Source organism: Chiloscyllium punctatum, chromosome 26 (assembly GCF_047496795.1).
Source record: "Chiloscyllium punctatum isolate Juve2018m chromosome 26, sChiPun1.3, whole genome shotgun sequence".
Lineage (NCBI taxonomy): Eukaryota > Metazoa > Chordata > Chondrichthyes > Orectolobiformes > Hemiscylliidae > Chiloscyllium > Chiloscyllium punctatum.
Window position 1 is genome coordinate 83,545,919 of NC_092764.1, and position 144,179 is coordinate 83,690,097.

Below are 144,179 nucleotides of genomic sequence, written 5' to 3' on the forward strand. Positions count from 1 at the left end.
GCAGTCATTACTTTCTGACCTGCTGTACTTTTCCAGCACCACATTCTCTTTCAGTTATTTTGACTGGAGTGTGACACTATGACAACTTCGATGCTTGTTGATGTCACCAAACCTGGAAGAATTGTAAAGTGCGTGGAGGACGAAGTACAACATCAACAGGACTATATTTCATACGACGATCACTGCAGGACAGTGTAAAGTGATGCACTTTGGAAGGAAAACAGGCTGTCCCGTTGTAAAGGTGGAGCAGGAGCAGAGGGATCTGGGTGTATTTGATCACAGATTAATGAACATGGCAGGAGAAGTGGGGAGAGCAGTAACAACCACAGATTAGTTTCGGTAATTGAGCTGTTTACAGGAGGTGGTGTAGGAGGGAGCCTCCGTGCTACTTTCCTGGGAGGTGGTGGTGACATTGGAGGGTGATCCCACCCTCTTGCCTACCGAGACCTTGGGGATTCCATTTGTACCAGCTCTACAGAAAAGGGGGATGGCATCAGGTCCGCGGCGTTTAAGTTGTGCCAGGGAAAACGTAACTGCCAGTGGGTTTAAAGTGAGAATTGCCCTTCACTGAACATTGCTCCTTACTCGGTCAGTGTGTTGTGGATGTTTCAGAATTTCCACACTAGGTGTCCCGGTCGTCTCAGCTCATATTAGGGTCTTCCCTACATGGCTGGGGGAGGGGGTAATTGAACGGATATTCGGCACTCCACCACCCAGCTTGGCCCTTTCTGTCATCTTCCAGGCTGTTTTTCCTGGATTAAGAGAAAGGGAGGGAGTGAGTGAGTATGGGGCCTGCTGATAATATGCTCTAGGTGGGGTGGGGCGGGGTGGCGAAATGAAGAGGTTTTCGTTGGGGGTCTGTCCACAATGTTGTACACATGCAGTGTTATTAGTGTAGGGGGTATACTGTAGGTGAGAAAAGCAGAGAGAGACAGGGAGATGGAAGATGCTGCATGCAGTCGTGAGAGCAGTAGATCATAAGCCTTGTTCGGGGGTCAGTGTTATAACAGATATAGAGGGAGTGTGAGGGAACAGAGAGAATAAACTGACCCTTATTGTGACAGAGTGGGAAGGTTATTGATGTTTGTCCTGTATTGCTGGATATTTCTTCAGACTGCAGATACTGCACTGAGCTGGGTGGTGAGCTCAGACCATGTTTAGTGGATCTGGTGTTTTGGCCCCCTCTGGGAAGAGAATGGTCCTTCTCTGTGCTAGCCTACCCACCATGACCTCTGTGCCCCTGTCTGCAAACCGTGGTGTAATTGCCCACTATCTGCCATGCTCGAGGTAAACTGTGCAGGGCAACTACAAACGGAGAAAGCTCAAACGCGTGCCCATTGGCTTTTTCAAGATGGCACCAGTGCCAGGGATCACGGAATATCCATGGGCATCCAGACGAAGGTGAGTACGTCCAGCCACGATGGTTGGTAGAATCGGGCTGGCACTGAATGAAAGGGACACCATGGGGTGGGTAGTTAATGAGGTGAGTTCGATAAGATAACACCAGGAAACTAGCTCATCCTCGTGTAAACGATCCCTCTGTCACACTCAACGAAAATGACACTGTGACAAATTATTCTTAGATTCAGTCCAATGTGTCAAAGTCTGTGCTGACCCTACTTCCAGTTACAAAGCTGCAGAACAAATGTTAATCCAAAACTCTCCTGAAATCACACCAATATCCTGTTCACCCATCATTCCTGGAAGCACTGGCTCATGTTACAGGGTACTGTTGAAATGTCGACATTTCAGCATTCTGGAACCTGTGATCACATCCTTCCATTACACTGTCTTTCAATCTCGCCCTCTCTGTTTACACCACAAACCTCTCCCATGTGTTGTTATTGAAACTGATTTCCCCGCCATCTCTCTTTTGCAGTGATTTTCGCACCGATAGCACACCTTGTCATGACACAAGGGAGATATGGAGCTGTAAATAGATGGGAACTGCACATCCTGTCACTTTCGGCATGAGTTGCAAGTTTCCCCACACTGGGCAGTGATCTAAGGCAATGTTACTGGGCAATGCACTGGGGCAGTGGACACAGTTCCATACCCTGGTCACATATATCATCTGGGTTTATAGATCAATGCACTTTTGTGGTCTGCATATCTTTCCACTCTGGGTAGATTGGGGATTGTATTGTACAGTACATCAGTCCGGTCTGCATAGTGCTCCCTGATGAACACATATCTTATCTGGGTTTATATATCAATGCACTACTGAGGTCAGCACAGTGTTCCACTCTGGACCGATTGCAGGGTTGTGTTCAGCAATATATGAGCCTGGTCTGCGTAGTGCTCCATGCTGAATAGACATCTCGTCTGGGCTGGTTCTCTGAGGTGGATTGAGAATGCGATGTCACGAATGATTTCAATTGATATGGCAATGGCTTTACTTTTGTTCTCATTTTTGTTATTGGACCCTCCAAATTCTGAATCCTCCAGCCAGTCCCATTCTTCAGTCAAACGCCATAGTTCAGTAACTTGAGTAATTGTACAGTTCTGATGTGAGGAAAACTGTTCTGTCTATTTCCCTGGCCTTTACCATTGCTCACCCTGGAGCATCGGGATTCACTTAAATAAAGGTAAGGTCACTCCTCAGACTCAGTGCTCCAGGGAATATAGCCCCAGCCTATTCATATTCTCCATGTAGCTCAACATCACCCCCTCCGAACATCAGCATATACTTCCAAAAACTTTCTGTACTCTTTCAAGTTTAAAAACATCTTTCCTAAAGCGGGGAGAACAGAATTCAAAGCAATATTACAGAAGTTGCTGAATCTAGTGTGTCGGCGGAAATGGCTATTACAGATACTGAAGATTAGTGTCGATAATGTGGTGCTGGAAAAGCACAGCAGGTCAGGCAGTATCCGAGGAGCAGGAAAATCGATGTTTCAGGCAAAAGCAATCTTCGATGCTTTTCCAGTACCACACTCTGATCCCAGTGAATATCCTAAATGGCCTTCTTCTTCAAAGACTGCAATTTCCCCTCCCACTTGGTTGACGATGCCCTCCAGCGCATCTTATCCACTTCCCGCACCTCTGCCCTTGAATCCCACCCCTCCAAACGCAACAGAGAAAGAACTCCCTGTTCCTCATCTTCCACATCACCAAACTTCCAGATACAATGCATTATCCTCCCCCATCTGTGCCATGTACAACCAGACCGCAACACAAAAAAATGTATTTCCCTCCCCACCCCGATCTGTGCCCCATAAAGAATATTCCTAATGCGACTTCCTTGTCAGGTCCATGCCACTCATCAACTAACCTTCCACTCCCAGCACCTACCCCTGCCACTGCAGGAGTTGTACAACCTGCACCTTTACCTCCCCCTCACTTCCGTTCAAGACGCCAGAGGAACCTTCCACATCAATCGGATTGTTACCTGCACTTCCGCACATGTCACCTACTGTATCCATTGCTCCCAATATTGTCTCATCTACATTGGGGAGACAAGACGTCAACTTGCGTAACATTCCAGAAAACATCTGTGGGACACTCGCACCAACTAATCTCACCTCGCCATGGCTGAAAACTTTAACACCCCCCTTCCATTCTGCCAAGGACATGCAGGTCCTGGGCTTCCTCCACCACCACTCCCTAACCACCTGACGCCTGAAGGAAGAAAGCTTCACCTTCCGCCTTGTGACCCTGCAAGCACACGAGATCAATGTGGATTTCACCAGTTTTCTCATTTCCCGTCACCCACGTTATTCCAAATCTAACCTACCAATTCTGCACGGCCCTGTTGATGTGTCCTACCCGTCCTTCATCCTTCCCACCAATCCGTTCCACCCTCCTCTCCAACATATCACCTTCACACCTAACATCATCTACCTGTCACATTCTCAGCTACCATCTCCCAACCCCATCCCAATCCCATTTATCGCTCAGCCCCCTTGGGCCACAACCCTCATTCCCGATGAAGGGTTTACACACAAAATGTTGATTCTCCTGCTCCTCAGATGCTGGCTGACCGGCTGTGCTTTTGCAGCACCACATTCCCGAATCTGGTCTCCAGCATCTGCAATCCTCACTTTCTCCCTTGAGCTAGTGTATCCAGAAATTTCCCCACCAGAAATCTTACACAATTAGTCTGATATTTTCTCCTGTCTCCTTTTATGAACATATACGATCCTTCAGTTCTCTTACAATACCCATACATTCACGAAAAAGAAATTTAAAAATTGGAAGACTTATAGTCCATCCATCAGTAGCCCTCATCCATTCTATCCACACTGAGTAAATATTGCCTTTCATTGTGATATGAAATGTGATGTAAGGAAATGGTTAACTGAGCCTGTTTGTTCAGGGACTGTGATTAATGTCAGTATCCATGGGTTGTAATTATCCAGGCGAGTGTTTCCACCTTTTAATCATAAATGGGCTCCGATCAATATGTTTTCACACAGTATCAATGGGAGCATCACCAACAACACGAACAGGGGATCAGTGACTCCAGAGAGAGTGTGAGGAGAGATCAGAATCTGATAACATTAGACTGCAACGTTCCAGCAATGGATCAGGATCAGAGAACATTATACTGGAATGTTCCAAAATGAATCAGAATCGGAGAACATTAGATTGGAATGTTCCAACAATGGACAGGGGCTTATCCAATTTTGTTTAGTATCTTTCGACGTTTTATGAGCGGTTGCCATTATCACTGCAGATCTATTATGCACTTCGCATCATTCAATATTTTCATTGTCCTTTCCTGGCTATCGTTGGTGTCCCTGGTAAGTCTCACTGTCCAGTTATTTTTTTCTATAAACCAGCTATGACTGAATTTCTGTTCCTTCATATAGAGTGTTCCTGTTGAGAATTTGAGTACAGTTCAGTTCCTGTCTCCCTCCTTGCATCTGGCATTATTACTCATGTGTCTCTATGTTGACCTACTCTGTTGCAAATGTGAACCATTGTCTCTCCATCCTTCTTATTTAAATATTGGGAGCTTGGAGGTCCTTTTCGTCTATTATGTTTACAAATTCCTTTCCTTCCTGAGATTTCATCCAATTCCTGGTCAATATATTTTATTTGCATTAATTTCTGGGACGTGGGCATCGCTGGCTGGCCAGCATTGATAGTCCACCCCTATTTACTCTTGAGAAAGTGGTGGTGAGCTGCATTCTTGAATTGCTGCAGTCCACTTGCAGTTACTTGACTCATAATACCGGTTGGGAAGGAATTCCAGGATTTTGACCCAATGACTGTGAAGGAACAGCAGTATATTTCCAACTCATGGTAGTGAGTGGCTTGGAGGGGAACTTGCAGGTGGTGCTTGAAACAGACGAATCACAACTTTCGTGATGCCTTTGGCCACGAGCTGATCCCTGACACCATGCCCTGACAATTTTTAACTTTAACCACTCACTGCTTCAGAATACCAATTTACGAGAGTGGCGAGGATAGAAGGAGAGGTGAATCGAGCACTGCCGGAAAGGGTGAGTTTTCCCGCATTTAAAGGGACTTACGCCGGGATTCGGGCCTCCATTTGCTGAGAGGTGCGGGGGAGGAGTCAAGGACTTCTGGGTAGTCATATATTTGTGTGGTTGCGTTACCCGAAACACTATGGCAAATACCAGGAACCTGTCATAGTAACTTGCCACATTGGAGAAGATATCAGAATTGGAACTGCAATGAAACAGCTTCCACAAAGATATGGTTTGTTGGACATTGCCTATATCGCATCTACTGTGTTCAGATATTTCTCCGTGTCACATACAGCGAATAAGATTGTTTGAAAACTGCTATCTGTGATTCTGTGGGCATCCTGACGAGTTGACGTGGATCTTAGACTCAACACTTCAGGCTTAATATGGTGTAGATACCACTTCCTTACCTTTTGCACTCATGTGCAGGTCTATTCCATTATTTCGGAAAGGGTGACATGTGTTTGACACTCTCCTGCAGTGAGTTGTCTAATCCATTTATGACTGGATGTGGCAGGACTGCATAGCTTCGAACTGATCTGTTGGTCTTGGGATCATTGCGCCCTCTTGATCAGATATTAGTTCTACAGTTTGGAATGTAACCAGTCAAGTGCGGTAGCATTATGGTTTGCCATCAGTTTTCGGTTCACATGGTTCTCACCCTGGCATTTAAACCCACACTCGTCTTTGAACCGCAGATCAGCTTACTGATAATGGTAGATAGAGGGATTATCCCGGGCAAGAAGTTGCATTTCATAGTTAAATATAATTCTGCTTCTGTTGTTGCTGTGGTTTGCAGCACCACATGGAACACACGGTGTGAGCTGCAATATCTCCAATACAGTTCTGCTGCCTGTCCCTCAGTTCACACCAAGTCCCATTCACCAATCAGCCGTGTACTCAGTGGCCGACTTTAGTTTCTGATGAGGTACACATTCAATTTTATATTCTCATTCCACTGAGGGGCTCTCAATGGTTTCACACTTTTAATTTGTCTCATTCCTCAACACCCTTTAACATATTCATCTGAATCCTTTCCTTTCCAGTATGTGCTACCTTCTGCGTTTCAAGCGAATGCATTGCTCTCTGTTTCTCTCCCTGACTAAGAGTCAGAGCACTGTAGTGTCAGTGATACCGGCCATACATCGTTTCATAACCACGGAAATTGTGCATCTTGTGTTATCTTTCACTTCCCAATATGTAGTGCTCCAGGTTGGATGAGAGGTTTTAGCAACGTTGACATATGTTTTTGAAACGTGTTGAAAAACAGAAATTGCTGGAGAAGTTCCGCATATCTGGCAGCATAAATGGAGTGAAAGTAGAGTTAATAATTTGGGTCGAGTCAACATTCTTCAAGGCTCAGTTTCTTTTTTTATTCTGGTTTCAGATTTCCAGTATTTACGTTTATTTGTTTAATTGAAAATGTGTTGTTCATGTCTGGTGAAATACAACAGATCTGGCAGCATCTGCGGAGACAGTGTATCAAGTCCCTTGTGGCACTTCTGGAAAACATTAAAGGATTGGAAAATGAGCTTTTTAATCCCTTGACCGAGGTAGAGGAGGGGTGACACGAAACAGACGGTATGGAGGCGCAATGCCACTGACGAATGGACCTTTGGTTATAGTAAAATAGAGCAAATGTAAAATAACTATGAATTAGATTGTGAAGGGGGGATTGGGTTCCTGAATTGAGTGCAAGACCAGCGATTCACAAACAAGTCAAGTTCATTGGGATTCCAGGAGAAGGAATGTATGAAGATTGGAGAACAGCCATAATGGCATGAGACTGTGAAGTTATGGAATTGAATATTAATTCCTTCAGGCTGTAACGCACAAAAATGTAAAATGAGGTATTACTCGAGCTTGGGTGTTGCTTCATTGGAACATTGCAGCAACCCAGGACCGAAATGTTAGCATGACAGCAAGGTAGGTTATTGAATTGTGAAGCGATGAGAGGATCAGGATCAGTCCTACAGACAGAGTGAGAGTGTTCCTCCATGCCGTCTCTGTTTGGTCTCCCCAATGTAAAGGAGACTGCATTGTGAACAGCAACGAAAAGAGATTGGATTGAAAGGGAACAAGTGAAATGCTGTTTCATCTCGAATGTGTGTGTTGGGTTGTTAAGAAATGAGGAAAGAGTCCCCGATGGTTTCAAATGTCCAAATTTATTTCTTCTTATGTCTAGACTACATTGTTCCATAACTTGGAGAGAGTAAGTACTACGTGTGCGGGAGGACAGAGTTAATAAACTTGGAGCTGGATAAACACAGCAGACCAGACAGACGCAGAGGAGCAACAAAGGCAATATTTTGATCTTGGAACTTTCGTCAGGACTGGCGAGGGGGAGGGGAGCCCAGAAATGGAGTCATGGAATATGGATGGGTGAAGGGTAGTATGATGGTGGTAGGTACATGCAGGTATGGGGTTACTGTGATTGGACAGTGGGAAGGGTGGAGCGGATATATGAGTGAAAATATGGATAGGTGGCTCTGGCCAGGGTGTACGGAAATGGGTTAAGGTTGCATACGGAGGGAATTTGAAGCTGCTGCTGTCAATATTGAGGCTATTCGTCTATCAGCTCAATTTTTAACTCTCAGGTGGAGTTCCTCTGACAGGATGGGAATGTCGCCATATGGGTTGGAGGGGGAATTAAAATAGATGGTAACTGGAACGTCGGGTTGGTTGTTGCGTGCAGAGCACTGATGCTCCGTACAGGACTTGATCATGACCACCGCCATACCCAAGCTCGTCTCCAACTTCCGATGTGGTCGCCTCTCTGTCAGGTAGAGGGATGCTCGGGGAAATATTCATGGAGCATCTGCTCTCTGCACGCTTAAACCAACACAACATTTCAGTTGCCGTCCATTTCAATTAATTCAACATTCCCCCCACCCGTGCTCATCCGGCGATAGATCCATCCTTGGCGTCCTCCATTGTCAGCGGGAGGCCAAACAGAAACTGGGGAACACAACCTGATATTTCAGCTTGAGAGTTTACAGCTCAATGGTCTCAATATTGACTTCAATGGTTTCAAAGTCTCTCCACCCACAGCGTTATCCTATGTCCACCTTCTCTGACTTAACTAAGCTATCCATCTTCCCATTCGCATATCCGCTTCACCCTTCCCCCTGACCAATCACAATATCCCACTATTTTCATTCCCTCTCGCCATCACACCAACTCTTCATCAGCCTCAAGCCCTTCCCTTTATTTACTTCCTTGCTCCTCTTTCTCTGCCCCTATCCTGATGAATTCTTTCAGTCTGAAACGTGGCCTTTCCTGTTCCTCGGATGTCTGACCAGCAGTGCTTTGTCAGCTTCGTATGTATTGGCTGCATAGTTGCACGTTGAGACCTCCGGAGCAACAAATTCTATTGTGCATTTTGTACATTTTTTTAGTCGTTTTACTGACAAGCTAATATCAATATTCTCACTACAGGGTCAAGTAAACAATATCTCTGTCACTAATGTTCCTGTCTGCTTTGAAATGATTACCTTTGTTTCAACTGTACTTTCAAGTCTGCTGTTTGCAATAACATTGAAAATGTAACTCTCGATATGCTGTAGCTTAATCAAACCAAGCCCAATATACTTCACAACTTCCTTGTTCTTATACTCCACACGTCTATTCATAAGCCCAAGGATCCATTAAGTACTTCTATACAATAGTTTAAACTTGCCAGACCCTTTATAATTTCCTGTCTTCTCTCTCCTTAAAAGGTGTGTTTACATTTACCAGTTCTCCCTCACTCCAAAGTTTCTTGAAAGATCACAAGCAATGCCTCCACAATCACCTTCGGTCTCTCTTTAGATATATGAGGTGTAGTCCAAGTGGTCTCGGTGATTGATCCAACTTCACCTTTCCCAGCATCTTCTCCTTAGTTTTTGACGCTATATTCACCTCTTTCCATTGACTCTCTTGAAGCTCTGGCATTTTGCTGGTGTCTTCCAGCGTGAAAACTGATGCAAAGTACCCATTCAATTCCTCTTTTCTTCCCATAAATATTCAAGTCTCATTTTACAACAGTCCTTTATTTGTTCTTCACTCCCTGTCTTCCCCTTGTTATATATCAAAAAGTCTCTTGCAACATTCTTTAACGTGATTAACAAACGTAATATCATATTTCACCCTTTCCTCCCATTTGCTGTTATTCGTTATCATTAGTGGAATTTGTAGGTTTCGTCATCCTCTGGGTTTCCAAAAATCTTCACCAAATTGTGTGCATTTTCTTTGCTTTTATACTGTCCCTGAGTTCGTTATCACGCACGGCTGCCTTGACATACGCTGAAAATCTTTCTACTTACTTGGGATGAATTTCTGAAGTGATGCTGAATTATCTCCAGAAACTCCTGTCATTGCTGCTTCACCATCTTCCCTTGATTATCTCCCGTTTCAACAAACTCTTTCCAATTGCTCCCTCATATCTTTTTTCGTCACATTCCTCAATTACAAGCTATCTCATCCAAAAGTGAGCAGTAGGTGTAAACTGAAGGAGGGAGGTTTGAAATATGGGACACGAAGAACGATTGGAGGATTTATTAACAAGATGGAAAGACAGAGAGAGAGCGAGAATATAGACGTGGAGATGTAAAAATAGAGATGTCTACATGCTTGATAGAAGTAGATGTGCTTCGGTATTTGGTTTGACAATTCCTGTGTGCTGTGATTCTTTGTACAGTGTATGTGCAACAGATTAATATGTTGAAATGCTGGGTCTGATGCAAGAAAGTTTATCTCCATCAATATGACAGGTACCAGCTGTTGACAGAACCCAGCAGGCCAATGTATATGGTTCCTGGTAGAAAATGGATTAATTGAAATAAGTTGGAACACCAAAAGCAGGAATTATTAACATACATCCTGATAAGAATGAAAGATTAGATCAGGGAAAGGGGAAAGGGGAAGGAGGTAGAGGGTGCGTTGAGAGAAGGTGAACATAACATCTAAGCTGAAGATTAGATAACATTATTTTTTATTAGTTTTGTACAGAACATGCATCATTTGTGTTAACCATGTCTCTCCTGTTCATTCTGAATATGTTGCACACATATGAACAATCTTATCAATCTGCGCATGCACGCGTACACACACACACACGTCAATCATTGTTCGACCATTCTATTTCAAATGATCCTGTTTTGTTTACACTCTCACTTGCCATTCCTTCTTCCGAATATATTCTGTTTATTTCTCTATATTTTATTTAATTCTGTCTATCAACAAGACACTGGGGATTGGGGGGATGTCACTTTACGCCTCATCAGTCTCCACAGCCATTGTCTTCAATTCCATTATGTTTCTTAACCCATGAAAAATACATATTGTGTCTGACCCGTGAATCCCAATAAACAGGTCAATTTGAAACAGAAGAATTAGTTTTCGGCGAAGGCAAAAAAATCTTAAAAAGACAAGGCATGCAAACTGTGCAATAAGATGTTTGCATCTTTACAAACAAATTATTGAATTGCATTGTCTAAACGGTAAATTGAAAGTGCTGTGAGAGTAAAATCCTGAGAAATCCGTATTTCTTGTGTATGTTCAGGGTTGTTGTGCGCACAGACAGTTTTTATATGGGAAGTTGTTGTGGTGACGAGACTTCAATATAGTAACAAAACCTCGATTGGTTCTGTGTACTGATGATTATTCAGGAACGTTACTACCCCATCCTCGCTATTGTTAGTGTTCCTGGTGAGCCTATCTCTGCCCATTTACTAAGTTTCTAAACCGCTGTGAATGTCATCGTTTCTCTGTAATGTATATTTGTCAAAGATCCAAACTATTGTCTTCGCTGTCAATCACAAAATCCATTTCCATTCCATGAATTTCATATCCTTCACTTACAAACATCCAAGGAGAAACAGAAGTGTTCATAACCACGATTACCTCATTTCGTCCTGAGCTCATTTCTGTCTCAATATTCCACCTACCACAACACCTGTCCACTACCGCCTTCACAATATCGCCAGTCTTCACTTCTGCCTCAACGCTGTTTCCAAATAAACCATCATCCACACCTTTCCAGTTCCAATTCTCTTCTGGCAACTCTTCTCGTTTCACATATTTTGATCGCAAACTTTTTCTTACCTCGTCCTGGACCTAAACCAGGTGCAAAAAGTGAAGTCAGTTGGATCTAAAATGTGGTGGTCACAGCTTTATGTCAACTGTTTCAGCATAACCTGTAACTTCGCACGAGGGAGAGGACTATGCTGTCAGTGACCAGGAAGCGACAGTTTCATTGAACTCTTTTGATTCTAAAACTCTTTCAGCAGGAATGGCTGTCACTTCCATCATCCCCCAATTGAAGTGCTACAGCGTATTCACACAGTGACGGAATCCATCCCTGTCTCCAGCTGAGGGTAATACCTTCGTGCTGACTCCACAATGGAAGGTAACAAAAATCTTCCAGAAATCCAGTGGGACAGACTGAATGGTGTTAATAAGAAACTGTGCATGATTAGAATTAATAAAGAGAACTTACTCAAAAAATCTAATTGACTTGAAGGTTGGCAATTGCTGCACCAAATGAGACCTGTCTCAGAGTTTTCAGGGAAATGGCAATACAGCTAGTAAAAGACTTATAGAGTCATATAGGACAGAAACAGACACTTCGAGCCAACCAGTCATAGAGATGTACAGCATAGAAAAAGACCCTTCCGTCCAACCCGTCCATGCCGACCAGATCTCCCAACCCAATCTAGTCCCACCTTTCACCACCCGGCCCATATCCCTCCAAACCCTGCCTATTCATATACCCATCCAAATGCATCTCAAATGTTGCAATTGTACCAGCCTCCACCACTTCATCTAGCAGCACATTCCATAAAAGTACCATGCTCTGCATGAAAAAGTTGCCCCTTAGGTCACTTTTACATATTTCCCCTCTCAACCTAAACCTATGCCCTCTAGTTCTGGACACCCCGACCCGAGGGAAAAGACTTTGTCTATTTATCTATCCAGGCACCTCATAATTTTGTAAACCTCTCTACGGTCACCCCTCAGCCTCCGACGCTCCAGGGAAAAACAGCCCCACCCTCTTTAGCCTCTCCCTTTAGCTCAAATCCTCCAAGCCTAGCAACATCCTTGTAAATCTTCCGAGCACTTTCAAGTTTCACAACATCTTTCTGATAGGAAGGAGACCAGAATTGCACGCAATATTCCAATATAACCCTAACCAATGTCATGTACAGCCGCAACATGACCTCCCAACTCCTGTATTCAATACTCTGACCAAAAAAGGAAAGCATACCAAACACCTTCTTCACTATCCTATCTACCTGCGACTCCACTTTCAAGGAGCTCCGAACCTACACTCCAAGGTCCATTTGTTCAGCAACACTCCCTAGGACCTTACCATTAAACGCATAAGTCCAACTGAGGTTTGCTTTCCCAAAATGCAGCACCTCACATTTATCTGAATTAAACTCCATCTGCCACTTCACAGCCCATTGGCACATCTGGTCCAGATCCTGTTGTAATCTGAGGTAAACCTCTTCGCTGTGCATTACACCTCCAATTTTGGTGTCATTTGCAAACTTACGAATTGTACCTCTTATGCTCGGATCCAAATCATTTATGTAAATGACAAAGTAGAGAACTCAGCACCGATCCTTGTGGCACTCCTCTGGTCACAGGCCTCTAGTCTGAAAAACAACCCTCCACCACCACACTCTGTCTTCTACCTTTGAAACAGTTCTGTATCCAAATGGCTAGTTCTCCCTGTATTCAATGAGATCTGATCAGTGAGGACTAAATGTGCTGAATGACCTGCTTTCGGGCATTCAATGATGACAAATTGGAGATGCCTGGGCTGATGAATCTACACAAAGGTTCTCCTGCAGTGATGTCTCAGGGCTGAGATTATTGATGCCCACCCATGGTAAACAACTTCCCTTGTGTTTTGAATGACTCCAACTAGTGGAGAGGTCATAATTGATTCTTATTATGTGCAATATCGCCCAAGCTCATTGATGTCCTCCTCAGTCAAATATTGCCTTGAGTTCAGGGCAAGTCCCTCTTACCCATGTACCTGAGTTCCCTCTATTTTCATATCAATAGGTGGTGCACAAGCAGAGAATGTTTTCTTCAAATAGAGTGTAATGAATATCACGAATTCTCTTAAACAGAGTCTTAGGGGATCTAGATCACCGCAAGAGACCAGTGGTGTCCCACAGGGTTCGGTTCTGGGACCTCTGTCTTTTTTTTATTTTTAAAACTAATTTGGATGAGGAAATTGAAGAGTGTATTAGTAAGTTTGCCGTTGACATGAAGATTGGTGGAGTGGTATATAGTGTGGAAGGCTGTTTTAGGTTACAAATGGCCATTCGTAGGATGATCAGCAGGGCTGAGAATTGACAGATGGAGTTCAACCTGGAAAAGTGTGAAGTGATTCATATTTCAAGCTCAAATGTGAATGCAGAATACAGAATTAAATGGAGGATTCTTGGCAGTGTGGAGGAACATAGGGATCTTTGGGCCCATGTCTACAGATCCCCCAAAGTTATTATACAAATTTGTAGGGTTGTTAAGAAGGCATATGGTGTGTTAGCTTTCATTAACAGGGGGATTGGGGTTAAGAATCGCGAGTTTATGCTGCAGCTCTATAGAGTCTGGTTAGACCGCACTTGGTACATTGTGTTCAGTTCCCATCACCCCATTATAGGAGGATATGGAAGATTTAGAAAGGCTGCAGAAGAAATTTACCAAGATGGTTCCTGGTCTGGAAGGCAGATCTTATGAAGAAAGGTTAAGGGAGCTAAAGCTTTTATCATTAGAGCGAAGAAAGTTTGGCAATGACATAATGGAGGTGTGCAAAATGATGAGAGACAGAGAGAGAGTGAATAGACAAAGAACTTTTTCCCCAAGTCAGAAATGGCAATCTCGAGGGGTCGTAATATTAAGGTGATTGGAGGAAGGATTATGAGAGATGTCAGAGGTAGGTTCCTTACACAGAAAGTGCTGAGTGTGTGGGATGCATTGCCAGCAATAGTACTAGAGTCAGATATGTGAGGGACATCTAAGGGACTCTTGGATACGCACATGGAAGATTGTGTGCAGAAATATGGATGTTAGTCTGATCTCAGAGTGGTTTAAAAGGTGGGCACAACATTGAGGGGCGAAGGGCCTGTGATGTACTGTTCTATGTCCTATGCTCTATGTTATATGTCAGCATTTAAAGAGGCGGTAGATGGATTTTGACTTGTCATAGAGTTGAGGGGTATGACAATTTGAGCATGAAAGAGGACTTGAGGCCTAGAGCGGACCAGCCATGATATTACTGAAGGGCAAGGCATGATTGGGGAGTGAATGACCTGTCCTGTTTCAGATGATCTCACATTCTTTTATTTGAACTTTAGTGGATGTTATTGTCCCGGAAAGGTCTGTTATGGAATGTTACAGTCAGGGACTCCGCAGGATTTTGTGAGCCATCTTTGCGTGAGGTTTGGAGGCTGTATGCACAGTGAATCTGGGTCTACAACATGACCAACAAATGAAGCACAAGTTGCAGCGACGGGTAGCTCTGTAAAGAGTGATGAGGTGTCTCTTTCATACCCAGCCTGTGTTTTCAAACTACATTTTCAAAATCTCACGAACCATGTGTGACAGTATTGAGGGGCTGAATGGTGGCCTCTGTTCCTGTGCACCAGCTGATAGCAGTAAGTGACCTCTAGCAGGTTTGCTGGGTTGAAACTAACTTAGGAACATGGGACTAAAGAGCAGGAATGGGTCATTAGAGACTTTGCGCCTTCTGAAATAGGCACTAAAATTGTGGCTGGTCAGGTTTTGGTCTCAACCCTACTTTCCTGTCTGTATCCCATTATCCGTGACTCACTTCTTTGTCAAATTACTAACTAACTCAGCTTTGAATACATGCACAGAGAGCCACCACAAAATTCTTGGGAAGAGAATTTCCACTCGCAAGGATCCTTTAGAATGTCTCCTCACACCTCTTATAGTATCAGAGAGTCATATAAAATGGAAACAGACCCTTTTGTCCAAATTGACCATGCCACCCAGACATCCTAATCTGTTCTAGTCGCATTTGTCATTATTTGGCCCATATCCCTCTGAACCATTCCTATTTATGTACACATCCAGATATGTTTTAACCGAGTAATTGTACCCAATTTCACCACTTCCTCTGACAGCACTTTCCATACACGCATCAGCCTCTGCATGAAGAAGTTGCCCCAAAAGTCCCTTCTACACCTTTCTGCTCTCACCTTCAACCTATTCCGTCTCGTCTCAACTCCCCATCCTGGGAAAAAAGACCTTGGGCATTCAGACTATCAATGCCCCTCATGATTTTATAAACTTCTGCCATGTCACTGCTCACCCATCGACAGTTAGCGGGTGAAGCCTCAACCTATTCGCATTCTCCCTGTAGGTGAAACCCTTCAGTTCCAGAAATCCTTGTAAATACTTTTTGCACATTATGAAGCTTAACAGCATTCGCCCTTCAACAGAGCCAACTGAATTGTACGCAATATTCTTAAAGTGGCATCAACAGCATCATGTTCGGGTGCAACATGCCATGCTGACACCAGTATTCAATACTCTGAATGATACAGGCAAGTGCATTGTTCACCACCCTGATTACCTACGACTCCACTTTCAAGGAACTGTGAACCTGCACCCGTAGGTCTCTTTGTTCGGTAACATTCTCCAGGGTACTACTCTGCTGTAACTTACCAAAATGCAAAAACTCACAAAGATTTACATTGAACTTCATCTGCCAGTCCTTCGCCCTTTGATGGTCAATGGTGCTGTTGCGCTCGAGATAATCTTCTTCCCTGTCTGCTGCACCACTTTGTTGATGTTATCTGTAAACTTACTAACCATGCCTCCAATCTATATGTGTGTGTATATTGAAAAGCAGTGAGCTCAACACTGATTCTTTCAGCACACCATTGTCCACAGGCCACAGTCTCTAAAACCTCCGTTACCTTCAAGCCAATTTTGTCAGCAAGTGGTTCGCTTTCCCTGGATTCCATGTGACACACACACACACACAGACACGATGCAAACACACACACATGCGTGCACACACATGCACGAGCACACACACAGACAGACACAGACACGAACATACGCGTAGGTTTGATAACAGACTGAAAAGCAAAATCTCTGCTGTGATCAAATATTATTTGAACACAACACAAAAGGAAAAATCAGAGTTTGGCACAAATATTACTTAGAGAGGCATAGAGACCAACAAGATGGAAATAAGCCTTTTTGCCTAAATTGGTTTATGCCGACCAAAACATGCATCTATGCTTACCCCATTACCCTGCACTTGGCCGATATCTTTCCAAACCTTTCTGATCCATGTTTTTGCCCAAATGCCGTTTACACTTTGTTAATGTACCCGCTTCAACCACTTCTGCTGGTAGCTCATTCTATATGCGTAAAACTCTCTGTGTAAAATAGTTGCCCCTCAGGTTCCATTTTATTCCTTGCGCTCTCACCCTAAACTGATGTCCTGTAGTCCTCGATCCACCAAACCTGGGAAATAGACTGAGTCCATTCACCCTATCCATGCCTCTCATGATCTTGTACTCCTCTTGAAGGTACACCCTCCATCTCCGACGCTGTAAAGAACAAAGTCCAACATTATCCAACATCTCCCTGTAATTCAGACAATAGATTTGTGGCAACATCCTTGCCAATTTTGTTGCTCCCTTTCCAGTTTAATAACATTCTTCCTATAGCAAAGTGATCAAAACTAAACACAACACAGTTGCTGCCTCGCTATATCATGTATAACAACAACATGACTTCCCAACTCTATACTCAATTCCCTGATTGATGACGGCCAGTGTGCCAATAGCTTTCTTCGCTGCACTGTCAACCTGTGACTCCGCTTTCAAAGAACCATGCTCCTGATGTCCAGGGTCCATCTGTTCCACTACACTCCTTAAGGACCTGCCATTCACTATGAATCTTCTACCTTGATTTGCCTTTCCAAATTGCAAAACCTCGCACGTACCTATATTAAACTCCATTTTTCGTTCCTCGGCCCTCTTCCCCAACAGACCAAGGTCCTGCTTCAATTTCTAAAATCCTTCCTCACTGTCTGCGATACCATATATTTTAGTTTCATCAGCAAACTTATTAATCATGCCTTGGGCATTCTCATCCAAATCATTGATATCGACAGCAAACAGCAATGGTTCCGGCACTGACTGTTGAGGCACTCCATTAATCATTGGCCCATGTCCAACATTCAGCCTTCGACTATTACTCTGCTTCTTACCATAAAGCCAATTGTACATTCAATTTGTTTGCTCCCCTGAATTGCATGCGATTTAACGTTTCAAAGTAGCCTACCATGTGCAAACTTACCAAACACCTTACTGAAATCCATATAGATTACATCTACCAACCTGCACTCGCCAATCTTCCGGTCAGTTCATCAAAGGACTCTTAACAAATTTATGAGGCATGATCTCCCACTTGCCATGTCGACCATTCCAATTCAAATCCTGTCTTTACAATTGCAAGTATCTCTTATCGCTCAGAAACTTCTCAAGAAACATATCGACCACATATGTTAGGCGGATTGGTCTACAGATCTGAGGCTTTTCTTTTCTTCCCTTCTTGAATAAGGGCACAGCATTCGGTCCCTGCCCAGCTTCTCAGAGCTCACCAGTCGGTAATGATGCTGCAAAAATAGCAGTTAGGATCCCTCTAATTTCTTCTCTAGCCTCTTGCAGAGTTTTTGAACATATCTGGTCGGAACCAAGAGATTTATCCACCTTCATGCATTCGAGTACATCCCACACATCTATTCTGGCATGTAGACTGTCCCCATGATATGAGTGTGAACTTCCCCACATTCTCAAGTCTTCCTTCACGGCAAACAGGTGAAGAAATATTCATTAAGACTTTTCACACAGATGCTGTTCTACACATTCATGTCCATCTTCGTCCCTGAAGGGTCCTATTCTCTCTGTTATTATTCTTTCTTTAGATTAGATTACTTCCAGTGTGGAAACAGCCCCTTCAGCCCAACAAGTCCACACCAACCCGGTGAAGCGCAACCCACCCAGACCCATTCCCCTACATTTGCCGCTTCACCTAACACTACGGGCAATTTAGCAAGGCCAATTCACCTAACCTGCACAGCTTTGGACTGTGCGAGGAAGCAGGAGCACCCGGAGGAAGCCCACGCAGAAACAGGGAGAATGTCCAAACTCCACACAGACAGTCGCCTGATGCGGGAATTGAACCCAGGCCTCTGGCACTGTGAGGCAGCAGTGCTAACCGCTGTGCCACTGTGCCACCATGCCGTTTTATTATACTTCATATAATTTTTGGAGTCACTCCAGTCTTCTCAACCAAGGCTGTCCCATTCCGCCTTTTCGCCCTCATTGTTCCCTTCCTCAGTAAACTGGAGTATTCCCTGAAACCTCCAGGAATTCCCTTGATCCCAGTTGACTGTACCAGAGCCATGCCTCATTTTTTCTGGCCCAGGCCTCAGTATCGCTTATCATTCAGAATTCCCTATTCCTACCAAACTTGCCCTTCACCCTTACAGGAAAGTAAACTGCTTGAACTCTAGCTGTGTCACTTTTGAAGGCCTCCTACTTGCCAGTGATCCCTTTGCCCACAAACAAACTCATCCAGTCAACCCCTGCAAGCTCCTGTCTAATTCCATCAAAATTCACCTTGCCCCAATTTAGAACTTTAACCTGTGCACCAGTTTTGTGCCTTTCTGTAATTATTTTAAAATATATGGAACTATAGCCACTCGTCCCTAAGTGCTCCCCCATCGTGACCTCAGTCACCTGGCCTGCCCTACTTCCCAACAGTAGTTCGAGTTTTGCCTCTTCCTGAGTTGGACACTACATACTGCTGAGGAAGCTTTCCTGAACACAGTTAACCAGTTCCACCCCATCCACGTGCTTAATTCTATGCCAATCCCAGTCAATATTAGGAAAATTAAAACCTCTACTATGACAATACTACTACTCCTGTAAGTCTCCCTTCTCCCTGTAATTCCCGTTTACTATTTGGGAACCTATAGCAATACCCCAAAAACGTGAACATCTACTTCTTATTACTTAACTTCACTAATGAAGCCTCACTGGAGTGTCCTTCAGTTATTTAATCTCTGATTGCTGCTGTGATCCTCCTTTAATCAAGAATGCAACTCCATATCCCCTCCTTCCACCATCTCTGACACGCCTGAAGCTAACGAGGACTCCACTGTTCCTGTTTCTCTGTAGCCGACCAGAAAGGTTGTATGCCCTCCTCCTGTGTGGTGTAATTTGGACAAAGGGGTGAATGACTGTCTGCTAACCTCACAGCAAGTCACATCCTCGTTTCAGAAATAAGGGCACAGCAAGTATGAACAGGCGTAGACAATTAAGCACCACAAGCCTATCCCATAATCCGATTAACTCTTCAGGAAAGTGTTTATCAAATTCAGCCTCCACTGCACCCTTGTTAAAATATTCCTGATACCTTAAGGCTATACAGTCTAGAAAGTTGAAATTAGGCCATTTGGCCCATCAAGGCTACTTTCCTGTTCGATCTTGTCTGTCATGTTTCTCAAATCAATTCTCTTGCCTTCGCACTATAACTGTTGATCCATTTTTAAATTTTTAAGAATCTATATCTGTCTTCAAGACATGTCTGTATCTGTGTCTCCAGCTGTCTGTATATGTTTGTGCATGTTTCTGTGTAAATCTGTTTAATGACAGGAGACTGGGTGGTCGTGGAGGGTTGTTTTTTCAAACAGGGTGTCTGTGAAAAGCAGTGATCCTCAGGAAAATGTGTTGAATCCAATTTTGTTTGTCATTTGTTTAAATGATTTAGATGAAAATTATAGACGGCATAATTACAAATTTGCGAATGATATCAATCTTAGTTGTATAGTGGACAGAGTTTGTATAATGGTTAACAGTCTAAGACTACAAAGAGATCTTGATCAATTCAATAAGTGAATCGTAGAGATGTACAGCAGGGAAACGCAACCAAGCCGGCCAGATATTCTGAAGTAATCGAGTCCCATTTGCCAGCATTTGTCCCATATCGTTTTAAGCCATTCATATTCATATTCCCATGCTTTTCAAATGTTGCATTTGCACCAGCCTCCAACACTTCCTCTGGCTGCTCAATCTGTATACGCACCAGCACCTGCATGAAAAAGTTGCCCTTTAGGTCCCTCTTAAATCTTTCTTTTCCGTCCTTAAATATATGATCGGTAAGTTTTGGGCCTTAACTATTCACTATATGCTTTTATAAGGCTCTCGAAGTTGCAAATGTGACTCTAATCAACGTGAATGGCTTTGCTTTCAGGCATCCAAGGCCTAAATTCTGAAATTAAATACTGACATTTCTTCCTTCTCCATCAAGCCACAAATCTAAAATAATTTTCTTCCACGTGTTCAGACATAAAATGAAATATTCTCTGTTGGATTTGAACCTAGATGTTTAGACTAAGAAATAGGGGCTCTATCCATTACTTAGCCACAGGCACCTAAAGCTGCAACATGATTATGCTGTATTTGTTCATCAGCTTGTTCTGACATGCTGTGACACACCTCCATAACAGGCAGGACTTGAATCCAGATCATCTGCACCAGAGGTAGGGATACTACTAAACGTTCATGGACTGGAATCGAATACAGCTCTGTCTCAGAGGTAGGCACACTAACACTACACATGACTTAAAGCAGGCCCAGAATTTGGGTCATATTTTAATTGTCAGCTTTCAGCTCAGTATGGAGTTATTAAATTATGATTAACATCACTGAAACATACAGGCAACAGTTCCCATTGTTAAACAAATAAAATATATTAGTCTCAACTATAGGATAATGTGTTTATATGCGCTGCCATCGAGATAAACTATGAACATCTTTCATTACTTGGCTATAGTTTCCATCTTAAATGGTTATTATCTGTAATCTGCAACACTAGGGAAAGAAATGCTGCAAACACACTCTGCACTATGAAGGATCTCGAAAAAGATATCAATACTGAACACCAGAGGTGAGGAAATAGCACAACTCCTGGCCAAAAGATATTGGTCACTAATTACAACTTCTAACACGTGGTTTTAATCTTCCTAAAATTATTCATTGCTACAAGATAACTGTTTCCTTTCCAGCTTCTCCTTACCCACGCGTCCATCTGCCTGTGCAGGGCAAACCTAGCTCTGGGTCTTTGGGAAAACCAAAGCTGGTGCCTGTCGGTCTTCTGTCGAGGGGAGTTTCGTTTTAATCCTGAAGGGGAAGGGGAGAGGTCAGTAATGTCGCTCATTGGGCTAAGGTGTGGCAGATGGAGTTTAACTTGGATACATGTGAGGCATTGCATTTTAGTAAAACAAACAATTATCGATAGTACGTAGGCATTGTGGTAGAAAAGAGGGACCCGGGATGCAAGTATCACTCTTTGAAGCTTGTGGCACACATAGACAGGGTGTTTAAGGTGCCTTCATTGCTCAGACGTTTGAGTTGAGAAGTTGGGAGGTCATGCTGAGATGGTGCAGGACATTGATAAAGCCTCTTCTGAAGTACTGTGTGCAGTTGTTACAGGAAGAATATTAAGCTAGAGAGGGTTCAAAAGAGATTTACCAGGATGTTGCCGGGAACAACACATCTTCCGCCTCAAGACCCTACAAACACAAGGCATGAACATCGGATTCAACAGTTTCCAAATCTCCCCACTCCCACCCAGATCCCAGATTCAACCCTCTGAATCAGATCCGCCCTCTCGAGGGGACCTACCTGTCCATCTTCCTACGTACCTGTAGGCTCCTCTCCCCCTACTGACCCATGTCTATCACCGCTCAACTTCACCCACCTATCGCCTACTTTTCCCACAGACCCACCCCACTAGTTATTTTCTCTCAGGCCCCTTCCCCTTCCCCAGTCCTGAAAAAGTGTATGCCTAAAATGTTGACTCGCTTGCTCCGCGGATGCCGCCTGTCTAACAGTGCCTTTTCCACTGTCTTGCTATATCTAATCTGAAGTCTTCAGCATTTGCAGTTCCTATAGCCTCCAAGGAACAATTGTGTGTTAACATATCCACGCCGTCTGTCTGTTATAGCCCCAATTTTTCGGAGGCACAGTCTCTCTTCAGATCATGGACTATAACACGTCTCCCAATGTCTTTTCATATTGTAACGACTGAGCAGTATTCACAGGATGTATGTTTCCATTTTTAAACAGAGAAGCACACTTAAGTTCCAATAAACTTCTAGCATTACTCCCATATCCAAGGCAGATTGAAAGGTTTCACACAATTGATCGCCCAGCGCCAACATTCGTTTTGAATTATTTGTTCAGGAACTGTAATTAATATCACTCTTCGTGGATTGTAATTATACCAGTGGAAAGTTTCCATCTTTTAATAATAAATCGGCTCTGTTCAATACGTTATCCCACAGTATGGGCAGGAGTATCACCAACAGCACTAACATGGATCAGCAGCTCCAAAGTGAGGGGGAGAAGAGATCACAATCTGAGAACATTAGTCTGGAACGATCCAACAATGGATCAGTATCTGCGAACATTAGATTAGAATGTTCCAACAATGGATCAGAACGTGAGAACGTTAGACTGGAATGCTCAAACAATGGATCAGAATCTGAGAACATTAGGCTCGAATGTTCTAACAATGGACTGGACTTTATCCCATGGTCTTCACTGGTTTTCCCAGCCTTGAAAATCATTAGCTTGACGGATCTATAATATTCTGTTGGCTCTTCAAGCTTGTTACTATCCCATCTCGCTGGAGTTGGTATTCCTGGTGAATTAATCCAGTTGTCTTCTACAACAGTTTTACCTGAATTGCTCATCATGTTATTAAAAATTTGGAATGTTGGAAGTCAACGTTTTCAGTTCCAATCAAAAATTCCAATCCTGAGAAATTATAATTAGCAAATTGCTACTTACAACAAACTGACCAATATAGGAGGAGGAAACAGAGTGTTCTACAACGCTGTAATCCTTCTAGCCCTTCGCAGAACTACATTTCAATATCCTCCCCCAATCACTAATCGTGTCTAATACCACCATCATGATATCCCAGTCTCCTGCTCAGCCTCAGTGCAACTTCTGAGTAAACCATCATTTGTGCTTTAGTTAAATTTGGATTCACCTCTTTCAAGTCCCTTCCAAGCATGTGCCCAGTACCAAATAATTGCACTTGAGATGGTTAAAATGTTCTCTGCACAGAATCTGTAAGATGGGAAGACAGTGCATGGTGCTCAAGTCATTCACTCATAATCTAGAGCCACAGGTTAATAATCTGTTGCATCTCATGAAGGAAATTGGTGGCATTGAAATGAAACCATCATCATTATTTATAGAAAGCCCATCTGCTTGCCTCATGTCCTTTAGAGAAGGCAATTGGCCATCATTTCCTGGTCAGTTATCTCTGTGGGACTGCGAACCCACAGCAATGCATTTTACTCTTCACTGTCCTGTGGAACAACTGAACCAGCCACTCAGTTCAAGATCGGCATAACATGCTGCCCTGGCCAGGGCTGCACACGTACCTTGAAGGAAGAACAAAAGTAAAGATAGGCCCGTTATCTGTCTGTTTCCCATATTCCTTCAGCACATTTCCATTCAGGTAGGTGACCATTCCTTATTTCAAGTGCATTCTTTCTTAGGCTCTCCCTAACAATAGTGCTCATCTCCATTGGCACCTCTGGCATTAGCTTGTTTGATGCTGACATGCAAATGTAAATAACCTCTAAATTCCACATCACTCGCAGTTTATTAGCGAGGGAATGACTTTTTACAGCACAAAAAATAATCAGAGATGCCGAGTGAGGAGAAATAACTATTATGATCAACCCTGACAGTGTTGTGAGGCAGTATGTCGGGTATTGGGGACAGAATTTCTCTACTTTATAAGGAATTATCTCCTTGCCTCAAAGAGAGAGTGCAATGGAGTTTCACCAGACTAATCCCTGGGATGATGGGACCACGAAGAGTGAGTGAAGATTTATTTGTAGCGCTGGGACAGAAAAAACGTTGATTGAATTGAGAAGGATGGACAGCCACTCATGTTGTTCTAAGCAGACACTGATATGGTGATAAATTCCATGGATTGCTTTTTTTAAACTCTGGTTAGATGATTTTCGATTGTTTAAGAGCCTCTGAGGGCACTTCTCTACCGAATCCCCACTTCCCACGTTGATTTAAAGAGAGAGAGTACCAGTCTTTGAATAAACTCTCCACACATTACTACAGTGCATTTGATGTGTGATCATCCACTGAACGTCATGATATGCACAATACCGACAGGAGCCACAATACCTCCATTCTAAAACAGTTAACTATTCCCACCAGCTTCTGACCTTCATGAAGAACATGCGGTTGTCTTCTCAGAGATGGAAATGCATCTTCGAGACTTGACGCAAAACATTTGGCTTCCTTCCTCTCTGTCAGCAAACTACGTTAAAGTGTCATGTGCCCCACAGGTAATGGAGCCATGAACAACATCGTGTATCCGTCTATGAGTGCAGTCTCTGCTCGATTGGTTTATCACGTTGGAGCAATAATGTCACCCTCCTGTTCGTGTATAAGTGTCTCGAGGTGATAAATGGCCTCATCCAGGTCTTATGGAACAGGTTCAAGGGTCTGACTGGGCTCGGCCTCTTCCTGTTTAACAGATTGATGTACTGACCAGACCTCTCCTCTTCATGTGCAACATGCAGGAGGACTGAATGGGCTGTCCCTCTTCTTGTTCCATAGTTTCCACTGGCTGAATGGTTTTGATACATCAGTGTGTAACCAGCTTGAGATGCTGAATGAGCTCCTCTTTTAACTGTGGAAATATGCAGTGTAAGGCAGCACGGTTACATGAACGTTACCGACACTTTAACAGCACAAACCGGAATGCTGCCCAGGTCTTGCTGCACATGAACCCAGAATGGTTCAGGAGCTGATGGAGTCAAAATGCTCTGAACATTGTGTGATCTTCAGTCATCATCCTCACTCCAGGTCTTATGATAGGGAAAGACATTGATGGAGCAGCTGAAGATATTTGTGCTGAGGAAGCTACCCTGAGGATCTCCTAAAGAGATGGCCCAGGATTAAGACCGACCACAAACATCTTCCTTTATGCTCTGAAAGAGCCAGACAGGTTACACCTGATTCACATTCAGCTCAAATAAGTAGGTGGTCCCAAAGAGATTCTCAGTCAAATACTGCTTTGATATCACTACTGTCCTGAGCGCCTGTGTTCATCTCTTGTTCATATCAATAGGTGATGGTGTCCGTGTAGGGAGTGTTTTCCTCTCACAGAGGGGAATCAATGTCCGGAATTATCTGCTCTAGAGAGATCGGAGAGCTAGATCACTGAAAGTATTTAAGAAGGAGTTAGATAGATTTTAGACTTATCAGAGAGTTTCACAACTGGTTAAGATGATCCAAGGTTTTTTTTCGTCTCCCACTTTGCTATCGGGTGGAACAATGTAAGAGAGGGGGATCAATCAGCTGCTGCTTCCCAGGCAGGGCACATTTTTCTTCCTCTCGGTGTTGGAGCATAAAATAATGTCAGTTGAACACCAAACTGGGCCATGTGTGCTCTCCTGGAACATTCTCTGAAATAGATGATTCTGGACTCTATGCAGGAGCATCATTGCTGTGTTTGTACGTAGCACCTTTCATGAGCAAAAAAAATGTCCCAGCTTTATAATTTCATGATACACTTATATGCGTCTGTGTAATTTGTAAATATTGATTGATGTCTTTTCTAATATGTGTGTATTTGTCAATACATTTCATTCTTAAAATATATTCTCTCGCTTTGTTCTTATCAAGAGAAAACTTGCATTCAGCTGATACACTTCTCAGAAAGTCATGGATGGTTCAAAACGATTTTTCATCTAAGATCGAAACAGATAAATCCCCATAACAAATCCAGCAATGAGTAAAGGGAAACATCTTTGAAAAATCTTCTAAAAGAATTATTATTTTTTAGTTTAGAGGATCAAAACTGCACAAAGTGTATCAGATGTGGTATCAGCAATATCACCTGCACAGATGCAGTAAAACATTCCTGCGATTAAACCTGATACCCTTTCCCAGAAACAACATCATTCCACTTATCTTCCAAATCACTTGCTGCATCTGCAGACTGACTTCATATGATTCATGTCCCAGGAACATGGAAACCGCCTTTATCACAGAGTTCTGAAATCTCTCTCCATTTTAGTTGATTACCATTGATTTATACTTCCAGCCAAAATACACAACTAAGTTATGTTATTTCTGCTGAAGTCTTGCTCACGAAAATTAGAAGCTATATCACAATGAAGAGTCACTCCCTCCATTTGACGTCATATTGAATGACAATTTTGATGATGAGCTAGTTGGCCTTCAAACCATTCAGTCTCCTTGCTACAAATCTTTGATACAGAATATTGATCATTGATGACCCCACAGGGATCTCTGGGGCACGACACTAGTCACAGCTTTTAAGCTTGAAAATAAACGTTTATCTCTATACTCTATTCCCTGTAAGCGACAATTTCCCTGTTCCTGTGTAGAAGCTCAGGCAGGTTGAATGGCCTCATTTTGGGCTGTTTAATGTACTCAACGAGATCAATGACTTCATCCTATATACCCGTGTAACTCCTTCGAATGGCAGAATGGTTTCCTCCCGTCTCATTGTAATGATCCTGTGTGTCTAAATGGGGTGGTTCTCTACCCTGTAACAGCCTCTCGGGGTTTATTGAGGGAACAGCACGTGCGGTAGGGGCAACAGTATATCTCTATAACAGCATCGAGGGGTCAGTTGAGGAACAACACATGGGGTAGGGTCAGTAGCACATCTCTGTATTAGCCTCGAGGGTGGATTGAGGGAGCAACATATGGGGTAGGGGAAGCAGTAAATCGCTGCAACAGCTTCGGGGGGATTGAGGAATGACACGTGGGGTAGAGGCAGCAGTAGATCTCTCTAATTGCATCGAGGGTGAATTGAGGGCACAGCACATGGTGTAGGTGCAGCAGTTGGCCTTTTGGCTGCACAATTCAGAATGCTCATAGCTGATCCCAGTGTGTCTGACCATCCTTCTCCTCTCTGTTCCTAATAATCGTTGACTCTCCTGTCCAGCAATGATCAGTCCAGTTCAGGCTTGAATATCTTCAATAACCTAGTCTTCACTGTTCCATGAGGAAGAGGACACCGCAGATAGCACAACACTAAAATGAAAGAGACATCCTTATTTCATTGTGGGACCCGTTATTTTAAACCATGTTAACCTAACATCAAATCACCACCTCTTTTCAGACATAAGTATACAATAATTAAGAATAAACATAAACCATTCCATCCGCCAAATCTGTCCCACATTCACACTGTCTATTTCCAGTCAAGTATGTATCAAACCCAGACTCTGCTGCTGTCTCAGGAAGAGAATACCTGATAGCGTTACAACACACAAGCATTTAAAAAGGAGCAGAATTAGGCCATTCGGTCTATCGAGTCTGAAATGCAATTCAATAATTACTTACATGCTCCTTAATGTCATTCTCCTGCCTTCTCCTAAGAATCCTTGATGGTATATTGGGGTGCTTCACAATACTTCTGTGTATTTCTATGCCTGAATCTCTGTGCAATGGGGTATCTGTTATTTTGGGAGTGAGAGAGCTGATATTGAAATTGACAATGGGTTTAAAGTGAGAGTTGTCCTTCACTGAACATTGCTCCTTACTCGGTTGGTGGGACGTGGATGGTTCAGAATCTCCACACGAGACCTCCCTGTCCTCTCCTGCTTGCACCAGGATCCAAACCACATGGCAGGGGGTAGGGGTGAGGGATCAGATATCGGTCACTCCACCACTCAGCAAGGCCCTTTCTGTCCTCTTCCAGGCTGTTTCTCTTAGAATGGCAGAAAGGGAGGGGATAGGGAGTGGGTGCTCCTGCTGTTAGTGCTGGTGTAGGTGGAAGGCATTGTGAAGTGTCTAGAGGGAGTCTGTCCACAGAGTTGTATCCATAAGGTGTTAAGTGTTTGGGGATTATTGCGGCGGTGACAGAAAAAGAAGTAGGGGAAGGAAGGTGCTGAACTCAATAGTGAGAGAGATATGGTTGAGCATTATTGGGAGATAGAACGTGATCTTTGTTCAGGGGTAGGTGCTATTACATACATTTAGTGAGTGTGAGGGAGCAGAGAGAATAAGGTGACTCTAATCCTGAGAGAGCAGGGAGGCTAGCGATCCTTGTCCTGTATTGCTGGCCATTTCTTGAGATCATCTCAACGTCAAGGTGAGCCTCCCTGAACGTCTTGTCCAAGTCTATCACTAATAATGCCACAGATCCTGTCACTCAGATTCCACAGAATCAATTTGTGTGGATCTTGTAATTAACAAGGAGAAGCAAACATTGGTGTGTAACATACCTAAACCAAACCTGGTATGCAAATATTTTGCATCATATGCTCTTGAAATTAGATATGCAAGTATATGCAAGTATATGCAAGGGAAAGCAATGGCCTCGTGGTATTATCGCTGGACTCTTAACCCAGAGCCACGTGTTATATTCTGGGGGCCAGGGTTCAAATCCTGCAATGGCAAATAGTGGAATTTGATTTGAATAAGTATCTGGAATCAAGGGTTCTTGATGACCAGGAATCCATTATCGAATGTTGGAAAAACGCATCTAATTTACTAATATCCTTTGGGGAAGGAAAACTGCTGTCCTTACCTGATCTGGCCTACATGTGACTCCAGACATAGAACAACGCTGTTGACTCTTATTTGCCCTCTGACAGTTGCAGTAAATGCTGGTTATCCAGCGATGCCCTCATCCTGTGAATGAGTAACAAATAATCGTGGGTGCTGCAGAAATAATGGATGGTCTCAAGTTGCATCGGACCTGCATTCGTTAAGTGACTAATAATGTTGTAAAAAATAATTTCCATACCTGTATATCAGGTAAGTAGAAGGGTATGTTGTGAGCCAAAGTAAAGAGCAGGTTATTTCGGATGTGGTTTTGCGTGGTCAGCAGGACTAATTAGTAACCTTGCTCTGAAGCAGCTTTTGAAGAATACTGACTTTTACATGGTATCTGAATACAATATCGAATGTTTGAACACTCTAGTCAGACATCATGGAAGCCCGGAGGCTGGAGGGTCAGGTTCACTCCAATTAATGGGAACGTACAATATTGCATTCAGTGGGAGATTAGCAGTGGTTGTTAGAATCATAGAGTCCTGCAGCACAGAGACAGACCCTTCTGCCAAAATTGGCCTATTCCGCCAAAATGTCCATCTACGCTCGCCCATTCCCCTGCCATTGTCCCTTAATCTTTTAATCATTTCCTATCCGTGTATATGTCCAAATGCCTTTTAAAGGTTGTGAATGTAGCCAACTCAACGATTTCTGCCGGCAGCTCAAACCATATCCGTACCACCCTCTGTGTAATCAAAGCTTCCTCAAGATCCCTTTCATTCTTTCGCCTTTGACCTTAAACAGATGCTCTCTCGGCCGGGATTGCCCAACGGCGGGAAAACAGACTGAGTGCATGCACTCTACCCAAGCTTATACCCTGCAATAAGATCCCCCCACTCAGTCTCATACATGCTAAATCAAAAAGTCCTAGTTTGTCCAACCTCTCCCTATAACTCAGACCATTGAGTCCAGGCAACATTCTAGCAAATTTCTTCTGCACTCTTTCCAATTTAATAACATCCTTCCTATAGCAAAGTCAACAAATCTGAAAGTAGTACTTGAACGTGTCACTGGATGAAGCATTGCTAAGACTAACGAAACAGATGTACTTCATATCAAAATGTGAGAAATAAATTAGCAACATAAGTGTTAATTGCACTGTCTATGTCTGTAGTTATATTTTCCTGTATATTCTGCAGGGACGGGAAGCTATTGTAGATAAATGGAAGGTAGTAAATTTTATCGAAGCATTGTAGATTAATGGAATGGATCTAAGCATTCACAAAGGGAAAAAAGAGATAGTGCTTCGAACTGCCGATCAATTAACTTAACATCTGAAGGGAAACTGTTAGAATCTAATACAGAGGGTGTGATATTGGATATTCAGAAATTAACAGCTGCATTCGTGAGAATCATTCTGAATTTCTGAAAGGGAAATGATACTTGATAAACTTGGGAATTATTCAAAGGTTATTTGGAGGAATATATGTAAGTGGAAAGTTAAAGTTCGATTCGCCTTCATTTAAGGGAATCAGAATATGGATAGAAGGACACGTTGAAGCAGTTTCACAGCATGTACATGAGACTGTAGTTGAAATTTTGCTTGCAGTGTTGGTGAGACTGTAGCTGGAAAATTGTTTACAGCTTTGATGTCCCAATATGAGAATGAATATACTGACCACAGAAGGAGTGTAATGGACATTGTGCAGATTCATCCATCAGATGGCGAGATTGCCTGATGAGGAAACGCGGCCTATGTTCTCTAAAGTTTCAATGAATGAGAGATGGGCCAAAGGGAAATTTAGAAAAGTCAGTAAACATATGACAAGGTGGAAATAAACAAGACGTTTCTCTGGCTGTTTGCCCTACATTTAAGGCAAATAATGGCAAGATCTGGGACAGGATATTTATGACTGCAGTAAGGAGGAAGTTCTTCACTTGAAGGGAACTGGCTAACACAGGGGCATGGTAAACTGCTGACAGGGCAAGGTTAGGGAGAACACACAAATATTCTACAAGTGTGGAAAACAGGAAATAATAACTAGTGGACCTATTTGTGACTTGTCAAGTTGCATCCAAATCAACTTTAGTGGTTGCATACAGAGGCTGGTTGTGTGACTGAAGACCGGTGTCCAATGGATAAGGTTCAGTGATGTGTCCCTTATTATTTGTGATTCGGAGGTGCTGGGGATGGACTGGGGTGGACAAAGCTAAAATTCACACAACACCAGGTTATAGTCCAACAGGTATATTCTGAGGCACGAGCTTTCAAATCGCCCAACCACCTGATAAAGAAGCAGCGCTTCGAAAGCAAGTGGCTACGATTAAACCTGTTGGACTATAACCTGGTGCTGTGTGATTTTTAACCTTATCATTTGTGGCATTCATAAAATATGTAGATGTGAATGTGGCGGGGGTGAGGTGGGAGTGTGTTAAGTAAATTTGTGTTGGATGCATAAATGGCCGGATAGTTGGCAGTAAGGAGGAAGACCTTATGCTACAGGAAGATGCAGGTAGAATGATCAGATGGTCAGATTAAAGACAAAAGGAACGTAACCTGGACAAATGTGAGGTGATGCACTTTGGAAGAAGGAACCAGAAGGGGAGGACTCAATGAATGACAGCACTCTAGGAAGGTTAGACGGTGCTTCTCCACACATCCCTGAATGTAACTGGATAGGAAAATGCACAAGTTCACAAAACATAGTGACCGCAACATAGTCTTTATTCATTGAGGCACAGATTATAAGAGCTATGTGGAACTTTGGTTTGGCCAAAATGGGTTACTGAAGTTCTGGGAGCCACAATACAGGAAGGATGTGATTGCACTGGACAGGGTGCAGGGGCGATTCTCCAGGATATTCTCTGGGATGGAGCTTATCAGCTGTGGAGAGCGGCGGACAATCTCGGGTTGTTTACTTTCGAGCAGAGCAGGCTGAGTGGGATGTGATTCAGAAGGATAAGATTATGAGCGACATGGATAAGGTGGATAGACAGCAGCTGCTCCTTTTAGTCAGAGGGCCAAGAACAAGGGAGCACACTTTTAAAGTGAAGGTTTTGAGAATTAGAGAGGATCTGAGGATTGTTCTTCACCCAGAGAGTGTTGGGGTCGAGAATGTCCTTCCTGAGAAGGGAGATGTCACCGGTAACCTCACAGCCGTTACAAAGTACATGAACGATCAGTTGAAGGGTCTTAACATTCACGCTTATGGGCCTCATATCAGACAACATGACTAATGTAGGCCATGCTGTATTTCTGCCTGTACAAGAGTCTATGCTTCTGTGATTGTATGGCTGTGGAAGTCCAATCACTGAGCAGCTTCGGACAGGCATTAACGTGTTTCGTAAGAGTAGATTCACAAGGGTTATAAAAGTGATCTTCTGTGACAGCTTCAAAACGTATGTCAATGGCAAAATTAAGGGGAAAAGTGCAGCTTCCTTACAGTTTGAAACCAGAGAATGGAGAATGGTGAACAGGGAAAAGGCAGAATAATGGAGCAAATATTTCAGTTATGTCTTCACAGAAGAGAGCAAAACCAAAAAGCAATCTTCCCAGCAATACTAGTAAACATTAGTCTGGTGCAGAAAAAGGGAATAGAGTGAAAATAGCAAATAAACATTTTAGAGAAAGTGTTGGTACTGAAAGTTATGGGGATGGACAAAATCAACAGAGATTCATCACATGGGAATTATATTTGAGAAACGAACTTTTTGCAAAATTATGGAGAAGCAATCAATGCAATACAATGAATTTTCAGAAAGATTTTTGTAAAGCCCCAAGCCTCCTGTGCAAATTCGAATGTTATCGGACTGGGATTAATATATGGTCATGGTTTTAGAATGGAAAAGCTGGCAAGTAACAGTGAGTAGGAATAAATCAAATTCTTTTTAGAGTGGAAGGCTTGGCGGTTATTGCAGGAATCGGGGCCTGGTACCGAGCTGTTCCAAATGGAATCAAATGCACCATTTCCCAGCCTGCTGATGGCACTAAACAGTGACATTGTGAGTGGGTGAGCAGGATGTGACAAAGCTCCAAGGTGACTAAGGCAAGTGGAGTGTCTGGACAAATACGTGGCAATGAAGTGCAATATAGGTAGGTGTGACGTTGTACCTATGGATGGGAAAAAGAGAACGGCAGCTTACCTTTTGCAAAGGTTGGAAAATGTTACTTTATAAGGGGAATTCTGCTCCTTTTCCTTGTTTCCTTCTGCACATCCCTCCGGGGTGCATGTGGGGCAGTGAGTTCTGAATCCAGGAGTCAATACTGGGAATAACATTGGCACGCTGCCCAGTGTATAATGACATACCAAGTGGGAGCTGTAACATTGAAAAGTATCTGAGATCTCCCTATACACCAGTCACTGAAAGCATCATTTTGGGTACGGAAAGCATATTTACCTTGGCTAAATATTAGATTTCATTTTAATTATTTTTATATGTTTGATATGCATACGTATGCATTGCTCCATTTTAACATTAATGTCTGTAGTTAACAAAAGGTAACATTAATATGGTTACTCACAAAGTCAAATTCTACCGGGGAAGGTTCAAACGATTAAAGGAGAAAAATCACTGGCTGAAGAGGTGGTTGGTTGTTGAGGGATTTTTTTGGTGGGAAATTGAAATCTGTTTTGGAATAAAAAAGACCTGTTCAAAAAGGATTGGTCTCATCTAAACTGGAAAGCAACCAATATCTTAGCAGGGAGATTTGCTCACTTCATGTCAGAGACTTTATATTGATAGAGACTGCAACACAAGAATTCTAGTAGCAGCATTAATGGGACGATGGATGGAGAAGGTGATGAATGTGAGGAGAACATGTCAGTTAGAAAAGAAAGACGAGAAAGTCAGAGTATTCAGTAATTCTGAAGAACTAAGTCACATTTATTTCAACGTAAGTGGTCTTAAAAGGAAGGCTGATGAATTCAGGGCATGTTGAAGAACATGGGATTAGGACATCACATTTATTACCGAATCTTGTTTGAGAGATGTTAAGGTTGAGAATGCCGTGCAGGAAAAGCACAGCAGGTCAGGCAGCACCTGAGGAGCAAGAAAAGCGATATTTCGAGCAAAAACCCACCATCAGGAATAGGCTGATGAAGGGCTTTTGACCAAACATTGATTTACCTGTTCCTCAGATGCTGCCTGACCTGCTTTTTCCAGCACCACACTCTCGACATTAACACCAGCATCTGCAGCACTCGCTTTTGCCTGAGAGATGTTCAAGACTGGCAATTCAACGTTCCAGGTTTCATAGAAAGCATAGAAAAGGAGATATGCCATGGGCGGGGATGGGGAGGCCTGCCGATTTTGGTTAAGGAATAAATTATTGCTGGAACTGGGAAAGTTATTTCTGAAAGAAAGATCACCTAGCTAAAATATATGGGCAGTATTAAAATTAAGAAAGTAAAGATCACTTTGAAGAGATTGTACTATATGCTTTTTTGTGACAAATCGTCCAGTGAAAATATATTGGTAGAAGTCAAACATAAGAGAGGAAAGAACACGTTGATGGTATTGTACAGTATACTCACTAACAGTAGAAAGAAATTGAGAAACAATCATGTAAGTCGATCTCAGACATAAGCACGCATAATAAGGTTGTAATAATGGGGGATTTTAATTTTCTAAAAATTGTTTGGACTACCATAGTGTTAAAGGGTTGGATGGGGAAGAAGTTGTCAAATGTGTTCACGAAAATTTTCTTCATCGAGATGTGGGTGATCCTAAGAGAGAAGGAGTAAAACGAGGCCGTATTTTGTGCAATGGGTAGGGCAAATGACTGACGTAAACTTGGGCAATACTTTGGGTCTTGCAAACCTAGCTCTGTTAATTTCAAAATGGATATGGAAAAGAATACGCCTTCCATTTATATTATGTTTTTAATTGGAGCACCATAAATTTTAATGGCATGGGACAAGGACTTACCAGGTTTGATTACAGTAGACTGTTAGCAGGTAAAGATAAAGTTTGGTTAGTGGGAGGCGTTCGACAGTGTGACGACGAGACTTGAGAGGCATTATGTTCCTGTTCGTGTGAAAGGTAAGGCTGGTTAGATTAAGGAACAATGGATGTTGAAAGATATTGACATTGTTGTCAAGAATAAAAGACGATCTTACTTTAGATATAAATAACTTTATTCAAATGAATCGGTTAATCATACAAAGAATGTTGGGCATTATTTCGAGAGAAATCACGAAAGCAAAAAGGAGATATGAGATAATATGGGCAGATAAGGTTAAGGATAATCCAAAGATATTGTGCAACTACATTAGCAGTAAGAGGGTAACCATGGAATGGGTAAGGGCTCTTAAAGATCATGAAGGATATCAATGCGGAATAAAACCATCCCATTCCTGGTGCACTAGACAGCGGCAAACGCACACTATTGTCTTCACCTCGCATTCATCCAGGGTTAACTCTGTTATTTGTCAGCCTATTGACCCATTTGGTGAAGATCCTTTTGTAATCCTAGAAAACTTTCTTCACGGTGCTATTCACATGTTGTCATTCACAAACTTACAAACCATGCCTTCTGTATTTCCATCCAAATCATTTATATAAATGACAAACAATGAAATCCCAGAACCAACCTCTATGGAACACTGCTGGTCACAAGCCTCCAGTCCGAAAAGCAGCCACTCAACATTACTCTCTGTCTCCTGCCATTGCACGAATTGAAATTGCTGGAGAGAAACTCAGCAGTTCTGGCAGTATCGGAGCAGAAGAAAATGGAATTAACTTCTTGATTCCAATGTGAATTGTCCAGAACAGGTTCATATCAGACTAATATGTCAACTCTGTTTCTCACTCAAGTTCCTGCACCGTGGCGGCACAGTGACACAGTGGTTAGCACTGCTGCCTCACAGCACCAGAGACCTGGGTTCAATTCCCACCTCAGGCGACTGACTGTGTGGAGTTTGCACGTTCTCCCCGTGTCTGCGTGGGTTTCCTCCGGGTGCTCCGGTTTCCCCCCATACTCCAAAGATGTGCAGGTCAGGTGAATTGGCCATGCTAAATTGCCCGTAGTGTTAGGTAAGGGGTAGATGTAGGGGTATGGGTGGGTTGCGCTTCGGCGGGGCGGTGTGGGCTTGTTGGGCCGAAGGGCCTGTTTCCACACTGTAAGTAATCTAATCTCTTGCATTTTTCACCATCTTGTGTTTGTATTTCATATTTCCACTATCTATAATACTTTGGTTTTCTTGATTATTCTGGATATTGAATCCCGTTATATTTGGAAATTGTGCTCCAATCCTGATCCAATTACTAGTGCCAGTGATACATGCATTAAACTGGAGTGTGTTTCTTCTTTAAGTTCCGAAAATAAATGCGCAAAACTCAGCAAATTGATTTTGATTTATAAGACATTTCAGAGACGTCTAAACTTGATGAAAAAAAAGGAAAAGATAGCATAACCGAACAACTCATTGTCTGTGCGTTTTATGATTAAGCAAGTCTCCTCATGCCCTCAACGTTTTCAATGCGTTTCTCAGAATAATTACAGCAAAAATAGTGGTCACGCAGTCCATCGTCTCTATACCAGCTTGGGATGAGCTATATTCTCACACTTACTCCGCTGTAAGTCTTGTAACCACGCACATTTAGTTATTTGTGTCTGTTTTTTACTCTGAATATCCTGTCCAGATAAAAACACTCTTAACAACCTGTGATTAAACAGACTATATATAAGATATAATTCTGTACATTTAAAATTGCCCTGTCATATTCACATTGTCGTGCAGCGTTTTATGTTCCAAATGTCATCTGTTCTCTTGCTCAGCATTGCATTTCATTCCATTTGTCAGAAAGAGTGATGGTTGAATACACGTGACTGGGAGATATTACTGCACTTTCCCCACGGCTCTTCAGTCACTGGCCCCAGTCATTTCTGTCTCATAGCCAATATCATATTTATTCCATCACTGAATCATCAATATCCAAAGATGACTTCAGTTTTCAAAACCGCCAAAACAGTGGTTAGTACTCTAAAACACACATATTCATTCACTTACTATAAACATAAAACCTGCACAACTACATCCAGATTCAGTGTGTGGTATTCCCATCATTGAATGCATCGATCTGTCATTCAGGTCTCCACAATGCATTGGCAATCATGTTTTCAAGCACTGCCAATGCACAATTTTCAAATTGAACGGCTGTAGCAACAGGCTCCAGCTAAACAATCCAGCATTTTTGTTAATATATTTCTCCAAAAAGCTTCAATAGGTTATGATCAGTCTGTACGTTTGTCTCGGTTGAATTGCTGGTAATATGAATACAGAAATTTTGTAGTGCCAACACGAAGCTCAAAGTCTTTTTCTCAACTGTTTAATATTTGTACTGATGAACATACAAATTCCTGGAGAAATTCCCAATAGGTCTTTCTATCTTCTCGTCACCTTCCTGCAGAAACGCAGCACTGACACCAACATCACTCACGTTTATATCCACCTTGAAAGGTTTTGCATAAGCAGTTGTGGCTGATAGTGGGGCAGTGGTTCACACATTTTTCGTGCTGTCAAATGCCTTTTGACACACCGTTTTCCACTGAAACACCTTGTCGTTCTTTAGCAATTCAGTGAGTGTAGCAGCCACGCAGCTAAAATTAGGCACAAACTTTAGATAAAATCCACTAAATCCCAGGAACCGTAGTACTGCTCCTTTTGTTGACGGTGTGGGAAATTTGCCAATAACCTTCACTTTTATATTTCATGGCACCATTTATCTATGTCCAATAACATGATCCTGAAAGGTGACTTGGCCTTTGGCAAATTCACTTTTAGCTGGATTTACCACCAATCATGCCTTCCGAAGTCAAACAAACAAGTCAGATAAATGCTGTAAATATTCCTTCCATGAGTGTCTAAAAATCACCAGGTAATCAATATACAGCACATGTTGGATAATCTGGCAACTTTTAGGTTCGTCTCTGAAGCGGGGCCAGCACGTTTTTCATACCAAAAGTAAGTTGCTTGTCCGACCTTCCCCACCTTCCAATTGTGGAATTGGATATGCATCAACATTTGGAACTACATTGCTTTTGCGATAGTGCACACGTAAACTGTTGGATACCATCTCACTTTAACACCATGACTGTGGGTGAGTTCCAGTCACAGCAACTCAGGTCGCTTATGTCATCTTGGAGCATGTATTCAATCTCCTTCTGAACCTGTGCCAAAATTACAGGATTATGCCTATAAGGATGTTGCTTAATCGTAATAGCATCTCCTTTCTCTACATTATGCACAGTTAGATTAGTATTTTCCAATTAATTTCTGCATATCTCCCCATATAGTTGTAATAACTCTTTTAGGTCATTTCATTTTATTCTCAGGAAGGTAACTCAATAATGTACCCATTTTTAGACAACTTTCTCATTGTTCACTTTAATTTGAGGAATGTCCAATTCAGAATCCTCTGAACTTGGTTCTTCCTTCTGTGCTGTAATCATTGACATCTTCTCCTCTTGCTTTCCTTATTTGTCAAAACACCGTTTGAGCATCTTCACATGACATACTCTGTGAGATTTCTTTCTGGCTGGAGTCCCTATCAAGTAGTTACCCTCACTCAATTTTTTTTCTATTTTGTAAAGTCCACTAAAGCTTGCTTTTAATGTTCACCTATGACTGGACTAACACTAATATGTTATCCCTGATAGCAAACTTGCATTTTTTTGATTTCTTGTCCGTTACTTGTTTCAGTGATTTCTGCAATATTTTAAATGCTGTCTAGCTAACTCTCCAGCGCTGTTTAAATCTTGAGATTTAAACTAAATCTTGAGACAGTGTCCAAATGTGTGGCCTTTGAATTCTGATTTAATAATTGCTCCTTAATTAATTTTAATGGTCCTCTCACGTAATATCCAAAAACTAATGCAAATGCACTTACTTTGGTCAATTCATTCGGTGCATCTCTGATAACAGAAAGCACAAATGGAATTCCCTTACCCTAATCATTTCGATAATCCTGACAATAAGCCTTCTACATGGTCTTTAATGTTTGATGTTTGCGCTTCCTGCGATTTTGGATGGTACACAGTAGATTTGAAATGCTTCATTACTGAGCTGCCCTTAACTTCCCTGAATTATTTGGATGTGAAGTTTGAACCTTGATCTCACTGTATCTCGATTGGTAGTCCATATATAATAAAACAAACGTAATTCTTCTACAATCCTTTTCGTTGTGATATTGCACAATGGGATGGCCTCTGGACATTTACTCGATACATCAATGCTTGTTAAAAAATACTTATTCCCACTTTGTTGTTTGACTTGGGGATGTAGCCAACGAATTAACACTCTTGCAAAAGGTTCGTCAAATGCAGGAATAGTTATTAAAGGTGCAGGTTATATTGCCACCAGTGGTTTTTCAATTGCCTGGCATGCCTGGCAAAATTCACCTACAGGCTGGTGCAGTGCAGGCCAGTAAAAATGTGTTTGTATTTTAGCCTGTGATTTCCTCACTCGTAAATGACGTCCACGTGGTTGCTCACGCGCCACTAGCAGCAGCTCCTTTCTGTACCCCATTGCCAATAGGATTCGATGAATTTATGCCCATTTTATAGCTCCTTGAATATGTGATATTCTCCATTTCCTCATTTGGACATCATTTTTTTAAAGGTAATAACATTCAGGGATACATTCAGAATTCCTAATGTGTATGCCTTCTGGATGCAACTGTTTTAAATTTTCATCTTTCTGCTGTAACTCAATTAGTTTTGCTGAGCTAAAAAATATTTGGAATGTTCACCTATTTGCTCATGTTTTGTCTCAACTATCTGATGGAACAAAGTCTCGGCATATTTATCTTCAGTTTCTTTTTAATCTTTATATTTTTGATCTCTCCTGTTTCAACTGGTGACAATTTGACCTTTGTTTCACTACAATCAGGAAAATTACAGGTAAAATCTTTTACATTGCTTCAGTTGGTTGCGTCTCCACTGACGTTTCAACCAGCGTAGACATCACTCCAACCGGTGAATCAGCTATATGATTCTCAAGGACGAATTGTATTACTGGAGCTGAGAGTTTGTCCATGATTCTTATCACAATTTTTCCACATTTTGCTGGACACTCGCTTTACATGATTGTGCACTTTTTGTCTTAACATGAATTCCCTTCAGCAGTACTTTTTTTCTGGAAATAGTCCTGCAGGAATAAATATCACCTCATCTTTCAGCAACACAGACAGAGAGGATCCTGTGTCTCTTCATATTGCATCCTCTTTACCTGCTACTCTTGGCCTATGGGGAAACAAAAATTTAATAACTAGAACCGGCACTCCCTCCTTAAGAAACTTCCAATCAGCTTATACACTCTGATGCAGCTTTCTAACTTCCACTGTGCTTTCTGTTACCACTCCAACAGAACATCCGTTTCCTACATTGGCTTTTCCCTAGCCAACAAACAGACTGATTTCATGTGACCTTATTTATTGCAATGAAAACACCGGGGCTTTTTAACTTCTTTGTCCCCTTCAACGGTTTCCGTTTTACCCTGTGTTACGTTATCCTTATGATCATCACTGATATCAACATATCCCTTTCCACATGAGGATTTCTCTTTGCTCCAATTTTTATCCTTCATGGACTGAAACTGATTCTGGAAACCAAACAGTGTTTTATGAACAAATTCATTATCATCAAGCACTTCAGCTGCCAGCCTTGCCCTTTTAACTCTCTGCTCTTCCAAATGAGTTTGCATTACGTCAGGCAGTGAATTTTTGAACTGCTCCAAATTAATTGTATCTCGAAGAGCATCCAAAGTTTTCTCAATTTTTAAACCAATTATCTGTCTCCTAAAATTACTTTGATTGAACCTTTCAAACTCTACATGGGTTTAACGAGGATCCCTCCTTAGGTTCCTGAAACGTTTTCTATAGCGTGTGGCACAAGCTCGTATGCACTTTCTTTACCACCTCATACTCCCCAGATCCCTCCTCTGATAGTGTTGCGGATACCTCACTAGCTCTACTTACAAGTTTTGTTCGGATCAACAAAAGCCACATGGTCACAGGCCACTGAAATTGTTCAGCCACTTTTTCAGATTAAATGGAAATGATTTCTTTATCCTCCTCATCATCTTCAGGCAAGGTGTGAATATAAAATGTTTCTCACCAGGCTTTTGACTACCATGGTTTTCTCATTCTCACTCTGTTCCTCAATAAGCTTACCTTCAACCTTCATCTCCATTATTTTAAGCTGACTTTACATTTTAGTGCCCAACTCTGAAGCTCAAATGCCCTCTCTTTTTATTCTCTCCTCATAAAGCCATTTGCTAATGTTGCTTTCTTTTGCTAAACTAATTCATTCTCTTTTTTTCTCTTCTGATTTTAGACGTAATGCAAAAAACTTCATTTCTGCTTCTCACTCAAACTGCTTTGTTTCTGTTTCTAACTCAAACTGCTTCATTCCTGTATCTAATTGAAGCTGTTTCATTTGTGATTTAAGTCTAGTCATCTCTACAGATCTTAATGGAATTTCCAGCAAGTTCGAATGCTGAACTACTGCTGCAATCATCTCATCTTTCCTCAAAGTATTAGGCAGCTTCAACTCCAGCTTGTCTGCTAGTTCCTGCAGCGTGGAATTATGTGCATTTTTAAAATCCACACGGTCGATTCTTTCACATCCAAAACATCCTTAGGGACTGTAAGGACAATTGCTGTCCGAATCTCTGTTCACCCACCAAATCAACACATGAAATAAGAGACACTAACACCTACCGCTCGCCGCCTAAATCCCGCAAAGTGCCCCCAATCTGTTATGTCAGGGCAGGTGGAAAATAAACCATTATCTATGCGTTGGTAAAATTCTGACTTTATGGTTCCAATTCTAATCTACGCACTTTTTTCATTACAGACGTGTTCATCACAACATTGTTCTTGTCTCTAAAGTGAATTCATGACAGGGCCAGTGTGTCAAAGAAGTAATGTCGTTGGACATGTAATTCAGAGGCCCAGGTTACTACACTAAATACACTGTTTCAAATACTACCTCAGATGATATCAGAACTTAAATTCAAATGACAGGAATTGGAAATAAAAACTAATTTCACTAATAACCGTACCAGCATTTTGACAATAAGTTTATCTATTTCACTGATGTCCAGTGGTAAAGAAATCTAGCATTGTTACCTGGGTGGACTGGCTTAAGACTGATGTCAGACCCACAGCAATGTGCTTGTCTCTATACTGCCTGAAACAATGGCCTCACAGTAAATGGCATTTAGTGAGGTCAACAAGTGATATCCTTAGCAGTGGTGCTGGTATTCCATGTAATAAGAATATTAAAGGTTAAATAAAACAAAGAATGATGCAAGAGATCAAAAAAAAGCAATGAGAAAATGCCACAGAAACTGCCACAGATTTGGCACCCTTGGGTCGAATGAAAAATAGAATTGACATTTCGAGTCCACTGACCATACATCATAACTGAACACAGCTTGAAAATACTGTGATGGATGTTGTTGACAGGGATGTCTATTATGAAGGGGAGGAGTGCTTTCAATCGATAGGGAAAGAGAGAGATCTAAGAACATAAGCAAACAAAGGAACTGAAGATGGTCAGTTGGAATGGAAATAGAAAACGAGATTAATCTTCTTTAGAGTCATAGATTCGTAGATATGTACAGTATGGAAACAGACCCTTCAGTCCAACCCGTCAAAGTGCATGTTGAAAGTGAGTTATGTCCGTTTGTTTGTCTTCCCTGAGTGTGACCATCTTCTTTTATTAATCAATGTGATGCTGAGACAGTATGTAATTCCCTTTCCTCATTGTCCTTGAGAAGGTGTTGGTGAGCTGCCTTCCTGATCCACTGCAATCTGTGGGCTGTAAGTAGTCAGTACTTACGTCTCTGTAGTTTCATTTTTTTGAGGCTTTGTAGTGAGCGATACGAGTGAGCGGCTGGCTTTTCCATTTCAAAGCACAGTTGAGAATGAAATGCATTGCTGGAATCACATGTAAGCTTGTCCAACTGAAGGTGGGAAATTTCATTCCCTGGAGTATATTAGAGTGCCAGAGAGCATTTGCTGACAATCGACAATGGTTTCCTAGCTTCATTTGCTTTTACTGAATTCAAATCCCACCACTTGCCGTGATGGGATTCGAATCCGGGGTGGAGATCAGCATCTGGGTCCTTAGATTAACAAACTGGAGATAATACTGTGAGGAATCGTCTGCACAGCATCTCCAACCATCTCCACTGGCAATAGTGGTGTTGCTGTAGGTGTGGCTGTATTTGAAACACAGCTGTTCACAAGGCAAAAGAATGACTTTGCAAAACATACCATCCTTCTTAATTTTGCATTTATTAGAAGGTTAAAGGATTGGAAAGGCCCTTGGTGAAAATGATCTGGGTGTCTTTGGTCATGAGTAACTAACAGAATTCATAAAAGGCAGTAAGTAATCAACACAGTAAATTATGATCTGTCCTTCATTATAAAATGATTCAAGCATAGGAGTGAAGACGACTTCCTGCAGTTTTAGAGTGTTGTTCAGAAGATACTTGGGGAATCGTTTACAGATTCTCTCTATAAGGAATGATCACCTTGCTACAGAGAGCCAGTGTAAAGGAGTTTCACCGGACAAATCCATGTAGTGATGGTATCATGAGGAGACAGTGAAGGAAATAATCTGTATCCCTACAAAAGAATAAAATGCAATTGCATTTAAACTTGAGGGTTATGGACCAATACTCATTAATTTCAAAACAAGACATTGAGAGTGTTAAATAAAACATGTGTTTTTCCGCGATATATACTTTCACATTTGGGCAAATATGTAGGAAGGAAACGATTAGAAGGATATGGGAAAAGTACAGGGAAATGGGGTTAGCATGGATGGACATTTTGGTCAGCATGGAACAGTTTGGGCCTAACAGCTTGTCTCCATTCTGTAGGACTCTATGACTCGATGATACTGTACTTCCCTGAGTGGAGGCTGTTGTTCGTTAAGAGAGAGCTTCAGGTTCTGAAAGAACTCTCACCGCCTCAATGTGCAGTTGGTGTCTTATCCTGCACTGAACGTCCTGTCATTCACAAATCTGTAAGCAGTCACACTCTGAAAGAGTTCGCCATTCCCAACAGTTTGTGACCTCGATACAGAATACTGGCTTGCCTTCTGGGAAATGGGAGATGCCTCCTTGAGACTTGGCACAAACCATCCGCTGTCCCGCCTCACCGTCAGCAAACCACGTGTCTTCCAGTAACAATGGAGCCAGGTTAAACAACATGGAGCAGTCTGTATGTGCAGTCTATGCTTCAATAGTTTGTCATGTTGGAGCAATCTGGAGGGGCTGAATGGCCTCTTCTCTTCATGTGATAGTGTTTCGAGGGGCTGAATGACCTCCTCCGGGTCCCAGGCAAAAGGTTCACAGACATTATTGGGCGACCCTCAGTTCCTGCTTACCAGCGTGATGTACTGACTAGATTCTTTATCTTCCTGTACGATATTAGACAGGCAGGGGACTGGAAGATCACAGCAAGCCAGGTAACATTGAGTTCTACAATTTGAAATAACCTCCCTTCCAATCTCACACCTCCATTCGCAGCCCCTCACCCTCCCTTACATTCCTCTGATCAACCCTTCTCCCAGCTACCAAACGGATTCAGTCAACCCATCGTCCAATCCAGTGGTACCCCACTACCTTTGTTCCCCTATCCCCACATCACCACCCTGCCTCCACCTCTCTCGCCCGCCTCTTTATCTGTAGCTCCCTTAGCACCATCCCCAAACCTGAAGAATGTTTATCCCCAAGCCGTTAACTTCTCCACCTCCTGGTGCTGCCTGGCTTGTTATATTCTTCCAGCCTCCTGCCTGTCTACTTTTCATTTCAACATTTGTGGGCTTTTTTTTTCAAAATCTCTTCCTGTGTAATAGGCCAGAGAAAGCAAATGGTCTGTGTCTGTTCTTATCCAATGGTTTCGATGGGCTGAATGGTTTTCTCAAATTCCTGTGAAACCAGTTTAAGATGCTGTATGACCTTCTCTGCTTTTTATTTACTGTGGAAATATTCAGGGTCTAGTCGCACTGTTACATGAATGTTGCCGACACTTTAACAACATGGGCTTGAATGTTGTCCAGGTTTTGACACTTTAGCACCTGAGGATGTGATACAATGTACTGAACATTGTGTAATCTTCACATAACATCCCCAGCTCTGAATGTATGACGGGGCGAAAGACATTGATGAAGCAGCTGAAGATACTTATGCCAAGGAAGCTACACTGTCGAGGTATCCAGTGTAGCAGAGATATCGAGGGACTGAGAGGATTGCTGTCCACCAGCCACATTGTTTTCTGAATGACCCATCTCGTGGGAAGTATACACCTGATTACCACTAAGTTCAGTCTTGTTCAGTCTCCTTGACACCTTGTTCAGTCAAATCCTGCCGTGATGTCAGGGGTATAGTCACTCTGACGCTGTGTTCACATCGTTTGTTCATGTCAATAGGTCACGGTATACGTGTGGGGAGTGTTTCCTTCTCTCAGAGGGTAGCGACTGTCCCAGACACTACATTGCTGAAACATTTGGGGGCATGGGGTGGTGTTAATGGATTTTGACACTTCGGGGAGTTGAGGGCTGGAAAGAATTGGGCATGAAAGAGATATTGCAGCCGAGAACAGATCGGCCCTGACCTTACTGAAGGGAAAGGCAGGTTTGACAGGTTAATTAGCCTGGTGTTGTTCCAGTGTACCCCATAGTCCAGTTCCTTTGTTGCCTCTTTTATTTCCTGGGTTACTGACATCAACTAGCTAAACAAACTGATACTGTCGCTGCATGATCTAAACTGGGTCTAGTTTCATCGACTTGAGGGGCTGATTGGCTTCCTTGTGTTATTGTATATCAGTGTCCAGGGGCTTAAAACATCATTCTGTTCTGGTGTAACTGAAATCCATATATACTAACTCCTAAATCTACCGCCCTTCGAGAAAGTGAGCACTGCAGATGCTGGAGATCAGAATAGAAAAGTGTGGTGCTTGAAAAGCACAGCAGATCAGGGAGAATCCGAGAAGCAGCAGAATCGATGTTTTGGACATTCCTTATGATGGGATTATTCCCGAAATGTCGACTCTCCTGCTCCTCCGATGCTGCCTGATCCGCTGTGCTTTTCCAGCAACACATGTTTTGACGTCTACCGGCCCACTCTAGTCAACTTTCCTGGGCATGTCACCAAATAACTTAAACAAATTCATCAGGTGTGAACTTCCACTCACAAAGTCATGCTGACTATTCCTAATAAAACTCTATTTTCCAAATGAATGCACATCTTATCCCTGAGAATTTTATCAAATAATGTACCGATCACAGATGTTAATCTTCCTGGTCTATAGATTTCCAGGCATATGCTTTTCAGTCCTTCTTGAATAAGGGCACAACATTTGTTATCCTCCAGTTTTCCAGGATCTCACCTGTGTTTAATGATGATCAAGATTATCAGCTCGGGTCCCCGCAATGTTTTCTCTAGCCCCTTGCAGTGTTCTTGCGTCTATCTGGTAAGGACCATGGGATTTATCCTACTTCAAACATTCTAGTACATTCAATACCTCCACCACTGTGATATGGACTGTCCCTAAGATATCACCACTAACTTCCACAAATTCCCAAGTATTCATGTCTTTCTCCACGGTAATCACAGAGGAGAAATATTTGTTGAGAACATCGCCCATCTCTTATGGTTCCACACATATATGTCCGCTTTGGTCTTTGAGTGGCCCTAGGTTACGTTTTTCCTTTAATATACTTAAAGTACCTCGCTGGATTCACCTTAATCTTTTCGGCCCGCCTGATTTCCTTCTTCGGTAATCTCCTGTATCCCCTGCACATCTCCAGTGATTCCCTTGATCCCACCTGTCTAGAAATGAGCCACGCCTCCACATTTTTTGTCATGTCAAAGCTTCAATATCTCTTATCATCCAGGGTTCCCTATGCCTGTCAACTTTCTTTACACCCTCACAGGAATATATAGATCTTGAACATTAGCCATCTCAGTTTTAAAGGCTTCCCCCTTGCCGGAGGTCTCTTTGCCTGCAAACAAACTACTACATTCAATCCCTGCAAAGTCCTGTCTAATTCCATTAAAATTCACCTTACTCTAAGTTAGAACTTGATTCTGTGACCAGTTTTTCCCTCTCCATAGCTATTTTAAAATGAGTAAAACGATGGTCACTGGTCCCAAAGTATGCATTCACGGTCACCTCACTCACCTCTCCTGACCTATTTCTTAAGAGTGCGTCAAAGTTTGCCACTTCCTGGTTAGGACCCTCTATATACTGCTTGAGGAAACTTTCTTGACGCAGATAATGGATTCTGTCCCATCAAATCCCTTAACGCTCTGGCAGTCCCAGTCTGTGTTATAAAAATTAAAACCCCTATTACAACAACCCAATTGTTCCTGCAAGCATCTTCAATCTCTGTACATATTTTTGTTCCTCTAATTCCTGTTGACTATTTGGGGACCTGCAGTACAAACAAATAATGTCACCATCCCTTTCTTATTTCTTAAATCAACCCAAAAGCCCTCCCTAGTTGATCCTTTAGTTATTTTATCTCTAATCATTGCTTTGATACACCCCTTAATCAGAAAAGCAACTCCGCTCCCCGCCTTCCACCATTCCGCTCCCTCATAATGCATCTTACCCTAGTACATTAAGCTGTCAGTTCTATCCATCCCTAAGCCATGTTTGTGTATTGGCAATACTATCCCAGTCCGACGTATCTATCCATGCCCTGAGTTCATCGGCCTAATCTGTCAGCTCTTTGGAATTGAAATAAATGCAATTTAATCCAATAGGCATTCCTTGCTCACTGTTGTGTTCTAGCCTGACCTGTCTCTTCAACGTACTATTTCTGATTACTGTATCCCCTTCCAGTCTTGCACTTGCTTCCCTGGTCTTGAGGATACCATGCCCCCACCTGCCATTCTAATTTAAACCCTCCCTTCTAGCACGAGCAAAACTTGCTACGAAGATATTTGTTCCCCCACCCCCCAGTGCATGTGCGACCTTGAAAGGTCACCTTTGTCACAGAAAAGATCCCAATGATCTAAAATTCTGAATCCCTCCCCCCCGCACCAATTTTGTAGACAAGTTTTTTATATGCTATATCTTCGTATTCTTAACTTCACCAGCTCATGACATTGGAAGTAATCAGGAGATTACCACTGTCGAGGTCTTGATTTTTAACTTTTCTCCTCGCTCTCAGTAATCACTCTGTAGGACCTCATTCCTATATCTACCTGTATTATTTGTGCCAAAATGCGCAATGACTTCTAGCACCTCAACTCCACCCCCCCCCCCCCCCCTCCTTGAGAATGTTCTGCAGCCGCTCGGAGACATCCTGGACCCTGACACCTGAGAGGTAACACCATCCTGGATTCCCATTTGAGGGCACAGAATCTCCAATCTGTCCGTCTAATAATCGACTATTCCATCCCAAAGACGCTGTTTATCTTTATTCTTACCAGCTGTGCCCCAGAGCCAGTTGTGCTGCAAGTAACCTGGCAACTGATGCTTTGCCCTGAACAGTCATTTCCCAACACTGCCCTCTATCCAGAATGGTATACTTGTTTTCAAAGGAAATGGCCGCAGAGGAATTCTGGACTCTCTACCTACTCCCTTTGCTGTTCCTGGTGGTCGCCTATCAACTCGCTGCCTGGAACACGACAGGGAGCAGGGAATACCTTTTGGATTAACTTGTGTTTATTTAACTGCAACGGGGCTGACAGTTAAGGATAACGAACGCAGGGAGTGATTCTTTACATGGGACTGCGATACGTCAGTCATTACAGAAACATGGCGAAGGGAGGGACTTGGGTGCGACCACCTCACGTCAGCTCTTTTCTATTAAGTTTTCAGTGTCTCGGATGATCCTGAATGAGTCAATCTCCAGTTCCCAAACACGGACTCAGATGAGCTGCAGCTGTGTGCACACCCCACATGTGTAGCCATCAGAGACAGTGGAAATCTCCGTGAGCTCCGACATCCTACAAGGGGAATATGTGACTGCCCTAACTAACATCTCAACTGCAATAAGACTAGACTCATAGAGTCATAGAAATGTACAGCACGGAAACAGACCCTGAGGTCCAAATCGTCCATGCCGACCAGATAGCCCAAAAGTTAAAAGGACATTATTTGAGTTTACCAGGACATTTGGCTGAGCTGTTGCTTGCTGTAGCCTCTCGAAGCAAAGCATTACTACCTAAGCTGCTACTAACAGAATGTCTATCGATCGATCACTGCACATTTAGGTTTGGTTATGGAAATGGGTGAAACACTATAGTGATGTTGTATTTTGGCCTTAAACACTCCTTACCGCCAGGCCCATGGCGATCTGATCTTCAGTGCATTACACAGCTTGGCCTTGGATAGTGGCTGGCTGAGGTCTTCCTTCTGCTAGTGTTGACTGCGCGGATAAAAATCTTCACCCCTCCAGCCAATCCATGATGTCACAGTCCTTTGGTATTTTATGTCTAATAGCACTGCATTTATGAATTCCTTGAATCTATTGATTGCATTCCAAACTGTTTCTCTCTCTGGAGGGAGAGAGATTGATGTTCCAGTGAATACAGGCCGTTGGAAAAGGTTTACCATTAGACATAAGAATGACAGTATGCCCATCTGCTCGCCGAGTCTGCTTTATCTTTCAATTGGAGTATATTTATTCTGATAACCTTCCATTCCATTTTCCTGCATTTTCCCCACAACCTTTGTTTAAAAACATGTTCGTTTCAGCCTTGAAGTTATTTAGTCGTCCAAACTCAACAGCCTTCACAATTTTCTGCAATTGTTGCCCTCCCACTGATGGCAGTCTTTAATCCCATGGCTTGTTTTCGAGCACTCTGTGTCGAAATTGAACCTATATTAGATGTTGTGCTGTTGAATGACATCACCTCTGTGGCCAGAGACAAAACAAAAACAAAGCAAAGTTAAAGAGCCTGTAATCTCCTCCCACATCTTCCACACGGTCTAAGATATAGTTCGTCCAGGTCTAGGGATTTGCCAATTATTTATCCTGCATTAGCTTTCAATTTTTCTCAGCTTCTGTATCAATTTGCTCAAGGATCAAACTGTCAGGAACTGATAGTGAATCCAGGCGCTGTTTCTCCAAAGTGAAGACCAATATGTAGTCTGTGTTTAACATATTCTCTGGCTCTGTGCACAGGCTGCCTCCTCGGTCCCTAATACTCCCTATTCTTTCTCTTGTTACCCTCTACCCCTTAATAAACCGATAAAATGTCTGGATTCTTTAAAGTATTGCCTGCTAATGTTTTTATCACTCCCCCTTTTTGCTAGTCTATTGACGTAATTGTGTTTAGCCCTACATGTTCTCTACTCTTCTGGGTATTCCATTGATCTGCTCACTTTATTGCTCCTTTAAGCTTCTCTTTCATTTTTTATTCTGTTCTGAATATTTGTAGACAACCAAGGTTCTCTGGGCTTGTTTTCCTAAATTTCATCTTTGGCATAAGATGTCACAGTGATACCCTCATCAATTCCATTTTGAGCATGTGATCCCCACCACCACTGTTCTGCTACAGTTTCACCCAGAAGTAACCGTACCATGGCCAGACCTGATCTCATTTTTTAATATATATATAGTAACTGCCTCCCCATTCCAAAAACCTCTTATTTTTCAGACTTTTGTTTCAGTCTTTTCCTTAGCAAAATCAAAATGTATGATATCATGGTCACTGGTCCTGCAATGCTCTCCCAATCCTGCCTGCAAATACCACATTGAGCCCCAGCACTGAACTGCCCATTGTTGTGTCTTCTACATGTTGATATAAGAAGCTCTCTTGAATAGATTCCAAGGCATAGTTCCCCATTTAAAAAGTTATCACTGCCCTAATGAAGGTTTGGAATTGAAATGCCTGAATATAATGATTCGATTATTGTTTTTACACACCTCAATAAATAGCTTATATATCTGCTACCATACCTTATTTCATCTGGGGATCTATAATATATCCCCAGCAGGTGTCTGTCATTGTTTTGATCCTATGCTCTACCCACAAAGCGACACTTGAAGATCCTTCCAAGATATCACCCTCCTTATTAATAATGCAACACCACCTCCTCTTTTACCCCCTCCCCTGTGCTGCCTATAATTCTTATACCACAGGATATCGAGTTTTCAGCTCTGAACTCTGTCAAACACATCTCTGTGATGGCAAAAATGTCACACTCCCCCATGTCACCTCGTTCCCTGATCACATCTGTCTGTTCAAAACTATTCCCAGCATTAAGGTAAAGGACATCCTGCCTGGAATACTCTGTAACTCAGAGTTCTTTAGTCATTTGGATTTGATTACTTACAGTGCAGAAACAGGCCCTTCGGCCCAACAAGTCCACACGGACCCACCAGCCACATATTTACCCCTTCACCTAACACTACGGGCAATTTAGCATGCCCAATTCACCTTACCCGCACATCTTTGCGACTGTGAGAGGAAGCACACACAGAATGTGCAAACTCCACACAGTCGCCTGAGTGAGGAATTGAACCCGGATCTCTAGCACTGTGCGATAGCAGGGCTAGCCACTGTGCCACCGTGTCACTGCTGTGGCCCAGCTGCCTTTCTATGAAACAAAACTGTAACTCTGGGACTGAATAATATTTGTTGGATTGTAATGTCTTTTTTAATTAACGTATTCATTAAATGAAACTTTCCAGAACTGAACAGTCAGCTACACATACAATGAATTCCTGCTGACTAATTCCCTGCTCAGTGTGCAGAGGGCACAGCCCTCAGTAATGGAGAGACTGAGGACTGCAGATCCTCGTGATCAGAGTCAAAAGGTGTGGTGTCTTTACCGCATAGCGCGTCAGAGAGCATACGAGGAGCAGGAGAGTGAAAGCTTTCGACATTAACCCTTCATCAGGAAGGCATTGGTGCCTTCACATTTTTTTCCATTCCATGATTCCATGGAATATTTGGAACCGTACTTTCTCAGGAGGGAAGCATTCTATATAGCCCTGAAATCGAAAGCAGTCAATCAGTTGATTGGACAAGGAATAGACGAAGTGAGGTGACGTACATATGTAAGGATTTATAAATGCCCTGGGCCAGACAGGAAACAACCGAGGTTACCACAGGAAGTGACGGAAGAGATTGCTGTGCCTTTGGCGATGATCTTTGCGTCCCCACTGTCCACTGAAGTACTGCCAGATGATTGGAGCATGACACGTGTTATTCCCTTGTATCTGGAAAGGGGATAGGGATGCCTCTGGGAATTACAGGTCAGTCAGTCTTGCATCTGTATTGGACAATGTATTGGAGATGATTCTGAGAGACGGAATTTATGTAACTTGGAAAATCATAGCTGGATTAGAGATAGTCAGCATGGCTTTGTGAGGGACAGGTCCAGCCTCTCACAACTTATTGAATTCTTTCAGGATGGGACCAAACACATTGATGAAGGTAGAGCAGTGGATTTGATGTACATGGATTTTAGCAAGGTGATTGATAAGTTATCCCAAGATCGGCTCATTCAGAAAGTAAGGAGGCATGGGATACAGGGAAACAGGGAAATCCATCTGTGTGGATACAGAATTGTCTGGTCCATATAAGACCGAGGGTGGTAGTACATGAAAACTTTTCAGCCTGGTGCTTGTTGACCAGTAGTGTTCTGCAGGAATCGGTTCTAGGATTTCTGCTCTTTGTGATTTTTATGAATGACTTGGTTGATAAAGGGAAAGGATGCTTTAGTAACTTTTACGATGTTACAAAGGTTTTTTGGAGTTGTGGATAGTGTGTAGGGTTGTTGTAGGTTGTAATGGGACATTGACAGGATGCAGAACTGGGCTGAAAATGGCAGATAGAGTTCAACATGAATAAATGTGAAATGATTCATTTTGGAAGGTCTAATTTGAATGCAGAATACAGAGTTAAAGGTAGGATTCTTGGCAGTGTCGAGGACCATGGGAATCTTGTGGTGCATGTTATCGCACCTTCAAAGTTGTCACCCAAGTTGATAAGCTTTTTAAGACGTATGGATTTTTTCATTAATCTGCTGATTGAGCTTAAGAGCCGCAAGGATATGTTGCAGCTCAAAAAAAAAACTCTGGTGAGACTACACTTAGAATATTGCGTTCAGTTCTAGTTGCTTCATTACTGGAAAGACATTGAGGCTTTGGAGAGGATGCTGAGGAGGTTTATGAGGATGTTGTCTGTACTGGAGGGCATGTTTTGCAAAGAAAAGTTGAGGGAGCGTGGCCTACACCCCTTGGGGCAAAGAAGAATGGGAGGTGATTTGATAAACATGTACAAGATGATGAGAGGCATACATAGTGTCGACAGCCAGAGACTTTCTCGCAGGGTGGAAGTGGCTATCACAAAGGGTCATAATTTTAAGGTGATTAAAGAAGGTTTGTGGAGATGTCAAAGGTAGGTTCTTTCCACAGAGTGTGGTGGGTGCGTGGAATGCACTGCCAGCAGCGGTAGTACAGTCACCTGCATGAGGGATATTTAAGTGACTGTTGGATAGGCGCATGAATGATAGAACAATGAAGGGTATGTAGGTTAGACTGATCTTAGAGTACGATAAAAGGTTACCAGAAAGCCAAGCGCTGAAGGGCCTACACTGTGCTGAACTGTTCTATGTTTCCTGTTTCACCCAGCTTATAGTTTCTCATCAATTGTGTGAGGGAATGTGTGAGGGAGTGATGTGTGTGAGATCAGGAAACTGGGGAGGGGCATTAGCCCAAAACGTCCTGTGATGTTTTTCATTGTTACAGTCACCTGAATGCCAGCACAATATTTGTTTTGGCCTACACCAGACAAAATCTGCCAAGTTTAGTTGTTAACCTGAGTCTTGACTTGCCATTTGCTGCTATTTTCTTCAGATACAATCTGTTGAATGACCCATGTATTAATCAGATGTTTGCTATGTTTTGTGAATTGGGGAAATATAAGATGTGAGCTATGATTATTCAACTGAACGAGAAACTCGGAAAGTAATTAGTTTGATTCTAAATCCATGGAGCTAAAATATAAGCACCTGTCAAGATTTTATAACACAAAAAATAAAGAACGCACATTTTATTTTATATCGAGCAACCAACACGATGTCCAACTATTTTGGCGATCAGAAGTACATATTCGATGCCAGGATTCAAAACAATGCATTGTCACTCCAACATTTTGAAAGTGGTTGGCTTTTGAATGTTCAGAGTGAGAAAAAGATTGAAAACTTCAATAGAATTAGCATTCGTATACATTTATATATAATCAATCAGTTTAATTTCTCACTGAAATGTACGAGCTTCAGCTATTTGCCAGCAATTTAGAAATGGCTATAATTCAACATGCACGGGGAATATTAAACTAAATAAATGATTTGTGTTATCAAATTTGAGTTAACAATAAATTGAAAACTTTCAATTTTTAGAAAGAATGATATTTAAATATGAAATGTGGACAGTGAGAAATAAATGATGAATATATTATCGTGTGGGATAAGTCAGACCTTTACAAAGAGATTTGTGCAAAATTAATGATATTTCTTTTATTAATGGAATAAAAAATTTAAAATATTAATGTTCTGAGCAATAATTAGACTTCATAATGAAGCCAACCTTGCAATACTTGCATTTTAAATGCTTATGCTGCACTAATTAATCAGATATTTGCGAGCATTTACAATAGGATATAATCGGATACTGACTGTTATTCACATCTGAAACATGATACAGTACAACACTTTAAAGTACAGGAGGAGGCCATTGGCTATTGTGTATGCGTCGGCTCCAGCAATGTCTCCCAAGTGTCTCCCATTTGCCAGCCCGATCTCTGTTGCCCGTTAAATTAATAATTTCCAAATATATACCTTTTTCTTTTTTTCATTTTGATCCGGGCAATCCTTTCCAATTCCTAACAACTATCTCAATAAAGAAGTTTTTTCCTTATCTCACTCCTGGATCTTTTGCTGACAATCTTGAAATTAGAACTCATTAATGCTGCAGTACCAACTAATGGAAGCAGTGTATTCCTGTTTACTCTGCAACTTGTTTTCATACGTTTGAGCACTGCACTAAGTTCACATCTTTGTTCTGCTCCAGGAAGAATAAGCCTTGCAAGAATTGTAACAAACTCTGCATCGGAAAAACACGCAGAAAACTATCAACCAGGACACGTGAACATCAATTAGCCACAAAATGTCATGACCACTGTCACTAGTATCATTATATAGGGAGGAGAAAGTACACCACTTTGACTGGATCTGCACATCCATCCTAGGACATGCCAAACAGAGACATACACAAGAATTCCTAGAAGCATGACATTCCAACCGGAAATCCATCAACATACACATTGATTTTGACTCCATCTACCACCCCCTGAGAAAGAGAGCTGGAAATGTCATCATCAACACGGGAAATTACATCACTAATTCAAGGAAGCCTAGACACTTAAATAGCAAGTGGCACATAACACCAACTCTTCACCGGCGTCTCATTGTTGACATTCCCTAGTATGTGACAAACCGTCTGAAAATAAACTCTCCAGCTGAGCGAGCAACTGACATCCAGAATTAGCCCGATTTCTCTCTTCATTCCTTTAACTAAATCCTTTGATCCAGTTATCATTCCGATTATTTAGAAGGTTACTGGTATTCTTCTGCAAAGTTATGCGTAAGGTGTGTGTGTGTGTCAGAGAGAGAGAGAAAGAGAGAACAATCCTCCGTAATTTCTGGATTACTCCCCGTGCCATGTGGGAAAGTAGTAAGGATGAGGAAGACAGTTTTGCTTAACACATTGTTAAAAAGTTAGTTCAAACGTGGGAGTTTCAGAGTTTTGGATCATTAGGATCTCTTCCAGGGCAGGTGGGACCTGGACAAAATGGGCAGGTTGCATATTAAGCAGCGAGCACCAACACCCTTGTGGGAAGATTTGCTCGTGTAAATCGAATGAATTTAAACCCACAAGCCATGAAACCGGGAACCAAAGCAGCAGGTCAGAAACTGAACAGAAGGTAGAGGTGAATAGGACACCAGGCACGGCCAGTATAATGATCATGCTGAGGGAAGGAATCATATCAGTTCAAAATATGAGATGGTATAAATGTTAGAGATGAGGCGCGGGTTTATCCGGGATTAACAAATAAGGATAGAGAGTATGGGGGACATGAGGGAATGAGGTGTGTGTGAGATCAGAAAGCCTGTGCACAAGAAAATATTAAAGGGGAAAGAAGTTGGGATGGAGTGGGGTGGGGATTGCTGTGAAGAACAATTGGCAGTAAAGCACAGGAAAACTTGCTGTTTGTCAAAGTGAATACCTGGGAAGGAATGTATTATGCTTCAGAGAAATGGCATCCTTACAGCTAGAAGTCTGAATTATAATGAAGGCAAATTTGTTTCCATGATATTGCTGTAGTTATAATAATGGTAACAGACAGCTGGAATAATGTCAGTGCTGTTGTTGGACGATGCTTACACTGAGTTTGTGAATTACCGTGGATGTTCCCAGAGTTGGCTGGGCTGCCCTAAGTTGGGTAAGTGTTGATACTTCATGGGCTGTTGCTGGTTTGTAATATAAACGCAGTTACTGAGGACAGTCAAAGAAACAAACCAGCAATTTCCATTGACAATTCCTTCAGAATATATCAGAGTGTTCATGGCTGCCACCACATAGAATCATTGAATGAAACTGCGAGCCTGCACCAATAAGTGCATTTCCAAAGGCATTTTAAAAGTTTGTGAGGTTACCTGCCTCAAAAACCCTCCTAGGCAATGCATTCTAGAAGCATACCGCCAGGGGCAGCATGGTGACTCAGTGGCTAACACTCCTGCCTCACAGCACTAGGACCCAGGTTTGATTCCAGCTTCGGGTAATTATCTGTGTGGAGTTTGCACATTCTCGCCATGTCTGCGTGGGTTTCGTCTGGGTGCTCGGTTTTCCTCACACAATACAAAGATGTGCAGGTTATGTGAATTGGCCATTAGATTGCCCATAGTGTTCAGGGATATGTAGGTAAGGTGCATTAGTCAAAGGTAAATATAGGAGGAATGGGTTTAGTGAGTTACTCTTTTGAGAGTCTGTGTGGACTTGTTGGGCCAAAGGGACTGTTTCCACACTGTAGGGATTCTGTATTCTATGTCGATACCACCCTCTCAGTTCAAAACAGACTCCGCAAATCCTCTCTCAAACCCCTGACTTTTACTTTAAGCATGTTTCTCTTTGTTTTTGACTCTAAGACCAAGGGAAACAGCTGCTGACTGTTCATCCTCTCCATACCCCTCATGCTCTTGTACACCTGTACCAGGTTCCCTCCTCAACCTTCCCTGCTGCAAAGAAAAAATGAGCAAATTTATCCCTCGCTATTCACAGTTTGAGTACTCAATTGTCTTGTTAATTCAAATGTGCATCATTTCACATTTATCAGTATAAAACTTCATCAGCAATTGATCTGGTTATTGAAATCATCTGTTTATATCATCCTGTACTCTAACCCTTTTTTCCTCACTGTGAACTACCCAGCTAGTCTTTGTGTCATCCCTAACATTATTTATCATTCCACAGCCATCCATCTTCCACATTCTCACCATCATCATTTAGGAATATCACAAACAAACCTTGATTTCCTTCTGTTCTCCAGATGCTACTCTCAGTGCTAGAACGAAAAATTTCAGTGTCCTGCTGTTCTGATTTTTGCGAATTTACAGAACGATGTAGTTAACACCTATTATGAGGGAGCCATAAATAGCATTTTCGACTCAGAGTTTAATTCACCTGTGCTCATCTGCATGTCTTATTCACCGCATGTCTTATTCATAAAGCTTGCAATTTATTTAGGATGAACTAGGGTTTGGCACCTTGCATTGGAGCATTAGCATTTTGCGTGGCAAAGTTCTTTGTAACATTCCCTGCAATAGTCGGAGTTGAAGAAATTAATCATTTGCAGAATTGACAGAGACTTGTTTGTTTGAATCAGTGAGTATGATGAGAATAACTGTTCAATTAAATTCTACATTGTGGACAAACTTCAGGAGATCAAATCATATGCTCATGTCTACCTTCAATTGGAAGCAAATACATACTGTAAAAAAAATTCAGAAATGTTGAGACAAAACACTAAGGGAGAAAAAACATGTCATCTGCACTTGCTGGAGATCAGGAAAAACAGAGTACATGTAAAATCTGATTAACAATTAAGTGATAGAAAAAGAAGTAAATGAAATGTTTTCTTAATTTTAAATGGAAACCAGATCTCGATTTTCCTGAACAGTGATTTTTTTCACCCAATCTCACTTCCCTACAACCAAACTTTTCCCTGTCACTAACACTTCACCTGCAACACCTCTTCCTCCTTCATACTCTTTCCTTACACTCCTACCTCCCTTGTACTATCCCTTCTGCTGCTGCATACTCTTCCACTGATGCTATCTGTTCACACATTTTTTCTGCCACTCCCAATGTATGTTAAACCAATTCCCCAGTTACCACCTCTTCCCCCTGGCTATCCATGCACTTTTTACTTTCCAAGTAGGATGATGGGAGCTGCTGGTTTCGATGTTGCTATTGGTCATCAGTGAATGACAAGATTAAGATGATCAATGTCCAAGACGAACAGGCAATAGTGTGTGTTTTTCACTGTCCGATATGTCATGAACAGGGTGGCTTTGTTCCCCATGGTACAGAGTAGAGCTTCTTTCTCTCTCTCTGTCACAGCGCTTAACCAAACAGCCTCATCATAAGTAGGACAAAGCTCACCTCAGAATCAGAAGTTCATGCACCAGTTTTCCCTTAAACATTGTGAGGGAGAGTGAGCACATTGTTCAAACAAACTGTGTTTGATCTTTTTGCTCTTTATTATGTTAATTGATTTTCCAATGCCATTTGAGGCGAGATCGGAGTGAATTCGCTTGTATTTGACTCATGTGGCATCAAGGACCCTGCACAAACTGTGGTCAACGGGAATCAGAGGAAATTCTGTGCTGGCAATTTCCTCATTGAACAATGACATCTTCCCCAGAGCTATTGGGAATGACAAATAAACTGCTCTTGCTAATGCCTTCCATTACCAGAAGTAAATTTGTCCTGTAAATAACATCATGACATATGGTGTTTTCGCAGTTTGGTCTAAAGTCTCAGAAAAGTAGGATCTTGCAGTTTTAGTGTCATCCCAGTGAAATCATGACGTTACACAATGATAACGGTCCTGATTATTTTCACTCAGTTACTTTCTGAGGACTACTTGCGCGATGTCAGTGCCTCTGAGTTCAACATTTTCTCTGTCCAGCAGCATCTCATCTCATTAGCTAAAGGTTGCACCAGTCTACAATTATAATATATTGCCCGACTCATTCGCCCTGCTAACCAGATGTACTAGGCCCACAGTTTGAAACAACATAGAGATGCCCATGACCCTCTGGAGCCTGCTTCCCCACCCGTGCCTTCCACTCTGATTCGTCCCCTCCCCCAAGCACACCTCCTGTCGTATATTCACCATCCCTCCTGAACTTCCATTCTCTGATGCTGAATGCTCTGTACTCAGCAAAGACTTGAACTTTACTGCTCTGTGCCTCCACTTTAATGAATTTCGGGCTCAACATAACGGTGAACTCTTCTTCCATGGTCTTCGCCTCAGTCCCGATTTCTTTGGCCAAGGTTCCTCTCCCTGTCGCATAGACCCCATCATCCAGCTCTAACACTCTCCCTCCACCTTGACCTCTCCCTCTACCATTTTACTGGAACTCAATCTATTCATTGAGAACTCTCAACGTGACATTGGCTGTCTTAAGTTCTCTTCATCCTACTCACCCATGCCAACCTATCACAGCCTGAACAGACTACTCTCCGTGCGCTTAGACCCAACCCTGACTGTGTTTTTCAGCCTGGGCCAATAAGGGTGGTGCTGCTGTGGTCTGATGGACTGATCACCACATTGTAGAGGCTGAGCACCCACTCTTAAATACGTCCTCCTATCTGAGGTCCATTACCCTACCATGGAACACCAGGGCACTTTATCAACTACGATAACTGTCCTCACCCCAACTAACAACCCCAAAGCTGATGGTCCTCTGATAACCGAGCCTACTTCTATACCCTCCTGAAAGTCCAAAAACAGAACTGCCTGGGCAGACCCATTGCTTCAGCTTGTACCTGCCACACAGAGGGGATGCATGGATATATACGTGGGCCCCAATTATATCTGTTTCTTCATGTGGTATGTAGACCATTCCCTGTTCCAGTTCTACTCCAGCCCCCATCCATAACTCTTTCTCTGATACAGTTATCATCGCTGCTGCTTCTCCCTCTTATCCAGAATTTGAAAAGTTTATCACTTCCAATTTGCACCCCTCCCACACCTTCACCTGGTCTACCTCTGACTGCTCCATTCCTTTCCTCGACATCTCTGCTTGTATCTCTGGGAATAGACCAGCTACTGATTAACAGTATTAACCCACTGACTCCTAAAGCTAACTGGAGTATACATCCTCACACCCTGTTTCCTGCAAATATTGTATTCCTTTCTCCCAGCTCAACCATCCCCACTGCATTGCTTCTGATGATGCCAAATTCAATAAGGAAGCCTTTGAAATGTCCACCTCATTCCTCAAACAAAGATTCTCCAGCACTGTTGTCAACAGAGTCCTCAACTTGGTCTTACACATCTCCTGCACTTCTAGCTTCCCCTTCCGCTTCCCTCCCACAACAGATTTCCATGTGGTATTACTGACCGTTCCACCAGCATTCACATGCAGAGGATCAGCAGACCGCATTTCCTCGCCCCTACCCCCACAGCGAGATGCCACCACCAGACACATTTAACCTCCCCTCCCATGTCCGCCTTCGAGAGGGATCATTCCCTCCAGGACACACTGGTCTCCTCTTTATTCAGTCCCACGACAGGTCCACTTCTCTTACCCCTGCCGGAGGTGTGACACTTTCCCATTTCCCTCCCGCCCTCCTCAGGATCCAAGAGCGCAACCATACTTTCCAGGTGAAGCAGAACCTTACCAACACTTCCCACAATCCGATCTACTACATTCGTTGCTCACAATGTGGTCACATCTACATTGGGGAAACGAAGGATAGACTGGGTGACTGCTTTGCAGAACATCCATGTTGTACCTCTGCAAAAGACCCTGAGCTTCCAGTTGCCTGCCAGTTTAACTGCCCATCCTGTTTCAGGCTTGCGGCAGTGTTCCAGGAAAGTTCAGCGCAAGCTGGAAGAACAACACCTCATTTTCCATGTGCGGCCCCGGCAGCCTGTTAGACTCAAAATCAAGTTCAATAATTTTCAGGCCTGAACTCCACAATGTCCTAGCTCCCGACCCATACACCAGACCTAGTTACTTACAGTGTGGAAACAGGCCCTTCGGCCCAACAAGTCCACACCGACCCGCCGAAGCGCAACCCACCCATACCCCTACATCTACCCCTTACCTAACACTACGGGCAATTTAGCATGGCCAATTCACCTGGCCTGCACATCTTTGGACTGTGGGAGCGGGGAGAATGTGCAAACTCCACACAGTCACTCGCCTGAGGCGGGAATTGAACCCGGCTCTCTGGCGCTGTGAGGCAGCAGTGCTAACCACTGTGCCACCGTGCCACCTAGTTCTCAGATCGCTTTTACTCACCATCCATTACTTACCCCATGTTGTTAGATACTAACAGTCTCTCTATTAACAGCTATCCAGTCACTTCTGTGTATCAACTAACATTTTTCAAGCTACCATCAGTTCGGAAAAATGGTCACTGGACCCGAAACGTTAACTTCGATTTCTCTGCACAGATGATGCAGACCTGAGCTTTTGCAGCAACATGTGTCTTTGTTTTAGCATTTTCATGGCAAGTTCTCGCAAAGCAATATATCATGGATATTTAGAACCCTGTCAAACATAGGAACTTTGTCATTTCATATTCAATGTCCAAAACGGTTATGGTTCAGTTCAGACAATTTATCACAGTTCAGAAAGAAAAAGAAATTGAGTGGGCTGGAGCGAAACTTAACAGGTCTGGCACCATCCGAGCACAGATGCACAGAATTAACCTTTGATTCCAATATGACTTTTACAGAACAATGTCATATCATATTCGATATGTTTCTTTCTGCAGATAATTCCTCATCTGTTGCATTTCTCCACCATTTTCTGTTTGTATTTCAGGCGTGTGTGTACGGCGAATACAGTAGGTGGCTGACGACACAGCCATGGTGTACGGGGAGTACAGTAGGGAGCTAAGGACACAGCCGTGGGTGAACAGGTAGAAATGTAGGGGGCTGAGGGCAAATCCGCGGGTGTATAGGGAGTACAGGAGGGGATTGACAGCACAGCTGAGTGTTTGCAGGAAGTGCAGTGGTGGGCTGAGGGCACAGCCGGGATGTAAGGTAGTACAGTAGGTGGCTGAGGACACAGCCGTGGGTGCACAGGTAGAAAAGTAGGGGATGAGGGCACATCCACAGGTGTATACGGAGTGCAGTAGGGGATTGATGGCACAGCCATGTGTGTACAGGGAGTACTGTGGGAGGCTGACGGCACAGCCGGGATGTACAGGGAGTATAGTAGGAGGCTGAGGGCACAGCCCTGTGTGTACTTGGAGTGGAGTAAGGGCCTGAGGGCACAGCAGTGTGTTCACAGGGAGTACAGTAAGGGGCGGAGGGCACAGCCGTGTGTGTACAGTGGGCACAATAGGGGCTGAGGTCACAGCTGAGGTGTACTGGGGGCACCGTAGGGGACTGAGGGCTCAGCCGTGTGTATATGGGGTGTACAGTAGGGGGCTGAGGACACAACCTTGGGTGCACTGGGAGTACAGAAGGGGACTGAAGGTAGAGCCGAGATGTGCAGGGTGTACAGTAGGGGGCTGAGGGCAAAGCCAGGGTGTACTGAGAGCAGAGCAGGAGACTGAGGACACAGCTATGAGTATACAGAGGGTGCAGTAGAGGACTGACGGCACTGCCGTGTGTATAGAGAGTACAGTAGGACGCTGTGGGCACAGCCATGGGTGTACAGGGCGTACAGTAGGGGGTCTGAAGGCACAGGTTGTACAGGGAGCACAGTAGGCCTGTTTGTATTTCAGGCGTGTGTGTACGGCAAGTACAGTAGGTGGCTGAGCACAGATCCGTGGTGTACGGGGAGTACAGTAGGGAGCTGAGGGCACAGCCGTGGGTGTACAGGAAGTACAGTAGTGGACTGAAGGCACAGGTGTGTGTATACAGCGAGTACAGTAGGGGGCTGAGGGCACAGCTGTGTGCGTATAGAGAGTACAGAAGGGGGCTGAAGGCAAAACCAGAGTGAACTGAGAGCACACAGCCGTGGGTATAAAGAGAGTACAGTAGGGGGCTGAAGGCACAGCTGTGGCTGTACAGGGAGTACAGTAGGGGGATGACGGCACAGCTGTGTGTGTACAAGGAGTACAGAAGGTGGCTGAGGGCACAGCCGTGGGTGCACAGGAAGTACAGTGGGGAGCTGAGGGCACAGCGGAGTGCGGACAGGGAGTGCAGTAAGGGACTGAGGACACAGTCGTAGGTGTTCAGGATGTACAGTAGGGTGCTGAGGGCACAGCCGTGCGTGTACAGGGAGTACAGCAGGCGGCTGAGGGCACAGCAGAGGGTGAACCGGGAGTACAGTAGGGGACTGAGGGCACAGCCGTGTGTGTACTAGGAGTACAGTAGGGGGCTGAGGGCACAGCTGTGTGTGTACTAGGAGTAACGTAGGGGACTGAGGGCACAGCCGGGGTATACAGGGAGGACAGTAGGGGGCTGAGGGCACAGCGGAGGTTGTACACGGAGTACAGTAGGGGACTGAGGACACAGCAAAGGGTGCACATGTAGTTCAGTAGGGAGCAGAGGGCTCATCTGGGGTGCACAGGGAGTACAGTAGTGGGCTGAGGTCACTGCCATCGTTGTACAGTGGGCACAGTGGGAGGCAGAGGACACAGGCATGAGTGTCCGGGGAGTAGAGTAGGGGGCTGTGGATACAGCCGTGGTTGCATAGGGGATACAGTAGGGTGCTGAGGATGCAACAGTGGGTATACAGGGAGCACATAGGGGGCTGAGGACACAGCAGTGGCCGTCCTGGTGGAACAGTAGGGGGCTGATGATGCAGCAGTGGGTGTACGGCGAGTACACTATGGGGCTGTGGACACAGCAGTGTGGTACAGAGAGTACAGTAGGTGGCGTGTAGAGGAAGTACAGTAGGTGACTGAGGGCACAGCTGTGGTGTACAAGGAGTACAGCAGGCAGCTGAGTGCATAGTGGAGGGTGTACCGGGAGTACAGTAGGGGACTGAGGGCACAGCCGTGTATGTACAGGGGTTACAGTAGGGGGCTGAGGGTACAGCTGTGCGTGTAGGGAGAGTACAGTAGGGGGCTGAGGGCACAGCTGTGTGTGCACAGGGAGTACAGTAATGGGCTGAGGACACAGCCAGGCTGTACAGGGAGTACAGTAGGGGGCTGAGGACACAGCTGTGTGTGCACAGGGAGTACAGTAATGGGCTGAGGACACAGCCAGGCTGTACAGGGAGTACAGTAGGGGGCTGAGGACACAGCCGTGTGTGCACAGGGAGTACAGAAGGGGGCTGAGGACATAGCTGTGTGTGCACAGGGAGTACAGAAGGGGGCCGAGGACACAGCCGTGTGTATAAAGAGAGTGCGGGAGGGGGCTGAGGGCACAGCTGTGTGTGCACAGGGAGTACAGTACGGGGCTGTGGACACAGCTGTGTGTGTGCAGGGAGTACAGAAGGGTTCTGAGGGCAAAGCTGTGTGTATAAAGAGAGTACAGAAAGGGGCTGAGGGCACAGCTGTGTGTTCACAGGGAGTACAGTAGGGGGCTGAGGACACAGCTGTGTGTATAAAGAGAGTACAGGAGGGGGTTGAGCGCACAGCTGTGTGTGCACAGGGAGTACTGTAGGGCTCAGGGCATAGCCATGGGTGTACAGGGGTAACAGTAGGGGGCTGAGGACAAAGCTGTGCATGTATGGGGAGTACAGTAGGGGGATGAGGGCACAGCTGTGTGTGTACAGGGAGTACAGAAGGTGGCTGTGGGCACAGCCGTGAGTGCACAGGAAGTACAGTGGGGATCTGAGGGCACAGCAGAGGGCGTACAGGGAGTGCAGTAAGGGACTGAGGACACAACCGTGGGTGTTCAGGATGTACAGTAGGGTGTACTGAGAGTACAGTAGGGGGCTGATGACGCACCTGTTTGTACATGGAGTACAGCAGGTGGCTGAGGGCACAGCGGACGGTGAACTGGGTGTACAGTAGTGGGCTGAGGGCACTGCCATCGTTGTACAGTGGGTACTGTGGGAGGCTGAGGACACAGCCATGAGTGTCTGGGGAGTAGAGTAGGAGATTGTGGACACAGCTGTGAGTGCATAGGGGATACAGTAGGGTGCTGAGGATGCAGCAGTGGGTATACAGGGCGCACGTGGGGGCTGAAGGCACAGCTGTGGTGGTCCTGGTGGAACAGTAGGGGCTGAAGATGCAGTAGTGGGTGTACGGCGAGTACAATATGGGGCTGTGGACACAGCAGTGTGGTACAGGGAGTACAGTAGGCGGCTCAGGGCACTGCACTGCGTGTAGAGGGAGTACAGTAGGTGACTGAGGGCACAGCTGTGGTGTACAAGGAGTACAGCAGGCAGCTGAGTGCACAGTGGAGGGTGTACCGGGAGTACAGTAGTGGACTGAGGGCACAGCTGTGTGTGTACAGGGGTTACAGTAGGGGGCTGAGGGCGCAGCAGTGCGTGTATGGGGAGCACAGAAGGGGCTGAGGGCAAAGCTGTGTGCATAAAGAGAATACAGTAGAGGGCTGAGGGCACAGCTGGGGTGTACAGGGTGTACAGTAGGGGGCTGAGGGTACAGCTGTGTGTGCACAGGGAGTACAGAAGGGGGCTGAGGAGACAGCCATGAGTATAAAGAGAGTACAGAAGGGGGCTGAGAGCACAGCTCTGGATGTACAGGGTGTACAGAAGGGGGCTGAGGGCACAGCTGCGTGTGCAGGGAGAACAGAAGGGGTCTGAGTGCACAGCTGTGTGTGTACATGAAGTACAATAGGGGTGTGAGGACACAGCCATGTGCATAAAGAGATTACAGGAGGGGGCTGAGGGCACAGCTGTCTGTGTGCAGGGTGTCCAGAAGGGGGCTGTGAGTACAGCTGTGTGTGTACATGAAGTACAATAGGGGTGTGAGGACACAGCCATGTGCATAAAGAGATTACAGGAGGGGGCTGAGGGCACAGCTGTCTGTGTGCAGGGAGAACAGAAGGGGTCTGAGTGCACAGCTGTGTGTGTACATGAAGTACAATAGGGGTGTGAGGACACAGCCATGTGCATAAAGAGATTACAGGAGGGGGCTGAGGGCACAGCTGTCTGTGTGCAGGGTGTCCAGAAGGGGCCTGAGGGCACAGCTCTGGGTGTACAGTGAGTACAGTATGTGGCTAAGGGCACTGCAGAGCGTGTAGAGGGAGTACAGTAGGCGACTGATGGCACAGCCGTGGTGTACAGGGAGTATAGCAGGCAGTTGAGTGCACAGCGGCGGGTGTAACGGGAGTACAGTAGGGGACTGAGGGCACAGCCATTTGACTACAGGGGTTACAATAGGGAGCTGAAGGCACAGTCATGGTGTACAGAGAGTACAGAAGGGTGCTAAGTGCACAACCGGGGGGTATAGGGAGTACAGAAGGGGGCTGAGGGCAAAACCAGAGTGAACTGAGAGCACAGTAGGGGGCTGAGGACACACCCGTGGGTATAAAGAGAGTACAGTAGGGGTTGAGGGCACAGCTGTGTGTGTACATGGAGTACAGTAGGGGGCTGAGGGCTCAGCTGGGGTCGACATGGAGTACAGCAGGGGACTGAATGTACAGCCAGGGTGAATAGGGAGTACAGTAGGGGGCTGAGGGCACAGGTGTGTGTACGCGTGGATTACAGTAGGGGGCTGAGTACACAGCCATAGGTGTACAGCGGTAACTGTAGGGGGTTGAGGACACAGCTGTGCATGTATGGGGAGTACAGTAGGGGGCTGAGGACACAGCCAGGGTACATAGGGAGTACATTAGGGGTTGAGGGCACAGCTGTGTGCGTACAGAGAGTACAGTAGGGGGCTGAGGACACAGCCGTGTGTATAAAGAGAGTACAGACAGGGGCTGAGGGCACAGCTGTGTGTGTACAGGGCGTACAGTAGGGGACTGAGGACACATGCCGTGTATAGAAGAGAGTACAGGAGGGGGCTGAGGACACAGCTGTGGTCGGCATGGAGTACAGCAAGGGATTGAGTGCACTGCCGGGTGTACAGGGAGTACAGTAGGGGGCTGAGGACACATGCCGTGTGTATAAAGAGAGTACAGACAGGGGCTGAGGGCACAGCTGTGTGCGTACAGAGAGTACAGTAGGGGGCTGAGGACACAGCCGTGTGTATAAAGAGAGTACAGACAGGGGCTGAGGGCACAGCTGTGTGTGTACAGGGCGTACAGTAGGGGACTGAGGACACATGCCGTGTATAGAAGAGAGTACAGGAGGGGGCTGAGGACACAGCTGTGGTCGGCATGGAGTACAGCAAGGGATTGAGTGCACTGCCGGGTGTACAGGGAGTACAGTAGGGGGCTGAGGACACATGCCGTGTGTATAAAGAGAGTACAGACAGGGGCTGAGGGCACAGCTGTGTGTGTACAGGGCGTACAGTAGGGGACTGAGGACACATGCCGTGTATAGAAGAGAGTACAGGAGGGGGCTGAGGGCACAGCTGTGTGCGTACAGAGAGTACAGTAGCGGGCTGAGGGCACAGCCATGGTGTACAGGGGTTAGAGTCTGGGGTTGCGGACACAGCTGTGTGTGTATGGGGAGTACAGTAACGGGCTGAGGACAAAGCTGTGTGTGAACAGGGAGTACAGTAGGGGTTGAGGGCACAGCTGTGTGCATACAGAGAGTACAGTAGGGGGCTGAGGGCACAGCTGGGGTCGACATGGAGTACAGCAAGGGAATGAATGTACAGCCGGGGTGAACAGGGAGTACAGTAGGGGGCTGAGGGCACAGGTGTCTGTACACATGGATTACAGTAGGGGGCTGAGGACACAGCAATGGGTGTACAGGTTTTACAGTACGGGGCTGAGGACACAGCAGGTGTGTACCGTGAGTACAGTAGGGGGCTGAGAGCACAGCTATGTGTGCACAGGGAGTACAGTAGGGGGCTGAGGACACAGCTGTGTGTATAAAGAGAGTACAGGAGAGGGCTGAGGGCACAGCTGTGTGTGCACAGGGAGTACAGCAGGCGGCTGAGGGTGCAGCGGAGGGTGAACAGGTAGCACAATAGGGGACTGAGTGCACAGCTGTGTGTGTACTAGGAGTACAGTAGGGGGCTGAGAGCACAGTCATGGTGTACACAGTATACAGAAGGGGGCTAAATGCACAGTTGGGGTGCACTGGGAGTACAGTGGGGTGTGAGGGCATAGCCGGGGTGCACAGGGTGTACAGGAGGGGACTGAGGGCACTGAAATGTGTGTACCGGGAGTACAGTAGGGGGCTGAGGACACAGCTGTGCATGTATGGGGAGTACAGTCAGGGGCTGAGGACACAGCCATGGGTGTACAGGGTGTGGAGTAGGGAGCTGAGGGTACAGCCGCGGTGTACAGTCAGCACAGTAGTATGCTGAGGGCACATTCGTGGCTGTACGGGGAGCACAGTAGGGGGATTAGGACACAGCCGTGGATGTACAGGGAGTACAGTAGGAGGCTGAGGACACAGCCGTGGATACACAGTATGGGGCTAAGGGCAGAACCGGTGTGTACAGGGAGAACAGTAGGGGGCTGCAGGCACAGCTTTGTGTGCACCGAGAGTACAATACTGTGCCTAGGGCACTGCAGGGGTGGACACGGAGAACAGCAGTGGATAAGGTTACAGTTGTGCATGCATGGGTAGTGCAGTAGGGGGCTTAGCGCACAGCTGGGGTGTGCATGGAGTACAGTACGGGGTTGAGGGCACAGCTGAGGTGTAGAGGGAGTACAGTAGCGGGCTGAGGGCACAGCCATGAGTGTACAGGGAGTACATTAGGGGGCTGAGGACACAGCTGTGCGTTTATGCTAATTACAGTAAGGGGGCTGAGGACACAGCCATGGGTGTACAGAGTGTAGTGTAAGGGGCTGAGGACATAACCATGGGTGTACAGGGTGTAGAGTAGGGGGCTGAGGGCACAGCTGTGGTGTACATTGAGCACAGTATGGGGCTGAGGGCACAACCAGGGTGTAGTGGGAGTACAGTAGGGGGCTGAGGGCTCAGCCGGGGTGCACACGGAGTACAGTAGGGGACTGAACTGGGGTGTAGAGAGAGTACAGTAAGGGGCTGTGAGCACAGCCATCGTTGTACAGTGGGGGGCTGAGGACACAGCCGTGAGTGTACGGGGAGAACAGTATGGGGATATGGACACAGCCATGGTTGCATAGCGGGTACAGTAGGGTGCTGAGGGCATAGCCGTGGGCGTGCAGGCAGTACAGTTGGGGGCTGGATGCACAGCCAGGGTGTACAGGGGGTCCAGTAGGGGGATGAGGACACATCAGTGGGGGTACAGGGAGTACAGCAGGCGGCTGAGGGCATAACCATAGGTTTACAGAGAGTACAGTATGGGTCTGAGGGCACAGCTGGGGTGGAGAGGGAGTACAGTAGTGGGCTGAGGGCTCATCTGTCGTGTACAGGGAGTACAGTAGTGGGCTGAGGGCACTGCCATCGTTGTACAACGGATACAGTGGGAGGCTGAGGACACAGCCATGAGTGTCCGGGGAGTACAGTAGGGGGCTATGGACACAGCCGTAGTTGCATTGGGGATAGAGATGGGTGCTGAGGACGCAACATTGGGTATACAGGGAGTATATCGGGGGCTGAGGACACAGCAGTGGCCGTCCTGGTAGAACAGTAGAGACTAAGGATGCAGCAGTGGGTGTACTCCCTCTATACCCTGGCTATGCCCTCAGCCCCCTACTGTACTCCCTGTACACCCATGGCTGTGTTCTCAGCCCCTTACTGTGCTTATCATACACGCACAGCTGTACAGTATGGGGCTGTGGACACAGCCGTGATTGTATAGGGAGTACAGTAGGCGGCTAAGGGCACAGCGGAGCTTGTAGTGGGCATACAGCAGGGGGCTGAGGACACAGCAGTGGCCGTACTGGTAATACAGTAGGGGGCTGAGGACACAGCTGTGTGTGTACAGGGAGTACAGTAGGGGATGGGGGCACAGCTGTGCATGTATGGGGAGTGCAGTAGGGGGCTGAGGGCACAGCATGGGTGGACACGTGTTACAGTAGGGGACTGAGGACACAGCAGTGGCCGTACTAGTAATTGAGTAGGGGGCTGAGGACACAGCTGTGTGTGTACAGGGAGTATAGTAGGGAGCTAAGGGCACAGCTGTGCATGTATGGGGAGTGCAGTAGAGGGTTGAGGACACAGCCGGGGTGTAGAGGGAGCACAGTAGGGAGCTGAGGGCACAGCTGGGGTGTACATGGAGTACAGAATGGGGCTGAGGACATGGCCACAGTGTACAGGGAGTACAATAGGGGGCTGAGGGCACAGCCATGCGTGTACAGGAAGTACAGTAGGGGGCAGAGGACACAGCTGTGCGTGTATGATAAGTACAGTAAGGGGCAGAGGACACAGCCATGGGTGTACAGGGAGTACAGTATGGAGCTGAGGGCACAGTCAGGGTATAGAGGGAGTACAGTAGGGGGCTGAGGGCACAGCCGGGGTGTATTTGGAGTACAGTAGTGGACTGAGGTCACAACCGATGTGTACAGGGAATACAGTAGGGGACTGAAGGCACAGCAAAGCATGTACACGGAGTACAGTAGGTGACTGAGGGCACATCCAGACTGTACAGGGGTTACGGTATGGAGCTGAGGGCACAGTCATGGTGTACAGAGAGTACAGAAGGTTGCTGAGTGCACAGTCGGTGTGTAGAGGAATACAGCAGGTGGCTGAGGGCACAGCTGTGTGCGCATAGGGATTATAGTAAGGGGCTGAGGGCAGAGCCATTGGTGTACAGGGGCTACATTTAGGGGCTGAGGGCACAGCTGTACATGTATGGGGAGTACAGTAACGGGCTGAGGACAGAGCTGGGGTGTTCAGGGAGTACAGTATGGGCTGAGGGCACAGCGTGTGTGTACAGAGAGAAGAGTAGGGGGCTGAGGGCACAGCCGGGGTGGAGAGGGAGTACAGTAATGGGCTGAGGGCTCATCCGGGGTGTACAGGGAGTACAGTAGTGGGCTGAGGGCACTGCAATCATTGTACAGGTGGGTACAGTGGGAGGCTGAGGACACAACCATGAGTGTCCGGGGAGCAGAGTAGGGGGCTGTGGACACAGCCGTGGTTGCATAGGGTATAGAATAGGGTGCTGAGGACGCAACAGTGGGTATACAGGGAGTACATGGGGGCTGAGGACACAGCAGTGGCCGTCCTGGTAGAATAGGAGGGACTAAAGATGCAGCAGTAGGTGCACAGTGAGTACAGTATTGGGCTGTGGACACAGCCTTGGTTGTATAGGTGTATAATATGGGACTGAGTGCACAGCCGGCATGTCGAGGGAGTGCAGTAGGTGGCTGAGGGCACAACTAGGGTGTGCGTGGAGTACAGTAGGTGGCTAAGGGCATAGTAGAGTGTGTACAGTAGGAGGCTGAGGACACAGCAGTAGCCGTACTGGTAGTACAATAGGGGGCTGAGGACACAGCTGTGTGTTTACAGGGAGTACAGTAGGGGATGAGGGCACAGCTGTGCATGTATGGGGAGTACAGTAGGGGGCAGAGGGCACAGCTAGGGTGTACATGGAGCACAGTACGGGGCTGAGGGCACAGCTGGGGTGAAGAGGGAGTACAGTGCGGGGCTGGGGGCACAGCTGGGGTGTACATGGCTGAGGGCACAGCCGTGTGTGTGCAGGGAGTACAGTAGGGGGCTGAAGACACAGCTGTGCATGTATGAGGAGTACAGTAAGGGGCTGAGGACACAGCTATGGGTGTACATGGAGTACAATAGGGGGATGTGGGCACAGCTGTGGGTGTACACGGGTGACAGCAGGTGGCTGAGGACACCGCTGTGCGTTTATGGGGAGTACAGTAAAGGGCTGAGGACACAGCGATGGGTGTACAGGGAGTACAGTAGTTGGGTGAGAGCACAGCTGGGGTGTACATACAGTAGAGTACGGGGCTGAGGGCACAGCCATGTGTGTACAGGCAGTACAGCAGGGGGCTGAGGACACAACCATGGGTGTACAGGGAGTGTAGTAGGGGGTTGAGGGCACAGCTGGTGTGTACATGGAGTGCAGTAGGGGACTGAGGTCACAGACAGGTTGTACAGGGAGTACAGTAGGGGGCTGTGGACACAGCCATCTTTGTACATCGGGTACAGCAGGAGGCTGAGGACACAGCAAAGAGTTTACAGGGTGTATAGTAGGGGACTGAGGGCATAGCCGTGGGCATACAGCGAGTACAGTTGGGGGCTGAGTGCACATCAGTAGGGGTACAAGGTGTACAGCTGGTGGCTGAGTGCACAGCGGAGGCTGTACAGGGGGTACAATAGGGGACTGATGGCACAGCAAAGGGTGTACAGCGAGTACAGTAGGGTACTGAGGGCACATCCAAAGTGTACAGGGTATAGAGTAGGGGGCTGAGGGCATAGCCATGGCTGTACAGGGAGTACAGTAGTGGGCTGAGGACACATCAGTGGGGGTACAGGGAGTGCAGCAGGTGGCTGAGGACACAGTGGAGGGTGTACAGGGAGTAGAGTAGGTGACTGAGGGCACAACAAAAAGTGTACAGCGAGTACAGTAGGGGACTGAGGGCACATCAGGAGTGAACAGGGGAGAGTAGGGGACTGAGGGCACATCCAGAGTGAAGAGGGTGTACAGTACGGGGCTGAGGGCATAGCCGAAGGTGCACAGGTAGCGCAGTTGGGGGCTGAGGGCATTGTTGGGGTGTACGGGGGTCCAGTAGTGGGCTAAGGACACATCAGTGGGGGTACAAGGAGTACAGTTGGGGACTGAGGGCACAGCCTTATGTGTACGGGGAGTACAGTAGGGGACTGAGGGCACAGTCGTCGGTGAACAGGAAGTACAGTAGAGGGCTGAGGGCATAGCCATGGGTGTACAGGGAGCACAGTTGGGGGCTAAGGGCACAGCTGGGGTGCACATGGAGTACAGTACAGGGCTGAGGGCACATCCGTGTTTGTACAGGGTGCACAGTAGAAGGCTGAGAGCACTGACGTGGGTGTACAGTGAGTACAGTAGGGGGCTGAGGACACAGATGTGGATATACAGCGGTACAATCATGGCTGAGGGTACAGCCACGTTGTACAGTCAGTACAGTAGAGGGCTGAGGACACAGCCGTGGATGTACAGGGGATAAAGTAGGGAGCAGATGGCATAGCCATGGATGTACAAGGAATGCAGTTGGTGGCTGAGGACACAGCCATGGATATAGGTGATACAATAGTAGGCTGAGGGCACAGCCGAGGTGCATATTCAATACAGTAGGGGGCTGAGGGCACAGTCGTGGCTGTACGTGGAGTTCAGTATGGGGTGGAGGACACAGCCTTGAGTGTACACAGAGTACAGTAGGAGGCTTAGGACATGGCCGTGGGTGTACAGGGAGTACAGTAGGTGGCTATGGGAACAGCCTTGGGTGTTCAGGGTGTACAGCAGTGGGCTGAGAACACAGACATGGGTGTACAGGGCATACAGTAGGGGGCTGAGGGCACAGCTGTGGGCGTACAGGTGAACATTGGGGTCTGAGGCCACAGCTGTGTGTGTAATGGGATTGCAGTAGATGGCTGAGGACACAGCCGTTGGTGCACAGGGGGTACAGTAGAGGGAAAAGGGCATAGCCGTGGGTGTACAGTCAGTACAGTAGGGGGCTGAGGGCACAGTTGTGGCTGTACGGGGTCCACAGTAGGTGGCTGAGGACACAGCCGTGGGTGTACAGGGAGTACAGTAGGATGCTGAGGACTCAGGTGTGGGTGTACAGGGAGTACAGTAGGGGGATGACGGCACAGCCGGGGTGTACTGGGAGTACAGTAGGGGGCTTATTACACAGCCGTGGGTGTACAGGGGGTCATTAGAGGGCAGAGGACATAGCCGTGGGTGTACAAGGAGTGCAGTTGGTGGCTGAGGACACAACCTTGGTTATACAGTGGGTACAATAGGGGGCTGAGGGTACAGCCGCAGTGTACAGTCAGTACAGTAGGGGGCTGAGGACACAGCCGTGGCTGTACGGGCAGCACAGTAGGGGGCTGAGGACACAGCCATGGGTGTACAGGGAGTACAGTAGGGGGCTGAGGACACAGCTGTGGGTGTACAGGGAGTACAGTAGGGGGCTGAGAACACAGCTGTGGGTGTACAGGGAGTACAGTACGGGGCTAAGGGCACAGCTGGGGTGTAGAGGGAGTACAGTACGGGGCTAAGGGCACAGTCAGGGTATAGAGGGAGTACAGTAGAGGGCTGAGAACACAGCTGTGGGTGTACAGGGAGTACAGTAGGGGGTTGTGGGCACAGCCATCGTTGTACAGCGGGTACAGTGGGGGCTGAGAACACAACCAAGAGTATACAGGGAGTACAGTAAGGGGCTGTGGACACAGCTGTGGTTTTACAGGAGGTACAGTAGGGTGATGAGGACACAGCGGTTGGTATACAGGGAGTACAGTCGTGGACTGAGGACACAGCTGTGTGTGTACAGGGAGCACAGCAGTGGGTAAGGGCACAGTTGTGCATGCATGGGTAGTACAGTAGGGGTCTGAGGGCACAGTTTTGGGTGTACAGGCGAACAATGGGGAACTGAGGGCTCAGCCATGTGTGTACTGGGAGTGCAGTATGTAGCTGAGGACACAGCCATGGGTTTACATGTAGTACAGTAGGGGGTTGAGGGCACAGCCACTCGTGTACAGGGAGTACAGTAGGGGGCTGAGGACACAGCCTTGGGTGTACAGGGGAGCAGTAGGTAGCTGAGGACACAGCCTGGGTTTACATGTAGTACAGTTGGGGGCTGAGGGCACAGCCACTCGTGTACAGGGAGTACAGTAGGGGGCTGAGAGCACAGTCGTGGGTGGACAGGGAGTACAGTCGGGGCTGAGGCCAGAGTGTTGGGTGTACCGCTGGAGTGTACAGGGAGTCAGTAGGGGGCTGAGGGCACAGCCGAGAACAACGTCCAGGCCCGTTGCTTTCCTTGACTTGAATCCCAGGAAGTCTGATTATGTCTGCAGCGGTGACAGTGGGCACAGGTACTTCTGAGGCCGTCGGACCAGGTTTCAGCCTGGCAGACACAGTCATCCATTATAGCATCCCCTCCCCCACCTCCCTTCGTCATCATCAATACATCGTGACATTGGTTAGTGTGAGCACCACACATTTCGTGTTGAGACAGAGTGACATCAATAGATGAGATTGTGCACCGTCAAGTTTTGTGTCACCATAATGGGGTAAGTTCACAACAATTAGGGGACACAGTGTGCTCCGACTGTCAGTAGTGCAGGAGTGAAGACCATACAAATATAATTCCAGTCAAGTCACTGTTTTAACCTAAATGGAGTCTAGCACCTGAAGTGTTGTGCTTTTCAGATGGTGGACAGTCCTCAGGGAGTCAGGAAGAGCCATACACATAAACCACCTGATCGAAGTTTTTCTAAGTTTACAGATACAGTGACGATTTTGAGGAAGTGGAAAGGCTGCTGAAAGTCCTGAACAGTTTTGGACAGTGGGAAAACACGTGGCTGATTGAACACAATATGTGAACGTGTGGTATTGTGCACTTTCGTCGGTGGAATGGAGGCAGACACTATGTTCTAGTAGAATCCCATGAAATCTGAAGCATGAAGGGATGTTGAAGCAGTCGTCCTCTCTTATGGTTAATGTGCAGGTTCAGTTGGCAGTTTGGATAGTAAATGCAACGTTAGCATTCATTTCAAGAGAACAAGAATACAAGAGAGGAGTCATACTGCTGAGAATGCAATGGGCTATTGTCAGATGGCATTTGGAAAATTGGGAGCTGTTTTGGGGAGTCATTTGCTGGTGTTGGAGGTGATCCACCTGGGAACGACGTCTCGTCATATTAGCAGTATTTGAGGGCTCTGTGTCCGTAGTCAATGGAATTTCGAAGGATGGGGGCAGTGGTGGCTGATTGAAACTGATCGATTACTTCAAAGATTGATACAGTAAGAGTGTAAAAGATATTTCCACAAGTCATAGAGACTATGACAATGTAGCACAGTTTCAGAGTGAACAAATGGGCTGAATGGCTTAACTTACTAGTCCACCTCATGCCCTTATGGTCATAGGGACTGTTATTCAGTGCAGAATTGAAAGGCTCTGACCTACTCTCGTAACCCTTGTATTTTTATGTTGTTTTGACATCACGTTCTGGTCAATGGTAACCGCTGTGACATGGATGGTGGGAGAATTCAGTGTCAGTCAGTAATCCATTAATATTTTGAATATGAGCTGCTGTCTGTGAGTCTCATTTGATGAGAGTACATCGTCTCTACAATGATTGCCATTTTCTGTCTGGTATTTTCGAAGGATCGATCCTTTAGCGACAGTGTTGAATTTAACAAAACAGGTGCAAGTTATCACAGCACTCTGGAAAAAGGAGTCATCGAATACTGAGCGCCCTTCTAATAGCAGAAAGGTCGAAAATGTTCAGTATCAGAAACATTGCTTTTCTGTTCGTATTCAAATCAGGCAACCCATCCCATCGAGATGCTCAACTTGGAACTACTTTTTAAGGATGTTATTTGGATGTGGACATCGCAGGATGGGCCCCCATTTCTTGCCTGTCCCTAGTTGCCCTCTTGAGAAGATTGCGCTGAACTGCCTTCTTGAACCACTGCAGTACACCTGCTGTGCGTTGACCCACAATGCTATTGGGGAGGGAAATCCAGGGTTTTGAGCCAGCAACAGTGAAGGAAGGATGATACAATTCCAAATCAGGATGCTGACTGGTTTGGAGGGGAATTTGAAGGTGATGGTGTTCCCAAAAATCTGCTACCCTTGTAATTCTCGATGGAAGTGTTCGTGGGATTGTAAGGTTCTGTCTGAGGATATTTGGGAAATTTCTGCAGTGCAGTTTGACGATTGTACACACTGCTGCTACTGATGGTGGAGGGATTAAATGTTTGTAGATGACGCGCCAATCAAATGGGCTGCTTTGGCTAGGATGGTGACAAGCTTTTTTAGGGTCTGCACTCATTCAGGCAACTGGGGAATATTCCATCTCATTCCTGACTTGGGCCTTGTAGATGTTGGACAGGCTTTGGCTTTTCAGGTGAGTCACTCGTGCAATATTACTAGCCTCCGATCTGCTCTTATATTCATGTGGTGAGTCCAGTTGAGTTTCTGGTCAATGATCATTCCCAGGATATTGACAGTGGAGGAATTTAGTTTTGATAATGCTGCTGAATACGAAGTAGTTATATTGTTTCTTATTGGTAGTGGTCATTGTCTGGCATCTGTGTGGCGTGAATGCTATTTGCCATTTGTCATCCCAAGCCTGGCTATGGTCCAGATCTTGTTGCATTTGGGCATGTACTACTTCAGTATCTAAGCATTTGAAAATAGTGCTGAACACAGTGCAGTCATCGTCGAATATCCCCACCTTATGATGGAGGGAAGGTCATTGATGAAGCAGCTGAAAATGTTTGGACCAAGGACATTATCCTGATGGACTACTGCAGAAATGTTCGGGAGCTGAAATGACTGACCTCCACAATCCATGACCATATTCCTATCTGTCAGGTACGACTCCAATAATGGAGTGCTTGCCCGCGATACCCTTTTCCCTTGGGCTCCTTGATGCCACAGAAAGCAGCCTTGATGTCAAGCGCTGGAATTTAGTTCCTTTTTCCAAACTGGGCGTCACTGAGAAAGTTATTGCTGAGCAGGTGCTGCTTGATAACACTGTTGGTGACCTCCCATCGTTTTACTGATGATGGAGAGCAGACTGATGATGCAGTATTTGGCCGCATTGATTTGTTCTGCTTGTTATGTACAGAACATACTTGAGCAGTTTTTTTCCCCCCATTGTCGGTTTGTAAACATACTGGAACAGCTTGGCTAGGGGAGCGGGAAGTTCTGGAGCACAAGTCTTCAGGACTATTTACTGCATATTATCAGGGCCCAGAGCCTTTGCAGTATCCAGTTTCCTCAATCGTTTCTAGATATCATTCAATCGAATTGGCTGAGGACTGCTGTCTGTAATGATGGGGACCACCGGAGAGGCCGAAATGAGTCATCCACTCGAAACTTCTGCCTGAAGAGTGCTGCGATAACTTCAGCCTTATCTTTTGCACTGATGTTCTGGGCTCTTCCGTCGTTGAAACTAGGGATATTTCTGGAGACTCCTATTCCAGTGAATTATTTAATTGTACACCAGCAGCCACGACCCGATTGGAAGGACTGCAGAGCTTTTTGCTCTGTCTGTACCTTGCTCTTTTTGGCACGCAAGTAGTTCTGCTTGGAATCTTAAGCAGATTTTATATATATATATATCCTGCACTCTCCAGTGAAACAGGGTCGATTCTCTGGTTGATAGTTATGGTTGAGTGGAGGATATGCTGGGCCATGACGTTACAGATTGTGCTGGAGTACAGTTCTGCTGCTATTGATTGTCCACAGTGTCATATGGATGCTCAGTCTTGAATTGCTAGATCTGTCCGAGGTCTGTGCCATTTAGCATGGTGATAGTGCCACACAACACAGAAGAGTTTATTCTTAAGGAGAATAAACACAACGGTAGAGTGGTGGTCACTTTTACCGATACTGTCATGGACAGGTACAACTGCAGTTGGTAGATTGGAAAGGATGAAGTCAGGTATGATTTTTTCCCTGTCGTTCATTCCCTCACCACCTGCTGCAGACCAAATCTAGTAGCTACGTCCTTTAGGACCCAACCAACGTGATCAGTAGTACTGCTGCCAAACTACTCTTGGTGGTCTACTTTGAAATTTACAGCCAGAATACATTTTGTGCCCTTTCCACAGTCAGTGGTTTAACATGAAGGAGCACTGGTTCAGCTGAGGAACGATGTTACATGGTAATCAGTAAAGGCTTCTTTGGCCATGTTTAACCTGAAGCCATGTCCTGTCTGGATCACACTGAGCTGCCCCCTCTGCTGGATCGGTCCTGCCTTTGGTACAGAAGGATGGTGATGATAGTGTTCGGGTTGTTTCTGCAAGGTATGATTCCATGATTATGTCTATGTCAGGCTGTTACTTGACTAGTCTGTAAGGCAGTTGTCCCAATGTTGGCACTAGCCCTCAGATGTTAGTAAGGAGGACTTTGCAGTTTTAGCAGAGGTGTTTCTAATGTTGACTTTTCCGGTGCACAGTTTGATGCCAGCTGTTCCAGTCGGTTTCATTTCTTTGAGACTTTGTAATGATTGGTACAACTGAATGATTCTCTAGACCATTTCAGAGGGCGCTTGAGAGTCAATGACATTGTTTTGGGTCTGGAGTCACATGTCGGCCAGACCAGGTGAGGATGGAAGAGTCCTTCATTGAAAGATATCAGTGAACCAGATGGGTTTTCTGACAATCGACTTTTATTTTATTCTCATTTGAAGATTCTTGATTGAAGGGATACCTTGAAATTACTGAATTGAATTTCCACCATCTGCTGTGGCAGGATTGGAACCTGGGTCCAAGAGTAAGAGTTTATTTTCTGGATTGATAATAAAGTGATAATACCATAAGGCCCTACTTGGAACCAATGTTGCACTCAGCTGCCATTTCTGGTGTTGTCCTGTTTATTTTCATTGCTTGTATTATTCTGGAATCTCATTCTTCAGTAAATCCTGACTGAAATACACGGTGATGAATTTCCTCTCGACTGCTCTAATTTCATTCAGTCCGTTTTGTTTTAACAGACATTTCAAGTCAGGCGGACATCAGAAAATAACAGGAAGATGTAACTGCTGATTGTGCACTGTACCTGTTACCGTACCAACGGGTCTGCCCAGACACCTAAAGTATTTATTGTGGGTCAGAGAATCTCAGAACTGTTATAGCACAGATGGAGGTCAGTCAGCCCATCGTGGGGTCACGAGCTCTCCAACTGCACAATTAGAGATAGAGAGAATGTGTTGGGTTAGACTGTGTGAGAGAGAAATAAACAGAGAGAAAGAAAGTGAAGGGAGAAAAACAGAGAGATGACAGAAAGGGGATTGACTGACTGAGTGGGAGAGAAAGAGCTCTGAGATGAAGGTGAAGTTGGATAGGTCAGAAGATAGCATGAGGGTATATAAATATGGACAGACAGAAGTTAGAAGTTTTATTTAGAACTTCCTCTGGACTGCAAGCCCTTTGTCTGGGAAACATACCTTGTGAGCGCTGTGTTGATACTCGCTGTCATCCCAGATTATTTATTTCAATATTATCACAGAGTTGTTTACTGACAGCTAAGCAGAACCCATTAGGCCAATAGAGTGGTTCCATGGAGAAAGCAGAGCATTTAAATATTAGTGACTGGGGAACATCACTATCCCTCCGCCCAGTCTAAAAAGTCATGTCCCAAAGTCTTTTCCATCGTCTGTCTTTCCCCAATGTCATAACCACAATGCAATCGAAGTCCATTAAATGACACTTCATCACAGTTCGTTAACATCAAGAACATCAACAACATGACCCACACCTGCCCTCTCTGATCCTGGAATAACAGTCTGAATTGAGCTTTTCACGTACAATTCTCTGTTAACATATCCATGCTTTTTGTTTGCTAGAACTCATGTTTTCTTAGGCACGTTTTGCTATCAGATCATGGATGATAGATGTTCTCTGAAAGTTTTACTGATATTGCAATGACTGATCTGTAGCTACAGGATTTACTTCTCTAATTCTGAGCAGAGCAGCATATTTATGTTCCGTTAAACCTCTGGCATTACTTCTATATATAAGGCAGACTGAATGATTACACATAATCAGTCTGCCATCTTCAACATTCCTTCCTTCAGTCACACTTACATATCACATCCAGAATGCATAAATATTCAAAGTTATTTTGAATTTTAATAAAACAGTATTGAATTGAAAAGGGTTAACTGGAGCTATTTGTTCAGCGATTATGGTTATGTCAGTCTCCATAGATCCTATGCGTTCCTAGAGAGTTTCTCTCTGCTATCAATAAGGGAATGCTTTCTGTGTTTTATTCCATAGTATGAGCGGGAGTATGACCACCAGCAGTAACAGGGATCCGAATCTTCAGGGAGAGCGTGAGGACAGATCAGAAACTGGGAACATTACACTGGGATTTTGCAACAATGGATCAGAATCTGAGAACATTAGACTGGAATATTCCAACAATGGACAGAAGTTTATCTGTTGGCTTTTACTGGCTTTCCTTACCTTGGATATCATTAGCATCGTGGATTGAAAATGTACTGATGGTTATTCAAGCTGGTTACTATCCTATTCTTGCTATAGTTGGTGTTCCTGATTAGTCACTCTGTCTGTCTAGTGAAACGGTCTGAACTGAATTGATGCTCATGATTTGTAAATTTTGGAAAGTTGCAAGTTAACGTTTTCAGTTCTGTTCACAGATTCTATTCCTTCGAAATTATAATTAGCAAGTTATTATTTACAAGTTACTCAACAGTATGCGAGGATAAAACACATTGTTCTCAATCTCCTTGATTCATTTTCTCCTTCAAAGCTTACATCTCCATATCCTCCCTACATACCAATCCCGTCCAGTACCACCATTAAGACGTCCCAGTCTCTTCCTCAGCCTCAGTGCAGCTCCTGAAAAAAACATTTTTTGTGCCTTTGTTAATTCTGGATACATCTGTTTCAAGTCCCTTCCGACCACGTGCCCATTGCAAAATAATTGCACTTGAGATGTTTGACTTGTTCTCTGCACAGAATCTGAAAGATGGAAGGCACTGTATGATGGACACATCATTTGCTCCTAATCTAGAGCACAGAATAATAATATGTTGTTATCGGCTTGCCTGATGCCCATTAGAGAAGGCAATGGGTCATCCTTTCCCAGTAAGTTCTCTGTGTAACTGCAAACGCATGGCAGCTTGTTTTGCTATATACTGTCCTGTAGAACAGCTGAACCAAACACTCAGTTCAAGATCATCTTAACATGCTGGCCTGACCAGGGCTGCACACATCCCGTGAGGGAAGAACAAAAGGAAAATAACTCCCCTCCTCTGCCTGTATCGCATATTCCTGCAGCTGATTTCCATTCAGGTATATGACCATTCATTGATTTAGATGCATTCTTTGTGATTGAGTCACTCCAAAGAGTGATACCCATCTCGGTAGGCACCTCTGGTGCTAGCTTTATTGATGCTGACCTACAGATGGAAGGACATTTTAAATTCCACATCAGTGGCAGTGCATTGTAAATGAATGCTTTCCGATGTCACACAAGAGAAATGGAGCCAGCAAAGTGAGGGCAAGGAATTATTGTGATCAAACCTGAGAGGGTTATTGAGGCAGTATTTGTGGTATTGTGGACTGATTGTCTCTCCTTTATAAGGAGTGACCTCCTTACCAGAGAATACGTGCAATGGAGTTCCACCAGATTAATCCCTGGGATGATGGCACCATGCGGAGTGAGTGAATGTCGATCTGTCGCGCTGTGAGAGCATGCGAGGTGATTGCATTGAACCTTGAGTGGGATGGACAATCACTCCTTGTATTCTAAACAGGCAATGAGAAGGTGATAAATTCCTGCTGTTTCACTCAGGATGCATGATTCTGAATTGTGTAAGTACTTGGTAGGACGTTATGCCCACCCACCCCAACCCCTACTCCCCACGGCAATGAGAGAGACGGAGAGGTCCAAGTTTTGAATAAACTCACCCCACATTAATACAGTGCAGTGGGTGTGTGATCCTCCACTGAATGTCATATTATCCACCACCACGACAGCAGCCACAATACATTCATTCTTAAACAATTGGCTATTCCCACCAGCTTCTGACCTTCATGAAAAACATGAATCCATCTTCTCAGAGACGCAAGGTTCTTCCTTAAGGTGTAGACCATAAGACAATAAGGTATAAGAGCAAAAATTAGGCCAGTCAGCCCATCGAGTCTGCTCCGTCATTCAATCACCGCCGATAGGTTTCTCAAACCCATTCTCTGACCTTCTCCCTGTAACCCTTGCTCACCTGGATAATCAAAAATCTGTCTATCTCCATCTCAAATATACTCAATGACATGCCACCACAGCCTTCTGTGGTAATAAATATCAAAGATTAACCATTCTCTGGTTAAAGACGTTTCTCTTTATCACTGTTCTAAAAGTGTTCCTTTTAATCTAATGCTGTGTCCCCATGTCCCAGTCGTATGGAATCATCTTATCAACATCCACTCTGTCCAAGTCATTCGATGTTCTATATGTTCAATTACATTCCCTCTCATCCTTCTAAACTTTATCGATTATAGACCTGGAGTCCTCAAACATTCCTCAAACAATAAGCTTTTCATTCCTATGACCATTCTTGTGAAATTCTTCTTAACACGCTCCAGGGCCAGTACATCGTTCCTGAGAATTGGGGTTCAAAAGTGTGCGTAATACTCCAAATATATTCTGACCAAAGCTGTATACAACCTGTTTTATATTCATTTCCTCTCGTACTAAATACATGCAATTGCCCTCCTAACTACTGCCTCAACTTGCAAGCTTACTTTGAGAGAACCCTGCACGAGAACACCCAAGCCCCTTTACACTTCAGATTCCAGAATTTTCTCCCCATTTAGAATATAGATCATGCCTCTATTCTTGGTGCGAAAGTGCATGACCTCACACTTTCCCACGCTGGAATGCATCTACCGATCTCTTTACCTGTCCAAATCCTTCTTCAGCCTCTCCGCCACCTCAATAGAACCTGTCTATCTGCCTATCTTTGCATCGTATGTAAACTTCGCCAAAATGCCCTCAATTCCCTCATCTAGATCATTAAGTTAGCAAGTAAAATGTTACGATTCCAACACTGACCCTTCGGGAACACCACTTGTCACTGGCTGCCATCCTGAGAAAGGCCATTTTATCCCCACTGTCTGCTTTCTGCCAGGCAGACAAGTTGTATTCATGCCACTAACTTGCCTCTTACACCATGGACCCTTATCATGCTCAGTAATCTCCTATGTGACACCTTGTCAAAGGCCTTCTTGAAGTCCACGTGGATAACATCCATTGGCTGTGCGTGGTCGAGCCTGCTCCTTTCCTCTTCAAAGAATTCCAACAGATCTGTCAGGCATAACCTTCCCTTGATGAAACCACGTTGACCTTGTCCAATTTTACCAAACACTTTCAAGTATTCAGATATATCATTTCCCACAATGGATTCCAGGATCTTAACTACGAACGAGGTTAAGCTTTTCATTGTGGGTTTTCTTTTTGCCTTTTCCCTTAACCCCTTGTTAAAATGAGGTGTCACGTTAGTGGGTTTTCAGTGCTCTGCGATTGTTCCTTTCTCTAGTGATTACTGAAAGATCACCACTCTCGCCCCCATTCCTTCTTCAGCTGTCTCTCTTATACCACTGTGATGTAGTCCATCTGGTCTAGGTTATTTAACCACCTGCAGGCCATTCATTTTTTCTAGCACTCTCTCCATCGTGTTGGCCATCATAAACATCTCTGGTCCCTCACTCTCTTGAATGTTAAGGTATGATCGTATCATCCAACGTGAAGTAATTTTTCAGTTCCTGAGCCTTTTTCTTGGTCCACACTACTATCTCTCCAGTTTCATTTTCCAGCAATCCAATGCCCACTTTTGCCTCTCTTTTGTATTTTATATATCGAAAGAAACTCTTAAAGACTTCCTTTATATTACTGGCTAGCTTATCCCCATATTTAATAATCGCCCTCCTTACTTTATTTTGTTTGCCCTGTTTTGTCTTTGTAAGTTTCCCAGTCCTCTGGTTTCCCACGGCATGTTGCCTCATTATATCCTTTCTCTTTTGCTTTTATGTTATACCTGACTTCCCTAGTCAGCCATGGTTGCCTCATCCTCCCTGTACCATGCCTCTTTTTATTTCGGATAAATCTTTGCTGTATCCTGAATTACTCCAAAAAATTCCTGCCATTGCGATTGCACTGTCTTTCCTTCTGGGCCCGTATCCCAGTCAATTCTACCTAGCTCCTCTCTCATGTCTCTGTCATGGTCTTTATTCAGCCGTAATACTGTTACCTCTGATTCTTACTTCTCCATCTGAAATTGCAGAGTAAATTCAATCATATTATGATCACTACCTGCGAAGATTTCCTTCACCTTAAGCTCTCTCATCTAATCTGTCTGCACAACCTGCTCCAAACAGCCATCTCATAGACATTCCACAAATTCATTTTCCTGCAAATCATTATCAACTTGAATTCCCAGTCCACCTGCATAATGAAATCCCACATGTTCACTGTAACTTTGGCTTTCCTCCAGATCCTTCTAGCTCCTCGTGTATTTTGCAGTCCAGCTTCTGACAACTGTTTGGAGGCCTGTACATAACTCCAAAATCATTTTTTTCACCTTTTTTGATTCCTCAATTCTACTGACACAGATTCTCACCATCTGATCTTATTTCATTTCTTATTATTTATTCAATTCCATTTCTTACTAATGAGCCAACTCTATCCCTCTACCCACCTGCCAATCTTTTCGACAAGATGCATATCCTGATCCTCTTGCAGCGATTTCACTGTGATGCCCACCATGTCATACCTGCCAGTTTCTGTATGAGTCACAAGCTCATTTACCTTACTCCTTATACTGTATGCGTTCCGATATAACAGTTCAGAGCTGTATTAGCCGTCCCTCTTTTCATTGTCATTTGTTTGTCCAGCCGTTGGTACCTGCACGGACCCTGACCACTGGATAATTTCTCTCCCACTCCAAGTTCTGCAGCCCAGATGACAAATCCAAACCTAAGCACCAGGTAGGTAACACAACTTTCAGGACTCTCAATTCCGGTCACAGAGAATAGTAACTATGCTTCTATCTATGCTATTCCCAATTATCAATCATTGGGCAGCACAGTGGCACAGCACTGCTGCCTCACAGTGCTAGGGACTTGGGTTCAATTCCAATCTCTGGACCCTGTCTATGTGGAGTTTGTATATTCTTCCCATGTCTGCACTGGGAGCATTAACTCTTTTCTCTCGAGAGTATGTCTCTGTGTTTGCTTCGGATTTCTGCCATCCAGAGTATTTTTGCTTTGTTCGATGGAGAAATGCAACAAATGTGACAGGTTTTTGTAAAAACAGCCGTGCTTTTACAAACTCCGGCTCCCCGGGAGTTTAAGAATCTTGCCGGGCCACTTGTACAGTGTAGTGCCCATGGATACCCATTCCATCTTTCTCAGTCCCTCAGGGAATTCGTCACTGCATGCAGCCTTTTCTTGTGCCACCCCAGGGATTCCCCACACCCCATTGCCTGGCACTGGATACTCCTAACGCACGACTGTGCACACAACGAAACTGGGCACTTTCTGACCCGCTAGGGAAGCTGGATAATGACCCTGTCATTGAAAGGAACAGAATAACTAAAATACAATTGAACAGCAAAACAGAGTAAACAGCATCCACCTTCTGACATTTCCTAGTCTTCTGTTTCTCCTCGTCCATCTCCAAATAGATGGTCCATATGTATACCTTGTCAAACAGGTTTGGTGGAGGTGATAGTTATCAGATCCTGTGCTCATTTGACTTATTCAGTGGACTCCTCTTTCCTGGTTAATGAGGTCACACTTATGTTTTTATTATCAAATTTATCCATTTTAAAGAAACGATCTTGCCAGAGTTGTGCATTTTAAATACTGAAGGGACTAGAATATGTCACGTGCCAGTTAGGTTAGGTAAAGGAAGGGATTACAGTTAAATACACGGTGAAACAATTGGCAGGGGAGGCAGCAAACTCCGATATGTGGATCATCGGGATTCCCGGTTTGGCAGGATATACCCAAGAAGGACAGGATGGATCTGAACCTGCAGCAATCTCCGATATTTAGATCATTGTTATTCTCGGTTCGGTAGGACCTACGCAAGAAGGATGGGATGGACCTGAACTGGGAGCAATCTCCGATAAGTGGATCATTGGGATTCACGAGTCGGTAGGATATACACAAGAATGTTCGGGATGGACCTGAACTGGCAACAATCTCCTGGCAGGCATTTTTGCTGTTGTCATTCAGGAGGGTTTAAAATAGTGTGTCACTGGGGTGTATGTCCACAGTACAGTGATTGAGAAGGAATTGGAGACTAAAACCAGTGCAGCTAAGACCAACAACAAAGAAGCAGAGGCGTACTAAACACAATGGGACTGGCAACCTGAAGTGTTATGATTTTAATGTGAGAAATCTTCCAGGCAAGTACTTGGAGATTGGATGAGTGCATATAACTACAATGTAAAAATTACAGAGATTTTGAGTAAGGGACAAGAGAGCAGTCAATCCAGAAATAATGGCCGAATATGCAGTGAGTGGCTGGAGAAAGTTGTTTAAAGTGAAATAATTAACCAGCACATTATCGGAATCGGATATTGTGTGATGTGATGCAGTGTACACATTCAAGAGACAAAGGAGGAAACTGAAATTGTCTGTTTACAATATCTTCTGCTTTACTTTTATCTTTTGTAAACGCCTGTCACCGGAAAATAGAAGTGGAGAATTTACATCAGGGAAATTCAAGGCAAATATCAGGTCATGACCTGATGCTTTGGGCTGAAGTGTATTTAATTCAATGCAATGATTATTATGGGTAAACAGATGTATTTAGAGCCTGAATCCGCACATTGGACTACAATGTTGCAAACATTAGAGGGACTTAGTTGAGAAAGGGACAGGACTGGTTGCTCAACTTTCCAGGATTTGTTGTCTTAGATGAGATAGAGTGGAAGCTAAAAGAGGAGGAGAAGTTGCATTACTAATCAAGGAGTATGTTACATCTGCACTTAGAGAGGGCGTACTGGAGGGCTCATCAAATGAGGCAACATGAGTAGAGCTCAAAAATAAGATGGATGCAAGCACTGTGTTAGGATTATACTGTAGTGCCTCCAACAGCTACAGAGAGATTGAGGAACAAATATGGCGGCCGATTATGGAAGTGTGCATTAAAAACAGAGTTACCATAGTGAGTGACTTTAATATCCCCAATAATGACTGCGAGTCCCTTAGAGCAAGAGGCTTAGACCGGGTAGAATGTGTTAAGTGCGTCCAATGGAGTTACTTGCAGCGGTATGTGGATAGTCTAACTACAGGAGGGGCCATACTGGACCTCGTATTAGATAGTGAGCCTGTCCAGGTGACTGACCTTTCAGTAGGACCGCATTTTGGAAACAGTGATCAAAACTCCTTCTGTATTAAGATAACTCCCAACATGGAACAAGCAGGACCTTGTGGAAGTTACTAAATTGGTGGAAGGCAAATTACATCAGCATCCAGCTGAAGTGAGGGAGTGTTAATTGGGAGTTGCTGTCAGGCAAATCCACATTTTGCATGGGGGAACTATTTATTAAATCCTGATTGCAAGCTCATCTGGTGAATGTCCTCCCAAATGCTCGAATTTGAACCGATATTTTGAAGACACTGCATATCAGAAACCCGGAAGAGATAATGGATGATTGTGCACTGTGTCCTTCGCAGGAACAGCTTGTCTCTCCAGGCATCTGAAGACTTTAATTGTCACAATTAATACAGCACAGATTGAGGCCATTCAGCTTATTGTACAATAACCTCTCCTGAGTTCTGCAGCCTTACCTCCTCTTTTAATTCGAATTTTCTAATTTTGCCTAAAAATGAAACCCCACCACAAACCTGAAATGCACAAACCAATTGCACTATCTGAAAGGAGAGAGTGTGTGGAGATAGGCTGAGAGACAGAGTGAGAAAATGAAACAGAAAGAAAGAATGTGAAGGGAGATAAGCAGTGTGGATAGAAAGCGGAGTGATAGACATAGTGAGAGGAACGGGTGTTAGACGAGAGTGAAGTTGGATAGATCAGGAGACAGCATGAGGAAAATAGACAGAAGATGGAAATTTTATTTCGAAATTCCCCTAGAATGCAAGCCCTTTGCCTGGTGCCATACCCTGTGAGCACTGTGCTGATACTGGCTGTCATCCCAGATCATTTATCTCAAACAACATCACAGAGATGATGAGCTTACTGTTAAACAGAATTAAATAGACCAATAGATTGGTTCCAGGGAGAAGGTGGATTAATTGAAATAGACTGTACCAACAGTAGTAGGAATTGATGAACCCACGAAACACTGTGCGAGATTGGGCCAGAGAATATCAGTGAGGTGGATCACTGACAGGGGAAATCACGATCTCAGCTGTGGGTCAAATAATGATAGATAAAGTTTGCACACCACTTCCATGGTTTTATAATTCACATTTCAATTTATATAGCTCCATGTCTGAATATATTTTAAAAATCTTATCACTTTGTACTTTCCATATTTCGGAATTTGCAAAAAGTCAGCTTGTCCCTGTATTTTGTGTTTAATGAACACATTTTATTACTGGGGAAGAAGGGACCTCTTCTGATGGAACGGTCTTCATCTGAACGATCTTAGTCATATAACTAGGGCCGTGGACAGATATTTCAAGAACATTTCAGGTTTGTGGTGGGGTTTCATTTTTAGGGAAAATTAGAAAATTCGAATTAAAAGAGGAGGTAAGGCTGCAGAACTCAGGAGAGGTTATTAAAATCGCCAGCACAGACACAAATAGAACAGAGTGTATTGAAAGTGTAAACAATCAAACTTCAAGCACACGAGACAAACAAATGACACTGAGAGGAGGGACACTTAATACAGGACTGTAAGAGCAACATTGGAATGCATGCCATTAAAGGAATAAGGTAAATGGGTTTGTTGTGGTTCTGTTCACCAAGCTGGGAATTTCTGGTGTAGACGTTTCATCTAGGTGACATCCTCAGTGCTTGGGAACCTCCTGTGAAGCGCTTCTGTGATCTTTCCTCCAGCATTTGTAGAGGTTTGAATCTGTCGATAAGGGCCAAGCCTCTAGGAATTCCCTGGCTCTAAGGATACTAATGATAGCTATCCTTAGTATGCACACACACAGAGGACAAGCAACATGAATTCGACTGGGACAACACTACTATTATAGGCCAAGCCAAACAGAGAACAATCAGGGAATTCCTAGAGGCTTGGAACTCATTGACAGATTCAATCAATAAGCACATTGACCTGGACCCTATATACCGACCACTGCAGTGGACAGCTGGAACTGACAACGGGAAGCAGCAGATTCAAACCACTACAAATGCCGGAGGAAAGATTACAGAAGCGCTTCACAGGAGGCTCCCAAGCACTGAGGATGTCACCTAGACAGGGGGCGAAACGTCTGCACCAGAAATTCCCAGCTCGGCGAACAGAACCACAACAACGACAACCCAAGCTACAAACCTTCGCTCAAACATTGTAAATGGGTTTGTGGCGCAGATTGAAATTGACACTTATGACATGGTAGGCATCACAGAGATGTGACTACAAGGGCAGCAGGATTGACAGCTGAATATTCAAGGATGTACATCTTATCGAAAATATATGCGGGAGGGGGGGGGTGCGGGAGAAGCGGTTGCCTGATTAGTAAGAATGAAAATAAATCAATTGTAAGAATTCTGGTCTCCTTGCTATCGGAAAGATGTTGTCAAACGTGAAAGGATGCAGAAAAGATTTTTAATGATGTTACCAGGATTGGACTATTTGAGCTACAGGGAGAAGCTGAATAGGCTGGGGCTGCTTTCCCTGGAGCGGCAGAGACTGAGGGATGACCCGATAGCGGTTAAGAAAATCACGATGGGCATGCATGGGATAATTAGACAATGTATTTTCCCTGGAGTGGGGGAGAACTAGAAGACATAGGTTTAGGGTGAGAGGGGAAAGATTTAAAAGGAACATAAGGGGCATTTCTTTTCATGCAGAGTTTATTGTGTTTATGGAAATAGCTGTGAGAGGAATTGACGGACGCTGGTCCTCTTCCAAATTTTAAAATACGTCTGGATGAGTATATAAATAGGATGAGTAGGAATGATATAGACTAAGTGCTGGCAAATGGGAATAGATTAAGTTGGGATGTCTGGCCGGCATGGACGAGCTGATCTGAAGCGTCCGTTTCCATGCTGTAACTCTCAACAACTCTATGACCCTCTGACTGTATGCTATGAAGTAGGGTCAGAGGGCACAAAATCTGTGTGGGCAGAATTGAGAATCCACGAAGGTCCAAAAAAGAAAAATAGTTGGTGTTATGTACAGGCTTCCAAGGAGTAGTCAGGAGCTGGGGCACAATATAATCCAGGAGATAGAAAAGTTGGATTGAAAAGGCAAAGTTCAGTTCTCGTGGGAGATTTCAATATGCAGGCGGACTGGGAAAACCAGTTTGGTAGTGGTTCACAAGAAAAGTAATTTGTGGAATAACTACGATAGGGCTTTTTGGAACAGCGTGTTGTAGAGTCCACTTGGGAACAGGCAATACTGGAATTACTGTTGTGCAATGAGGCAGATTATTGAAGAGATCTTAAGGTGAATGAACATATAGGAAGCAGTGATCATAATATGACTGAATTTATTCTGCAATTTGAGAGGGAGAAGATAGAATCAGAGGGAATGGTATTACAGCGGAATAATGGCAACTACAGAGGAATGAGGGAGGAGCTGGGTCGAATTTACTGGGAGAGGGACCTAGCAGGAAAAACAGTGGAACAGCAATTGCAGCGGATTCTGGGAGGAATTCAAGCGACACAACAGAGATTATTCCCGAGAAAAAAGAAGCATGCTACAGGGAGGTTGAAGCAACCATGGCTGACTAGGGAAGGCAGGGACAACATAAAAGCAAAACAGTAAGCGTATAATGTGACGAAGGGCAGAGGAAAACCAGACGATTTGAAAGTTCAGATAGACCAATGGAGGGCATCACAATAATAAATATGGAGGGAGGAGATTACATATGAGGGTAAGCTTGCCAGTGAAATAAAGGAAAATTGCAAGATTTTCATAAGACATATAACGGACAAAGTCGAGACAAAGTGGACTTTGGGCTGTTGAAAAATTGTACGGGGGAGATAGTAGCGGGAAACAAAGAAATAGCCAAGGACACAAATAATTTCCCAAAAATTCAAGCTTGTGAAGGGGCAGAGCTGAGTATGTCACCCATCGCCAAGGCAAACGTGGTAGAAAAACACAGAATAGGCTGAAGATGTATAAATCACCTGGACCAGAGGAACTATACAACAGAGTTCTAAGGAAGAAAGCTAAGCAGTACTAGAGGCATTAGTGATGATCTTTCAGGAATCATTAGAATGAGAGAATAGCCCAGAACTCTGGAAAAGGACTAATGTAAAAATGAATAAGTCAGAAGACAAAAAAGTACACACCAATTAGCCTAATCTCAGTCGGGTGTAAGAGCGTGAAATCGACAAGGAAGCCTGGGATTTCGGAATTTTGGAGGTGTAAGGTAATATAGGGCAAACTCTGCATGCATAGACCAAAGAGAGCCAATGCATGTTATCTACTCGGACCTCGAGAAGGCCTTTGAAAATGCCACACAGGAAACTATTGATGAAGATAAGGGCCCATGGCGTTAGAGGTAAGCTGCTAGCATGGATAGACGATGGCTCTTTGGCAAAAGGCAGATAGTTGGGATAAAATTGTCCTCAGGATGGCAGCAGGTGACAAAATATGTTCCAGAAGACTCAGTATTGGGACAACTTTTCATTCTGTATATTAATGATCTAGAGGGCATTCTGGCTAAGTCAGCAGACATTACAAAGCTATGTCGAGAGACAGGTAGCACTGAGGAGGCAGACAAGCTGCAGAAGGAGTTGGACAGGTAAGGACATGGCAAAAGATGTGGCAGATGGAAGTAAAACGTGCACTACTGGTCAGGCACTTTGGTAAGAAGGATAGAGGCATGGCATATTTTCTAAATTGGGAGAAAATTCGGAAGTCTGAAGTGCAAAGAGACTTGTTGAGTTAATACTTAAGAAGGCAAATACAATGAAGGGATTTATTTCGACAGTAATTGAATATAAAAGCAGGGATGTAGTTCGAAAGCACTTCTAAGGCTCTGGTCAGACCACATTTGGATTATTGTGTGAGGTTTTGGGCCCTATATCTCAACAAGGATGTACTGGCCCTGGCGCCTGTTCAGAGGAGGTTCACCAGAATGGTCATAGGATTGAAAAGCTTAACATATGACGAATGTTTGAGGATTCTGGATTTATACTCGATGGAGTTTAGAAGGATGAGAAGGAATCTAATTGAAACTTACAGAATACTGAATGGCCTGGACAGAGTGGATTTTGGGAAAATTTGTGCTTTGGTAGGGATCCGAGGTACAGCCACGGATTACAGGGAAGACCTTTTTTAGAACAGATATAAGGAGAAGCTTCTTCAGCCAGAGCATTGTAATTCTATGAAATTCACTGCTACAGAAGGCTATGGAGGCCAGGTCATTGAGTATATTTCAGTCTGTGTAGGATAGGTTCTTGATTGTAAAGGGGATCAAGGGTTAAGGGGACAATGGGGTTGAGAAACTTATCTGCTTTGTTTGAATGCTTAAGCAGATTCGAATGGCTGAATGGTCCGGTTTCTACTCCTAAGTCTTCTGCTCATATGTTCTCTACTAATATTTGCTATCCTCAGTCCTCATTGTAGTTTTATATTTGAATCTGATTTTCATAGGATTTATAAAGAGGAACGTTTCAATAAGGATGACTGGGCAATAACATGTTCGCTCACCCTCGTCTCATCAGCCATGCACCCCAATTCTGTCTGTTTTCTGTTTCCTCCCCATTGCCATAAGCATACTTTTATTGAAGTCCAGTAAGTGATACTTCATCACAGTTGATTGACGTCAATAAGATCAACAGCACGACCCTCACCTGCCCTCTCTAATCCTGGAATAACAATCTGAATTGCATTTGTCAGGGGCAATTGTCTGTTAAGATATCCATGCCGTTTGTCTGTTATAACCCTACGTTGCCTTAAAAGCATTTTCCTCTCAGATTATCGACTATCACAGTTCTCTCATTGTTTTATTGACATTGTAATGACTGATCACGAGTTGCTGGCTATATATTTACAATTATAAACAGAGAAACTTGTTTATGTTCTGACAATCCTCTGTCATTACTCCAATATCCAAATCAGATTGAATATTAACACACAATCAATCGACCATCTCCACCATTCCTTCCTTCCGTCACCCTCATATATCCCATTCAGAATGTGTAAATTTTAAAAAACTATTTTCAAATGTAATAATAACAGTATTTCATTGAAAGGGGTTAACTAGAGCTATTTGCTCAGTGAATGTGAATAATGTCCATCTCCGTGGATTGTAAATGTCTCACTAGAGGATTAGCCTCTTCTTTAAATAAGGACTTGTTCAATGTGTTATCCCATAGTATCCCATAGTATGAGCACTGACAGGGATCAGCAGCTGCAGACGGAGAAGGAGGAGAGACCAGAATCTGACCACATTAGACTGGAATGTTCCGACATTGGATCAAAAACTGATAACATTTGAACAGAATGTTCCAACAATGGATAAGAATCTGAGAACGTTAGACTGGAATGTTCGAAGAATGGATCAAAATCTGAGAACAATAGAGTGGAATGTTCCAAAAATGAACACGAGTTTATTCTTGGGTCTTCACTATCTTTCTCAGTCTTGGATATCATTAACATCACGGATCGAAGATATCCTTTGGATTATACAAGGTAGTTATTTTCCCATCCTCGCTATACTTGGTGTTCCTAGTAAGACAATCTCTGTGTCTATTAAACCGGGTTGAACTGTGTTTCTGCTCATGATAGCTAAATTTTGGAAAAAGGGAAGTCAGCGTCTTCACTGCCAACGAAAAGTCCATTCCTGATAAATTATATAAAATAAATTACTATTTATAAATTACTCACTGATATACATGAAGGAACTAGACTGTACTCAAATTCCATAATCCTTCTAGTCCTGCACAGGTCTACATTTCCATAAGCGTCCCACTCTCAAATCCTGCCCAGTACCACCATTACGATGTGCCGGTCTACTCATCAGCTTCAGTGCAACTTCTGAATAAACTTCAGAAGATGGGCCCTTGTGAAGTCTGGATTCTTCTGTTTCAAGTCCCTTCTAACTACATGTCTATTACAAGATAATTGCACTTGAGATGTTTAACTTGTTCTCTCCATAGAATCTGTCAGACATGAAGATAGTGCATGGAGCTCAAGTCATTGACTCTTAATCTAGAGGCACCAAATAATAACCTGCTGATGTCTCATGAAGCAAGTTGATGGAATTTAAATGAAACTATCATTTGTAATAAACAGAAGCCTACCTGTTTGCCTCATATCCTTCAGAGAAGGCAATGGATCATCCTGCACTGGGCAGGTCTGTGCGTGAATGCAAATCCACAGCAATGTCTTTTACTCTTTACTGTCCACTGAACATCTGAACCAGCCACTAACTTCAAGATCTGCATTTGAACAAACGTATGAATGGGAAATGTTTTGAGGGATATGGTTCAACTGCAAATAGATTAGACTAGTTTAGTTTGGAAAACTTGGTCAGCGTTGTCAAGTTGGACCAAGGGATCTGTTTGTGCGCAATATGACCTGGATGAATCTAGAAAGCGAGGGAAAGGGAAGAAATGATATGATGTAAACAAATTGGAAATAAAATAAAAACAAGCATAACGGGTTTGTCCATGCATATAAAAAAGAAAGTTCAAGATGAGTGTGTGACCTTAGACAGAAATGAAGTCAGGAAAGCATATTGAGGACATTTGGAGGGTGTGATTGCAGAATTGGCTAGAGGGTATAGGCAGATATTTTACACCAGTATTTGACATCGTTCCTCACAGAGAAGGGACTGTAAGTATTTCAATGACATAATCAAAATTTTACGAGGAGGCAAGGTCATGAACTGTATCTATCAAAAGAAACAAGATTTTTAACAAACAGATAAGACTAAGAGTAGACAGGTCAGCAGTAATTCATGGTTTTAAAAGATGTGTTGACAGAGACACTGGTGGCATTGTGTGAAATCTTCCATAAATCTCTGGATTACAGAAGTGTTCCAGCAAAACTGGAGACACTACAATGTGGTGACTGTCTTCAAGAAAGGAGCGAGACTGAAAGCAGGAACCATTTAGCCTAACAATTATTGCTGGGTATCTGCTAGAGTCTGTTATTAAGGAAGGAATTGCAGAGCATTTAGTAAAGCTTCACACAAGGGGATCGACATTTTGCCTGCAAAATCAAGTTTTCTGGTGATCCCAGAGAATATAATGGGCGGATTGATAAAGACCATAAGACCATAAGACATAGGAGCGGAAGTAAGGCTATTCGGCCCATCGAGTCCACTCCACCATTCAATCATGGCTGATGGGCACTTCAACTCCACTTCCCCGCATTCTCCCCGTATCCCTTAATTGCCCGAGACAACAAGAATCTATCAATCTCTGCCTTGAAGACATCTAGTGTCCCGGCCTCCACTGCACTCTGCAGCAATGAATTCCACAGGCGCACCACTCTCTGGCTGACAAAATGTCTCCGCATTTCTGTTCTGAATTTACCCCCTCTAATTCTAAGGCTGTGTCCACGGGTCCTAGTCTCCTCACCTAATGGAAACAATTTCCTAGCATCCACCCTTTCCAAGCCATGTATTATCTTGTACGTCTCTATTAAGTCTCCCCTTAATCTTCTAAACTCCAATGAATACAATCCCAGGATCCTCAGCCGTTCCTCATATGTTACACCTACCATTCCAGGGATCATCCGTGTGAATCTCCGCTGGACACGTTCCAGTGCTAGTATGTCCTTCCTGAGGTGTGGGGACCAAAACTGGACACAGTACTCCAAATGGGGCCTAACCAGAGCTTTATAAAGTCTCAGTAGCACATTAGTGCTTTTATATTCCAACCCTCTTGAGATAAGTGACAACATTGCATTCGCTTTCTTAATCACAGACTCAACCTGCATGTTGACCTTTAGAGAATCCTCGACTTGCACTCCCAGATCCCTTTGTACTTTGGCTTTACGAATTTTCTCACCGTTTAGAAAGTACTCTGTGCTTTTATTCTTTTTTCCAAAGTGCAAGACCTCGCATTTGTTCACGTTGAATTCCATCAGCCATTTCCTGGACCACTCTCCCAAACTGTCTAGATCCATCTGCAGCCTCCCCACTTCCTCAGTACTACCTGCCGGTCCACCTAATTTCGTATCATCTGCAAACTTTGCTAGAATTTCCCCAGTCCCTTCATCTAGATCATTAATATATAATGCGAACAGCTGTGGCCACAACACTGAACCCTGCGGGACACCGATTGTCACCGGCTGCCATTCTGTAAAAGAACCTTTTATCCCAACTCTCTCCCTTCCGTCAGACAGCCAATCCTCAATCCATCCCAGTAGCTCACCTCGAACACCATGGGCCCTCACCTTGCTCAGCAGCCTCCCGTGTGGCACCTTATCAAAGGCCTTTTAGAAGTCTAGATAGACCACATCCACTGGGTTTCCCCGGTCTAACCTACTTGTCACCTCTTGTAAGAATACCAACAGGTTTGTCTGGCATGACCTCCCCTTACGAAATCCATGTTGACTTGTTCTAATCAGACTCTGCTCTTCTCAGAATTTAGAAACCTCATCCTTAATGATGGATTCTAGAATTTTACCAACAACCGAGGTTAGGCTAATTGGCCTATAATTTTCCATCTTTTGTCTTGATCCTTTCTTGAACAATGGGGTTACAACAGTGATCTTCCAATCATCCGGGACTTTCCGTGACTCCAGTGACTCTTGAAAGATCTCAACCAATGCCTCCGCTATTTCCTCACCAACCTCCCTCAGAACTCTAGGATGTATCCCATCGGGGCCAGGAGATTTATCAATTTTAAGACTTTTTAGCTTTTCTAGCACTATCTCTTTTGTAATGACAACCATACTCAACTCAGCCTTCTGACTCCCTTTAATTGTTGGGATATTACTCATGTCTTCCACTGTGAAAACTGACGCAAAGTACTTGTTAAGTTCTCCTGCCATTTACTAGGCTTCCAGAATCAGTTTGAAGTGGCCCAATGTCTACTTTTGCCTGTCGTTTGTTTCTTATGTATTGAAAGAAACTTTTACTATCATTTCTAATATTACTGGCTGGCCTACCTTCATATTTGATCCTCTCCTTTCTTATTACTCTCTTTGTTATCCTCTGTTTGTTTTTGTAGCCTTCCCAATCTTCTGATTTCCCACTTTATAGGATCTCTCTTTTTCTTTAATACATTTCCTGACTTCCTTTGTCAGCCATGGCTGTCTAATCCTTCCTTGGATAATCTTTCTTTTCTTGGGGATGAACCTCTGTACAGTGTCCTCAATTATACCCACAAACACCTGCCATTTTTGCTCTACTGTCTTCCCCGCAAGCCTCTGCTTCCAGCCTTTTTTGTCAGTTCCTCTCTCATGCCCTCATAATTATCTTTATTTCACTGTAACACCATTTCATCCAATTTTGCCTTCTCTCTTTCAAACTCCAGACTGAACTCTACCATATTATGATCGCTGCTTCCTAAGGGTTCCCTTACTTTAAGATCTTTTATAAAGCCTGGTTCATTGCAAAGCACTAGGTCCAGAATAGCCTGCTCCCTTGTGGGCTCCATGACAAGCTGTTCCAAAAAGCCTTCCTGTAAGCATTCCATGAATTCCCTTTCTTTAGATCCACTGGCAACATTATTTACCCAGTCCACCTGCATATTGAAGTCGCCCATGATAACTGTGACCTTGCCTTTCTGACATGCCTTCTCTATTTCCCAGTACATGTTGCGTCCCTGGTCCTGACCACTGTTAGGAGGTCTGTACACAACTCCAATTATGTTTTTTTTGCCTTTGTGGTTCACCAATTCCACCCACACAGACTCCACATCATCTGACGCTATGTCATTCAGTGCCATAGATTTAATTTTGTTCTTAACTAACAAGGCAACCCCACCCCCTCTGCCGACCTCCCTGTCTTTTCGATAAGTTGAAAATTCTTGGAGGTTTAACTGCCAGTCCTGACCCCCCTGTAACCAAGTCTCTGTGATGCCTACCACATCATAATCATTCACTATGATCTGTGCCATTAGTTCATCTGCTTTGTTATGAATGCTATGAGCATTCAGGTAAAGCGCCTTAATGCTAACTTTGTTATCATTAGAGATATTGGAAGTCATATGATGTCCTAAGTTATCCTTGCTTTTTTTCTGCATTCCCAGTCTGCCTCAATTTTAAATCTGCCTGGACACACGCTATCCTGCTGCTTGTCCTTCCATTTAACGCCATACTCCCTGTCGATTTCACTTTCCCTTCCCCCGAACTCAGAAGTTTAAAGTCCTACTGACCACCCTATTTATCCTCTTCGCTAGAACATTGGTACCTGATCGGTTCAGGTGGAGACTGTCCCAACGGTACAGATCCCCCCTGTTCCAAAACTGATGGCAGGGCAGGTGATGTGCTGTAGCTGTATAATGTGGGAGCTGGCTGATCCCATTGTGAATGGCAGTGACCACATCTGCAGCAAGTGTTGGTTGCTGGAAGAACTCCGGATCAGAGTTGATGATCTGGAATCTGAGCTTCAAACACTGCGGCACATCCGGGAGGGGGAGAGTTACCTGGACGCTTTGTTTCAAGAGGCAGTCACACTTGGGAGATTAAGTAATTCACATTCAGCTAGTGATCAGGCTCATCAGAATGTGACTGTAAGTGAGGCAGGTAGGGGGAACCTGAATTCAGGAGTGGAGAAGCCTCAGCCCTTGACCTTGTCCAACAGGCACAAGATTCTTGCTCCCTGTTCGGATGACGAAAAAGGCTCTGAACAGGATGAGCCAACTGACCAAGGCACCATGGTGCAGAAGGCCATTCAAGAGGGGGGAGTTAATAGACAAGTAGTAGTTATAGGGGATTCTATAATTAGGGGGACAGATAGTATCCTTTGCAAGCCGGATCGGGAGTCTCGCATGGTGCGTTACCTGCTCAGTGCCAGGGTGTGGGACATCTCCGACCGGCTTGAAAGGATATTGGAGCAGAAGGGGGAGGATCCAGTTGTTGTGGTCCACGTTGGAACTAACAACATCGGCAAGACTAGGGTGGAGGACCTGTTTGGGGATTACGAAGCACTAGGCAGGAAATTGAAGCACAGGTCCTCAAGGGTCATAATCTCCGGATTACTGCCCGAGCCACGAGCCAATTGGCATAGGGACAAGAAAATTAGGCAAGTAAACACGTGGCTAAGGGATTGGTGTGGGAAAGAGGGATTCCATTTCATGGGGCATTGGCATAGAGGAGGACTGGTAGACACGAGGCTTTCCAGAGATTTTCCGCAAGACGTCACAATAAAAAGATTCTTACAAAAGGCAGATGACATTTGCATGGAAGTCGATTGGTTAACACATAGAATTCGGAGAGTCAGGATTCACCGATCTTTATGATAAAAACGTACCTACTGGAGTACAAATATCAGTCTGACGGCTTCAGTTATTTAAATCTACACTGATAGACTGACGGTGGGAGCTGAGCACAATATTCATCTGAATTTGTGGATGACACTGAGAACTAAAACGCAGGATTTTACTTAATGAAGAGGAAGCCCAAATTAAAGAGCAGTGCAAAAGGAATGGCATGTTCCTTTGTATGAAACATAACGTCAGCGTGCTGTTGCAGCAAGTAACTAGGTTGGTTCATTAGATGGGCTCCTGGGATAAAAGGGTTGAATGGAGGACTCCCGCAGTTTTTAAAGGCTCAAATCAGTGACTCAGCATTCCAGGTAGGCACCTGGTGCAAGCTCCCGCCCTTTGAGTTGCTGCTGCTGCTGAAAAACAGAAATATCAGAAGCGAAACTTATCTGACCTGCTTGCAATGACATTATATCGTTACTCAGATAAGGAGACAGAAAGTAATCTCAGATGGTTTTTATACTTGTTTTCTCAGAGTAGTGAGTCTTTGTAAATCTCTTCCCCAAAGAGTATTGGAGGCAGAGCTATTGAATTTTTTTTCAGGCACAGACGGAGGTTCATAAATAACAATGAGGGAAGGATTATTAGACAGGAATGTGCAGTGTGGGGGAAATGCTGACAGGGCTACCAAATGTCACTAATTCAAAACATCCAGAAATATAATGCAAAACAAAATTATAACATAGATAAAAAATTAAAATGCAACAGTGACAGAATACAGTTCCAAAGGACCATGGGGCTGCTCTCTCATTAGAGAGAGACCACTCGTGGTGGTTTAATCTGAGGGTCACCACATCTCGGGTGATGGGGTGAGTTTGATAGAGTGTCCCCATGATGGTAACCTCTGTCACTGTGGCGGAATTGAACCTGCGCTGGTGGCCTCCCTATGCATCACAAACAAGCCATCCAGCCAACTGAGTGGGGGACAGTGTGACTGTTACACACAGAAACAGTCACAGACAAAGGGCAAGAGAAACTTTTAAAACAAGGATAAAGGTGCAATTCAGATAACAGTAAAGATAACAGTTGAGGATAAAAACGTTCTCTGCCAGAAATTGAATTCTATAACGGGATAATTGTTAAGAAGCTGTTTTTGGCTGAACACAATAAAGTGAGACAAGTGAATTATCCAGGATTATTAATTGTAATTTGGTATCGTTAACCATAAATAAATGTGTATTTCTGATTGGTCTATGGGAAATGTACTTATCATTATGTAGAATTAAAAAGCTGATGGAATATATTGTTTGGAGAGTGCATTCCCATTGGAACTGCCCTTGACCAGGCGCTTGAAGATAACCAGGGTAAAAGTGTCTGAGTGCTGTCAGGTCAGTGAAAGGAACCCAGGGGGTTGAATGACTGAAAATTCTTCTAACATGGAGATGAGAAAACCATCAGATCAGCTGCGATCTTATTGAATGGTAGAACACATTTTAAGGGCTGAATGGCCTCATGATGGATTTGAAACGTATGTGATTTTAAAAATGTACATCTCTACTCCTTCCCCTTATGCTTTACATACTGGGGCACTGACATTTTCCTGATAAATGGAATTATTTGGAACATTATCCAGAACATTCCATAATCTGCATTCTCCAGAATATTCAATCGCCATGAAGGGATATTGAAAAGGCGAGAGAGCGAGATAGTGTGAGTTTTGAAGCACGAGCCTTGTTAGGGGTACCTGCTATAACAGATATACAATGAGTGTGTGGGAGCAGAGAGAATACAATGAGCCTTATCCTGACAGAGCAGGGAAGGTTATTGATGCTTGTCCCGTATTGCTGGAAATTTCATCAGACCGCAGATATTGCACTGAGCTGAGTGGTGAACTCAGACCAAATTCGGTGGGACTGGTTTTGTGGGCTCCTCTTGGAAGAGAATAATCCTCTTCTTTACTACCTCAACCACCTGCCCCTGTCGACAAACCGTGGTGTAATTGCCCCTTATCTGGCATGCTCTGGGTAATCTGCGCAAGGCAGCTCCAAACAGAGTAAGCTCAACTATGTACCCACAGGCCTTTTAAAGATGGCACAAGTGCCAGTGTTTCCGGAATATTCAGGGGCATCCTGGCGATGTTGAGTACCTCCAACCATGATGGGTGTGAGAATAGGACTGGCATTGAATGTGAGGGATACCATGGGGTGGTGAGGGTAGTTAATGAGGTGAGTTCGATAAGATAGCACCAGGAAACTAGTTCGGCCTCGTGCTGATGATGCCTCTGTCACATTCAGTGAAAATGGCACTGAGACAAATTATGGTTAGATTCATCCCAATGAGTTGAAGACTCTGCTAAGCCCACTCCCAGTTGCAAAGCTGCAGAACAAATGTTCATCCAAAACTCCACCATCTGAATTCGCAGCGACATCCCGTTTACCTATCATTCCTGGGAATACTGGCTAACGTTGCAAGATGCTGTTGAAACATCTTCACTTCAACATTCTGAAACCTGTGATCTTCCATGAAATTGTCTCTCAGTTCCCCTTTCGTTTTCCCAAAGTCCTTTTTTTTGGTATTTATACTGATTTCCCTACCATCTCTCTCTGGCAGGGATTTTCATACCCAGATCACCGCTTTGTCATGGAACAATTGAGATATGGAGCTGTAAACGGACAGGAGCTGCTCATCCTGTCACTTCCAGTATGAGCTGCAAGTTTCCCCACACTGGGCACGGATCTAATACAGTGTTACTGAACAATATACTGGGGTGGGGTACACAGCTCTACATGCTGGGAGAGTAACTGTGCCTGGTTTACAGATCAATGCACTGCTATTCACTGTACAGCTCCCGATACTGAACAAGATACCTTATCCACGATAATAAATAAGCCCTCTTGTTTGCGCTGCACATCACCCCATGCTGGACTAACCATTTTGTCCAGATTTCTGAATCAATACGCTGGTGTGGTCTGTACTTCTCCCCATGTTGGACCGATAGCTAATGGATTAGTCTGAGCTGCACAGTATTCCATCCTGGGCAGATTGCTGGGTTGTACTGAGACTGTTCTGCACAGTGCTCAGTGCTGAGCAAATATCTCATCTGGTCTTATAGAGACTGGGCTGGATCTGTGAGATGGATTGTGTATCTGACATAATTACTGATAGATTTGTCACTCCTGCAGCTCGACGCATACCGCTGCCAAACCACGTGTTTCTGAAACTTATTGTCCATTAGTAATTATCTAATTAAAACATGAATATCTGCTCTTCATGTCATGGCCCCAACAGACGCCTTTCACAATATATGAAGAAGGTAGTCGACCTGAACATTTTCTTATTTTAAAGGTAATTGTGTGGTGCTGTGTTTCAGATGCAATCCGTTTGGTCAAAATATTCGACATTAAGCAAAACACAATTCATTGCAGACAAAAAACATCAAAAACAAGAGGAACTTCGAAAAACCTAATTTATTGGAAAGCTAGCAGATTAATTAGTTATTTATTATTAAACAGTAACTGCTACAATATTGTAACATCCTGGAAACACACACTTGTCAAAAAACAAATTCAGGAAACATATTGCCTCACATGCAGTTCTCCAATCCACGAGGAACGAACATCAAGAGGCAATTCTGCGAGAAATCTCAGGGAGAGAGCATTGCAGCTAGGAAAGATTTGCTGACTTCCAACACTGCTGAGACCCTCGCAATAACTGGCGAAAAGTAAAACTAAGAATCCTGGTTCTCTGAGGTTTTCAGCATCACTGTACAGGACCAGGCCGTGGCTGCAAGGAGCACAAGGAATGAACTGTATCTATATTATCTATGCCACAGTAGTAGCGTCTCAAAAATGCCTAACCCCACCTAATCCCCGCAAATTTGGTAAGATATATTGTCAAAGTTAAATATTAATAATTAAAGCCAAAGGATGCAGCAGGCCTGGTGATCAGACACAGATGGACTCGGGAGCCCGACAACTCCTACCGTGCCAAAACACATTAGAAACATTGAGCTTGTGAAGAGAAAACATCATCTCTCTCCCTCACATCTAACTTTACAAATGGAGATGTGCCATTCAACCAATTGTCAGCGATGTCAACATCCAACCCACACCAAGTTATGTCAGTGTTGTTGTGAAAGGGGTTAACTGAAGCTATTTGTTCGGTGACTGTGATTGATGTCAGCCTCCATGGATACTGTGTTATTGGAGGGTTTCCTCTTCTATTAATAAGAGGCTTCCTTCAACCTGTTATCTCATAGTATCAGCGAAAGCGTCATCCTCAAGATGATTGGGATCAGCAGCTACAGATAAAGGGAGAGGAAGTCAATCTTAGAACAATAGACGGGAATGTTCGAACAATGGATCAGAATCTGAATGTTTTAGACTGGAATGTTCCAACAATGGACAGGAGTTTACCCGATGGTCTTTACTGACTTTCTTAGGATTGGGCATGGTTACAGTTGATGATACAAGTCGTACTGATGATTATTCAAGTTGGGTATTATCCCAACTTCGCTATTATTGTTGTTCCTGATAAGCCTATCTCTGTCAATTCCATAAACGATGATGAACATTATTGCTATTTCAGTTATTTATATTTCGCATATGCATAAACTGTTATATTCAGTTTCAGTCATAAACTCCACTTCATTTCCATCAATTTCAGACTCCTCACTCATAAATATCTAAGAACGAATCAACTTGTTCAGATTCTTGAGTCTCCTTTTACCCTGAACTGTTTCTCTATATTTTCTCTGCCATCAAACCTGTCCACACCTACCTCCATAATATCCCCAGTCTCCACCTCTGCCTCAGTGCTGTTGCTGAATTAGGCATCATCTGTCCCTTTGTTAACTTCAGCTTTTACGGCTCCAGTTCTCTTCTGACCTTTCCTCCAATTGCAAATAATAGATTAGATTAGATTACTTACAGTGTGGAAACAGGCCCTTCGACTCAACAAGTCCACACCAACCCGCCGAAGCGCACCCCACCCAGACCCATTCCCTTCCATTTACCCCTTCACCTAACAGTATGGGCAATTTCGCATGACTAATTCACCTAAACTGCGCATTTTGGACTGTGGGAGGAAACCGGAGCATCCGGAGGAAACCCACGCAGACACGGGGAAAACCTGCAAACTCCACACAGTCAGTCGCCTGAGGAGGGAAATGAACCAGGGTCTCTGGCGCGGTGAGATAACAGTGTTATTTTGAACACATAATTGTTCTTGCCTCTCCGGCTGTTTCATAATAAGGACCCCATATCAGAGTAATAATCACAGTGGCCGGGTCATTGAGAAGCACAGGTTATAACTTTAAAGGCATTGTTTCAAATCCTATGACGGCTAATGACGGAACTTAAATTTGAATGACAAAAATTGGAATGAAATCTCATTTTACTAACGGCAACCATAAACCATCAGGATTTCTTTCATTATTTCACTTACAGCCTTTGGCAAATAAACTAAGCGTGACATCAACCCACGACCACATGGGTGGCTCCATATTATCTTGACAAATGACCTCACAGTCAAGGGAAGTTAGTGATGGATAACAAATGCTGCTCTTGCCGGTGATGCTGACATCCCGTAAAACAGCAGCATTAACGGTGAAATATACCAATGGCCTGTGGATGCTCGAGATTTAAAACAAAATTCTCCAGCGTCTGAAGATGTTGGAGAATCTCAGCAAGTGTGGCAGCTCTGTCACGAGAAGAACAGATAAAGTTTCAACTCTAGTGACCCTACAGCAACACTGAAAGCAATCGAGAAATAATATTATTTATATCAGGCTGGATGAGTGAGGGGGAGATTCGTTGAATGGGTGGAGAAATGTCCAGCAAGAGAGAGAGAGAGAGAGAGAAATGAAAAGCAAACAAAGAGACGGCTGAAAATAAAGTAGAAGGAAAATAAAAAGGGAATTTCTTCTAACATAACCCCTTTCCCCATATTCCTGAATATCATGTCAATCCAGAAATGTCCCTGTTTAACCTGAGTTATATTCCCTCTATCGCTCTTCTCTGAGTGTGGTGGTCAACTACATTAGTAATCCTGATGCTGCCGCTATAGGTGCTGAGATACAGAGAAACGTAATGTTACATTGTCTACTGCTTCTTTTGAGAAAGGAAATGTTACTGTGTGTCTGCCAGAGATGTAACGGCTGTCTCAGCCAGGAAGAGAAACATTTTCAAGACGGAATGGATGCACTGTGTGTGTGAGGATTTGACTTGCACCTCCACATTAGACAGTAAAGATAGGTTCTGTGGATGTTTTTCTCGGGTGTGCATTATCAGCTGCTACATATACTCAGAGAGACCAAGCGTCTGGGGATCCCACTCTGGAAACTGCATTTATAGAGTGTTTCATTCCATGGGAATAAATGGAGCCGAGATTACACAGAAGGAAATCTCTGTACACGACGAGGGGCTGGGAATTCCAGAAATATTTTTCGAGGCTGAAACAATTCCAAACATAAAATGTGAACCTTCCAAAAATGATGTGGTCACTGAGTTATGTCCCCTCCATCAGTCTAACCTCTAGCCTCACACCAAGTACAGAACTGTGCTAACACTCTCACCATGAAGTGAACTGGATTAATTCTGGAATTTCTAGGCAGGAGTTGTTAACATATTCATAATCTCCAAAATGCAGGCCTCTGAAATATTCACTGGCTCTCGGATGCCATCTACCAGCTGAGAGGAATATATTGAGTCTATGCCCATGAGGAAGGTACAGAAGCAAACTCCCAGAAATACGAGGGAACTGCGGGACTGGCGAACTGCATGAAACTAGAATTAATTAAGAGTATGTTTTTGAAAATCTAATCGAATTGAAGATTGGTAAGGTGCTGGTTCTGCTGAGCTACATCCGAGAATATCGAGGAGTTGGCAATAGAGCTAGCGAAAGAATTACTGATTATTCTTCAAAGATGGTTACATACGAGAAAGGATCCTGCAGACTGGAAAGCAGCTATTGTAAAACTAAACGTTTAAAACAGGACTGAGAGGGCAAACAGAAAACTAATTAGCTTGATGTCAGCTGAGAGACAACTTTGGAACCTTTTATGAGCATGTAGCAGCTAGACACTTGGAGAAAAATGATATAACTTGGTAGATTTGGCCTAGATTCCGTAAAGGAAAATGATCTTTGCTCAACCTGCTGGAGTTTGTGGACACTATCAGTTGTGTCTTTGACAATTGAGAACCAGGCAGAGTGTAGTAATTGAATTTTCAGATGAAGTTTGACATTGTTGAATGCAGGTTGGTGGAGAATATTAGGGTCCATGGATTGGTAAGGGTGGAATATACACCATATGTATTAAAAATTGGATAATGGACAAAATGAACAGAATAGTGTTTTTTTTTCTCTGGATGGAAGGCTTGTGGGGTCTCAGAAGGATCAGTTCTTGTGCTGTAGCTGTGCACAAGGTATAAAAATAATTCAGATGTTAACAACAAATACCATCATTGACATTTAACTTTATTAAATTGTGAGAGGTTGGGAAGGGCTGTTATTGGAAATGACCTGGATGTCTTTGGTCATAAGTCACTAACAGAATTCTTACGGGGCGGGAAGTAATTATAACTGTAAAGGATATGTGGTCCATCATGGAAAATCAGTGAAGTACCAAAATAAATGTATCTTACTCAATGGTAATGTTTTGTTGAGCCAGTATTTGGGGTAATGTGTACAGGCTGAGTCTGCTTTATAAATAATGATCTCCATGTCACCGAGACAGTGCAAAGAAGTTTAACCAGACTGAACCGTGGCATGATGTTACAATAAGGAGAGAATATATTATCTATGTGTTTAATCTGCAGCGGTGTGAGGGAATAAGAACTTGAAACTTGATGGTTATGGACAGGCCCTCATTATGTCTCAAGCAGCCATTGTTAAAGTAAGAAATTCCATACTTTCTATAGGACGGTCGATTCCTGATAGATTACGTGCCTGTGCAGAGACATCATTTCGATTGACAGTGAGGTACAGGCTCTGAATGAACTCTGAATACTTTCATGCACAGTTACTGTGTGACTCTGCAATCAACGCTACGTTGTACACAGTCCTGTCAGAAGCCATAATACCTTCATTGTTCAACAGTTAGCCATTCCTCATCAGCTTCTGACTTCTGGAGACAACATGGGTCTGCTCTACCAGTGATAGAAGATGACTTTCAAAACTGGTTAAAAAATTGTCGTCATTACTACTCCCAGGAAGCCATGATAAAGTAACACGTATGTACTATGAGTAATAAAGCCACGAGAAACGAAGTGGAGCAGGCTAACTTTTCAGTCGCTGTTCCAATTGTTTGTGAACTTGGATCATCTCTGAAACCTTCCTTTTCCAGGGTTAGTGACTGGAGAAACTGAATGACCTCTTCCTGTTCCTTTGTAAATGACTCCGAGTGTGAAATTGTCTCTTTCTGATCCTGTGTAAGTGACGTGGAGTGTTGTATAGAGAGCTTGTCTTCCTGTGTAACAGGCAGGAGGGATTGAATGGACTGTCTCTCTTTTTGCAGAATAGTTTGATGGGCTGAATGACTTTCCCACATTCTTCTGACGCCAGATTGAGGTGCAGAGTGGACTCATTCGCTTACTGTCCAAATGTGCAGTGTCTGGTGGCGCTATTCTATTACTGTTAACGGCAGTTAAACACCACAGGCTTGAATGCTGTACAGGTCTTTTTGCGCATGGACACAGAACTGATTTAGGACCTGAGGGATGGCAAAGTGTTTTGAATATTGTGCAACCTACAGTGGATATCCCCACTTCTGATCGGTGTGAACTCAATGGGCTGAGTGGCCTGCTTCCATACTGCAGGGATTCCCCGCTGACAAACTGGGGATGCCTGGCCTGAGGCAACTATCCTGAGAATCTCCTGCAGTGATGTCCCACAGATGTGATGATTGATGCCCAATGATGATAAATATCTTCCCTTGTGCTGTGAAAAATTCCCAACAGCGGAGAGTTTGCAATGGATTCTGGTGAAGTGTGATTTTGCTGAGGGTCCTCAGTTAATTACTGCCCTGATACCAGGGCCAGTCACTCATACCTAAGCCCTTGTATTCACATCTCTCACTCATATCAATAGGTCATGGTGTATAAGCAGAGCAATGGGTTCTTCAAACAGAGCATAGTGAATGTCAGGAATTCTCTATTCGAGAGAGTCAGGGGAGCTAGTTCACTGAATGATCTCTGAATGGCCTTTCCTGTTTCTGTGCACCAGGTGATACAGGAAGTAATCTCCAACTGTTCCTATCAAGCAGGTTGGAGGTGCTGAATGGAACAATGCAGCATAGCACTCAGGAGCAGGCTAAGGTCGTTCGACACTATGAAACTGCTCCACCAGGCACTAAGACTGTGGAATAACAGGTTGTGGTCTGAGTCCCACTTTCCTGTCTGTATTCCATTATCCATGACTCAATCTGTCTCAAATATTAATGAACTTAGTTTGAATAAATGTGAACAAAGAGGCACCACATACCTCTAGGAAAGAGAATTCCCACTCAGTTGGCCCTTTTAGCATTTCTCCTAATCTCTCTTACAGTGTCGTACAGCAAGGAATCCTGCCCACTAAAGCAGACATCCCAATCTGATCTCAACCCATTTGTCAGCATTAGGCCCATATCCCTGTAAATCCTTCCTATTAATATGCATTGCCAGATGCCTTTCAAACGTTTGATGAAACTTTGGATGAAATAAATTAAAATAAAATCCACAATCTGGCTGAAAGTGTTCTCCCTTTACTATCTTGCTCTCCTCGCCTTCAGTCTTTGTCCTATAGTTTTGGACTCCCCGATCATCGGAAAAAGACCCTGGCTATTCAGACTCTCTATGATTCTCATAATTTTACAATCGTCCATGATATCACGCCTCGGCCTCCGATGCTCTAGAGTGAACAATCCCCAGTCTGTCCAGCATCCCCCATACCTCAAACCGTCCACTCCCGGCGACAAACTTGTAAATCTTTTCTGCACCCTTTGAAGTTTAACAACATCCTTCCTGGAGCTGAGCAGACTGAATTAAACACGGTATTCTAAATCTGGCCTCACTAGCATCCTGCCCAGTTCCAACATGATCTCCCAACTCGCATACTCAATGCACTGACCAATAATGGCCGGCATACCAAACACCTTCTTCACCACCCTATCTACCTGCGACTCCACTTTTAAGGATCTTTGAGCCTGCACAGTTTTGTTCAACAATACTCCGCAGGGCCCCACCATTACTTGTGAATGTTCTGCCATAATTTACCTTACCAAAATGCAACACTTCACATTTATCAAAATTTAACTCCACCGGTCACCCTTTGGCCCATTGGCCCATCTGATCGACGTCCCATTGGACTCTGAGGTAAACCTTGCTGGTCAATGTACCTCCAATTTTAATGTCATCTGTAAACACAATAAACAGGCAAATATGCACATTCAAATCATTGAAATAAATAATGAAAAGCAGTGGATTCAGCACTGCTCCTCGTGGCACAGCACTGGTCATAGGCCTCCAGTCTGAAAAGCAGTCTTCTACCACCCTCAGTCTCCTATTTTCACTCTAAGTTTGTAGGCATTTGGCTAGCTTATCTTGGATATATTTATGACCTTACCTTACTAACTTGTCTGCTATGCAGAATACTGTCGAATGCCTTGCTGTAATCTATGTGGACAGCGTCTACAATATTGCCATCACCAACCTTCTTTGTCACCTCTTCACAAAACGCAGTGAACTTTGTTAGAACTGACTTCCCATACACAAAGCCATGTTGACTATCCATCATCAGTTGTTACTTTTGAAAACACATGTAAATCCTGCGCCTCTCAATGCTGTCCAACAACATGGCCACCAATGACGTCAGGCTCTCTGGTCGAAAGTTCAGGACAATATTCCCTTTCCTCATCCCATGCTTCCGCTGCTCACTGCAAATGTTAATGTAATCAGGTTGATGTCATGATCAATAATATAGGTCTCAAACTGGGTCAAAATGAGGAACAAGTCAGGCAGGATTCTTTTAATCTGTTAAAATTAGCAAGTTTATGACCAAAGACAAAGTTGCTCAAACTACGATGGAAAGATAAATGACAGATGGTTGGATATTACAAATCTGTACACCAGTGTTTTCCTTTCGAAAAGTACTGACACATGCACACATTTGATGATAAACTGAAAAATAAAATCTCTGCCGAGAGTTAACTTTAAAGAACATTGCCAAAATATTAATTGAAGAAACCAACGGCACACCCATGGGATCACCGCTATTAGGATTCATAGCAGAAGCAGTAAGCAATTACGAGAACAAACAGCCCTACCAACCATCAAACCAAAAATCTGGGTCCACTACGTAGAAGACACCTTTGTCATCACAAAAGGAAACAAGATAGAAGAGACATTTAACATCATCAACAACACCCTCACAGGCATAAAGTTCACCAAGGAAGAAGAGACCGACAACAAACTCGCATTCTTGGACGTCATAGTCGAAAGAAAGGACAACGGAGAACTACAAACCTGTGTACACAGAAAACCGACAAATACTGACCAAATACTTAACTACACCAGCAAACATCCCAACACACACAAACGAAGCTGTATCAGGACACTATTCCAACGAGCCACCACACACTGCAGCACAGACGAACTTCAGAAAACAGAGGAGAACCACCTATACAACGTATTCAAGATGAACGGATACTCAAAAAATACAGTGCGCACATTCCTCAAGATCAAACCACGACACGCAGACCAAACACAGCCAGAAACCATAACCACCTCACCATACATCAAAGAAGTTTCAGAAATGACAGCCAGACTGCTAAGACACATCGGAATCCTAGTAGCACACAAACCCACCAACACTCTCAAACAAAAACTAAAAAACTTAAAGAACCCAGTACAACCTACGGACAAACTTCCATGCAAGGACTGCTACAAACACTACATAGAACAAGCAGGAAGAAAGTTAACCACCAGGATACATGAACACCAGCTAGCCACAAAAAGACACGACCCTCTCTCCCTCGTAGTCCTACATACGGATGAAAGAAAAACACCATTTCGACTGGGCCAACATATCTATCCTGGGTCAGGCTAAGCAAAGACATGCCAGAGAATTCCTACAGGCCTGGCACTCCAACCACAACGCCATAAACAAGCACATACATGCGAATAACATATATCAACCCTTCAGAAAACGAACAGGAAATGACATCACCACAAACCCCAGGAACCCCATCCAGGACAAACATATAAATAGAAAGCAGGAGACAACAGCTTCGCTTCACTTGGAGGTCCCCACTGATGATGTCACCGACCCAGGTTATGAAACGTCTGGGTATCAAACCTGCAGCTCAGCAAGCAAACCTACACCCTAAATTAATTGAACTCATAACAAAAGGAAACACGCCTGATTGTCCCAAACATCATTCAGGTTTTGGAGCTATTCTGCTCTTACATGCTGCTGGTAATGGGATTACTTCCTGCAACAGGTGGATTTAGCTGAATTCCCTTTACTTCAGGCATTGGAGCGATTCCAGTGAATCCGTGACAGAAATCCTCCAGCAGTGGTAAAAACGACTGAGGAGTTTTCAGCTCACACACATTGCTGGGAGGAGGAACACGGAGAGAAAGGGAGCAACAGGCTATTCCTTCTCAGGAATATTACAATTTCTCCCTCTCTGAGTTGAATCACACAATAACGTTATCTGGCCCCAAACTAGACCAAATGAGGTCTCTTTGAACAGTGTCTGAACTGTATGACACAATCACATTACCTGCTCCATGTAGGTACATCATTGCTGCTGTTGGACACCCAGCCATTTCTTTCAGAACAAATAGGGCCACTAGATTTGAAGATGTGTTTATATGTTCCCGTATACTTTTAAAATACAACTTGTAATATCTTCACAATATCTGCATTTCAAGGAATGCAGCCTATTATTAAATTAGCTCCCCAGTCTTATTCCCCCAGAGAAGATAAAATATTCATCAGCTATTCAATAGCTCAAAACTTATATGATCAATAAAAACATTTCTCATTCTCAGGCCTAAACTTCTAATAGTTCTAAACATAATGCCTTCATCGCAAGAGTAAATAAAGAGAAGCATCTTTGATAATTTTCAAAAGCAATTTGTTTTTTCACTTCATTGGAATTACAACCTTGCACAGTACATCAGATTTGGTCTGAGCAACGGCCTGTACAGATGCAGTAAAACATCCTTAAGATCAGACCCAATACTCTTTGCAAGAAAAAGTATAATTTCATTAATTTTCAAAACACGTGCTGCATGTACAGACTAACTTGATGTGATTTATGTCCCAGGACTCATGAACCCATTTGTACCACGGCGTTCTTCAATCTTCCTCCAGTTATATAATTTATGGTTGTTTTACGCGTCCTCCAAAACGCAGACTTCCCATCACCCACACTGTACAGTTTTTTTTTGGCGAAGCTTTACACACTGCCCTCCCCTCTCTGTACCCCATTGCAGACGCTCTGCCTTCACTTGAAACATTATTGAATGACTATCCTGGTGTATGACAAACTGAGCTACAATTCATTCAGCCCCTTCTTCCAAACCATTAATCTGGATTGTAAACTGTTATTGACCTCACTCTGATTCCTGAGGAAGTCCACTAGTTATAGCTTTCCAACCTGAAAATAAGTAATTATCTCGACTCTGTACTTCCTGGTAGCGGGCCAGGGCTCTCCTGTTCCTGTTTAACAGCCTAGAAAGGTTGCATGGCCGCCTGCTATACTGTGGAGCTGATTGTCAATTTGCTTCTGATCTCACCGACCCTCTATTCGGTCCACTTTTTGGCAGGTGATCAGGTGGAGTTCGTACTGTCAATGATCCTGATCTCTGAGAGTTTAAAAGGTGAGCACAGAATATAGACCAACATTTGGGGGGATCGCTATCCGATCAAAAATGCTGTCTTTCTATTGATAGAACCATCTGCAGTGTAAGTCATGTGCTCAATTTTGATGTTCAGACACTGAGGAGGGGGGAGAGTTCCTATTAGCCTGATGAGCATACGTCCGCTTAACAATACAAACAATAATCTTCATCATTAATTTCATTTTTGACTGTTGTGTTGAAAAATTGCTGCAGTCACTACACATCAAAATACGCGATTGTCTTTGAGTTATGACCTTATCGAAGTTTGTAATATCATGAGGGGCATGGATAGGATAAATAGGCAAGGTATTTTCCCGGGGGTAAGGGAGTCCAGAACTAGAGGGCATAAGTTTAGGGTGAGTGCAGAAAGATATAAAAGTGACCTAACATGCAACCTTTTCATGCAGATGGTAGTACGTGTATGGAATAAGCAGCCAGAGGAAGTGTTGGAGGCTGGTACAATTGCAACATTTAAAAGGCATTTGCATGGTTATATGAATAGGAGAGGTTTTGGAGGGATATGGCTGGTGGACTAGATTGAGTTGAGGTATGCGGTCAGCATGGGTGAGTTGGACCGAAAGGGCTGTTTCCGTACTGCACATCTCTAGGACTCTATGACTCTATGGCCCAGTCTTCACTGTTCCCTGGGGATGAGAATACCACAGACAGCACAACCCTAAGAAGATAGGAATATCCTTATCTCAATCATAAATGGGGAAACCTCTAAATTCAAAGGTGTATGAAAAGCACAGCAAGTCAGCTTCCCATTTTAAAAATGAGGGCACAACCAATAGGAAAGACATAGTCCATTCAACTCCTCAAACCTAGCCTACATTCCCATTGATTCTGTTCAATAAAGTATTTATCAAATTCAGCCTCCACTCTTCTCTTGGTTAGACATTTCTGATAGCGTAAACCATAGGGTGTAGGAAATTGGTGCAGAACTAGACTGTTTTGTCCATCAAGTCTGATCTGCAGTTCAATCATGGCTGACATGTTTCACAACAAAATTTTCCTGCCTTCTCACTGTAACCTTGATCCCCTTATCCATCAAAATGTATCTATCGCTGACTTAAAGACAGACTGTGTACGTGTCTCGATGTCTGTATGCATATGTGTGCTTCAGCTTACTGGCAGGAGGCAGAGGGTGATGGAGGAATGTTGTCTTTTGGACTGGAGGCCTCTTACCAGTGGCGTTCCTCAGGTATTGCTGCTGGATCCACTTTTGGTTATCACTTATATCAGTGACTTACATGAGAATTATGCAATGTATGGTGAGCAAGTTTACACATGCCACCAAGTTTAGTTATATAGTGGAAGGTGAAGAAGGTTACATATGATTACAAAGGGATCACTTTTAATTGGATAAATGAATCATAGAAATGTACAGAACAGAAACGGATGCTTTGGTCAAACTCATTCTTGCCAACCAGATGACACAAATTAACTTAGTTTCATTTTCCTGCATTTTTACCATATCCCTCTGAACCATTCCAATTCATGTCCCCATCTAGATGCGTTTTACATGTTGTAATTTGTTGCATTCGTCACTACTTCGTCTGACAGCTCGTTGCATACACATACCACCCTCTGTGGGGAAATGGTCCCCTTCGTTCCCCTTTATATCTTGTCCATCTCACCTTAATTCTATATCCACTAGTTTTGGGCTTCCCTACCCTGGGGTAAAGATCAGGACTAATCACCCTATCCATGGTCTTCATCATTTTATAAAACTCTAGAAGGTGCAATGGTGACTCAAATCAACACGAATGGCTGTGTTTTCAGTAAACCTGGACTAAATTCTGAACTTCAATACTGACTCCTCTTCCCTCTTTGTCACATCGCAATTCTAAAATCACTTTACAAAATTGTTCAGCCACATTATGAAACACCCCGTGGGATTTTTTATCTAGACTTTCGGGCTCAGAGGTAGGGTCACTACCATCACTTGGCAATAATCCCAAAAGCTGCAACATTTTACTCCTGTGTGTTTGTTCATCAGCCTGTTTTGAAATACTGTGGCATACCATTTTGATAGGCAGGACTTGAATTCCGACCTTCTGATCCAGTGAGAGACAGTACCACGCAAGTTCAGGTATTGGAATCTAACCCAGATCTCTGGCTCAGAGGCATGGGCGTTACCCACTACACAAGACTTAAACCATGCTCAGATTTTGTGTCACATTTCAAATGTCAGCTTTCAGCTCCGTGTGGATTCATTAAAATTTGCTTCACTTTTACTGAATTACACAGTTGAAAGAATCACATTGTACAAAAGATTAAAGGTACTCAACTCAACTATAGGATGTTCAGTTTATGTGTTTTGCCTTCGAAATGAAGATCTTTAATTGTTTGGCTATGATTTCCATCTTAATTGGCTATTATCTGACATCTGAAATATGAGGGAAAGACATCCTGCAGACACACTTTGCACTAGAAATGATCTGGAACAGAGAGTTATTACTGAACACCAGAGATGAAGAAAGAGCAAATGTTTTGGATCAAAAACAACAATCACTCTTTCCCACCTCTAACGTGTGACTGTCCTCTTCTTAAAACCACGAAGGAATCCAAGGCAGCTGATTATGTCCAACCTTTCTTCCCCAGTACGATCACTCACTGGGCTGAGAAGTGGTAGATGGAGATTAATTTCAATAAATACAAAGTATCGCAATTTGTTGAAACAAACAAGGAGAGGATATATACAATTCAATGTCAAACCATTGGTAGCATTGTAGAACAGAGAGATCTAGGGGTTCTGATATATTTCTTTGAAGTTTACATCATGTGTCGGCAGGGTGGTTATGAAGGTGTTTGGCTTGCAGGCCTTCTTTACTCAGACCTTTGAGTACAGAAGCTGAAACATTATCTTCAGACTGTGCTGGATATTCGTGAGGTCTCTCCTGGAGTAATGTGTAGTTCTGGTCACCCAGTTACATTGAGGATATTATTAAACTGGAGAGGGTTCAGAAAAGATTTACCAGGCTGTTGCTGGGAATGAGTTGAAAAATATGGTGCTGGAAAACTACAGCAGGCCAGGCAGCATTCGAGGAGCAGGAGTATCGACGTTTCAGGCATAAGCCCTTCTTCAGGAATGAGGCTGGTGTGCCAAGCTTGGCACACCAGCCGCATTCCTGAAGAAGGGCTTATGCCCGAAATGTCGATTCTCCTGCTCCTCGAATGTTGCCTGGCCTGCTGTGTTTTTCCAGCACCACACTTTTCAACTCTGGTACTCCAACATCTGCCGTCTTCCCTTTCTCCCTGTTGTTCGGAATGGAGTGTTTAAGTTATAAGGACAGACTTGATGGACTGGGATCTGTTCCACTGCAGCTTAGAAGTTTGAGATCTAATCAACCTTATCGAGGTTTATTAAACAATGAGACGTGTAGAAAATGTTGAATGGTACGTGTCATTTCCTTAGGCTCGTGGATTTAAAGATAACGTTTAATTTTAAGATAACAGGAGAAAGTTTTACAGAAGACGTAGTTTCATAGAGTTGTCGAGCATGGCAACAGACCTTTCTATTCAACTCGACCCTCCCAAATAGACGTCCTACATTAATGTAGTTCCATTTGCCAGCATTTGGCCCACATCCGTCTAAACACTTCCAATTCATGTGTCCATCCTGATGCCTTTTGAATGTTGTAATTGCCCTAGCCTCCACAACTTCCTCTGGCAGCACGGTACATAAAAACACTCTGTCTTTGAACGTTGCCCCTTAGATCCCTTTTAACTTTTCCCCTCTGATCTTCAAACTAGGTCCACTAGCTTTGGAAAGTGCTACTATGGGGTAATGACACTATCCATTCCACTTGTGAGTATATATGATTAACTCTCTATGATTAACTCTCAAACGCTGATGCTCCAGGGAAAATAACCCCAGCATATTCAGCCTCTCCATTAATCTGAAAATATCCAACCCTGGCAATTTTTTTGCAAATATTTTCCGAAACCTTTCAGGTTTCACAAATCCTTCCTCGAAAAGCAAGACCATGATTGCATGAAGTATTCAATAGTGGCCTAATCAATGTCCTGCACAGCCACAATATGACATTCCAACTCCTACATTCAATGCACTGTCCAACAACGACAAGCATATCAACCACCATCTTCACTATCCTATATACCTGCGACTAGACTTTCAAAGTACAATGAACCTGCACTCTAAGGTGTCTTTTTTTATCAACACTCCCCAGGGACTTAACATTAAATGTATAAGCCAAGCCTTGATTTTCCTTTCCAAAATGCAGCAATTCACGTTTATCTAAATTAAACTCCATCTTCAACTCCTCGGCTCATTGGTCCATCTGATGCAGGGCCCGTTTTACTCTGAGGTCGTTATTTTCTCTCTACATTGCATCTTCAATTTTGGTGTCAAATATGAACTTGCTAACCATACCTTTGTTCACATTCAAATCATTCATGTAAATGATCAACAGCAGTGGAACGAGCACCAACCTTTTTGGCACACCACTGGTCACGAGCCTCCAGTCTAAAAAAACCCTCCACCACGACCTTCTGTCTTCTACCTTTGAGCCAGTTCTGTATCTAAATGGTTAGTTCGCCTTGTATTCCATGAGATCTCAGCTTGCTAAACAGTGTTTCATGGAGAACCTTGTCGAATGCCTTGCTGAAGTCAATATAGATCACGTCTACTGCTCTGCCCTCATCAATGCTTTTTGTTACTTCTTCAAGAAAAAGTAATCCAGTTCGTGAGATATGACGTCCCATGCACAAAGCCATGTTGACTTTCCTTTATCAGTCCTTGCCTTTCCAAATACATGTAAATCCTATCGTTAGGATTCTCTCCAACAGCTTGCCCACCACTAATGTCAGGCTCACTTGTCTATTGTTCCCTGGCTTTTCCTTGCCAGTTTGTTTAATAATGGGACCACGTTAGTTAGCCTCATGTCCTCCAGCACCTCACCTGTGGCCATCGATGATAAGAACGTCTCATCCAGATTTTAGCAATCACTTCTCGAGCTTCTCATAGTGTTCCTGTGTGTATCTGATCAGGAAATATGAAGTGCTTTGTGATTACACATCAATTCATTCGTGTGTGGCATGAACGTCCTCAGAAGTGATAGATGTGGGTAAAGCTACAACGTTTAAAAGACGTTTTATTAAGTACAAGAATAAGAAAAAGTCTGGAAAAATATGGTCCAAGCCGCAGGAACGTGGGGCTAGTTTAGTTTGAGATTATCATTAGAATTGAGTATATGGGCCAATATGTCTGTTTTCAAACCCCTGTATAAACTCGACATGTTTATATGTCCAAGTATGTATTTGCATATTGCTGTCCATGCTTGTCAATTTGTGTGTGTCTATTTGTGTATCTATCTCTCTGTATGTTCTGCATTAGATTGTGTATGTATGTTTGCATATCTATCTCTGCATCTGTGTGCAATGGGCAATGTTTTGTTTTGGGGTGGATAATTGAATGGGGTTCAAAGCCTCCATTCCTCGCTCTCCCTCCCCAACTGTCTCTCCCTCTTTTTCTGAAAGTGATATAATGTCATGCTGTGCTCGTGTGTTTTAGTACTTTTCAATCCTTTCTTACATATAAGGTTATTTGTAAGTCGCTAAACATTGCATTTTACAAGATGTGTGTGTGCGTGTGTGTGTGTCTATATGTTTGTACGTCTGTGTGTATGCATGTCTTTGTGTGTCTGTGTGTGTCTGCGTGTGCTAGTGTGTGTCCTTGTCCTGTGTGTGCGTGCCCGTGTCTGTGTACATCTGTGTGTGTGCATGCGTGTGCTTGTGTGTGGGGAATATAGGTGTGTGTGTACAGGTGGTTGTGGGTATCTGTCTGTTTGTGTCTGTGAGAGTCTGTTTGTATGTGTGCCTGTGTTTTGGTTTGTAGGTGTGTTTTCTGTGTGGTGTATGCCAATGCGTGTGTGCCTCTGCTGTGTGCTGGTGTGTGTACATCTGTCTGTGTGTGTATCTGTGTGCCTGCATATGTGTGTGTGTGTGTGTGTGTGTATGTATTTGTGTATGTGTGTTTTTTGCGTGTGTCTGTGTCTGAGTTAGTGTGTGTCTGTTTGTGTGTGTATATCTGTATATGTGTGTCTGTGTTAACGTATGTGTGCATGTGTGGGAATGTGGGTGTGTATGTGGCCGTTTGAGAATGTCTGCATGTATGCGTGTGCCTGTGTGTGAGCCTATGTGTGCGTGTGTGGGGAATGCTGATGTCTGTGTGCATGGAGGAGGAATGTGGATGTCTTCGTGGGCGGGAAGTGTGGCTGTCTGTGTATTTGTGCGTGTGTCGGTATGGGTGTATTTCCGTCTGTCTGTCTGTCTGTGTCTTTGTCTGTGCCTGTGTGTGTGTGTTTCTGTGTCTGTGTGTGTGTGTGTGTGTGCTGTGTTGAAAGAGTGTGGTGCTGATAAAGCACAACTGTTCAATCTGCATCCAAGGAGCAGAAGAGTCGAAATATCGAGCATAATCCCTTCATTAGGAATGAGGCTTGTGGGCCAAGAGGCCTGAGGAATAAATGGGGGTGTGGGGAGCTGCTGCTGGGGGGAAGGTAGCTGGGAAGGCGATTGTTGAATTAAGGTGGGGTGAAGGTGATAGGTTACAGCAGAAGGTGGAATGGATAGGTGGGAAGGAAGATGAACAGGTTGTAAAATCTAAGATGGAGGTGCCGAGTTGAAGAGTTGGATCTGGAATAAGATGAGGGGGGGAGGGGAAATGAGGAAACTGGTGATATCTTTGGTTGTGTGCGTTTTGTGCGTGTGTTTTTGTGTAGATGTGTGCCTGTGTGTGTGTGTGTGTGTGTGTGTGTGTCGGTGGGCGTGTGTACATCTCTGTGTGTCTGTTTGTGCGTCTGCGTGTCTCTCAGGTTTGTGTGCGTGTGTGGGTTTGTGTGTGTGGGGTGGCTATGAGTATGCGTGTGTGTGTATGTGCGTCTATGTTGAAAGAGTGTAGTGCTGAAAAAGAACAACAGTTCAGGCAGCTTCAAAGGGACACAATGTATTTACAGCCGGCTGGATTGGATTTTGACATATCAGCGAGTTGAGGGATGCAAGGGGATAGCAGGAAAGTGGAGTTGAGCCTTGGAGTAGATCAGCGATGCTCTTATTTAATGAGTGCAGGCTTGAGGGGCTGAATGGCCTGTGATCATTTCGTATTTTCTCATGTTATGCTTTTGGAAAGTAACTGGTTACTTTCCTGGAAGTCGTGTTGTACAGTGTTGCATTCAAGGAGAGCAGATGATTTGTTTAGATTAGATTAGATTAGATTAGATTACTTACAGTGTGGAAACAGGCCCTTTGGCCCAACAAGTCCACACCGCCCCGCCGAAGCGTACCCACCCATACCCCTACATCTACATCTACCCCTTACCTAACACTACGGGCAATTTAGCATGGCCAATTCATCTGACCTGCACATCTTTGGACTGTGGGAGGAAACCGGAGCACCCGGAGAAAACCCACGCAGACACAGGGAGAACGTGCAAACTCCACACAGTCAGTCGCCTGAGGCGGGAATTGAACCCGGGTCTCCGGCGCTGTGAGGCAGCAGTGCTAACCACTGTGCCACCGTGCCGCCCATCAAGTTAACCCTGGGTGGGGTATGGGAGCTGAATTTCTTAGCGAATCTAGGTCTGTAACATGACACGTATCTGGAGCAGAAGTTACAGAGGGGGAAGCCTGGAAAGAGGGATTAGGGGTAGGGGGTGTGGAGTCACTTCCTGGTCTTTCCAAGTACATTTCCGAAACTACACCAAACCATCGGACTGGCCTCGATCTGTTCCTGTATAGCATGTCCGAAGGGCTGAATGGAACATCAGAACATAGGGCTGGGGGATACGAGAGAGCTTCCGTCTCTGTGTATCTGTTTGTGCATCTGTGTGTCTCTCTGCATCTGGGTGTGTCCGTGTGTGTTTGTGTGGTTGTGCCTGTGTAGGTGTGAGGATTCTGTGAGTATGTGTGTGCAGCTGCATGTGTCATCGTGTGCGTCTGATTCTATGGGTGTGTGTGCATCTGTGTATTTATGTGTGTTTGACTGCGTGTGTGTGTCTGCATCTGTGTGCATGTGTTCCTGTAAGTGCATGTGTGTCTGTGTCTGAATCTATGTGTGTATGTGTGTTTGCGTGTGTGTGTGTGCGTGTCTGTGTGCCTGTCTGTGTTTGGATGGTGCTGTGAGCTGCTTCCCTCCTTCTGTCCCTCCCAAACTGAATCCCTGATGATTTTCCCCCTCCACTCCCACCTGTAGAGTGGTGTGGGGAGGTCAGCAGAGACTGACAGCAACAGAAAGCTCAGTGGGTCTGGCAGCATCTGTGGACAAAAATGAAGCGACCCTTCCTCACTTCCATTGCCACTTTCAGGGGACTGTGGACCTGTATGCCTGGATCCTTGTGTATGTGATGCAACTAGGAGTTTTGCTATCTACTCTATGCTTCTCTCTTGCATTAGACCTTCCAAAATGCATCATTTTACATTTGACTGGATTAAATTCCATCTGCCATTTCTCTGCCCAAGTTCAGTCTATAAATCCTGCTGTTCTGTCTGGCAATCCTCCTCACCATCCACAGCACCCCTAATCTTTATGTCATCCATAAACTTACAAACCAGGCCACATTCTCCTCCAAATCATTTATATATATATAAAACAGCAGGGTTCCCAGCACTGATCCCTGCAGAACACCACGAATCACAGATCTCAAGACAGAAAAACACCCTTCTACCATTACTGTCTATGACTAAAGCTAGTTCGCTATCCACCTTACCAGTTCAATACTTCACCCATTTGACTTCACCCTCTGTATTAGCCTCCCTTGAGGGACCTTATCAAAGGTCTTGCTAAAGTCCACATAGACAACATCTCCCATCCTGCGGTCAGATCTCTTGTCAGGGAGATATTACATCACTTTGAGCACCATAGAGACTGCAGACTCGCCTTACACTGATACACAGATATACACACACTAACACAGAGACATAGAGACACTCACTAATACACAGAATCAAGTGTCGACATGGAGTGTCTGTCAGTATTTCTCTTGCTCCACAGTGACCTTGTCAATATTTTACTTACTCTGGTGTCGGTCAGTATTTAGGTCTGTGCTCAGGGAGCGTGTTAATGTTGCACTTGCTCACAATAGTGAGTAGGTCAGTATTTCTGTGTGGAGTGTGACTGTAGGGCAATTTCAGTGTTTGCACATACCAAACCCAGAGGAATTATAAAGTCTGTGGAGGACAGTGTGGAACTCCAGCAGGACAGTGACACACTGATGTAGTTTTCGGGTTTAAGGCAGATCAGGATCAATGCAGAGCAGTGTGCGGTGATGCAGCTTGGTAGGAATAACTCTGAAAGTCACTATAAAGCATTCTGTACCATTATGAAGCGGGTGTAGGAGCAGAGAGCACTGGGTGTACATGAGCACAGATTATTAAAGATGTCAGGACAAGTGGGGAGAGCAGAAAATATCACAGATTAGTTTCAGTATCTGAGCAGTTTACAGGAGGAGGTGTAGGAGGGAGCCTCCGTGCTCCGCTCCTGGGAGGAGGTGGAGACGATATGTTGTGAGCCCACTCTCCTGCCTATTTTGACTGTGGGGATCCCATTTGTACCAGCTCGACACAAAAGGCAGATGGTATCAGGGCCACGCTCCTTACTCGGTCAGTGGGACATGGATGTTTCAGAATCTCCACACGAGGTGTCCCAGTCCTCTCCAGCTCCTACCAGGGTCCTCCCCAAAAGGCAGGGGGAGGGTGGTTGAGGCACTCCACCACCCGGCTTGTCCATTTCTGTCCTATTCCAAGCTGTTTCGCCTGGAATGGGAGAAAGGGAGGGAGGGAGGGTGGGAGTGGGTGCCCCTGTTGTTAGTGCTGGTGTAGGTGGGGGACATGGTGACGTATCCAGAGGGAGTTAGTGCACAAAGTTGTATCGACGCCATGTTATTGGTGTGGGGGTGTAAAGTGGACAGAGAGAAAGGGAGAGGGAGAGAGAGAGAGTAAGAGAGACTGCGTGCAGTAGTGAGAGTGGTGGAGTATGAGCCTTGTTCGGCGGTCAGTGCTATAACAGATACATAGTGAGTGTGAGGCAGCAGAGGGAATACAGCGACCCTTATCCTGACAGAGCGGGGAAGTTTATTCATGTTTGTCCTGTATTGCTGGACATTTCTTCAAACTGTCGACACTGCACTGAGCTGGGTGGTGAGCTCAGATCATGCTCGATGGGTCTGGTAGTGTGGCCCACTCTCGGAAGAGAATGGTCCCCCTCTGTATTAGCCCATTCAACAGGACTCCCTTGTCTGTAATTGCCCGTTACCTGCCATCCTCGGGGTAAACTGTGCGGGCAGCTCCAAATGGAGAAAGCTCAACCGTGTGTCAATTGGCCTTTTGAAGATGGCACCAGTGCCAGGGATCACGGAATATTTAGGGTCATACGGGCATTGGTGAGTACCTCCAACCATGAAGGAAATCGAGCTGGCATTGAATGAGAGGGACACCATTGGGTGGGGTAGGTAGTTAATGAGCTGAGTTTGATACGATATCACCAGGAAACTAGCTCAGTGTCGTACAGACAATCCCTCTGACATACTCAGTGAAAATTTCACTGTGATAAATTATTGTTAGATTGAGCCCAATGTGTTAAAGACTCTGGTGACCATACTCCCTGTTACAAAGCCGCAGAACAAAAGCTCATCCAATCCTCTCCATCATGTGAACTCACACCAATATCCCATTCACCCATCATTCCTGGAAACCCTGGCTCATGTTGCAGGATACTGTTGAAATGTCTTCATTTCAGCATTCTGGATTCTGCGAGCACATCCTTCCATGACATTGTTTCTCAATTTCGCTCTCTCTGTCTATTCTCCAAACCTCTCCCATTTTTTGATACTTAAAATGATTCCCCCACCATCTCTCCCTGGCGTGATTTTCACACCCACAGAACACCTGTGCCATGGCACAATGGTGTTATGGAGCTGTAAATGGATGGGAGCTGCACATCCTGTCATTTCCAGTATGGGCTGCAAGTTTCCCTACGCTGGGCAATGATCCAACACAATGTTACTGAACAATGCGCTGGGATGATGGACACAGTTCTACACATTGGTCGCACATCTCTTCTTTGTTCATTGATCAATGCACTACAGTGATCTGCGTACCCTTCCACTCTGGGTAGATTGTCGTTGTATTGGACAGTATACCAGTCCGGTTTTCACAGTGCTCCCTGCTGAACACGTATCTCACCTGGGTTTATAGATCAATGCACTGCTATAGTGTGCACAGTGTTCCACTGTGGAATGATTGCAGGGTGGTGTTCAGCAGTACACCTGGACTGCACACTGAACCATGCCAAACAAATATCTCCTCTGGGTTTATGTTGTCTGGTCAGGTTCGCTGAGGTGGATTGAGAATTTGCCTGTATTTTTGTTCACAATCACCTGTTTGGACCCTGCCAATTCTCCTCCAGCCAGTCCCATGTTGTTGATGTGTAATTAGATTAGATTACTTATAGTGCAGAAGCAGGTCCTTCGGCCCAACAAGTCCACACTGACTCGCCAAATTGCAACCCACCCAGACTCATTCCCCTACATTTACCCCTTCACCTAACACTACGGGCAATTTAGCATGGCAAATTCACATAACTTGCACATTTTTGGACTGTGGGAGGAAACCCGAGCACCTGGAGGAAACCCACGCAGACACGGGGAGAATATGCAAACTCCACACACAGTGTCGACTGAGGCGAGAATTGGACACAGGTCTCTGGCACTGTGAGGCAGCAGTGCTAACCAATGTTGCATAGTGCCGCCCATTTTCCAGTTTTAATGTGAATAACTCTCCCCCTCACCATTCCCCACCACCAACCAACCACATCAAAATATCCCGTGTGTACTGAGATCAATAGGACCACTGGGAATGTCAAGGGGCAGACCATCAGGGAGATGGAGCAGCATTTCCCATGTCTGAATTGGTTCGAGTGAACCCTCCAGAACACACTGTATCTCTACGTTGAGTAATCCCTCTCCATTTCAGTAACATACTGTCTTCCATTCTTCCTGAAAAAGCTGGCAGGTTATACATTCCATTATATTCCACTTGGCAAAGTATTATTTATTGACTTTACCTGTCTATATCAATTTGCAGGCTCTCCACATTCTCTTGCTAACTTAATGTCTTGCTTACCTCAGTATCATCACCAAAGATCTGTACTGCAAACAGCAGCAGTACGTCTGTTCTATCGTACTGATCACTGATATCGATTGTAAATAGCTGAGGACCCTGCACTGGTCCCTATGTGACTCCACTGCTTACGTTCTGTCAAACTGATTCAGACTGATTTATCCGAAGTGCCTGCTTCCTGACAGATAACCAGTTCTCTCCCGTTCCTGTGGAGCACAGTCGAAAGGCTGAATAAGAACGAGAAACAATCCAGCCCCTCGAGCCTGTTCTGCCATTCAATAAAATCACAGCTGATGTCATCGTGGCCTCAGTTCCATTTCCCTGTCTGCTCTCCATATCCCTTCATTTACTCAATGTCCCAGCATCCCCTGCAGTGAAGTAAACAGATTCACAACCCTTTGAGAGAAGTAAGTTCTCTTCACCCCTGTTTTAAATCTGCTCTGCCTAATCCTAAAACTATGATCCCTTGCCCTACATGAGGAAATATCCACTCCACACCGACATTGTCAGTCACATTTAACAACCAAAGTTTGGTAGAAAATTTGTAGCTCGGGTGCTCATTGTTGTGGTCAATCAATAAACACATCGACCTGGACCCAATTTCCTGGCCACTGCAGCGGATTGCTGGAACTGACAACCGGAAGCTACAGAGACAAGCCACTATAAATGCCAGAGGAAACATCACAGGACCACTTCACAGGAGGCTCCCAAGCACTGAGGATGTCAGCTAGACAGGAGACGAAACGTCTGCAACAAAAATTCCTAGCTCGGCGAACAGAACCAAAACACGTTAAACATCCTCCAGACCCTCAATAAGGTTTCCTCTCATTCTTTTTAACCCAGAGTGCATCGGCCTGAACTGCTCAAACTCACTTCAAAAGACAAATTCATTTCTGTAATCAATCTAATGTACTTGTTCTGAATTGCCTTATTTGCTACAATATCACTCCTGCAATCAGGACAACAAACCTGAACACAGCACGTCAGTTACTGTCTCACTAATATCTTGCACAGTTACAGTAATTCTTCCCTCCCTTTATACTCTATTCTTTTCCAAGTAAATGCTGAAATTGTACTTGCTTTTCTCATTCCCTGCTGTACCTGCATGTGAGTTTCCTGCGGCACCCAGATGTCTCTGCACATAAACACTCTGATGTTGCTTTCCATTTCCATAACATGTAGGATTCCTCTGATCAAAATGGCTAATCCCATATTATCCACGTTAAGCTGTTGCTGCCAGATGTTGGCACATTCATGTCTATTTGCAATTGTTCTACATTTTCATTACATCAACCTACTTTTCCACTTGTTTTAGTGTCAGCTGAAAATGTGGCTGCCGTGTTTTCTCTCCTCTCATCCGAGTAATACGATGGATGGTAAATTGTCGGGTCATGTGGTCTGAACTCTATGGAACCCCAAAAGTTGCCAACCACTAACGAAACAACTATTCCATCTCTCTACATGTTGTTGGCTCACCAGCCCTTTTTCCAGGCGAATAACCTCCTCCCGAACCCACGTCCTCTTATTCTACTACTTAATATTTTGAGCAGCGTTTAATCAATCCCTTTTCAAAGTCCAGGTACTTTACTTTTCCAGGATCCCTATTGTCTACTTTGCTTGTCACATCTTTAAAGAATTTGAGCAAACAAATGCTAATTCTGATGTTTTCTGGTTTTACTTTGCAAATCCGCTTTTTTTTTAGATTACTTACAGTGTGGGAACAGGCCCTACCGCCCAACAAGTCCACACCGACACGCCACCCACATATTTACCCCTTCACCTAACACTACGGGCAATTTAGCATAGCCAATTCACCTGACCTGCACATCTTTGGACTGTGGGAGGAATCCGGAGCACCCGGAGGAAACCCACACAGACACGGGGAGAATGTGCAAACTCTACACAGTCAGTCGCCTGACTCGGGAATTGAACCCGCAACTCTGGCACTGTGAAGCAGCAGTGCTAACCACCGTGTCGCCCATTAATAATGGATTCTCACAATTTCCCTTAATTCAAAACAGTTTCCTCACAACCTTATACTGACAAGTGAAGGTGATTATCCTAATTCCTAACTTTTCTGTAACCTCTACGTTCCCTTTCTCATGTTCCTGTGTAACAGGTATAAAGCTTTAAAAGATCTGCTCCAATCGCTGTGTCAGAGGCATGAGTGTCTGAATGGATGCACTCATTTCTTGGTTTAAATGCTCAATGGGTTGAATGGCCCCATGGTATTCTTGCATTGTAGTCTCGATGGCCAGACTTTCCTGATTTACAGATTCTGATTCTGATTCTCCTCCTCCTGATAAGACATCAGAAACCTGCGGGTTTGTGGAATCTTCCTGTTGCTGTGCAACATTTTGAGGGGCTGAATGATCTCTTCATATTCCTTCACAACAGGCTAAAGGTATAGAAAACTCACCTTCTGCATCCCTGAAATGGGATCTAAGGAGTGATTTGTCTTCTTCTGTTCCCATACAACAGACACATGGGTGAATTACCTCCACATTTCCATTACAAGTCTCAAATAATTTTATCTCCTTCTTTAATTCTCGTGCTGAATGGCCTCCTGTTATTCGAGTGTACCAATCTCTTCCAGTTCCTGTGTTAGAGACATGAGGAGGCTGAATAGACTGATCCTGTTGCTGCATAACAGGATACTGGTGCCTCATGGCCGACTCTGCATGCAGTGTTATAGACTCAAGGGGCTGATTGGCCTCCTCCTGTAACTGTGTATCAGGATTCAGGGGCTGAATAACCTCGTCCTGTCCGGGTGTAATAGGGTGGAAGGCCTGAATAACCTTCTGCTTATCCTGTGTTACAGGTTGGAGAAGTGGAATTGGTTGTGTAATTGGCTTCTGTTGCTGACTCTTTCCAGTGTTCTACGTAAAAATAAGGTCATCTTTCATTCTTGCAAACTCTAATGCGTATTGGATCATCCTGACCATCCCTTCCTTGTAAGTTAACCACTTCATTGCAGGAATCAGTTGAAGGAAGTATCTCTGATCAGCTTCCAATATAACAATATCCTTTCATCAGTGAGGAGACTAAATCTGTACACACTATTCCAGATGTGATCTGATTAGGATCCTGTACAACATCAGCAATACTTTGCCAGGCTCCTGCAAGGTTCCAATCCAGGTTAGAGCACTCTCAAATGTCTGGGGGAATGGATAGCATTGCTGAAAGATCATTGTCCTTCTCTACTTTCCAGCATAACGGGAGATCTGGTGAAAATGTCATAATAACACTTGAGAAGAATGAATAACGTAACGAGATTAACTCAAAGTCCAAGTCGGCTTCACGAAATATCTCACCTGAATCTACAAGAAATCTCCCAAGTGGCCACATCGCTCAGCTTCCACAGAATCTAGTAAGGTGAAGCATAGAAACAGCAAGGAGAAGCAAAGATTGACAAAGTCAAAGTTGCAATACAAATGTTGGGTATGTTATAAAATAGGAAATTAGATACCCAGGTTTGTGGGTTCCGCAGTAATAATGAACAGTTTCAAGCTACATCTAAACGGTGGTAACCCACGTGAATAATAATGCTGGGAAAATGAATTTCATTAGCGTCTTTGAGATGGTTTCCTTTAATAGTATGTTGAGCACTAAGGTAGAGGGGAGGCTATTTTGAAATTGATGTTATGTGATCAGAAGATCTTTGGAAAAGCAGGTTTCGGCAATAGTAATAACAATATATTGAATTTTATACAACGTCTGAATATAAACAGTTGTTTTTGAAATTGTGGTCATAAACCTGAGTCATGCAATTCTCGAAAGTATGAGGCACAAATTAGCTTCAGTGAATTGGAGATGTACATGAAAAAGATTTACTGGAAGACAGGCAATGGTGGTAGTTCAAATAAACACCGTAAAATGTACAAAAAAAGACATGTCCACCACAGTTCAAGCGGCAAAGGGGTAAAGTGACTTAACAATATTTCACAAAATACGTTAAAGATTGCATTAGATCAAAGGAAGCAGCTCAGGAAAATGCCAGATATTGCTGTAAACCATGGATTCAGAGACATTTGAGGATCAATGAACTGATGATGAAATTAAAAAAAAACTGCAAATCAACAAGAAACATTAGGATGATCAAACATTTCTCTCGATACTTGATGGGAAAGTGTCAGCAAGGACACATGTGGAATGAGGAATATCCACTCAAGATAATTTCTTGAAAAGAATTGGAAATTACAGAGGAACTGAACAGTTCCTTTAATGCCAATCTTATTAGAGCCAAGATTAACTGATGGAGAAACTCAGTTTGTGTTCTCCAGTAATTGCCAAAATGAAAGGAGATCGCGGTGAAGCTTAGAAAGTTCACACAGAGTGATGGACTGACATAGGGGCATGAAGACGTGCTGCCAGCAAGGTTAGGGAGAATGCCAAGATGTTCTTCACGTACATCAGTCAGAACAGAATAACTAGAAAACAACTAGGGCCCATTAGAGACCCATGGAGCACTCTGTGTGTGAAACTGGAGAACATTGATCGATTGTTACATGAGAGCTCCAGATGTGTTTTACTTGGGAGAAGGAAGTGGCAGGGATCGATTTCAAGAAGATGGATTGGGAAGCTTTTGAACAGATTGATATAAGATGTGGTGGCTTTGGTTGGGATAAAATTGGGGAGAAAGTGAGGACTGCAGATCAGAGCTGAAAATGTGTTGCTGGAAAAGCGCAGCAGGTCAGGCAGCATCCAAGGAACAGGAAAATCGACGTTTCGGGCATCAGCCCTTCTTGCCAGGTCTGGATAAGTTGCATCACAGGCTACTGTTAGAGACAAAGGACAAAAGGCCCTGACTCAAATTTTTAAGTCGAATCTGGCCACAGGGAAGTTGGAGATGCCAGAAGACTGGAGAACAACTAATATGGTTGCACTTTACCGGAAGGATGGTGGAAATAGACCGGAGAACTGTAAACCAGTCAGTATTAGATCAGTGATAGGGCAAGGACTGGAGAAAATATGAAAGGTGAAAATTTAACTCTATTTATAGAGGCAAAGATTGATCAGGGGTAGTCAGCATGATATCATCAGAGGGAAGTCAAACCAAGCGAATGTTATTGCATGTTTTCACGCATGTTGTTCTTATGGTTTTTCAGCAAGACCTTTGGCAAAGCTCAATATGGGAAACTGATTTTTTAAAAAGTCATGATATCAAGGGTAACTTAGTGAGTTACATCAAACATTGTCTTATTCGCAGGAGACAGAGGTTGGTGGAGGAAGGCTGTTTGTGCGATGGGGGAACAGTGTCCCCTAGTGTACCACAAGGATCAATATAGTGTATTTTATTATTTGTGGTATTCATAAATGATCCAGATGTGAATATGTTGGGGGTGTGGGAGTGTGCTACGTAAGTTTGTGTTTGACACAAAGATTGGCCGGGCGGTTGGCATTGAGGATGAAGGCCTTATGTTACAGGAAGATACAGATGGAATGGTCAGATGGAATGTAACCCTGATAAACATGTGGTAATGTACTTTTGAAGACGGAACCAAAAATGGGGGTGTACAATGAAAGGCAGCACACTAGGAAACTGAGAGGGCGTTCCTCCACAGATCCGTGAATGTGACTGCACAGGGTAATAGATTAGGGAAAAAGTGAGGACTGCAGATGTATGAGATCAGAATCAACAAGTGTAGTTCTGGTAAAGCACAGTCGGTCAGGCATTATTCAAGGAGCTGGAGAGTCGATGCTTCGAGCATAAGCTTTTCATCAGGATTGGTGGCCACATTCCTGATGAAGAACTTATTCTTGAAACGTTGACTTTCCTGCTTCTCGGATGCCAGTTGATCTTCTGTGCTTTTCCAGCAATACAATTTTTGACTAAGGATAATAGGATCGTTAAGAAGATAGAGGGAACCGTAGGCACTGCCTTCGTTTACCGGCATATAGGTTGTCAGAGCTATACAAGTCTATGGTTAGGCTAAGATGGAATACTGTGTGTAGTTCTGGGAACCATATTACAGGAAGGATGTGGTTGTAGTAGAGGGTGTGCAGAGGATAATCACCTGGGTGTTCCCTACAATGGAGCATATCAGCTCTGGAGTGAGGCTGGATAAGCTCTGGCTGTTTACTTTGGATCAGAAAGGCTGAGGGAGAGGTGATTCAGAAGGAGACAATTACGAGGGAGATTTTCAGAAAGATTTTTACTGTAGTCCCAAGCCTGGTGTTCAAAATCAAATCTTATGCAATTGTGGCAAATATTTGGGCATGATTACAGAATGGGACAGCTGGCAGGAAAGAGTGAGTAAAAGTTTATGATTTTGATTTTATGACCAGGTGTACTTTCCAGGATAAATACAATAAAATACAGTGAAAAGCTTTCACTTCTTGCAACATAGAGATGCCATTTTGAATAATTGAAGACAATGGAATAAACAGAAGATACAGCTTGAAGAGAGTTGATGGGTTGTGAGCCAGCTCCTCACCACCGACCACCCCTGCAACCCAATCCCTCCATGACAGCTTTATCCCCATCTACACCAGACCCCAGCAACATCGAATTTGCCGATCCTCAGGCACTATGTTTGCCACTGGGCAGATACTCCTCAATCACCCGCTCATCGCCCCAGATGCCATCCCGTTCCAATGTCAGAAGCCTGTCTATTACTACTGGGGCTCAGTTCATCGATGCTGTCGTGATACCTTTCCACTGTCCACTTCATCACCACCAATGCAGGTCCCAATCAGCCACAAGTCTCCAATTCTCAGGAATCACCATTTGCTGCTGGGCCCTATTTCACCCACGTTGCCTCTGCTGATGTAGCAGCTGCCAATTCCAGGTCCTGTGCTTGCTCCAGACAAGTAAGTAGGGACTCACTCTCCTCCGCACTAGGCTCAGCTTGAGGTTCAAACGCTGGGTCCAGCTTAAGGTCAGTAGAATACAGAGAGAAAAGTGGGAGAGAAAATAAGAAAAAGGAATCAAGCCAGAGTGTACAAGTTCCAGCAAAGCAGCCTATGGATCTGAAACACTGGAATAAAAAGATCATTTGATTGTTGACGAAGGCTCGTAGACTATATCTCATGAATATGTCCTTAGGTCCCAGCTATTCTCAAACATCTCAAACATTTGGTTGATGGAATCAATTGCAATATATCTCAGTCTGCTGTAGGAGAAATGCATTGAGGAGACTCTCGGTCATTATGAGAACGTGGGAGGCTCGATGTGTTTAATGACCCACTCCTTTCCCGATGTTTCTGTGCAGTCTGTGGGAAAGCGCTGTAGATGTTGTCGCAAGCTCGCAGATGTTAGGAAGGAGGTCAGGGTAGACAGCACTATGCTTCCCATTCCCTTTTCTGATAACGAGGCTGGTGACGGTTGTTCTATCTGGTTTTATTCTTCAAGACCAGAGAGCAGTTTGATATAATTGAGTGTCTTGCTTGGCCGTTTCCGAGACCATTGAAAAGATTATCACATGTCTGTGTATCTGGAGTCACTTTTAGGCCAGACAAGGGAAGCACGGGAGATTCACTTCCTGAAATTACACTGGGGAAGGAAATCAAAGTTTACAATCAACATTGGACACACGATCGCTGTTACTGACACCAGATTTTAGATCCCAATATCTTTAAAATTGCTTTTAACTTCCACCAGCTGCCAGAGCATTAGTCTAGTCTGGATTAGTAATCCAGTGTCATTTCCACAACAGCACCATCTGCACATGGGGACCTATTGGAAACCACACTGAGCAGGCTATTTCTGTGCTGCTTGACAGCTTTGTCAAAACGAACTCCCACCAATTTGACTGTCGTAATGGAATTGAGGAGGTGACATTGACCATACTGTAAATATTCTCCTCTTACGGGAATTGTCATAGTAATTTTCCACATTTCTAGACAGATGTCAGAATTGGAACTGGAATTAAACAGCTACCCCATAGTCAGGGCTTGTGGTACATTGCCTATGTCATATCTACTGTGTTCAGAAGTCTCTGCATATCACATAAAGCAAATCAGATTGTTAGAAACTGCCATCTGTGGTTCTGTTGGCATCCTGACGAGATGAGGAGGATCATAGACACAACACTTCTGAGTATGGTGTAGACACTACATCCTTGCAATTTGCACTGATGCGCAGGGCTGTTCCATTAATTAGAATGGGGACATGTGTATGACGCTCTCCTGCAGTGAGTTGTTTAAACCGTTTATGACTGGATGTGGCAGGACTGCAGACTTCGTTCTGATCTGTTAGTCTTGGGAGCATTTCCCCCTCGCCATCAGATGTTAGTTCCACTGTTTGGCATGTAACTAGTCAAATGCAGTAGCTTTATGGTTTGCCATCAGTTTTAGGGGTACACATGGTTCTGATCCTGGCATGTTTACCAACACTCGTCACTAAACCATAGATCAGCTTGATGGTCATGGTAGATGGAGGGATTATCCCGGGCTAAAAGTTGCAGATTATGTTTAAGTATAATTCTACTTCTGTTGTTGTTGTGGTCTACAGAACCACATGGAATACATGGTTTGAGCTGCAATATCTCCGATGCAGTTCTGCTGCCTGTCCCCCAGTTCACACTGAGACCCATTCACTCATCAGCCCTGTACTCAGTGACCTACTCTGGTTTCTGATGTGGTAACACTTCCATTTTTTATATTCTCATTGTACTGAAGGTCTCTCCATGGTATCACACTTCCAATTTTCCCTTTCCCCAACACCCTTTAACATATTCATCTGAATCATTTCCCTTCCTGTATGTGCTACCTTCTGTGCTTAGAGCGAATGCATCTCCCTCTCTTTCTCTCCCTGACTAAGAGTAAGAGCCCCGTAGTGTCAGTGATTCCAGCCTTAAGTCATTTCAGAACCAATGAATTTGTGCATCTTGTGTTATCTTTCACTTCCCGGTATATGGCGCTACAGGTTGAACCGGAAGTTTTAACAACGTTGACATATGTCTTTGAAATGTGTTAAAACACAGAAATTACTGGAGAAGTTAAGCACGTCTGGCAGAATCAGTGGAGTTGAAGTGCAGTTAATCATTTGGGTCCAGTCATCATTTTTCAAGGCACAGTTTCTTTTTTTGTTCTGGTTTCAGATTTCCGGTATCCACCATTATTTGTTTAATTGAAAATGTGTTTTGTTCATTTCTGGAGAAACACAGCAGATCTCGCAGCATCTGCAGAGACAGAGAAACAAAGTTAGCATTTGAAGTCCCGTGTGACACTCCTTCGGAACAGAAAAGGATTGGAAACTTGGTTTTATAATCCCTTGACAGTGGTAGAGGAGGGGTGACTGGAAAAAGACTGTGGAGGCGCAATGCCACTGACGAATGGACTTTTGGTTGTGGTAAAAGAGAATCAAATGTAACTGAATATAAATTTTATTGTGAAGGGAGGAAATGGGTTCCTGAATTGAGTTCAAGATAACAATTCACAAACGGGTCAAGTACATTGGGAGACCAGGAGCAGGAATGCATGAAGATTGGAAAACAGCCAAAATGGGATCAGGCTGTGCAAGTCCGGGATTGAATATTAACTCCTTCAGGCGGTAACGTACTAAAATGTAAAGTGAGGTGTTACTCGGTTGTACTTCATTGGAACATTGCAAAAGCTCAGGACCGAAATATTATCATGAGAGCATGGTAGGTTATTGAAATGGGAAGCAATAAGAGGGTCAGGATTATTCCTACAGACAGAGTGAGAGTGTTCCTCAAAGCAGGATCTGTTTGGTCTCCCCAATGTAAAGGAGACTGCATTGTGAGCAGCAATGAAAGGAGATTGGATTGAAAGAGAACAAGTGAAATGCTGCTCCATCTGGAAGGTGTGTGTTGGGTTGTTAAGAAATGAGGAATGTGTCAGCGATCTTTTGAAAGGTCCAATTTGTTTTCTTCTTAGACTACATAGTTCTACAATTTGGAGAGAGTAAGTACTACAGGTGCGGGACGCCAGAGCTAATAAATTGGAGCTGGATAAATACAATAGACCAGACAGCATCAGAGGAGCAACAAAGGCAATATTTTGATCTTGGAACTTTCGTCAGGACTGGCGAGGGGGAGGGGAGCCCAGAAATGGAGTGAATGGTTATGGAAAGGCGGCGGAAGGTATTATTGTGGTAGGTACATGTAGGTATAAGGTTACTGTGATTGGTCAGTGGGAAGGTTGGAGTGGATATGTGAGTGAGAAGATGGACAGGTGGCTCTGGTCAGGGAGATCGGACATGGGATAAGGATGCAGATGGAGGGATTTTTTAGCTGCTGCAGTCAACATTGAGGCCATTGGGCTATCTACTCCAAAAATAATCTCTCAGGTGGTGTTCCACTGAAAGTGGACAGGCAAAGGACGGGCATGTCGCCGGACGGGTTGGAGGAGGAATTGGAGGGGGAAATAAAGTGGATGGTAACTGGACAGTTGGGTTGGTAGTTGCGTGCAGAGCACTGATGCTGCATAAGCAGAGCCTGATCCTGCATTCCCCCCCCCCCCACCAAAAGCTGGTCTCCAACTCCTGGTGTGGTCTCCTCTCTATCAAGTAGACCAAAGGGAGACTCAGGGATATATTCATGGAGCATCTGCTGTCTGCACGCTTTAACCAACTGAACATTCCAGTTGCCATCCACTTCAATTACTCCCCAACACCCACCCACCCCCATGCTTATCCAGCGACAGGTCCATCCTTGGCCTCCTCTACTGTCAGAGTGAGGCCAGACAGAAACCGAGGAACACAACCTGATATTTCAGCTGGAGAGATTACAGCTCAAAGGTCTCAGTGTTGATTTCACTGGCTTCAAAATCTCTCCACCCAAAACCTTATCCCATTTCCACCTTCCCTGACCTGATCTGAGCCTGTCCATCTTCCCATTCGCATATCCTCTGCACCCTTTCCACTGAACAATCACAATATCTCCCTACTTTCCTTCGCTATCACCATCCCATTTACCCTTCCCCCCAGCCCTACGGCCCTCCCTCTGTTTACTTCCCGACTCCCCTTCCCCCGCACCAATCCTGATGAAGTCTTTCAGCCTGAAACGTTGACTTTCCTGTTTCTAGGATGCTGTCTCACCTGCTGTGCTTTTTCAGCTTCATATGCATTGGTTACATAGTTGCATATTGAGAGCTCCGTCGCAATAGATTTTACCGTGCCTTTTATGCATTTTTTTAGTCTGATTACTGACAAGCTGATCTCAACATTCCAACTACAGGGACTAGGAAACAGTATCTTTTTCACTAATGCTCCTGTCTGCTTCGAACTGATTTCCTTTGTTTCAAATGTACTTTATAGTCTGGCATTGAAAATTTAACACTTGTTATGCTGTAGCTTTATCACACCATGTACAATATACAGCATAACTTCCTTGTTCTTATACTCCACACGTCTATTCATAAACAAAACGATACATTAAGACCTTTTATACAACATTGTCAACTTGCCTGACCATTTATAATTTCCTGTTTTCTGTGTGACTCTCTCCTTAAAATGGGTGGTTATATTTACCAGTCCTCGCTCACTCCAAAGTTTCCTGAAAAATCACCAGCAATGGCTCCACAATCACCTTCGAAATCTCTTTAGATCTACGAGATGTAGTCCAAGTGGTCTCGGTGGTAGTTCCAACTTCAGCTTCCCCAGCACCTTCTCCTTACTGGTGGTCACTATACTCACCTCTATCCATTGACTCTTTTGAAGTTCTGTCATTTTGCTGGTGTCTTCCACCGTGAAGACTGATACAATTTACCTATTCAATTCCTCTTCGGTTCCCTTAACTATTCAAAACTCAGTTTCCAACAGTCCTTTATTTGTTCTATACTTCCTGTCTTCCCTTTGTTATATATCTAAAAATCTCTTGCAATATTCTTTTATATGTTTAGCAATCGTAATATCATATTTCACCCTCTCCTCCCATTTGCTGTCAATAGTTATAGAACATAGAACATAGAATACAGCGCAGTACAGGCCCTTTGGCCCTCGATGTTGCGCCGATCCAAGCCCACCTAACCTACACTAGCCCACTATCCTCCATATGCCTGTCCAATGCCCGTTTAAATGCCCATAAAGAGGGAGAGTCCACCACTGCTACTGGCAGGGCATTCCATAAACTCACGACTCACTGAGTAAAGAATCTACCCCTAAAATCTGTCCTATACCTACCACCCCTTAATTTAAAGCTATGCCCCCTCATAATAGCTGACTCCATACGTGGAAAAAGGTTCTCATGGCCAACCCTATCTAAACCCCTAATCATCTTGTACACCTCTATCAAGTCACCCCTAAACCTTCTTTACTCCAATGAAAACAGCCCCAAGTACCTCAGCCTTTCCTCATATGATCTTCCTACCATACCAGGCAACATCCTGGTAAACCTCCTCTGCACCCGTTCCAGTGCCTCAACATCCTTCCTATAGTATGGCGACCAAAACTGCACACAATACTCCAGATGCAGCCGCACCAGAGTCTTATACAACTGCAACATGACCTCAGGACTCCGGAACTCAATTCCTCTACCAATAAAATGCAGTACGCCATATGACCTCTTCACCGCACTGTTTACCTGGGTGGCAACTTTCAGAGATCTGTGTACATGGACACCAAGATCCCTCTGCTCATCCACACTACCAAGTATCCGACCATTAGCCCAGTACCCCATCTTTTTCTTACGCTTACCAAAGTGAATCACCTCACACTGAGCTACACTGAACTCCATTTGCTACCTTTCTGCCCAGCTCTGCAGCTTATCTATATCCCGCTGTAACCTGACACCTACTTCCTCGCTGTCAACAACTCCACCGACTTTCGTATCATTCACAAACTTGCTCAACCAACCTTCTAGCCCCTCCTCCAGGTCATTTATAAAAATGACAAACAGCAATGGTCCCAAAACAGATCCTTGTGGAACACCGCTAGTAACTGCACTCCAAGATGAACCTTTACCATCAACTACTACCCTCTGTCTTCTTCCAGCCAGCCAATTCCTAATCCAAACCTCCAACTCACCCTCAATGCCATACCTCCGTATTTTTTGCAGTAGACTACCATGGGGAACCTTATCAAACGCCTTAGTAAAATCCTTATACACCACATCAACCGCTTTCACCTCGTCCACCTCCTTAGTCACTTTCTCGAAGAATTCAATAAGGTTTGTGAGGCACGACCGGTCCTTCACAAAACCATGCTCACTATCCTTGATCACATTATTCCTATCCAGATGTTCATGAATCCTATCCATTACAATTCTCTCTAACACTTTGCCCACAACAAAAGTGAGACTCACCGGCCTACAGTTACTAGGGTTATCCCTACTCCCCTTCTTGAACAAGGGAACCACATTTGCTATCCTCCAGTCTTGTGGCACTATTCCTGTAGACAACGAGGACATAAAGATCAAGGCCAATGGCTCTGCAATCTCCTCCCTTGCTTCCCAGAGAATCCTAGGATAAATGCCATCAGGCCCAGGGGACTTATCTATTTTCACCCTTTCCAGAATTTCCAACACCTCGTCCCTACATACCTCAAAGCCGTCCATTCTGATTACTTGTGACTCAGTATTCACATCAGCAACAATGTTCTGTTCCTGAGTGAATACTGACGAAAAGTATTCATTCAGTATCTCCCCAATCTCTTCAGCCTCCACACGCAACTTCCCACTACTATCCTTGACTGGCCCTATTCCTACCCTAGTCATTCTTTTATTCCTGAATACCTATAGAAAGCCTTAGGGTTTTCCCTAATCCTACCAATTAAGGACTTCTCATGTCCCCTCCTTGCTGCTCTGAGCTCTCTCTTCAGATCCTTCTTGGCTACCTCATAACTCTCAATCACCCCAATTGAACCTTCACACCTCATCTTTACATAGGCCGCCCTCTTCCCTTTAACAAGGGATTCAAATTCCTTATTAAACCACGGGTCCCTCACACGCCCCTTTCCTCCCTGTCTGACAGGTACATACTTATCAAGAACACTCAATAGTTGCTCCTTGAACAAGCCCCACATATCAATTATGCCCTTGCCTTGAAGCCTACTTTTCCAAGCCACACATCCTAAGTCATGCCTCACCGCATCATAATTTCCCTGCCCCCAGCTATAACTCTTGCCCTGCAGTACACACTTATCCCTCTCCATCACTAGAGTAAAAGTAACCGAATTGTGGTCACTGTCCCCAAAGTGCTCACCAACCTCTAATTGTAACACCTGGCCTGGTTCGTTACCCAGAACCAAATTCAGTATGGCCTCACCTCTTGTTGGCCTGTCTACATATTGTATCAGGAAACCCTCCTGCATACATTGGACAAACACCGACCCATCTAATGAACTCGAGCTATAGCTTTCCCAATCAATATCAGGAAAGTTAAAGTCCCCCATCACAACCACCTTATTACATTCACTCTTCTCCTGAATCGTCCTCGCAATCCTTTCTTCTACGTTTCTAGGACTACTAGGACGCCTGTAAAAAAACTCCTAACAGGGTGGCTTCACCTTTCCTATTCCTAACCTCAGCCCAAACTACCTCAGATGGCTAGTCTTCATCCATCATCCTTTCCACCGCTGTAATACTATCTTTGACAAGCAATGCCACACCTCCCCCTCTTTTACCACGACCTCTGACCCTACTAAAACATTTAAACCCTGGAACATGCAACAGCCAATCCTATCCCTGTTCTACCCATGTCTCTGTGCTGGAATTTGTAGGCTTCGTAATCGTCGAGATTCCAAATAATGTGTTGCAAGGTTTGTGAAGTTTTGTAGCTCAGGTTCATGTTTAGGGTGTAGGTGTGCTCGCTGAGCTGTAGCTTTGATATCCAGACATTTCATTACTTGGCTAGGTAGCATCATCAGTGGCGACCTCCAAGTGAAGCGAAGCTGTTGTCTCCCGCTTTTTATTAATATATTTGTCCTAGATGGGGTTCCTGGGGTTTGTGGTGATGTCATTTCCTGATCGTTTTCTGAGGAGTTGATAGATGGCATCTAGATGTATGTGCTTGTATATGGCGTTGTGGTTGGAGTGGCAGGCCTGTAGGAATTCTCTGGCATGTCTTTGCTTAGCTTGTCCCAGGATAGATGTGTTGTCCCAATGGAAATGCTGCTTTTTTCCTCCGTCTGTTGGTCTACGAGAGAGAGAGGGCATGTCTTTTTTGTGGCTAGCTGGTGTACATGTGTTCTGGTGGCTAACTTTCTTCCTGTTTGTCCTGTAGTGTTTTTGGCAGTCCTTGACTGGAATTTTGTAGATGACGTTGGTTTTGTCCATAGGTTGTACTGGATCTTTTAAGTTTGTTCGTTTATGTTTGAGAGTGTTGGTGGGTTTGTGTGCTACTCGGATTCCGAGGGATCTTAGTAGTTTGACTGTCATTTCTGAAACTTCTTTGATGTATGGTAAGGTGGTTAGGGTTTCTGGCTGTGTTTGGTCTGCTTGTCATGGTTTGTTCTTGAGGAAGCTGCGCACTGTATTTTTTTGTGTATCCATTCATCTTCAATACATTGTGTAGGTGGTTCTCCTCTGTTTTCTGAAGTTCGTTTGTGCTGCAGTGTGTGGTGGCTCGTTGGAATAGTGTCCTGATACAGCTTCATTTGTGTGTGTTGGGATGTTTGCTGGTGTAGTTAAGTATTTCGTCAGTATTTGTCAGTTTTCAGTATACACAGGATTGTAATTCTCCGTTGTCCTTTCTTTCGACTGTGACGTCCAGGAATGCGAGTTTGTTGTCTGTATCTTCCTCCTTGGCGAACTTTATGCCTGTGAGGGTGTTGTTGATGATGTTAAATGTCTCTTCTATCTTGTTTCCTTTTATGACGACAAAGGTGTCATCTACGTAGCGGACCCAGATTTTTGGTTTGATGGTTGACAGGGCTTTTTGTTCTAGTCTTTGCATTACTGCTTCTGTTATGATTCCTGATAGCGGAGAACTCATGGGTGTGCCGTTGATTTTTTTTTTGTAGACTATGTTGTTGAAGGTGAAGTGTGGGGTGAGGCACAGGTCCACGAGCTTCATGAAAAAATACAGTGCGCAGAAGCCTCAAGAACAAACCACGACAAGCAGACCAAACACAGCCAGAAACACTAACCACCTTACTATACATCAAAGAATTTTCAGAAATGACAGCTAGACTACTAAGACACATCGGAATCCTGGTAGCACACAAACCCACCAACACTCTCAAACAAAAACTAACAAACTTAAAAGACCCAGTACAACCCATGGAAAAAATCAAACTCATCTATAAAATTCCATGCACGGACTACCACAAGTACTATCAAGGACAAACAGGAAGAAAGTTAACTACCAGGATACATGAACACCAGCTAGCCACAAAAAGACACGACCCTCTCTCCCTCGTAGTGCTACACACGGAGGACAAAAAAACCAGCATTTCGATTGGGACAACACATCTACCCTGGGTCAGGCTAAGCAAAGACATGCCAGTGAATTCCTGGAGGCCTGGCACTCTAACCACAATGCCATAAACAAACACATACATCTAAATGCCATCTATCAACCCCTCAGAAAACGAACCCAGGAAATGACATCACCACAATGCCCAGGAACCCCATCCAGGACAAATATATAAATAGAAGGCAGGAGACAACAGTTTCGCTTCACTTGGAGGTAGCCAATGATGATGTTACCTAGCCAGGTAATGAAACGTCTGGATATCAAACCTACAGCTCAGCGAGCAGACCTACACCCTATTCCCAATAATCTTCACGACATTGTGGGCATTTTCTTTCGTTTTCATGCTGGCCCTGAGTTCGTCTTCCGCTGAATATAGTTCTTCTCACTTGGGATGAATTTTGGATGTGCTGCTGAAGCATCTCCAGAAACCCCTATCTTGCTGCTTCACCATCTTCCCGTGCTCAGCTCCCCTTCCAGCGAACTCGGTCAACTCCTCCCTCATGTTTGTTAGTTACATTACTCAATTATAAGGCATTTCATCCAAAAGTGAGCAATCGATGTAAACTGAAGGAGAGACATTTGAGACATGGGACACGAAGAACGATTAGAGGATTTATTAACTAGATCAAAAGAGAGAGCGAGGTGGACAGAGAGAGAGAGAGAATATACACATGGAGATGTAAAAATAGAGAAGTCTACATGATTGATAGAACTAGATGTACTTGTGTATTGCGTTTGACAATTCCTGTGCGCTGTGGTACTTTGAACAGTGTATGTGCAACAGATTAATGCTGGGTCTGATGTTAGAACATTTATCTCCATTAATATGACGAGCATCAGCTGTTGACAGGACCCAGCAGGCCAATGTATATGTTTCCCTGTAGAAAGTGGATTAACTGAAATAAATTGGAACACCGGAAGCAGAAATTTATGACATACATTCTGATAAGAATTAGAGATGAAGTCTGGGAATGCAAGAAAGAGGCAGGAGGCAGAGGGTACGTAGAGAGAAGGGGAATATAACATCTTAGCTGAAGATTAAATAACATATTAATATCTTATATGTTTTGTACATCGCATGCATCATTTTTGTTAACCATGTCTCTCTTGCTTTTTGGATTACTTACAGTGAGGAAACAGGCCCTTGGGCCCAACAAGTCCACACTGACCCTCCGAAGTGCACCCACCCAGACCCATTTCCCTACATTTACCCCTGCACCTAACACTACGGGCAATTTAGCGTGGCCAATTCACCTATCCTGCACATATTTGGACTGTGCGAGAAAACCGGAGCACCCGGAGGAAACCCGCGCTGACACGGGAAGAATGTGAAAACGTCCCACATACAATTGCCCAAGGCTATTCAGTAAACAGAACATTTACTTTTGGGCTAATGTTGCAACAAATCTAAAATCAA